The sequence below is a fragment of the Thamnophis sirtalis genome, unplaced genomic scaffold (genome assembly GCF_051295495.1).
Source record: "Thamnophis sirtalis isolate CommonGarterSnake01/CBP01778 unplaced genomic scaffold, rThaSir2_p1.2 scaffold_4, whole genome shotgun sequence".
Lineage (NCBI taxonomy): Eukaryota > Metazoa > Chordata > Lepidosauria > Squamata > Natricidae > Thamnophis > Thamnophis sirtalis.
Window position 1 is genome coordinate 86480253 of NW_028261384.1, and position 121896 is coordinate 86602148.

Sequence of the window (121896 nt, forward strand, 5' to 3'; positions counted from 1 at the left end):
TAAGCAAAGGGTTGGACTAGAAGATCTCCAAGGTCCCAACTCTGTTATCCTATAAAATTCTAAATTCTGGAATCATATTTTACAATGTAATAACTATTTGAAGTACCTGGGGATTAACATTGAGCAGATACTAAACTTCTGATGACAACTGGAAAAAAAGCTGCAAAATTGAAAATTCACAATTTAGTGAACAGACTGGCTGGAACATCCTGAGTGCTGTTGCTAATACCCTACTAATAATAGCCTTGGCTTTGGTTATTCAATAGCTGAATATTGTGCCAGCATGTGACTTAACCGCACCCACCCCCAAATACTCAATATCCAACTCTGACAGATAATACGTATCATCTGTGGCACATTGCATCTCACTCCTGTGCAATGGTTACCAGCAGGGGTGGGATTCATACCGGTTCCGGTGAACAGGTTATTAAATTCTTGCGCCATTCAGAGAACCAGCTAATCGCACCATTGGCTGTCCCTGCCCACGACACCTCACCCTGCCCCTCCCAGTGACTCCTTATGTTGTCTTGCCTGCCTCGGCCCCAGCATAGCAACTGCTGTTCTCTGGCTCACTAGCTCTTATGCCTTGACCACATGGCCCTCATAGCCCAACCCACTTGCCTACCTTTGCCCCGGCCTCCCACATGGCCACACCGAGCCATTCTCTGCTGCCTCTTTGCCAGTTGAAATCGCCTGCCGCCGCCGCCGTTTTTGGGGCTATTTATGGGGCATTTTTCAGGCTGCTTTCAAGCTATTTTGGGGGGCATTTTCAGGCCATTTTTCTCTTCTCTCAGGCTCTCAACATATGCAAAATAATAATAATACTCATAATGCAATTTGCTTGCAAATGCACACACACACACACACACACACACACATTTTCTCAATTCCTGTCAATTCCCAAAACATGTCCATATCAGTGATTCAAAAAGTTTGTTCCAAATTGCCTGCATTGTAGAGACCTAAGTGATATTGCTGCCCGCTAAGTGAGGAGATTGTTAACTGAATCATGTGTTTACCATGACTTCCCCCATTGACTTGTCAGAAGTCAGTTGGGAAGGTTGCAAATGGTAATCTCATTACCCCAGGTGTTGCAACCATTGTAAATACACACCTGTTGCCAAGCACCCAATTTTTTATCATGTGATCACAGGGACAATGCAATGGTTATAAGTGCAAGGGCCAGCCATAAGTCACTTTCTTTAGTGCCATTGTAACTTGGAACAATTGTTAAGCAAATGTTCCTAAGTCAAAGACTATTTGCATTGTAACAGAGAAAAGATGCAATTATATTTAATTCATATCTTAAATGCAAATTAATATATAAAAATTAAAGTAATTTTTCCAGACACTGTTGCTGTTTCAGACATTTCAGAGTAATTGGGAAGAATTAACAATGGCTCCCAAGTCAGTTACCCTTTTTTTCAGGCACTGGGACAATGTTAATAAAATTCATAATAGTTATTTATTCAACCACTATTGTAAACAAATATTGTCCTTCTAAACCAAGAATGGAGTGTTTTAAATAACATTAAAGTAGCAATTTTGAAATGAAGTTAACATAAGAAAAATGTGTCATGTAATTTGGACATTTCAGAGAATGTTTAATAGATAGCAATCACCTTATTATCAAAGATGCAATTCAGTGGATTTATCCTATTATTGCCACATTTGGGATTAAATCAACAGGATATGGTAGTTATGTGATGCATATGTAGTGCATGTACTCCTAGTTATTTGCTTACTATTTAACATGATTTGGGGAATAAGATCACATGAACCAGGATTGTAGTAATTTGTGTTTATCATCATATGAATTAGCTTTTGCTTGTACAATACCATACAATACAATAGCAGAGTTGGCAGGGACCATAGAGGTCTTCTAGTCCAACTCCCTGCCTAGGCAGGAAACCCTGTACCATTTCAGACAAATGGCTTCTTCTTAAAGACTTCCAGTGTTGGAGCATTCACAGCTTCTGGAGGCAAGCTGTTCCACTGATTGATTGTTCTAACTGTCAGGAAATTTCTCCTCAGTTCTAAGTTGCTTCTCTCCTTGATTAGTTTCCACCCATTGCTTCTTGTTCTACCCTCAGGTTCTTTCTTTGGAGAATAGCTTGACTCCCTCTTCTTTGTGGCAACCCCTGAGATTTTGGAACACTGCTATCACGTCTCCCCTAGTCTTTCTTTTCATTAAACTAGACATACCCAGTTCCTGCAACCATTCTTCATATGTTTTAGTCTTCAGCTTGTGTTATCTTCCTAATGTTATTCTGTATATTTGTTTTGATATAATAAAATAGATTTTAAAAAATAAAAGGAAATCTGTTCCTCTTAAAGTAAGAATGTAACAGGTCTCAAAAAGATAATTTCTGGAGTTTATATGGGGTTAATTTCTGGAGTTTATTTCCTTTCCCCTACATCCTGATTACAGGTAGTGGTGCAAGAAAACATAAGGGTTTCCAACAGCAAAGATGGGGGTTTCACCTATCTAGTCCTTCTTTTCTAACTCCTGATTAGAAATTCAAATTTCAATTTAAAAAAAAAATACTGCAAATTTCATTATTACAATCTTGAACAACAATCTTCAGTTTAAAATTAATATATAAGTATTGGTTGGGTGACAATCAAACCAATTAGCTATTTACTACAAAAATAAATATGATGGTAAAAATGACCATCTGTATTCATGTCAGAAGCACCTACAAAGGATTAGCTGAGGGATTCAAAAGGATTTGTCACTGACAACACTGTTGCCCTGGAGACACCTGATTGCCAAAAGCAATGCAATCTTCACAGAAGCTTTTTTCATGTCCCCGTAAAAATGACTGTGAAAACAGTATCTGCCTCATTGTACTGGAAAATAGAAAGCTCAGGTATAAAAGCTGAACTACTTAAGTAGTTACTATTTACTTAAAGTGCGGCTGCATAAAAATAAGAGAAGATGCAACAAAAGAATAAAGCTAATAGAACAATACATTGTTTTAATGAATTTTTAAAAATACAACTAGTGTAATTAAAACATTATTGTAATTTTTAACCACTCAATAGCTCTATGAAATGAGTTTCACAATACAATTTGAGTTAAACTATGCAATCAAATAAAATGAAATACAAAATAAAGATGCCGTACAAACCAGGCAACAGTAAAGCAGTCATCAGACTCTAAAACAAATTAAGGTACAATTAAAATGTGATTAAAATACAATTTATATTATGGAACAAAGCTTTTTAAATGAAATATTTTTAAATACGCTTTGAGTTTGAACAGGAATTAGATTTATGAAACATAAGCTTACCAATAGATATTAAACTTGATGGCTCTGTATCAATTCCAATGTCAGGGTCATACGATGTTGGGATCAAATTGTTTGGGAACACAAATGGGCTGAAGATTTTGGAGTTATGACCAACCTCTGGGTTTTTCATACGCATCTTACTGGCTACTGAGGCAATAGGACTTTGGTCTGATCCAGCAGGAGATTTTAAGTGGCACTTAAAAACTAGCTAGATATGCAAGAAGTAATAGTAAACAGCCATGATTTCAATAGAATACCTCCATTCTCTACCAGAGTGCCTTCTGATTAAAAAAATAATAATTCAATGGACAGGAAAGCACTAGGAAAAAAAATGTGTCCAGGAGGAGAAACTGTGCTAAATATCAAAGAAAAATGGAGGTTATTGTTGCAATGAAACATTTAGTCATTTCAAAGATTAATAGTCCTGGAGAGAGAAAACACAGTAATGAAATGCAGACTGGTGCTTTGTCCTGATGAGAAACACTTGCTTTACAAGTTAGGGTGAGCAAGGCACATTGGCAATGTGAAAATAAGCACTCCAAACATTTATTCCTCGTCACAAACTTAATGCCCTCCATATGTGTTGGAAAAACTCACAGCAGCCCCAGCCAGCATGGGAGCTGTTGTCAGCACATCTTGAGAGCACCAGGCTGGGAAAGGCCACCCTTAAACATTTGGTTTGTTCAGGGTGTTTGTATTTTCTTTTTGTTGCAAACCATGTTATCTTGAAACCATAAATGAAAAAAGACGATGGGAAACATGCAGAACCTAGATTAGTAAACATAAATATTGTGATTATTTCTTTTATTTTTACAAACATTAAACCAGAAAGTAGCATAATATGGACTTTTACTCCCAACATACAATATTGTTTTTCAAGTCCTTTCTTCTAGGAACATCAGCTTTCTGCTTTTTCTCCTTCTTAGCTTCTTACTGGTATCACATAATTTTTATTGGGGAAGAATTTTGGATTTATTTTGAGCAAATATTCTAGACCCAACCTCCTTGATGTGTATTGTGAAGCTTTCTCATACATTCAATTGATATATTTTTAAATGAAATTAATATTCAAAAGGCGAAGCCTTCTCTTCATTGAGTATAACTCCCTATGACTCTATCCAGCTTTCTTAGTAACAGCTCAGAAGTACTTTGCCTACTCCATGGATGTTTTGGGGAACTTCCCTGTCTAGCCTCCAGCTGGGCTAGACTAGGAAAAGCCAGGTAGACTTCCAGTCCACCTCAGCTTATCTTCTAAATCCAGACCATATCATATTTTCATCTAGATCTGAAAGAGAACACCAATACAATTTCTTTGGATTCATACATCATTTAAATTGAACAATAAAAAAGTGAGTTTGCAAAGGAAACAATTACTGAAGAGAGATGTTGTTTAATTAAAGGAAATCTTCACTTCTGTATACTAATCATATCATAAGAATCCACCCACCTTGAAATTAATTAGTTAATCCCACAAGGGATGTTCCCTTGCCAAAGTGAAGGGCTGTTTTCCCCTGTCCTCTAATCCTTCTTGCAAGGTAGGCTAGTAGTCACAGCCAAAAATAACCAAAATGTCAGGAAGAAGAAAAAGACTGTATACATTTTGATATTACTCAAGTAGGAGAAGAATATCCCAAAGGTGCTTTTTCAAGAGGCAACTGGACTTTATGGTTTTTCTTTGAAGACATTTCGTTTCTCGTTCAAGAAGCTTCCAAGCTGAAGAATCTTCTTGGATAAGAAGCAAAACTACTTCAAAGAAAAAGCAGAAGGTCCAGTTGCCTCTTGAAAAAGTACCTTTTGGACAACAATGACTGGATGATGAGAATCTCCATATATATTTAGGGGAAGAATGACTGACAATTGTATCTTTTAGCCAATACACAACAGTATAGTTATGTTCACACAACACATATGACCCTGCTATCTTCTCACCCAATCAATTTTTGTACATTAACAGCATATGATCTCAAATTTCTCTATAAATCATTATAAATCTTTTTTTTTCAATTCTGCAGAAAGGAGGGTAGTGACTATAATATCTCTATTTCCCGAATCCCTGACATCTGGAGAAGAAAGCAATGATTTTTTAAATGGTGGTACCACCAACCAATTCAAGGAGTTATACACTACCTACCATTCTGCTCTTTTTCAGCCTGGCCCACCCCATCTTGTCATTTAGGAATGAAAAGAGTGATGACAGAAACAGGATGCTTAGAGAAATTCTTCCAAGTAAATCAAGGTTGCTTTAGCTCCAAAACAGAGCAAATCTGTTTGGACCTAAAACTAATCCCTTGGTTAATTGTTTACATTAACTAACTTAGTTTTCGAATATGTATAGCATTCTTAATTCCCTTGGCTACTACTCCTTATGATCCAATTACGGTGTGTCTTGGAAACAGGCCCATTATGCAGGCTAAAGAATCACCAACCTGGGGATGGATGGGTGAGGGTAAATTATACTGGATATCAGAATGAGCAAGGAAGTAAAAACTTCCTGCCAGATAACTGTGTTTATTTCCAAAGGATGTTACTACAGGAAGGCAGGAAATGAAACTATTGTCCCAGCCAATTTGGTTGCTGAATGCCAGCCAGCCACCCAGACCCACACCTCTTTAGAGTTTCATTTGTATAAGAAAGTGGACTAGTGATGGGATCTGTCCAGTGGTTTTCAAGCAACTTCTTTCATATCAGGATTTTCACACAGTTTTTCACACATTATGCAGAGAGATTTAGCTCTCTTGAGAAATCTGTGGTGCTGGGAAAGGTGGAAGGAAAAAGACAACCAGGTGGAAAGGTGGAAGCAGTAGGAACACTGTTGAAGACTTGAAGGTTGAGGACAGGTCATCCTGGAGGATCCATCTATGTGGGCCTAAAAGTGATAATTGACTTAATGATGTGTAATATAATCAATTAAACAATTACATGCCATAGCATTTGCCATCACCATTTTAGTATAATGCTGCCTTAATTGTTTAAGAGTCCTTCATTCTTGAAACCAATTATTTCCTTTCATCAATTTGACTAGAAGCCCCAAAATGTTATCCTCTATTTCATTTCTCCAGATTCAAACGAACTGCTCCATTCTTTCTAATGAGAAAATCAGCCGTATCTATTATTTACATTATTTAGTTTGTACAGTTTGCATCACCCACAACCTGGTACAAACTATAATGAATTAGCTAGGACAGTTATAGTTGGGCTTGTGTTCAACAGACTGAACGAAGAATCTTAATAGTCATTGAGGGGAGGAGCTATTATCTCTGCAGCAGGTCAATGTGGAGATATGGCACAAACTTCAAAGGGCACAGTTACCAGACTATCTTCCAGGCTTTGAGCCAGCACAATTATGACGACATAAAATGTGTTAATCTGGATGTGGGCCCTATTTTGTCACAGTAATGAGGCCAAGTAGCCTTATTATTTTAATGTGGAACTAGTTAAGAAAAGTGGAGCATTCCCCTGTCGTTGTTTTTCCTTCCTCACCTGGTGGAGTCTGGAGAGATACAGGTAAGAGTGTGGTATGAAACTTGCCTGAATGATACGTTGTAAACACCAAAGTGCTACACATTTATTTTGAAAGAGAACTAAGCCCGTATACAGAGTCCAGCAGATAGGTTACAGGCATGGAACTATGATGAAAGGAGAAGAACCTCTCTTTTCCCTGTTCATGGAAGCCATTTGTAACATGACCATTATTATTAAAGTGATTGTGTTACATGTCAAGGGAACAAACTATTTCAGCAAGCCAACATGCTGAGTTAAACTGTTGTTTAACTGAATTCGTATTTAACTATCATAAATCAACTGTCTGAATTTGGCAGGAACTTTTATTTTTCATAAAAGAAACTTTTCTCCGATGTCATTCTCAATGTTTATTAATGAGAACTAAAGCATCCTTTATCTGTTTATATCTTTACTTATATACTATTTTAAAATATTGTCTGAGTTCTTTTCCATCTGAAAAAAAGAACCAAAGTGATTTTAGAAAGTGGATAAGAAACAACACATACCATGAGCGTTACTGGTCTAAGATACTGGGAACCAGACTTCAAATATCTATCAACCATTTTCCAGAGGCAGTGATTACTCTGAGCTGAAGTTGTCTTGGTTGCATGAAAGTTGGGCCAGCAAATCAGGACTATCTGACCATAGTAGATTTCATCACAGGCTATGGCTTGATCTCCCTCTTCCAGTGGAGGGAGAGGCGGCAGAGGATTATATTTCTTAAAATGCATTTATTTATTTATTTATTTATTATTTTATTTATTGTTTGTTTGTTTGGAGTTTTTATATGCCGCCCAATCCCAAAGGACTCTGGGCAGCTTACAAGAAATATATATTTAAAAAAAACCACATAATGACAAAACAATTTAAAAACAACAGACACTCCTCATACATTCATTCTAGTCGGGGCCGGACCTCAACAGTGAGGTCAACAGCCCCAGGCCTGCCGGAACAGCCAAGTTTTTACAGCTTTCCTGAAGGCCATGAGAGTGGCTATGGTCCGGATTTCCGGGGGGAACTGGTTCCAAAGAGTCGGAGCAGCCCCAGAGAAGGCTCTCCTCCAAGGGCCCGCCAGCCGACATTGTTTGGCCGACGGCATCTGAAGGAGGCCCAATCTGTGGGATCTTACTGGCCACTGGGAGGTATGTGTCAGCAGGCGGTCTCGAAGGTATCCTGGCCCTAAACCATGTAGGGCTTTAAAGGTAATAACCAACACCTTGAATTGAGTCTGGAGACCAATTGGTAGCCAGTGCAGCTCACGGAGGATAGGTGTAACGTGAGTGTACCTCAGCACACCCAATATCGCGCACGCGGCCGCATTCTGAACTAACTGCAGTCTCCGAACGCTTTTCAAGGGTAGCCCTATGTAGAGCACGTTACAATAATCCAGCCTCGAGGTGACAAGGGCATGAGTGACCGTTAGAAGTGCATCCCGGTCCAAATAGGGCCGCAATTGGTGCACCAGACGAACTTGGGCAAAGGCCCCCCTGGTCACAGCCGTCAGATGATGTTCCAATTTCAGCTGCGAATCCAGGACGACTCCCAAATTGCGAGCCCTCTCTGAGGGGCGTAAATTTTCACCCCCCCAGGGTTAAGGATGGACTGTCCAAGCAGTCCTTCGGGGGCAACATCCAAAACCACTCAGTCTTATCAGGTAAAACTTGCTTTAAGAAGTCTCATATTTTAAATTTACAAAATTCTTCTGATAATTAGCCAAGCACAACATGAATTATAGCTAGACCAATGTGTTTTATTTGAGTACTTTTACACATGACATTCAAATTGTCCTTGAACCATTTTTGTATCCTCAATACAAAATTGACACTACAATTAAATTGGATACCAGAAAGAGAAATATGCTGTAGAATCAATTTATATAGAATATGATGGTGCATTGTACATCAGACAACTCTAACAGTGTCTGAATACCATCTGGTAGCCTAATAATGTCCACCTAAGATGTATGGTGTCTACCAGTTTAAACTATTGTAAAAGGCATAAGATACATTCATAATGTATCAGTACTACAGCAAATAGTCTGATGGCTATATACTGCATCTGAAATCAAAGGTTGTTGTAGACTTGTTAAGTATAGAAAAGGCCTATATAACGCTTCTATTTGTGAGCTTCAGAATAGATGTGATTAGATGTTATATAGCACAGAATGCTGTTCGTGCCTGATCCAGCAGGCAAGATGTCTTAAATTACATCATGGAAGCAACTGTTTTTTCCCTGTTGTATCTGGAACTGAAAAACAAAAAATATCATTTTATGAAACCTATGTAATATCATGTAAAACACATCTAAGTCTCCAGACAACACTACATATTTTGTTGCAAGAAGCCACATGTTGTAGAAAGAATGTTTCTTTGTCAGTTGACAAAAATAGGATTTGCATCCACTTCATCTACATCATAATGCTATGATGCAATATCCCTGTGTCCAAATCTAGAATTATTAAAATGAGCAAATGGAAGGCATGTTCAGAAACGATACCAAAAATCAGAACACAACGGTACTTTGGTACTCCACTGCTCTGAAACTTATAAAACTTGGTACTCAACACATTTTGATCCAGGTTTTTTTGTCCTGGTACTCATCATTTGTTTGATATTCAATGCACAAGCTAGAACTTGTCAGTGTCAGCTACCTTATAACTTAGTACATTATTCCTAATGAGAAAAAATTGTTAGGTACTAATCGTTTTTTATACTCATTGTGTCTCCTGGAACCAATTAACAATGAGTACTGAGATACCATTCTAACAGAGTTGGAAGGGACCTTGAAAGTCTTCTACTCAAATCCCTAGTTCAAGTAGGAGACCTGCACTATTGTGGCCAACTGGCTGTGAATCAGAGCCTCTGGGCAGCACTCTGAGAACACAATAAGAGCAGAGAAATACTTAGAAGACTTAAAATAACTTTATTATCATTCTGAATGGACATTAATCGCATACATTAAAAAGAAAATTGGTTGCATACAGCTCTCAAAGAGTCACCACCTCCAATATACACTACATCAGTACAGAGAATTAAAATACTGTTCTTTTGCCACTCTTACCACCACGAGGTAGGCCTTAATAGCAACTCTAAGTCATGTCTGGTCGGAGTCTTCCCAGATCTTTCTCCAGCAACAGAATTAGATATAGGGTCTGAAAAAGTGCTATGGGTAGTTAGTATCACACATCAACGTATCCAATTTAGCATAAGGGATGCTAAATGGAGAAGAGAACATATGAATGAAATGTTCATTAAACAAATCATTTTACAATACAATTACATCAGAAGCCAGTAATTAAAGATATGAACTCCAGTATAAGGTTTCTTATTATCCAATATTAGATTCAGGTGGGATGAGAACAGGATATTACACTAACCTTCTTAACCCAGGTACAGACAGGAGAAGAGGAAGTTGAGTTTAGGATTCACAGAGGGACTTATAATAATGATACTGCAGATCTAGAGATCCACTGTCTCCAGTTTTATTTCTTGGGATATTGTGAATTCAGCTTAAGATTAAAAACTTCCCAAACACTGTTCCCATGTGAACACCATTGGCATTGACGAATTCACCATCAGTCAATTAGAAAAGCTGGCTTTACTGGGAAGAAATTCCATTCTGCAATGATATCTGTAACACCATCAAACATCCACATCTGCTTTGGTAAGGACTCAATACATAGACAAAAATGCCAAACCCAGTCTGAACATCAGGCTGACTGTGTGCTGATTAACAACAACAACAATCAAGTCAAGGAAGCTACTTCAACAAAATACATAAAGTGAGTCTGGAAAATCTTGAGATCTAAGCTGAGTAAAAGAAATATCAAAGACAATCAACACCTCAGCAGTGCCTGTAATACAATACTCATTTGTAATAATTGATTGGATTCACCTAAAACTTGATAACTTGAATTGAAAAACAAAAAAAATTTATTGTTGCTGTTGTTTATGATGATGATAACTAATTAAAGCACTTCTGTTTCAGGATTCACATCCAGTTTTTAAGCAGCTAAAAATTTATTTTGCAGCAAATATTTCTACAACATTTACTTTTTTGTCCCCCGCCCCCCCCCCTTTATAAAGAAGCTACTGCTCATCATTACAGACAGCTCTTGCCTTATCCTTCCTCCCCAGGAACCAGTGAAAGATAGCAAAGCAATTTCAATTTGTTCAGCATCAAGAGTGGGTGTGCAATGTACCAAGTAGCTGGTTCCTTTTCTTCCCCTTTCCTGTTCTCCTGGAATGCAAGTAAGAGAATTATTGTTGCTAAAGAACTTGTGGAAGTTCGGTGATGGGCACAGCGATTTTCCTTTCTTGTTCTCAATATAGAATAGATAGTGGTCAGTTAATAACCACAATTAGGACTGGCATCTTGGTTGTTTAGCGAAGCAGTAGGTAACCATATCTGGGCTTAAGATCCCACTTCCGTTTTCCTTGGCTTTACAGACCTGTAAATGTGTATTGGTCATAAAATTACATTTTCTTGGACATTATAACTGTGGATAGTCATTACAGAAATCAATCACTAAACCAGGACTACCTGTTTTTCAAGCTAGCAGGATAAGCATAGATTGCCTTCAAATTTTCACTTCCACAAGTGTCTGCTTGCTGATATAATTATCGTCATGCTGTCTAGCAACTGACCTAAGCATATCTTCTGGTGCTGGCTGTGGCTTCTGGCATGGTCAGTCAGAGAAATACAAAAATGAAGAGGCTGTTGGTATGCTGCCCCCACATCTATCACTATATTATTGTTACCTTTTTGCAATATGAAGGAAGAAAATCAGCCACTGTTAGGGAAATGGAATGTTGCTGCTTTGAGGAGGGTCTTAAAAGTAGAAACTTCATACAGTGGGAATTTGTGTCCATGAAGAACTACTGTGGCTGATTGCTCCACAGGAATTGAAACAATTCATATGCAGAATTAGTTAGCTTATCAAAATTGTCAGGAATCCCAATCTGTTTTATGCCCAAGCAAGAGAGGAATTAAATCCTTACATAAATCATAATTTACAAATGAGGAAAATGAGCATTTATTGGCGAAGGGTCAAATCCACAACCAGCAAATGATGGTTACGGCATGCAAAAGATGATCCTTGCAGTTTTTAAAACAGAAGACAGTCTACCCAATTTCCTAAATTTTCTAGAATATGAGTGAGGCTTGACAGTACAGTAGAATGCAATAAGCCTAAGCTTTGTGTAAAACAATCATTCATCATTTTGACTAAACTACTTATTGCTTCTGTTCATGTCATTACGTTCTAAGTCTTCTTACATTTTGACTGGCATATCTTGCACTCATGTCAATTCATTTCAAGTTCTGCAAACTGGCCTATGTGGTTATTATCACCAGTTAAACAGATAAACAGATTTGTTTATCTTCTGTTGAAGACTCCTTGGTTTCCAAACTATGAAGGTTTTTCTCTGTGGTTTGTCTTAATATTTTTCTGTAAATATTCATACCTGTGTTTTCCCTTGTTCACAAAGCCTAGAATCCTGCTCTAGATGACAAACTTGCACTTTACTTACATCATAGTGACCAAGCAAAATAACTCTTACATTGCTTCTAAGTGTAGGGGATATTACATTAGAATTTGCAAAAATGTAAAGCAAGAGTGAGAAGAACGGGATTATTATTTGTCTGCTGTAAAAGATTATTTTTCTTGTTTCTAGAAACAAGCACATATTTTGCTTACCTATATTATGAAGGTCATTATAGCTCTGCCCTATAACACCCTGAAAATAAAGCAGAAAAAGTCTTTGCACAAGTATTACAGAGCCATCAGCTTGCCTTTCATTGTTTGAGCCTGTTGCATACCCTGATGTGCTTATCATTTTTATTTTATGTTTTATTTTCAGAATTAAAATGTAATTACAATAATCTGTGGAAATTTTCAAGCAATCTACTGGCTTCACTGTAATTATCAAACCGTTTCCTAATTTGGATTTTTTTTTCCTCTTTTTTTTTCTCTATCCAATAAAGGAAGTAAAATGATTTGGTGAAAGGTGGGAAAGATATAAAACAATTGTTGCTATTGTTTTTTTTTAAACTCTATGATCAAAGAAACAAATTCTATATAACCTTAAAAGGTGAAGAACAAGTTGCTATAAAATCACATTTTAGTTTAACTTCTTTAGAATACTTTTTTGATTCTCAAAGCAAGGTGACTTTTGGTAATTTGCAGTATAGAAAGGATCTCTAAACAGCTAATTCTTATTTTCCATGGCAATAAATATCCTTATTTCACACTAACAGCTGCAGAACTTCCTTAGGCTAAGGCACTACACTTACTCTTTTACTTAGACCTCCTAAATACTTTGCTCTCTAAAAAAAAACATTCTTTGAATAATAGTCTTAATAATCAGTTATCATCATGGAGCTCTTCTTTAAAGCTTTGATTTTCAGGCCGTTGCTCTCTGTGCATACTGGAACATGTGAGAGAAGAAACAATTTGGCAGTAAGAAAACAAAAATCTAGTGGGAGAACTTCAGCCTGGTCTCCACTAAGGCAATATTTTAATTGTTCATATCTTGTTTATGTCTGCACAACGGCTAGAAAAAGGAGGAAGGTTCATTTGCTCCACTTTGTTTTCATTTCTTTGAAACTAATTCTACTTAAAAGAAAAAATCCTTTTTGTTCTTCTCCCTAATCCGCCTGTGACCCAGAACTTTGAAGCCCTGATTTCTTTGGTAACTAAAGGCCTCTATCTGGTGTCTACAGTAATCAAGGTTGACAAAGCTACTTTGAAATGAAACTGAATTTAAAAATGGGGAAATAAAGTAATTGTATGGACCAGTAGTGGGATTCACTCACCTTTGCTACCGGTTCGCAAATGTGAACATGCGCAGAAGGCTGCGCATTATGTGAGGGGGGGGGCAGAGCCTCCAGCAGTTGCCACTACCGGTTCGCCTGAATCACTAAGAACCAGGTGAATACCACCTCTGGCTACAGAAGATGAGAAAAATGTTGAAGAATGACTTCATATATCACATGAGAGAAAGACTTAATGAAGAAAATAATAATCGACCAATGTTGGGAAAGAAATTGTTCGTTCTGTGAGGATTGTTTGTTGTGCTTCTTGTGCTGGAACCAAAGCTAATGATTTTGAGTATTTATAATTATATAATTTGAAGTAAGTGTGTAGTTCCAAGGCAAAGGGAATAAAGTGGCTTTTTAAAAAACCCAAATATAATGGTCACAGTAATGTTTTTTTTCCTGAACAGACGTATCTTTCTTATGTTGATAGTGACAATAATTTTAGTAACAGACAACCTGTCAAAAATATCACAGACATACACATACACATTTACACACATACGTACCATTCTTAGGTATCTGCAGATTTTCTATGATTTCAATATACTTTCAATTAAAAGCATACATGTAAATCCACACCCATATATTCATCACCACAATTACCCAAGCAGTTGTTGGATTACTTAGGCTTTTCCTGACACAGATTAAATGGCTTTTCAGACAATGAAGCCAAGAATTTCCTCTTCCTTCCCTTTGTGCTATACACCCTCTACTTCACCTCCCTGCCAGGATTTTGCAAGATATTTCATCTCATCTTAATCATCAGGGATAGAACAATTTGTAAATGTTGGTCGAAATGATTTCACCACAGGGGAAGGAGGGAATACTCACCTCTTCAGAAAAACAAAACCAGCATGGAATTCAGGAGACAAATTTGGGGAATACAGGACTTTCTCATCACTGCCCAGCAAAATAAAATAAAAATTAAATCAGCATTTTTGTCATCCTTATCCTATGAAGATCTAATGCCCCTATTGCCCTTATATTATGTTTGTACATTTGGCAATGCTGCAATGAATGGGGAGAATTTCATGTTCTTCAATTCAGATCTAATGAAATCAGATTTTTACATGTGTAACAGTTGTCATATATTTGCTATTCCTCTGAATGAAATGAATAACAAACACTGCAGATATAGTTTGCCAAAGAAATGTCTTATTCCTAATTCCTTATGTGTACTGACTGGAATAAAGTATAGATATTCAGAAATTTACAAATTCTTTACTGGGACCATTTCCAGTTCCCATACCTAAAAAGCAATTGAAAAACAACCAATGATCACTTCCAAACTTGCCAACATCAAAACAAAGAACAAAAATCATGAAAAATCATGATTTTGAACAAATTTGGTCTATGGTTAAAGCACCAGGCTAGAAAGCAGGCAACTGTGAGTTCAAGTCCTGCCTTAGTCACAAAACAATCCTATGAGGTAGGTTGGACTGGGAGAGAATGACTGGCCCAAAGTCAACCAGCTGGTTTTCTTGGCTAAGGTGGGACTTAAATTCAGTCTCCTTTTTCCTAGCCTGATTTTATTTGAAAAAATAGTTCCTTATAAAACAAATATAAAAAATAATAAAGGCAGGATACAATGAAATAATATAAAAAGTTCCAGTCCCTGCCATGCCATTCACAAAGAAAACAAAGTATGTTACTTGAACATATTTATCCCCTTTCCCATCTATGTTTTATTATGTGTTTATTATCTGATTAAATACTGAAGAATTCCAGGAAAGCTGAAAAGTCATCGAACTAACTGATAAAATCAGAAGAAAGTAAGAGGCAAAATGAGATGGGAGTTTTTGTCAACCAGCTGGCAGTCTGTCAACAAGTTCACAAATCTGCTGCACTTTAAAGAAAAGATGGGCTTCACGATAGTTTCAAAAACAAGGCAGTTCAATCCAGCTCAGGCAGCATTATAGAATCCCAAAGCTCCAGCATTCCTTTTGAGCTGGGACTGAGTTGTCACACAGAGGTTGTTTTGTTTTTGGTGGTTTTTTTACATATTCCAGGGTGAACCAAACACTTTAGTGTCAGTTCTAAACAGAGCTGTAGAGATCATTCATGGGCTTTGTGGACAGTACACCTTTATAAGCCCAAGTACATATAGCTTGAAGTGTACCTCCAGGAATTCAAGATGGCATTTGGGCCTATATTTAATTTTAAAAATTCATACTTCTACTTGTGTGGTTGCCCTCTTCTCCTCTTCCTTTGTGCACACATCCCAATTCTGTTCTCAGCATATGAGGAATAGGAGAATGGAATACATAGAAGAGTGAATTATATGGACAATTATGCCATTTAATTTCTTATGATTTCCCAACAGTGAAAAAAAAAATATTGCAATCCACATGTAATCCAAACCATAGGTTGGGTTGTATTGTATTGACTAAATCAGAACTGGCTTAAATTGATCATTTATTTGCTTTTTATTCCACAGGAATATCTACAGTAGTCTACTTGGAAACTACTTTTATTGGCTATTTAAAATGCTGAGGCTTTGTTCTCTATCTCTAAAAGCAAAAACTTTCTGAAAATGATTCAGTAACTTAATTCTCAGATATGTAATCAATCATGAGAAAGACATATCTTCCATGTCACTAGAATAAGACCAATCCTACTAATAAGCATAAGAAGGATTGACTATATGATTCTTTGCATTTCCATTAAAACTATAGATATCCAACCATTCAAATTTCCTTAACTGCTTTCTAGACAAATTTAAAAATGAAGAATTCTAAATCAAATAAAATTGTAGTTTCTATATTCAAAACCGTTTCAAAACAGTTTTTCAACTGGAATTTGCTGGGTCTGAGATTTTGGAGGCAAGCCTGAAGTTTAACTAATTAGTTACAGTTCTTGAAACTGTTCATCATATGTTTTAACCTCCAACCCCTAATCATCTTTGTTGCTCAGTTGCTTTTCCTATACTCTTTCTAAAGTCTCAACATCTTTTTATATGGAAAACTGAACACAGTATTCCAAGTTTGGTCTTACCAAGCCATTATAAAGTAGTTTTATCACTTCATGTAATGTGTGATAGACAGCATCACTACTAGATAGATTTGTAATTGTCTGACAAACCACATTCAATATGTAGTCCTTGATGGAACTACATCTACATGGAGGAAGTAAGCAGTAGGGTACCAGAAGGTCCTGTTTTAGGCCCAGTATTCTTCCACATCTTCATAAATGATTTAAACAAGGAAATAGAAGGGGAATTCATCAGATTTGCAGATGATACCAAACTGGCAAGAATAGCCAAACATCCCAGAAGATAGACTCAAGATCCAGATGGATCTCGACAGACTTTAACATTGGGTCCTGTCTAACAAAATGAAACTCATTAAAGTGAAAAGTAAGATTTATCATTTAGGCAAGAAAAATAAAATGTACAGGTACCGATTAGATGAAACCTGCCTCAATAGCAGTGACTATGAAATGGGTCTTAAGAGTCCTAGTAGATAACTACTTAAATATGAGCCAGCAGTGTGCTGAAGCTGCCAAAAAAACCAATGCAATCCTAGGTTGCATTAACAGAGAGATAGAATCAAGATCACATGAAGTGTTAGTACTGTTTTATAAGGCCTCGCTAAGAACTACACTTGGAATACTGCATCCATTTTTGGTCACTACAATATAAAAAAATTATGTTGAGACTCTAGCAAGCGTGCAGACACAAGCAACAAAAATGATTAAGGTGCTGGTGACTAAAACATGAAGAAAAGTTGCAGAAATTGGGCATGTCTAGTCTACTGAAAAAAAGAACTAGGGGCATCATGATAGTAGTGTTCCAATATCTTGAGGGGTTACCAGAAAGAAGGAGTCAATCTATTTTCTAAAGCATCAGAGGTAAGGCAAGAAACAATTGATGGAAACTAATCAAGAAAAGCAACCTAGATCTACAGAGAAATTTCCTGACAGTGGGAACAATAAACTAGTGGAATAGGCTGCCTTCAGAATTTGTGGATGCTCCATCATAGGGAGCTTTTTAAAAAAGAATGGACTACCATTATCTGAAATAAGGTCTCTCGTTTGAGCACGGAGTTCTGATCTTGATTCTATCCCTCTGTTAATGCAAACTAGGACTGCATTGACTTTTTTGGCACACTGCTGATTCATATTTAAATGGTTGTCCACTACAACTCTTAGATCCCTTTCACAATTACTGGTATTGAATCAGAATAACAGAAAGGAACTTGGAGTCTTCTACTACAATCCCCAGATCAAGCAGCTCTTATAACATTTCAGACAAATACCTATCTAATTTATTGTTAAAAGCTCCAGTGATGGTCAGCCACAACTTCTGGAGGCAAGGTATTAACTGGATAATTGTTCTCACTATCAGGAAATTTTTCCTTAATTCTTAGGTGGTTCTCTCCTTGATTAGTTTCCATACATTGCTTCTTATCTTGCCTTCTGGTGCTTTGGAGAATTGACCTTTTTTCTTTATGGCAGCCCCTCAAATATTGGAACACTGCTATAATGTCACTCCGAGTCCTTCTTTTCACTAGACTGAATTTACCCAATTCCTGCAACTGTTGTTCTTATATTTTAGTCTCCAGCCCCCTAATCATCTTTGTTGTGCTTCTTTGCACTTTTTCTGGAATATCAACATCTTTTTAATAATTTGTGGTGACCAAAATTGAATATAGTATTTCAAATATGGTCTTATATTATAAAGTGATATAACACTTCATGTGATCTTGTTTCTATTCCTCTGTTAATGCAATCTAGGACTTCACTGGTTTTTTTTGGCAGCTGCAGCCCATTGTTGGCTCATATTTAGGTGGTTGTCTGCTAGAACTCCTATATCCCTTTCACAGTTATTGCTGCTAAGCCAGGTTCCATCTATTCTATACCTGTGCATTTGATTTTTCTTGCCTAAATACAAAACCTTATTTTTCTCACACTTAAATTTCATTTTGTTAGATATGGCCCAGTGTTCAAGCCTTCATGGCACTTCTGCATCTTGAACCTATCTTTTAATAGAATAAATTGGTAATTGGATACAACTTGTCTTTAGTAAATGGTTCTTCTTTACCTCATTAAAAGTAAATCTGTGCTAATATTTTAAGAAGGAAAGGGGGGGGTTGATAGGTAATATATCTGGAAACCATATCTCCTAATTTAAAGTAAAATCTTTGACTGTTGTGTACTGAGAAATTGCCCCACTGAATGTGCTAAGTGGCTCTCTTAGTGATTCTGCATTGTGAGATCTACCATTGTTATGGAGGAGTTCTGAAATAGTGCAACATCTTTCCTAAATTAGTCTTCAGCCAGTTACATTTTTTGGGAACCATACCGTGTTTCCCCGAAAATAAGAGTTGTTATTATTTTTGAGGTGCAGGAGGCGGTGAGCATGGTCACCTCATGGCTGCTGCTGTGTTTCAATATTTTCAGGGAGGACTTATTTTAATGCATGCACTCAAAAGCCCGATTGGGCTTATTGTCCAGAGAGGTCTTATTTTCAGGGAAACAGGATACTACTAAAACCTAAGTGGATTTTATTTTGTCCCTTTCGGGAGAACCCCCCACTTAAAACGGCTATACTCTTTTACAGTATAAGCATACCTTCCCTTTCTGTTCCACTCTGAAAAGTATATCCCTCTCTCTCTCCATTAGTCATCTATAGTCCTTGCAATTCTATTAAGTTTGATTATTCTATCTAATTACCAGCTATTATTGGTAACTTGTAACAAGCATATAAAAATATTATAAATTTCTGTATTTTAAGATTTTAAAACACAGTAGCTTTTTTCTAATACAAAGAGAAAGAGTCTGTGCTGCCCTGAAAAGGTAACTAAAGAGAGCTGAGCAATTCTGAGAGGGCCTGTAAGAGTGTTTTCATATGACCTGAGGTGTTTTGGAAAATGTGTTCCTTTTTCAAGGATACTGTGAAAACAGATACAACACCAAAAAAGGGCACTAGAATGTCAAACTCTGAACTGATTAAACTCGTGCCATGGAGAATAGTATAATTGCCATAATGGGCAAAATAATAATTATTGACAAAAAACAAGAACATTCTTTAAATATGAGCATTCTTTAAACATGCAGCATGTTTTACTTCTACTGTGAATGAAAATAAAAGCAAAAAAGATTCCAACATAAACAAAATAAGGGACAGAATTGTTTCATATTCTGGAATGTCTGAGAATTTGTATGCTTTTGAAAAATTGACTGAAATTATAGTACAGAAAAGTTTTGTGGGCTGTTTGTTTTTTAATGTGTGTTTGTGTGTGTGTGTGTGTTTGTGTGTGTAATTATATATATATAATTTGTATGAAACAGTTAAAATTATTTTAAATAAAAATCCAATATTGGGAGAATATGAGAAATAATCTGGTAATCTGCTTCTTCTGTTATGTCCCCTTGATATTGTCTTCAATTTGTTGTCTAACAGAGAATATGGGGTGTCAAAATTTAAGTTGTCCTTTCTGCTTTTAAATAGTTTTTCCCCTTTTAATCCATACAATCTCTATGATGCTGCTATGATTGATCAATATTCCTGCAGATACCATATTGATGTTCAGAGCAGGGAAGGAAACACAGACAAGACAGAGAGATCAACCAACAGCTTTGCAAACTTGCAAACAATAATACAGGGCACTACCATTCATCAACAAGCTAGAAGTGAGGCAATTGATATAAGATAGCACATACCAATAGGGACAATCTAATTGATTGACTGATTATGTGCCATCAAGTTATGGTTGACTATGTAGACCACACAAATTTTCTCAGTGACAATCTATCCCTAATGTGGGATTTGTAGGTCTTCCCATGGTGTACTCTTTGCTGCTGTAACTATCCAGTCTATCCACCTTGCTGCTGGTTGTCCTCCACTTCTCTTTATTCCTCCCCAGCATTGGAGACGTCTCCAGAGAGGCTCCAGGTCTTCTATTTTGCTTCTCCAAAGCCCAACATTTGCTTCCAAATTCCATAAAATTTGCAGTTTTGATCTTTGTTGATATAGACATATCAGAACATTTGAATACCTTTTCTAAAGACTAGATGGCTGCTGTATCAAGAACTAAGTCTGTGGCATGTATTTTAATTACTTGTTTCTTAACTATTATGTTTTTTACTATTAACTATCAACCATAATAGTTAAGAAACAAGTAAGATAGTGAAAATATTCACCATTATACTATGTTAATTGTCATCTCTAAGGCTGGTTGTTGTTATTAGTTCAGCTTCTTTAGATTTAACTTTGGTTCCATTTTTTGTCTTTTATTATTAGACTCTTGACTTTTATTACTAGAACTTGCAAATCATTTTCATTTGGCCATTAGAATAATGTCATCAGCACAGCATCCTTATTTATGCTGGTATAATATTCTGATGACTTAAGGATGATTGGAGTGCACATTAACAACAGGGTGAAAACTCCTTAGTCAACTTTCATCTAAGCGTGCACTTCTAATATTCTGCAGTAATGGGTAATGCATTAATATCTGTGATCTCTCTGATTTTACAAATTAGGTTAAGTCATAATGTGAATTTATTTATTTAAAACCATGCCATGGTTACCATTCATGTAACCAAGATGAAATAAGAAAAGTAGATAATATAATTATATTTAATTATTTAGATAAATTACTAAAAGTATACATTCATTTATAATTTACAATTTATAAATGGCACATAATGAATCAATCAATACTAAAATTAAAACATACAATGTTAATGTGATGTGGATAAGACCAGCACTATAGACCTAAATCATAATTAAACCGGGAATATCAAGTCTGAAATGTGAAGGGAAAAATTCAGACCTACACCTGGACTAATAGTGGGTGCCTGGTCTCCAGTGAAGTGTGTTTAAAGTTAGGTGCACCAATATAGGGGAGGCCCTCTGCAGATTTTAATATTAAATCTGTTTTTGAAGAACTCTCCCTAGCTTTTGAGTTTTGGCTTAGTTTGTTGCACTGCCACAAGCATTATAACTTATTCAACAAACAAACATGGGTGAAAGAAAACATAATCCTATGAATGACTGTACCATATTTGCTGTTTTGCCTTTTGAAAAGGCTTTAAATAAACTAGCTAATAAAAACTAATAATCTTGCCAAGGTGGCGCAGTGGTTAAATGCAGCACTGCAGGCTACTGCTAGATCAGCAGGTCAGCGGTTCAAATCTCACCGGCTCAGGGTTGACTCAGCCTTCCATCCTTCCAAGGTGGGTAAAATGAGGACCCAGATTGTTGGGGGCAATATGCTGACTCTCTGTAAACCGCTTAGAGAGGCCTGAAAGGCCTATGAAGCGGTATATAAGTCTACTGCTATTGCTATTGCCAGTTTAAAACTTTATCAGGCTTAGAGTGGATTTGATTGACCAGTAAAAAGAACTTTTCATGTAATACACTTAATGACTTACAATAACTATGAATGCAGTTCATGGTTTTGGTCTGTTTTCTTCACCAGCATGTAAACATTATTTCTTCTATTTCTTAATAAACTTCACATTAAAAGGGTCTTAATTTGGTTTGGACTGTAATGCGCTCAGCATTATTACTCTAGGGTTGAAGAAAGTGTTAAGTCATTTCAATACATGTGATGGGCAAAAATAACAGCGATTTACCTGTGGGGAACACCTGTATGTTTTACCTGTAATCATTCGTACCTCCCTAAAATTAGCTTAAGTATAAAGCTACGTGGATTTAACGTATATAGAGTGCGCTGTGCGACCACTCGTAGAGACAGCTGAAAAACTCAACGGTGCAACGTCGTTTGAGTTGGGAAGGCGACCTGTTTACCGCATAGCCACAACGAGGGTCGACTTCCAAACGCAGCTTTCCAGATAAGGAACAAAACAAACTTTCTGCGCCAAAAGTGACGCTACTTTACTTCAATTAGTAAGTCTATGGATCTCTGCGACAACGGAGGCGTCGCTTTGCGGAAGAGGGCAGCGTCGGGAAGGAGGAGGAGGAGGGCGAGTAGTACGATGCGGTGTGTGACGCATGCGTGTTCAGGAAGGGAGTTCTGCGTTTTCTGTAGGTCACCTGTGTACGATGTCTAAGGAGTGAGTGTCGAAGAAGGGGTTTAAAGGGAAATGGGAGGGGGTAACGAGGATCATGCCTGTGGAGTGCGCACTTTGGGTGCATTAGTACTTATGACGTCATGCAAAGTCCCTCACTCCGAAGTGGGACGAGGGGCTCAAAAAAGGGTATATAGACATATCTAAAAATCAGTACATGGGAGGGCAGAGAGAGGGAGAGATGTGCTTAGGTATCGCATGACAGCGGCAGGTCTTTTGGATGCGGGCGGGGCATGGCAAAAGGTTGCTTTGAGCAGCCTTGGGCATGCTGGCTGGACTTAGTTCTTGCATTTTCCTTGCCTATTTAAAGCTGAAATGTGGAAATGTCCTCCCCCATTTTGTTCAGCTATTCCCAGAGCGATTAAAGAAAAGTACCTGTAATGGCCAAATGTAAAGGCCTTTGCTTGATATCTCAGGGGTTTGACTGGTTAAATGAGAAAGGATAAAAGATACTCATTTTGCCTCTTAAGCCAAAAGTTGTAAGTGGCTCCACAACAAATTCTGGGTTTGCTACATGCTCACTGAGGCATCTTTCACATGTCTAGAGACTCAGCATCTTGGCTTCTCTTTCATTGGTTTAATGAGGAAGGAAAAAGAACACTTGTGTCTTAATCACAACACTTGACAGGAAAGTAACTTGGCTTTCTAGGAGGTTGAGGTAAAGTTAGTGATTTAGTTTATTATATGTTTTGCGGTGCTATGTGTTTTCTTGATAACACAGAAATACTTTGGTTAAGTAATGTATAAGTCAGTCAGTCAATATTTGTGTTATATAAAAGTGAGTGAAGCCTGACTTTTATCTGGAAGAAACCTAGCCAAACACTTTGGATAATTTCTTAAAGAAAGCTATAAAGTGAGGGGAGCAAAGGATGCTGGATATGTCTCTCCCGTAGGACATGTCCCTAATCATTTGGAGGTTAATGCTAAATAAAATGACAACACATGGGCCTCATCAATATCAATGTGTTGTAAAAGCAGATCAATTCAGTCTGGTATTGTGGGCAATGCAAGTAGTCCTTGACTTATGACCACAACTGAGCTCAAAAATTATTTTACTAAGCAAAATAGTTAAGTGAGTTTTGCCCCATTTTATGACTTTTCTTGCTATAGTTAAGTGAATCACAGCAGTTAAGTACTGTTGTTAAGTGTATCTGGTTTCCCCATTAACTTTGCTTGTCAGAAGTTCGCAAAAGGGGAGATCACATGACCCTGGGACACTGCAACCATCATAAATATGAACTAGTTGCCAGGCATCTGAATTTTGATCACATGACCAGGGGATGCTGCAATGGTCATAAGTATGAAAAAAAGTCTTAAATCACTTTTTTCAGTGCCTTTGTAACATTGACTGGTCACTAAACAAATTGTTGTCTTCTGTATAGCATCTACCTGTACAGCATCTCAAGACTGTTAGATTACATTTTTGAATGAAATAATAATGTAAAGAAAAGCTTCAAAGTAGCTGCCACTATTGAGGAAGTGATTAAAAACTAAAGATTACTGAAAATAATAGGCAATGACCAAGAATCTTGGAACTCTGTCATAGTTATTTTTCCATTTTATTATGGGAAAGTAGGCTTGACAAACTTTTAATAAAAAGTTATAATTTTCCAGTTAATACTGTTCAAAGTTTTTCAAATGTGTTTGCTTTTTTCCTCTTAGGAAAGTAGAGATTCCAGGCCCACCCACATCAAAATGTATTCTGTATTGGAAAAGGAAGGTCAAGTCAGAATACATGCGTCTTCGGCAGCTTAAAAGACTTCAGGCAAACCTGGGAGCTAAGGTAAAGATACGCTTTACCTTAAGCAGATTTTTTTCCCCAGTAGGCTTTACCGCTGCATATTGTGATGGACAAAGTCTGACTGAAAGAAACATCTGTCTTCCTGAGAGAAAGTCAGTTGCAAGGCAGATGTTTCTTGCATCTGTCTATATATATGTATTCATATGTTTATATCATTCATTCATATATTTATATCAATCTATTCTCTATTCGGCAAATCCAGAGTCTATATCCATGGAGTTCAGGAAACTCCCTGCAAACTGTATAACAGCACACTGCCTACCACTTTAGCAACTGCCATTAGTGCCCATATGGAAACTTTTTCTCTTTGATCTCTCTCTCTTCCCCCACTAGTCTTCTCACTACTGTTGATCTGCTACAAATCCATCCTGCCTTCTGAGAAGTATCCACTGTCATACACCTCATTTTTTTTCCTTTGAGGGATTCTACAGGAGAAATATGCAGCAACATCTTCCATCTGTTTCTGAGGGAGAGGGGAAAAACTTTATTTGGGGACACCTGGAATTCCCCTCAACCCTTACGTTTCACCAGAGTAGTGGGCAGTGTTGTTTCCAGCACAAAGACGAGGCAAATTCCTCTGGCCTAACAGAGGTGAGCCACTGTCTGAATATGTATAGATACTTTTTTGAAATCATGAAAACACTTCAAGATCACATGACCCAATTATTGGGGGATTGGGGGTGGGGTTAGTAGTCATGAAAGTGTGGTAAAGTTTAATATGCCTCAAAGCACAAAAATAATGAGGCTACAAAAGTTCAAATCCTGATCATGTAACTGCTATGCCTGTTAAAAATATAGGCAGCTTCTGATAGAAAAAGGTTGACTCTGATTAAAAATAGAACATAAACGTAAAGTATCTAGAATATCTATTCCTAGACCAAGCCAAATCCAAAAATGCTAGAAAATTCCTGGAAGCCTGGCACTCGGACAAATCAGCCATCAATAGGCACATAGAGAGAAACAACCTCAGCATACCATTCAAAAGAGATAATCAAAAAGCCAAAAAGAAAACAAAAAGACCAAAACACCTTCTCGCCAGCAATCAACACCCAGATGAACAAAGATTAATACAAAGACCAACTATAACTAACTTTAGACCAACAGTCAAAAAAGAAACAATACCCCAGTCAAGGAACTATCAACTCAGACAAACAAGCTAACAGTAAAACACCAAGGAACCACCAACACCACTTCCAAGGAAACTGACAGGGCAAGCCACTAGAATATAAAATGGGAGCAAACCCCATTCCCTTCTATCACTTATATTATTACCTAGCTTGGTAATGAAATTTCCAAACAACTAAGCTCAGAGTCCACAAAGGACCCCACTGTAAAATATATCTTATGAGGGAAAAAATAAAATCCACTTCCTCATATTTATGGGTACAAATTGACTTACCAAGTCAACCTATTTGATGCTATCATGAAAGAGGCAGGAGATCGACTCATTGGCATGATTATGTATTTTGATATGAAAAGGATTGATTTTGATTGTACGAGCAATTATACCCCATATAATTGCAATCTGCCTACCTATGTAAGATAGTTGATAGTAATGCAAGTTTAAAAATGATTTCCTTTTGCTGGGTTCATGTGAATTGGGATCCCTCTTCCGCAATAGCAAAAGGTTGATCTGTTTTTTTCTCTTTCCTCTATTCCTGTAGAATTTATTTGTATCTAACTTCACAAAGATTCAGGAGAAGATAAACATCCTAAACGATGACTGGAAGAAGCTTAGAGTTCAGCCTATTCAGTCTATGAAGCTGGTTGGAGGAAACCCTTTTCTGAAACAGGTGTTGTAGCATATAATATACTATATTTCCTTTCTTAAGTTCATATTCACACTCCCACACTATAATATCCCTATTTTTCATGTCATTATGAAGTTCCGCATTTACCCAGAGAGAAAGTTTATATCAGTTATGTAAAGTCATCAGTATGAATAGAAGTTTTTTTTTCAGAATAATAAAAACCATTCAGGATTGTCTAGCAAACAGCAACAGGAAAGGATGACATTCCATGTGCAAAATTAGTACTTTTACTTCCTACCCGTTGCTGCAAGATCCTCTGTAGCAGTCCTTTTGTGCTTTTAATTTCCTGATTCTTGTTTTTTTTCCAGTCCTTCTGTTTCCTAAGCCCTACAGTTGATTGATGTATGTCCTTTGGGAACAGAAGAGAAATAGGCTCATGGGTTGGAATGGGTTTAATTGATACATATTTTCCCCAGAATTGTAACCGGTGGGCATACTTGGAACTTTCTAAGTCATACAAATTAATGCCTTTGATCATGTTGAAAATGCCTGTTTGCCAACTGACTGATCATAATTGATTCTTTCAACTCTATGTTTAGGGATAAGGGCTTGCAAGTTAGAAGGTATGCCAACAAGCAAGCTAAGTCCAGCATTTAATTTGTTATCAGTCATATGATGCTTAACAAAATCCCTAGCCAATAAGTCCAATTGGAGGAGGGCATGTTTATAAAATATATGTTTATACAAAATATCCTTAATCTGCTGCTTGAAACCTATGAGAAATATCCACCTGGACCAAGAAGGTAAAAGAAACAAGACAGGATGAGGTGAAGTATTTGCAAATTATGGAGGAACATGGACTAGGGCCTCCTAAAATGGCTGCAACATGTTGCTAGATTTATGTGGGAAGAGATTATCTTTAAGATGTTTTGGTAATAAACCATTCTGATTTTCATTGGTAAGTACCCAGTGTATTACAGTGGGCCTAGAAAATAATATGATTGTTAACTTGATATGATGCTGGTCCTATATATCAAATCAGAGCTCCTATCAAAAACCCATCTTTTCCCCTCTGAATGTAGTGGGTCATGATGCCCTCTAGCGGAAGCAAGAGAGAAAACCATAGTAGAAGATTCCCATCTGATACTAAAGCATGATCACTGAGGCAGGTCATACCTGTCTCCTTTAGTACCAGGAATGGATGAAAATATATTCAGCACAGAGGGACTTTAGAGGGGTGACTTGTATATTACTCCTTCTGATGGGGCACACTTTTGTTCTCCTCCAGTGCACAGTTGAGAGCATCTTCCCCACTTTGAGCACCCAGACTTTGTTCATGCGGACTCTAAACACTGTAGCCCTGGTGCCTATCATGTATTCCTGGTCTCCACTCCAGCAGAACTTCATGGTAGGTAATCAGCTGCTGCCGTAATTCTGAGCTTGAATATGAATATTTTCTTTTGAATCCAGAACATCTTTTAAGGCCTGGTTGGAAGACAGCAGGGTTTCTTCGTGGAATACTACCCAGTGCAAGAACATCATCTGCTTTTCGTTTTGAACCTGAAGTACATGGTATTTTTTATTAAGGTTTCCACACTTGTTTGTAATATCTGAATTGTCTGTTGGGGTGGAGGTAGCACAGTTACTCATCTGATTACAAAAGTGAAATTTCTTGCTTGTCTACATTGTCTCCAGTATTTAAAACATCTGGATTCCAGATGGGGAAAGATGGCATTTAGAAGCCATGTCTTGCACAGGAGATCGAGGAAGTTCCAGTTTGATTCTGCAAAATGAGCGTGTCCTATAAACAATCTGCCATTCTCTAATGAGTCTTTTTCCTAATCCCAGCTTCCAGAAGTTCAGAGCTAGGGAAATGCTTACATTATCAGGGTTTATATTTCTGATGAGGAGCTTTTCCATCCCTTCTCAGAAACTTCCTATCACTAATGAAGTCTGGGGGTTGGGTGGGGAGCGGGAGTTTTCAGAAGCATGTATTCCAATGATGGTGCATCCATTTTTTTTTTAACTTACTGTCATTTTACAAGTACATGAGATTATTAGATTAATAATTGCTCACAATTTTTATACCTTGCTGTTGGGTCACCCTCAGACACTCTCAAAGGGCACAACATTTGGACAAAGCAATTCATGGGACTTTTGCTCCACATTAAAAGCATCTTATCTATTGGATTCTGTCAATACTTTTGTATGTACCAATGACTTCCCTGAGTTGGAGACAAAAGGCACTTCTTGCAGGCTGCACTCTCTCTCTAGCAATTCTTTGATAGAAATTTTAAAAAATCCTTAACTTGGTGAGCTGATCTTGTTTGTTTGGGTCATGCTGTCATATTGCATGGTCTTAGCTCCCTTCCCGCATAAACTACCTAAGTGCAAGATAGAAAAAACCATTCTGAACCCCCTTTTACAGGGATAATAAAGCCAGAGTTTTTCTGTTGCAAATAAGCAAGATAAAATTATGTGAGTCACTGCTGCCACCAGAACCTTCTCTAAAGACCACTGATTGAATGGCATGACCTTGCCCTCGAGTAAGCGCTCATGAAGAAAGACCTTGTGATGCTGGGGCATACTGCGTCAGCCTTCCCTAATCTAGTTCCCTCCCAGATATGTTGGACAACAGCTCCGCTCCTCCTCCAGTCAGCATAAAGAAAAGTCAGTCTAGGAGAAGTCTTCACTGTGCAGTAACATCAGCAGACATCCCTCTGGGTTCTCGTTAAGGTGGGCGTGCAATCTGCCATTTGCAGGCTCTTCTGGTGAGTGGACAAGGGACAGCCACCTGCCTTCCTCAGGCTGTGTCTGCCCCCGTTTGCAGGTGGAGGATGAAACTGTTTTGTGCAATATCCCTTACATGGGAGATGAAGTAAAAGAAGAGGACGAAACCTTCATCGAGGAGCTCATCAATAACTACGAAGGCAAAGTCCACGGAGAAGAAGGTAAAACCTACACAGTCTTCTATTGGGATTGAGATCATGTACAGGGAGGAAATTGGAGGAGATAATTCTGTTCTTACAAGTTAGATTTGTCTTCGTAGGCACACAGTTTGTTCTTTATGAAGTTGAATTTTTTTTCCCCATGCCTAGCTTTCAGTTCTTCCTTCCAGAGTTGCTCCCGGGTTCTGTTCTGATCAGTGATGCTGTTTTTCTGGAGTTGGTAGATGCATTAAACCAATATTCTGAGGAAGAAGACGAAGGACACAATATTGTAGAAGGCAAACAAGAAGCTTTGAAGGAAGACCTGCCTGTCACACGGAAGAGGAAAAGGCTTACAATGGAAAGTATGTTTCTTGCTTCTTATCCTCCATTTCCTTTTGTATTGGGGCCACATTCATACTGCCATGACTTTGCAAGTCTTGCTACTATTTCTTCTTCCATTTGATATCTTGTACTAGGCAGTATGAATTGGCAAGAAGGGGGCTATGGGTCCAGTTCTTGGGTTGTGTTCTTCTCCAGCAAATTTTAATGGATCCTTCAAAGTTCATAGTTCTTCCATTACTTCACCCTAGAATTATTAAATGAAATAAAGTAACAAAATAACCACAGGTTAACTTTAAGAGCCCCCTAAAAGTACAATTTTTATTCACAATTCCTTTGTAATTTTGCAGAAGTCTCATCAGTATATTCTTTTATTTTGCTGGGGAAATTAGAATGACTGCAAATCAATATACTGTATATACTCGAGTATAAGCCTAGTTTTTCAGCCCACTTTTTGGGCTGAAAAAAGCCGCCTCGGCTTATACTCGAGTCAGTGAAAAATTTGCCCGAAATGGAGGAGAAAAAGGGGCGGGGCCATGCCGCTGGGTGACACTCGTGAATGGCCCAGCGCCCCTGTGAGTTTCCCCTCCCTCTGTGTCAGTTTGCCGCGCAGCACGCACCGCACCATCCCCCCTCCTCACGTTCTAATGTAATGCAGGGCTGTCTTACGATTCACCTTCCTCCCCCTCCTGCCGCTCTGCAACGATGTCCCACCTCCTCCTTGTTATGGCAAGCAGCCACATAGCGATGTCCCACCTCCTCTGGTACAGTGATCCAATGATAGGAATCACTGTGCCGTGTGTCATAGGAGGCGGGACATCGCTCCCGCGGCTGCACGGGACATCATCATCACAGCGGGACATCAGCATCATGAGGTGAGTGAAGTATTTCATTGAATACACCGCTAGTTTACTGTTTTTCTTTGAAATAAATATTCAAAAACATTATTGGTATCTATTTTTATTTTTGAAATTTACCGGTAGCTGCTGCATTTCCCACCCTAGGCTTATACTCGAGTCAATAACTTTTCCAGTTTTTTGTGGTAAAATTAGGTGCCTCGGCTTATATTCGGGTCGGCCTATACTCGAGTATATACGGTACACAAGGAAACTAAGAGAAAAAAGCACCTCTTGGCATTTTCTTCAAAATAGTTTTTTCTGTCTTTTGCAATATAGTTTATTGTCTGAGGTTTATCTGTTGTAGTTTCTTTCTGAGCCGATCCTATCTTAGAAGAGCAGAGTTCCAGGGAGAGGAATATTTTAATTCATAAAATATCAGCAGGCTTTCTTGCATGTCTAATGTAGGTAACAAGAAAAGTTCAAAGAAGCAATTTCCAAATGACATGATCTTTACAGCTCTTTCATCAATGTTTCCTGAGAATGGCTATCCAGAAGACATGAAAGAAAGGTAGGAATTATCTAATTCAAGCCAAGTATCATTTTGTTTTTCTAGTCAGCATATCGTAGTCTAATTTCCAAGGTGGAGATGTTTAATATAGTCTAACATAATATTATTATTATTAATATATTTCTAATAACGTTGCTGGTTTCTGGCCAAACACCTGTTAATTTGTACATGCCTTAATCTTGTGTTTTATATTTATGTCAGATAGTATGCCTTATTTTATTTGTGATGCTTCTATTACAAATAAAAAGCCCAGCTGAAGTTTTACATCAGGAGCCCTTTCTTTGTACTAAACAATTTATGCATTTTGACTAGCAGAAGCATTGCCCTGTGTATAGTTTGCAACCTAATTATTACAGGAAAATGATCTGGGATGTCAGTAGCAGTGATGAACTTGCTTTTGTCTCCCCCTGCTGTCTGCTTTGGATTCTTTTGCATTATCCTCTCGCGCATTCTAACCATGCTTGTCATATTTAGAGGTTTGCATCTGATCTTCATAATACAGAATTCCTGTTCATATTTTGCTATGCCAGTTAGCATTTTGCAGACCCCAAGATGCTTCCTACCTCAAAGTGTTCCGTTTTATTTGAGGTGGTTTTATTGCTTGAACAGTAGGTTAGCTAACATCTGCCTATGAAATGCCAAACTATGAAATGATAAAAGTCATTCTCTCTAAAGTAACAATTTTAAATATATAAGTACAGACTGTCAGAGTAGTCTTTCCATTGTTTGGAGCAACTTCAGAAGGTCTTCTCCGCCTCATTTCTTTAGATACAGGGAGCTGACAGAAGAAGAATCCGACATGAATGTGCTCCCTCCCCAGTGCACACCAAATATTGATGGGCCGAATGCCAAATCTGTTCAGCGTGAGCAGGCTCTGCATTCCTTTCACACACTTTTTTGCAGGCGCTGTTTCAAGTATGACTGTTTCCTCCATCGTAAGTTCCTGTTACAATCTCTACCTCTTTCCTGCTTATTCTGTTCCAGTGTACAACATTTTCATGGAAAATGTTAGCAGATTCTCCCTGCCTTCTGTATAGATGCATGCATAACAAGGTTAATTCCACTTTTCAAAGTTATCCTAGAATGTTTACCTCTATTTACCTTCCCCATTGCATTTTTAAAAATCCATCTTACCTACTTCCTATCTATCTCACTAAAGTATCCAGAATGGCTTAGAACATCTGTATAACATCTATCATGGTTTAAATTATACTCAGTTACAATATTAAAACCCCATAGATATTCCAATTGAAACCCAAGTGGGTTAGCCATTGAAATGCTAATGTCTTCCTGAAACAGCCAGGCTTAACTTTGGTTTGCCAGGAAATAATAATATTTTATAGATTAATTAGCATTCCTAGGCAGGCATACTAGTTTTTTGGTTTTTGCTATGTCTTCATTTTTACTCTGAAAATTCTCCCTTCCCAGTCCCATCCGTCTCCCCCCCCCTTCTGTGTATCTGCATGTTTAATGCTCTGCTGAATTTAAAATAGGGTGAATCTAATCCTGGGTACAAATTCTTACAAAATTATTTGACTAATAGTAATTATTGCCTTTTGAGATTTGAGGGTTTGGGTTGTTTTTTTTTTAGAAAAGGGACATTTTTCTAGGTTCTTATTCTAACCCAAGCAAGATGATTATTCTTTTTTAGCTTTTCATGCAACTCCAAATGTTTATAAGCGGAAAAATGTGGAGACCAAAATTGAGACGGAACCTTGTGGATCAGACTGCTTTTTGTGGTTGGTATGTTGGATGGGGATTGCTAGGGGCACAAAACCAATAATATAGATGTTCATTTACTATATAGTATAAGGATTGTTGTGCATCCTCCACTTATTACTGTCATCAAATATTGTACATTAATAGATAAATGTTAATATCTTCTTTATCCTCATCTTAAACCTCATCACCTGATCTGATAGTGTGAGCTCCAATCCATTAAAACTTATGCTCTAATAATAAATAATAAATATATATTAAAGGTGCTGATAGGCCCATTTTTTGTTTTTAATCTATTTTAATGTCTGTCCTCATTACTAAAAGAAGAGCATGACCCCTTACTCTAAAAATTAAACTGCTTTTCCTAGGCTAGGACTTTCTGATCTTGGGTGCAAAAATTCAGATGACCAGCAGGTGGCAGAAAAAACATACTTTTCTGCATTAACTTGCCAATTGTGCTCCAGAGTTTTGCAGTCTGGATCTAGGAAACCCTAAATTTCTACACACACACTCCCTTGCGGGCGGGGGGAGGGGACGACGACGACTAAAACGACATTTAGTTAAAAGAAATAAATGCAATTATGACATCATAGGAAGGAAGGACGTCTTGGTTTCATACCATTCCCCCTGTCTTTATAGTATATTTTTCAGTGCATGATCCTTACCTCTTTCCATCAAACAAACACAGATTTTGTTTAAAAAAAAAGAATCTGCATCTGCAAGATGCTTCAAAATGACCATTTTCCTATACTAGCAGACCACAGTAATAAACGCTATTTCTTAGACTCCTTCAGATTCTCATGTATTCAATTTTCCATACAATTTGAGTACATTATAATCAATCTGTATTCTCTCTCTCTCTCTTGAAAACTGCTTCATATTTCCTAATGCTAAACAAAATTGTGTATACTTTGACTTCTGTATTTAGGACAATACTGTAGTTTATATACAGCAGTTTTATATCCTAAAATTCTAGAGCAAGCACTTTGGCCCCAAAGGTTTACCGCAAAGTCCACTGCCACTTGAATTTTTGGAATAAAATGGGGAAAGGAGTTCATTAGAAAAGTTTTGTGCAGCCTGTAAATTACCCACTTTTCTTCATGTGGTTGGTGCATGGTCCCTTACTTTATGGGCATGACTAACTTATGACCCTCTGTAAAAAAAAACCTGCCCACCTCTTCCTTCTATCCAGAGAACTTGTTAACATTTTAACTGTTCACTTTGGAAGGAAATGGGATAGGAGTTTGAATCTATGGTATATACAAATTGTTCCAAGGATTTTCAATTTTACCAATTTACAACTGTGCAAATCTGGTTAAATTAATATACATCCTACCAGGGTTAGCCAGGAAGAGTTTGAATCTTTCGGCCCTGGGGAAGTGGACAGGGTCCTCAACACTACTAGGGCCACCATCATCGTACTGCATCCATGTCTTTCTTGGTTAGTTGTAATATCTGAACAAGGCTGTGTGCTTTCTAATTTGATCTTGCTTTTTAGGAGGGAGCCAAAGAATTTGCCATGATGCATAACCCTCGGTCAAAATACGCTGGACGGCGTCGGCGCAGGAACCCCACTCCCAGTGCCACTGCCTCCAGCAGTGCTACAGCTTCTACAAGTGCTGAAGCGAAAGAAGGCGATAGTGACAGAGATACAGGCAATGACTGGGCATCCAGTTCTTCAGGTGGGTGAGGTTCCCCTGCTTATGGCTTACAGAATGGATGGAGAATTCTCCAGGGTGGAGAAATTGCAGGAATCATGGCCTCTTTCCCCTTAGAAAGTGATGTGCTCCGGCAGGCTCGCAGAAAAAGAATCATTTCTTCTGCGTAATCTGTCCAGATTTAATTTATGACAGAGCTTGCTGGCAGTCTATTTTAGTGCCAAGCATAAGCTTTCAGTCACCATGTTGAAGCACATGCAGAATGTCCTCCTGTCACCACAAACAGTCCTTGCCCAGCTGAGATTAGTAATCCTGTGGCAAATGATGCCGCTTGGTGGGTAAACATTTTTGAGATGTGTTTAAGAAAACAAGATTGTTGTCATGTTTTGGAGCTGCTTTTTGGGTACATGCATGCTTTCCACATCTATTCATTTCTTCTGTGGCTCCAGAGGCAAACTCACGTTGCCAAACTCCAACCAAGCCGAAGATGAGTCCATCCTCTTCTCAGCCCTTCGTGTCCGATGTGCCTCTGGAGCCTGTGGAGTGGACAGGGGCAGAGGAGACCCTCTTCCGTGTTTTCCATGGAACTTACTTCAACAACTTCTGCTCCATTGCTCGACTTCTGGGAACCAAGACGTGCAAGCAGGTATGAGCCTTGGTAGGCCAGGACGGGGCATGAGCATCTTGTTCCCTTACTTGGAACTCCATCTTCAACAAGCTGCATTTCTTGCTTGGCAGGTCTTTCAGTTTGCTGTAAAGGAATCCCTGATAACAAAGCTACCAGTTAATGAGCTCCTGAATCCCTCCCAGAAGAAGAAGAGGAAGCACAGGTATGTGTTCAGGGAAATCTAGCGAAGAAGAAGCCATGCAAGGAATAGTTCTTGGGGTACCGAAGTTCTTGGGGAAGGCTTAGTGAGTAGGATTGCCAAAAAGTGGCATAGCCTTATGGACCTCTTCACCACCCACCCACCCACCCTCCCGAAAAAGATCTGAAATGTATAACAGTACCCTACTCATCACTCTCAATTTTCTTGCATTGGAAAAGCTCCTGCCTCTCACCAGGTTATTCTTTCACCTATATGTTCCATTTTTTTATCTGAGAGAGCTAGAAAAGAAGCTAAGGAGAGTTAGAGAGAATGCATATTTTAGAAATCCAGAATTTTCTGTCTCCAAGATTAACATTCTTTTCTCTCTTCACTTTACCCAAACAAAGGCTCTGGGCTGCTCACTGCAGAAAGATCCAGCTTAAGAAAGGTAACGCATTTCCTGCCAGGTTTTTCTTATTCCAATCTCCTCCTTGGAAAACAGAATGGAATATAGAAGGTTTGTCAAAGGCCGGCCAGGCTAGGCCAAAAAACCTCAATACCCACTTTGTCTCTAAAAATTTCTCCAGAATATTCCCATCAGTAGATGAATCACTGTTTCCTTATTAGCTCTGCTGTCTGTAATTAAATAATTTTAGTACTAGCAGAATTCAAAATTCTAAATGAGGAAATTATAATGGCTGATGTCTGGTATTTTGAAAAATAGCTTTAATAATCCATGCCAACACTGTTTTCTTGTCATATCCTAGCACTTACTAGACTGATAAACTGGCCTTCTAGACTGATAAGTGGCCTTCTGCACTTGAAACACTGTCTTGCACTGTTTTGGGACTATGATGTATGCAGCACTCATGCTTCCTAGGCCCAACTCATAGATGTTCCTTCTTCCTGCAGACAATTCATCAACTCAAGTGTTCAACTACCAGCCCTGTGACCACCCAGACCATCCTTGTGACAGCTCCTGTCCTTGCATTATGACACAGAACTTCTGTGAGAAATTCTGCCAGTGCAATCCTGATTGTAAGAAATGAAGCTATCTACCAAGCTGCCAAATAATGGCTAAGGTTTCTAGCATTTGTGTGTGTGTGTGTTGCATCCCTTTAAATATGTTTGTGTTTCCTTTGCAAGGCCAGAACCGTTTCCCTGGCTGCCGATGCAAGACTCAGTGCAACACCAAGCAATGCCCCTGCTATCTGGCTGTGCGGGAATGTGATCCAGACCTCTGCCTGACCTGTGGGACATCAGAGCACTGGGACTCCAAGGTGGTTTCCTGCAAGAACTGCAGCATCCAGCGGGGCCTCAAAAAGGTATATTTCAATCCTAAAACAGGGGAGGACAGGAGATCAGAATTATGAGCCTCGTCTATGGGAATGTGTTAGTTGGGAATCGCATAGAACTGATTTAGCTTAGTGTTTTATTTTGCTTCTGCTAGCTAATGTGAGAAGCTGTAGGAAGGACTTAGATCCCGTTAGTTCTTGATGGGTAGTGTTGCTTGCACCACTTCCCATTCTCTGAGATTTCAACCACCTCTGTACCAGCCTCCGTAACTGCGAGGACTGTTTTTTTAAACTGGACCCTCCATGTATTGGAATAGAAGGTAAAGTTGGCTATAATCAGTGGTGGGATTCACTTACTTTCACTACTGGTTCGTAAATGTGAGCACACTCACATGCACAGAAGGTCATGCATTACATTGAGGCGGGTGGGCGGAGCCTGCAGCAGCCGCCGCTACTGATTCATCCGAACCAGTAAGAACAGGCTGAATATCACCTCTGGCTATAACATATGTTTATTTGGAGGTTTTGAAGATAGCCTTCAAAGAATTCTGCAAGTAAAGGATATCTTGTTATGCCTGGTGGCCTGGCAGTGGTGGGTTGCAGGAGGTACACCCCAGTACGGGTGTACCGGTGCTTGTCGGGAGCACCGGGTACCGTTCCAATACAGAACTCCAGTGGGCCTGCCCGCCCGCCCAAGCTCCTTACCTGTATTTGAGCTCTTCTGCGCATGTGCACGGCGCCTGTGCGACTCTCCGCCGAGCAGATGGAGTGTCGCGGAGGCATCATGGATGTAAGGATGCATGTGCTGCACATGTGCTGCATACGTGCTGCATGCGTGCATGTGGGAGACGCCTTACCCTGTTGCATCTCCCCATCTTGTAACACTATATTTGTTCACTTGATCTGCTTCATAAAGTATGCTTCTGCCTCTTTTCTCCATAGCACTTGCTGCTGGCCCCATCAGATGTTGCTGGATGGGGAACTTTCATTAAGGAGTCTGTGCAGAAGAATGAATTTATCTCTGAGTACTGTGGAGAGGTGAGTTGGAAAAGTAAAGCAGGCCTTAAGATCCAGAAACCTCTCTGCTACAATCTTTGCTCTCAACAATGGTTATAAAGATGAATCAGGGGGCAGGTTATTTGTTCATCTCCTAAACAGCAACACCATCTTTGAATTCAGGGATTTCCTGAGGGAAATACGTTTTTCTATCTCTGGGATAGTAAATTTTGGCTTTTGCCTGCATTCAATGAAGTTAGTAGAGGTGATCCTTGAGAGGTTGTTTAGTTATCATGGACCCCAAAAATGGAACATACAACTCAGATTTGAAGTTCCAATGTCCATTCCAATGGGCACTTGGCAACTGTCTCACATTTATGGCCCTTTGGTGTACCTGCCTGCAATTTGCTGAAACAATGATGGTTTTGCTGAAAACAGATTTTTACTTCCATTTTCCAGCCAAAAACCAAACATTTAATGACTGTGGTGTTCACTTTACCACCATGTTCACTTAGCACTGCCACAAAAATATTATAAAATTGGGCACATTCACATGATCACCCACTTCATTAGCATTACAACCAAAATTGTGGACTCAATTATGTCATAAAGCAAGGACAACTTGAAGGTGAAAATGGTTTGTTAATATAGGCTTGTTTGCTTGGTCAATATTTAGTTAGATGACAGAACTTGAAACTAAAAACTAGGCAAACTGCCATTTCTGGTGAACAATAGGCTTATATTCTTGGCTGGGCTATGATGTTGGGGAAACTTTCTAGAAAGCTTTTGATTAATTCCGGATGGAGTATTTGTACCATTTGCAATACAGCTCCACCTTCTTAACTCATAATCAGATATTATAGCAACATCACAAGCATAGCAATAATGAAAAATCAGATCAGAGTAGAGCAAAAGGAAAGGAAAGGGAAGGGGGAAGGGACAGTTTCTTCGAGCTCAACTTATGGATATCATAATAATGTTTAAATAAGTTTGCTATGTAGCTGGCCAACATCTGTAATGTAAAATATATAGGTAGTGCATACAAATGTAGAAAAGGTAAAACTTCTCACCACTTTATAATTTCTAGTTTTATAAAATTATACATTTGTTAGCAAATAGAGTTCATGTAAACTATTTATGCTGGCCTGGAGGAAAATTCCTCCTAAAGCTGTCTGCAAAATTTAAATCTGTTTCCAGGAAGAAATTGTTACATTCATTGATTCCTGTTCAGAATTGAGCAATACTAGGGCAGTCCCACATTCATTTATCACTGCATTGCCAGAAATCAGAGCAGTGTTGCATATTTTCCTTTAACAACTATAAATGGATTGTTAACAATGTAAATGAAACCAATGTGTTTCGTCGAAAACAATTTCCACTTACGTTAATTACAGCATCTTAAACTTGTTTTGGGTTGAGAAGATGATGGTGATGATTTATTAAATTTATATGCTACCCAATTCCCAGCAACTCTAATTCTCCCACTCTGTTTCATTTTACGTATTGACATGTCCCAAATTTAACTCTGGCTGTATATCAATAGTATAAATCAACAGTTTAAGGAATGCTGATTCTCCTCTATGGGTTTTACAAGAGAAGAACTAAGGATGGAATGACTATATATATATATGCACACACACATATATATATACACACATATATATATACACACACACATATATATATATACACACACACATATATATATATACACACACATATATATATACACACACATATATATATACACACACACACACACATATATATATATATAAGCAAACTGTTGATTTCAACTATATATATATTTCAGTTGTTGAGTATTGAGTATTGAGAATATATCAAGTAATCCATATATTTTGTGTAGATAAAAAGAACAAAAAATGCATTCCTTACCTGTTAATTGATCTGAAATGTTAATTTGATTGCTTTACAGTTTCTTACTTGCTAAAGTATATAGCTAGCAAATAAATCCAATTGTTTAATTTAGTGCCCCCATCTTTAGTGTTGCAAAGTAGAAGAAAACTGTTTAGGTGCTCTTTTTATCCCTGATCTATTCCAAGCAAGATAGCTAAATCTTGTCTGTTTTGGAGGCACTATTTTCAGATCTCCCAATTCTTTGGGAGAAACTAAGCCTTCTAAACGTCTGACTTGGTCACCTTATGGCGACTGACAAATTCTTGTCCATTGTGTTCCCTTTTCCCAGCTTATCTCTCAAGATGAGGCTGACCGACGTGGCAAGGTCTATGACAAGTATATGTCCAGCTTCCTCTTCAATCTCAATAATGGTAATTGACTATGGTGAGGTAGAGCCAGCAGTTGGTTCTATGATAATGATCTCCAGTAAGGGGTGATGAAGGCAACTTGGAGGAAGCAGACTTTAGAATTCTGTATTCCATAACTTTCAAGGGTGGTTCTACATAAGTAACAGAAATTTTGCAGAGGCATATGAGTTCTTTTTCCCCCTGATAGATTTCGTTGTTGATGCCACCCGCAAAGGCAACAAAATCCGCTTTGCAAACCACTCCGTCAATCCTAACTGTTATGCCAAAGGTGAGACTTTTTAGAGCTCTGCTCTCATTCTGACACAATAGACTCCAACTTGGAATCTTTCTAGGCAAATGTTTTCTTGCTATGTTTTTTTAGACTGCAAACTTAAAAGATAAGCGTGACGGGGTTTGTCCTGGATCAAATATATTCAGTTCCTTATAAAAAGAGAGGGTATGTTGTCTAGAAAATCTGGTCACAGAGAATTCTATTCATAGAAGCGGTGCTTCTGTCATCCCTTAATCATAAAAAAGCCAAGGGCAAAGAAACAGGACCCTAGATGAGAGATTAGACGTGATAAATGCTTACACAAATAAGTTATTTCTTATTTTTCCTTAATTGCTAGTAGGCACTGCTGAGGATCACTTTCACATTCTAGAGAATGGTTTTGCAGCTTGGAACTCAGAGTTTAAGAAGAATGGTAACAGCAAAAGCCATGCTTGATAGTAACAAATAACCATAACTCACACATTTCTAACTTATTCTGGGATGCAAAAAGGGCTCTTTCGATCACGTAGCAATTGCATCTATGCTAGTTGAATACATTTGCATTCTCAGGTGTGGATATAATGCCCCCTCTAGTTAAGCAAATGACACAAATTTTGTTTTGTTTGCTGAAGGCTGGGAATGAGTGTAACAATGGGAGTCTTGATGGGGTGATTCTTGTAAAAATCTGGGCAATTAATTCAGTTTCTTTCTTGCCCCAATTCAGTGGTGATGGTGAATGGAGATCACCGCATTGGGATCTTTGCCAAGAGAGCAATCCAGGCAGGCGAAGAACTCTTCTTTGATTACAGGTGAGTGCAATCTGAATCAAGTTTTCAACGTTTCCAAGATATTGCTTGGTATAGTCTTTCATATGTATATCTTCACAAAGACAACAATGCTCTTATTTACAGCAGTTTCATTTCTCTCCCAGGTATAGCCAAGCAGATGCCCTCAAATATGTCGGCATCGAAAGAGAAAGTGATGACATCTGATTGAAATTACTGGTCCTCGGGGCTCCCTGCCAGTAATCACTGCATCCTATTCATGCTGCTTTCTTTGTTGCTATATATGTTAGGAGACTTCATTCCACCTGGATTCCTCTTTAGGGAAAAGAAAGGTCCAGCTTTTTCTATGGACTTGAGATGCTGATTCTAAGGCCATTTGACTGGCACAAAGAGTTCTGCTTAATTATTATTAGGAGGAAGATGAGGAGACCCTGAAAAGGCAAAATGGTTTAAGACCATTTTGTATACTGAAACTTGCTAATCAATTTGATTCATTGGTTTAAAAAAATGAGCTGAAGAAGGTATTTCTTTGTTCTGGCTGCTGGCAAATTTAGAGCAGAGATAATCTAACACAAATGTCACTTGCAGAGAAAATTATAAAATATACAGAGGCCAGAGGAGGAGATCAATTAATGTTAATTAATTAATTATGGGTAACATTTACTCCCAAGCCTCTATAGTTCATTTCCTTCAGTTAATGACTTGTTACAATATTTTCTAATCCTTTTCTCTTTCCCTCTTGGGCTTCACACTAGCACTTTCAGCAGTGAATTAATTTTCTTTCTTAGTTAATTGAAGAACACGCACATATTTGGTTCTGCTCTTCTCTTGAAACATTGTTTTTGGGGATTTTTTTGAAGCCACAGGAGGTATTTTTGGTTGTACATACGAAAAGAGAACAATTGGGTACATGTGACCCAGGAGAATATAATAGTCTTTTTAAGAGCAATTTAATTCGTCATCCACTTCAAAATCTGTCCTCTCCCCCCCCCCCCTTATGTCCAAAACAATCAATTAGCATGCACTTTAGAATGACTTGCTCAATGAAGACAGGGAGTGGGGCTCCCTGTGGGTTTATAGGGAGTGAAAAATGATTCCACCTCCATGGTGTGGATTATTGTAGACATTGATTTTCTCATAAGATATGAGAACTACATATATGAGAGCTACAAATCAATTCTAAAACTGGCTTATACTGATAAAGTATGTTTGTTGGTGCCAGCCGTAGTTTGGATTTACTACATGGGTAAGTCCCCTTGTGTGACATAGTAACACCAATGTCAGTCTTGGAGAAGGAAGATAGAAATGTAGTTTATGGAACTTGGCAGGGTGTGTGTAGAATGAGGTATACACCATCATGTATTACCTACGCAAATAGCATTATTTGGCCTAAAGGTATTCGTTTGCTTTTGATCATGCTAGCCATGTAATTGTGAAAGTGTTAGCACTTCTGCACACAACATTCCACCTGTTCATTTCCTGGGCCAAATGTGAGCCTGGAACAAATGAAACAATGCTAAATAGTATAGTTGAGCATACGTAGAGTGCCTTTACTGCTGGCTTAGTATAGCCTGCTGCCTACCATAAGGGAAGGAGCTTCTGGGAATGAGTATACATATGTGGGGGAACATGGTGTTCATGGTCTCATAGAAATCAAGGAATTCAGTGGCAGCAGCAAGCCCTCCACTACCCTATTTACTACTGCTTCATCATTTCTAGCTGCTTAATAATTGTGAGAAAAATATCTGCTTAGTGTAATTTGTATCCAGTATGAGTGAAACTTAATTGTTTAGAGCGCTTCTAAATACTATAGTGAATTTAATTTCAGTGTGAGAAAAAAAATGCCATATAATTGCTAGGTTTAGTTTGATTTTTTTAAAGACATCTTTTTGTCACTTGCAGCTTCCTAGTAGAATGCATTCTGGAGACGCAATTTAAAGTTGGGATGCTGTATTATTTTTCTGGGAGAGCTGTCAGCCTAGTTTCTCAAAAAAGCATCTTAGGCACCTGGTTGGGTTAGAAATGTTGAAGTCTTCTCAAGGGGAACCTTGTATTGTAAGAGACATTAATTTCTGGAAGAAGATAGTCTGAGGGACAGTATGAAAAATGATAATAGACTTTTTGTTCAATTAAGAGTCATGTTCTTAGTTTATGTTTTTGAATTGGGAAGAAGAGGGAAAGCCAAGGTGCCTAGTTTTTAGCTATTGCGGTCATAGCAGAGTGATGCAGCTTAATTGTTTCTGGCAAAGTTGTAACCAGGCTTATTGCTTAGCTGTTGTTTAGCATCCATACAGTGTAGATACAAGAGGAGGAAAAGGGAGTCACATGTATGTAGCCTGACTACCACCTGCAGGCCAATAGATACAATAATAATACAATAGTATTAAGAGTATTATTGCAAGATACTGCAATACTGTTCTTGGTGTTCTGTATGATTTCCTATGTTTGCATCTTGACTCACAAAAGCATTGGTTGGCTTTCAGCTGATGGATGTTTAGACTTCACCTCTGCATAGCATAACATAATATTTTATAACACAAACATATATTGCTTAGCACTTCTGATATACTGCAGCAATTAAGATTCCAGTTACTTATAGAGCAGCAAAAACATGTATCCTTCCCCCACCTTGTACTTCATTGAACTGCTTTTCTTCTAGGCATGGTGGTTCAGGAGCCAGCGGCTGCATGGCACCTCCATCTTCTGATTGCTTATGACTCTTAGCTTTGCTGCTGGTAACTTATGTGCACTTTATATTATCGCTTGTAAAAGTTTGTCTTAATAAAGATATAGTGATAGTTAAATAACGTCTGTCTCGTGTCAAATTTATTGGTACTATTGGAGAATAAGCTAGATTGGCAAACCAATTCCCATACATTCAAGTAAGGGGGGGGAGGTATACACAGCACATCATGTACACAGTACTGTTGCAACACAGAACATCCTTATATAACTTTAATCTTTATAGGTTATAGTTGATTTTGAGGATGTTCAGAATCCTTGAAAACCCTCACACAATAATAATCACATACTTTTTAAGGCTATCATAAATAGTGTGCAAAACTCCAAACAAATACAAGCAACAATAACAGAAACTGCTGCAATAGTAGGTGTACAGATTTTTGCAGCCTGAATACTGCAATCCTAGTCCATTTGTATAATTACAGTGGCATCAATTATTTTTGCATTTAAATTCCCCCGTATATTGAACCTCTGCAGGAAATGCAGCATTACTTTTGAACAAGGCTTTGGCTGCAAAATGAATTGTGGCCCTAATGCACAGTGGATCACTGTTTGAGTGGGGTGGTCCAAGCTGATCGCCCACGTTCTTATTCCCTTGTTAATTTGTAATACTGTTTCACAATTAATTTTCCAGAGATAAGCCTTGCTGGAGGAATGGGTCACTTTCTGTAACTTTAGCTCAATAAATCCACTCAGCTGATAGCAACAGCATAAAAAGTGTTCAAATGCTTTGCAAAATATTCTCAGAAAACGAGTACAATAGTGACATTTTCTTTTAATTCCCAGAAATGAATAGTCATCTAAAGAGCCATCACAAAAAATTGCCCAATCTTGCAAGATTACCATGAAAAGTCATCTTTTATAAATTATCCTACAGTCTCCCTGCCTACCCACTCGCCCACCCACCCCAGGTTTCCCAGAAAAAGCTAACCCTTCAAAGTAAGCACAGGCTTCTCCAGACTCTTTACTCTCACTAAGTTGAGTAGAAAAATAATCTTGAAATGGGATAATTTTTCTCTTTAATTAAGGACAACCAGAAAAGTGAAATAGGGTTATTACAGGTTTGGGAGATGTCACTCAAGCAAACTTAGTTTTAGGCCAGTCACTCAGTCTAACTCCAGTGTTGGGAAGATACTCAGGAAAGACTATGTGCAGGTTAACTTGAACATTCACAGAAAGAATGCAGTATGCTACGGTAGTAATAGTTACTGTTAGTGTGAAATATAATTGCTGTTATTTATGTTGGTAAGCAAGTCTACTAAAATACATATGTTGCTTGGAGAAAAACAAATTCTAGCCATAACCATTCAAAATGCATTTTTCCCTTCCCTAACCCACTCCCAAATATATATAACCAGATAATTTATCACCCTGCTTTTTTCCTTTATTTTTATAAGTTAGTCTTTACTTTTTTCCCAAACAACTCTTTTGAAAAAATAAACTGCCCATGAAGATGCCCAGGTTTTTGGATAAAATAAATACATTTGCCCATTGTTATAGAATCATCTTATAATCATAAGTAAAGTTAGGGAAAAAAGAGGGCTGGATGTTATTGGTAATAATATCCCACCCTCCCAATCATACAACAGACTACAGAGTACAGACTATCACTTCACTTTTAACAGATCAGGATTTTGTGTTTTATACAAACAATACCATTAAAAAATTAGTCCTTCTAATAGCTCACAACTAAAACACAAACAAAATGTAAGAAAGAATTTTAAATTCTCAAAACCCCTGATTTATGAAGCAGCAAGTGGTAGCAAAGTGCAAGTGATTCTTTTTTCATGCGCTATTGCTATACATACATACGTATTTATATATATATTTATATATATATTAGCAGGCAAATATACCTATATTGCACATTGTTTTTCTTTCAGGGCACAATATAATGTGCCAGGCTCTACATATGCTACATTACATGGCTTGACTAATGGCTTTTTTATGCTAAGCAATTAAGCAGGAAGACTATGTGCTAGTGCATTGCATATGAGAAGGCCAGCATGAATTTTGCATTGCATTTTCCCAAAAGAAGTGTATAATGACAGTCATGTCTCTCTTCGAATTGTGGAAGGAGCCGCCGAGTTTAGCTATAAGTTGCTCTAACAAACTGGTATTGAAACTGCAGGAAGCGGTATGCTACTAGTCACCTTTCCCTTCCCATCCCACTGTAAGAAGAAACTGAAGGACCAAAATGAAGAAAGGGAATATGAAAAAAAAGTGGGCCCATTACTACTTAAGGAAAAATAGATATTTTTTTGGCAGCTACCCAGGCACCAATTAAACCTTTTCAAAAGATACAAAACCTATCCAGTTGGAATCACTTGAGGCATTATGGAAGTCCCATAAGTGAATGAATAAACAGATAACTAAATACAATTATTCTGATTAAAATGGAGGGAGGCAGAAATATCTTTGATTAGACACTTGCCAGTAAGGACTATGTCCAACTGGGAAATACAGCAACACCACAGGATGTGCAAGTTGAACAAGGCGAAGCACCAGGCAGTTCATTACGCCGTGAAGGGTGGAGGCAGAAATCAGTCTCCCAGCAAGTGGCACGATTGGCAGTTTGGGTTTGGTCTTGCCAAGAGGCTGCAGCCAGCACCAACAAGTAGAAGATGAATCCCTCAGGCTTCAGTTGGCTATTCTGTTTTGGACTCTTCCAGGATCTGTGGCAAGTTTTGATCTTTCCGAGAGGCAACAGGCTTAGCTGCAGGGAGAGTGGCAGGTTCAGCACTGCCACTGCCACTGCCCCTGGTACTCCCACCACCACCACCGCTACTACTTCCACCGCTGTTGTAGTCCTGGATAGCCTTTGGCTCATTGGTGTGGTAGGAGCCCTTATAACGGTGATGGTGAAGGTACATCAAGAGAAGGGCTGCTGCCAACAGCAAAAGCAGGAAAAAGATAACTGGGGGGAGACAGGCAGAAGTAGGGAAAGAAAGGAAAGAATTAGAATAACTGGGGGAGGGCTCTCCCTATAGCTTTCACTCCCTTTTCACCTTCTACCTTGTTAACTCACCTCCAATAATAACTGCAACCCAGCCATCATCATGGATGTACAAGAAGTCCACTACAAGCATAAAAAACATACAATTAAAATTAGATTTGATATATTCCTCTACCTTCAGCTCTTTGATCTCATTGGCTCAGTTCACCCATGGATGGTTTTTTTTTCAGGCCAATCACACTCTCTCTGAGCTTAACCCACCTCACAAGGTTGTTACTGTGGGGAAAATAGGAGGAGGGAGGTGTAGGGGATATAATTGCTATCTTGAATTATTCCCAAATTTTGAGAGCTATCTCCTCTCTTCCTAGCTATCCTACATACTTTTCCACCAAGGCATCTGGAGAGGGGCGGGGTGTGTATAGCAGGTTCTTCTAGGAAGAAACTCTTTGCCTTCAACATGTAGAATACCTTCCACTTTCAGCCATCCTGTCTGTTATCCCAAGATGATGCACATGCTTTGTTCCTTTTCTTTGATGATTGCCACCATAGGAATCCCTCTCCCCTAATGTGCAATGTCATTGCATTTGTTTGAACAAAGTTCCACACTCAAAGGAAAAAACAGATGTACCCCTTAGTGAAGTCCTTGCCTCCCCCAAAAAAAACCCTCTTCATTTTGGAGATTATAGAGTTGGCACTCCAGGTGCTTTTCAAAGGTGCTTTTTCAAGAGCTAACTGGACTTTCTGGTTTTTCTTTGAAGATGTTTCACTTCTCATCCAAGAAGCTTCTTCAGTTCTTTTCTTGGATGAGAAGCGAAACATCTTCAAAGAAAAACCAGACAGTCCAGTTAGCTCTTGAAAAAGCACCTTTGGGGCAACCATTACTTGGATGATTGAGAATCATTGTAAACCCTCCAAGGATAGGAACTAAGGCCCAGCTTTTTCAAAACTGTCATGTTAAGCTGCCTTACCTGGATCTATGTACCATGGGTCGAGCTCAGGAGGCACCTTAATGTAGGTGGAAGGCATAGAGGCACAGTTGGATTCTACAAGCTTTCCATTGGTGGTGTAAGGAGTGATGGGACTGTTGCCACTAGAGCGAAATATGGTTTTCAGAGGCACAATGCTGTTGAATTTCACGCCAGAGATGCAACCTGCGAAACCCGGCGTGTTGTATTTCTGGATTTCAGGATCAATCACTCCTGTCTCTGTGGACAATGACAGAAGGCCAGATTAAAATTACTTGCTTCATTCTTCTCTTTCCCTTTTAACAAACAGAAAAAGACTGAACTCAAACCAAAGGATGAGGATGGCGAGATAGAAAAAAAATATGGAAAAAAAATCCTTCCCTCTTCTACTCTTATAATAAGCACTATCCATTTGAAAACAAAAGGACTATGATAAGGGCTGCGAAGACAGTGGGGGATGCTGTGAACCTAATCTGGAGAATTCATGGGAAATATTTTATTATGTCTTGGAAGGCAAAGAGAATGCGCACGGTGCAGATTATTCACATGTGTAAAAAACAAGACACAATTCAGAATCCGAGGGGGGGAATAAGGTCCTAGAACTTGATTTCTTTTCTTTTTCTTTGCCTCTTCTCACAAAATTCTTCAAAGCTTTAGCAAGCTTCTTTTGTAAATCTAATATAGCAAAAACTATCCAGGTCATTCTCCTGCTTTGTTATTTCTATATCCCTTTTCATTGTTAAGATATTTACAATAATGAGACATCAGGAAAACAGGATCCCCATTTTTCTGAGCACTTTCCACTATTTAATGTGATTGACACAATCAATGAAGCACATAGGGAGAGATTTTTTAAAAAATTTCCTTGGCTTTCTCAATTATCCAGAGGGCATCAGCAATAATTTCTTGCATTGCTTAACTTTTTCTAAAGCCAGCTTGAACATCTGGTATCTCTTTTCCCATTAATCCTTGGAAATTCTAATTTGGATGGCTATGTCTGTATTGCATGTGTGGGTGTGAAGGTCTAACCAGGTCAGGTGTGTATATGTTGTGTATGTGCATGTTCTCCCCCTCCTATTATTGGGGGGTGGCAATGTGTATCATGAAGCACATATGTTGCCCTCTGCATTATATGACCAGGAAGTGAGTTGTTAGATGTCAGATCCTTTCGAAACTATTACTGCTACAAGCACACTCTTTAGCTGCTAGACCATTTTAGTTTCTTTATATCTTTAATTCATACTTTAATCTGCCCAATAACAAGCTATCCTAGCAACAGATTACAAACAGCAACAGCAACAATAATAATGATGATGATATATGAGAGTGTGACAGAGAAAGAGAATGTGTGTTACAACCGTTCGTGGACGTGGTGGTATCTAACCAACTGTGGGAAATCTTGAGGAAAAAACTAAATAGGATCAACCTGGTTGGCACCTGGATGGGAAATCACCAAAAAATCTCAAGTTTATAGGTCAGATTGAGAAAATGCTAGGAAATTGCAAACATATCCCAGAAGAAGTCAATAGCAAAGTATTTCTGGGCAGTTAATCAGTAAAACCACTATTGTCACAAATTCTGTGTGGACACAATAGTATTGTCACCATGTACACAAGTAGCCCTTAACTTACAACCATTTGTTGTAAGTTTGAAGTTACACCATTCAAAAAGAGGACTTGATCCCTTTTCACATTTATGACCGCTGCAGCATCTCCATGGTCATGTGATCAAAATTCAGGTTTCCCCAAGGTCATGTGATCCCCTTTTTTCAACCTTCTGACAGCAAAGTCAATGGGAAAGTCACTTAACAACTGTATTACTAATTTACCAAATGCAATAAGTCACTTAACAATTGTGGCAAGAAAGGTCATAAAATGGGTCACTTGACAACAGTCTTGCTTAGCAACTGAAATGTTTGGCTCAATTGTGGGTGTAAGTCAAGGACTACCTGTATGGAATTTTTTGTTTGTTTGTTTGTTTTCTCCATTCTGTTTTGGAATTGGTATTGTTTTGCTAAGGTTACACTGCTATCTTGCAAAGAAGATACAGAGGATAGGAAACAATAGGAAGAATACAGAAAAATGAAAGGAAGAAAATAATTCAAATTTGAAGTTGAACATAAGGATGCATTGTGCTTTAGAAACATAAAAAGGGTTGTAATATGAGATAGGGATGCCATGAAGGATGGATAGAAATCCTAAGAAAATTGCAACAGCCCTAGGGGCATCACGAATGGGCAGGACCTATTGTTCTTACTCACCCATAAAACGGCCAAGATAGAGTGCCTTGGGAGAATCAAGTTTGCTATCAACAAAGACAGAGAACTGATTTATCATGAGAGGATAATAATCCAACTAGATGAGAGACAGAGAAAAAGAGAAAAGATGAAAAATATTAAAAGGATTCTCTAAAATCCAAAAGAGAATTATATGGACGTACAAAAATGCTTTCAGTTCAAATATAACCTATTTTCCATTAAAAAGAGAAGTTTTTACTGCCCTCTTCTCTATTTAATCAAGAATTATACATCTATCCCATCACACCTATGTGATGGGTAAAAAGCTGTAGATACCTGTGTGTACAAAGTCCGATTGACACGAGTAATGTTGATTCTATGTGGCTGCCCATCAGCCACTGAGCGTGTGCTCAGGGTCAAGCTGAAAGGGAAGATCCCCAGTTGATAACGTAGCTGTAGCGTACCTATGAGAAAAACATTAATAGTACAAGTTGAGCAAGAGTTCAGTTCCTGCACCCTTATGCAGCAGAGTCAGAAGAAAATCACCACCATTGAGAACACCACCATAGCTTCAGTTTATTAAATGGAATTCTTCTACATTTAAGAGACCAAGAACTCTGCTGAATTTGGACAAAAGATCAACCAAGTACTCCAAGTATTTTTGCTTCCAACATGTCCCTCAAATACTTTTAGAAAATTAATACAGGACAGACCTACAATATCTACACAATTTTTTAAAAATATGACTAACAACCACCAATAATTTCTTTCTTAAGCTTGAGAAAAACCTCTCTCTAAATGACCATCATTGAATCATACAGCACTGACTTCTAAATAGTAACACCATATTTTGCACTGTTAGTTAACAGTAAAAACCGCTTAGGTGGGAGGGACGGGGAGAAGATAATTTGTCCAATGCATCAAAGCCTTTAACAATTTGATAAATATCTGCCATGTCAAAATTGAGCCAACACTAAAAAATGACCAGAGGAACTTATCACTGGAGGACCATAAAATTACTGCATAGTTTCATCTGTTTAATTTTCAACCTATTTCTTAATGTTTTCTAGGGTGGGCACTGCCTTTTTTATTGTTTTTATTTACTCAACTCAGAAAGCTATCTTAGTAAGAGAAATCTGCCAACAGTTCCCCAAGGAAAGCCATCATAGAAATAAAACAAAACGTAAACATATGTTTTGGGATGATTTTTTTATTACACAAACCACATTTCCTTGGGAATATTACAAGAAATGCAGATTTTCCCCCAAATAATTTTATTTTCAGAGAAAATCCATTAAGAAGCTGGTGAAACAGTCATATGTCAAATAGTGTTAAAGGTTGATCATTGGGAGTATCCTTATGAAATATTCTTCTATTAAGTAGGACAAACAGACATTTTTAACTGACCTCTCTAAATCATCAACATTCTGAAAGGTTTTGGGGGAGGCAGTAGGGATAGTGTCTCTTTCCCATGATCCTGGAAGGTGAGAAAGGATTCCCATCCTTTCTGCAGAGAGGCAGGAAGGGAATGGAAAGTAAGCGTAGGCCAACCTCAGAAGAAGAAGAAGAAGGTGTCAACAACTCCACAAATAATCTGGAAGCTATCCAAGTCATGCTTACCATCCTCACGGATCAAAATGGCCATGAAGTCATGGACAAAGGTGCTGACATAGAGAAGGACTGCGGGGGCTGAAGTGGTGCGGAAGTTGATCCCCACTTCTTCCCCTGTCACATTGTAGCCAGGGAGCGGTTGAAGTGGTTGATGGAGTATGTTTGCAAATTCCTGTACCACATACATGGGTGTTGTTAGGATATTGTAGCGCAACCACGTGCCTTCTTCAAAATAGGCACCAATGTCTGCCAAGAAACAACAAAATAAGCCAACAGTTAAGGGAAGACAAAATCCAAGCCAGGAAAAAAATCTGTTTTCTTTCCAGATCCCTTGCTACTCAAGCTCTTTTGCAGCCTTCACTTTCTCTCTGGTCTTAGTGGCTATTGGGTTACTTTCCTGCTAGTATAGCCCAGCATATCCAAGAAAGGCTGCTGAAGCAAATTAGGCCAGCCCTCCTGCCCTTAGTCCCAGCTCTCACCATGATTGCAGAAAGGTCCTTCAAATGCAGATACTGTGCAGTTGCATGTGTAGTGGCTATAGTGCTCCCAGCAGAGGCCATGATTCTGGCAAGGTACCAAGGGGTTTCGACAATGCCCAGTGCAGTTTACCAGAACCCCTTCTGTTTCATTGGCTTTCCCCTCCAAGTTTAGGGTCAATCCATTCATGTGCAAACCTCGCAAACACCCCAAGAATGGATGCAAGTTGTATTCAGCAGATCCTACAGAAGGAGAAATAAATGGCTGTATTTAAAAACATAGAAATCTAGTTAGTTTAATCAAGTCTATCCTGCATTGCAAACTGTTGCAACAGATTTTAACCAAATATTTTTGGGAAATCATTGTGTTGGATCCTTCTATAATATAATCCAGTTACTCTTTCTACTACACACTTCATACACTATTGAAGAATATGTTTTTGTATTTCTCCTTACCTACTGTCACCAAATACATGGGTTGATTCCAATTCTAAGAACAATGATAGGACACTGGATTTGCTTTTAAAATGTTCCAGCTTTCCCAAATTAAGAAAATGCTTCTGTCCAAAATCCTGTTAAGCATCTATTATTCAGTTGATAAAAGGTGGATCTGGACCAACTCAAAGGGGTTTTTGTGTCTGATTTACAGAAATGATTTCTGATTCACCATTGTTTAAACACTAATAAGCAGAACAAAATGAATTAACTATTGCCCTAAATATACTGTTAAATAGAAAGACCCAGGACTAATTATATTTTTAAAAATAAAATCTACACTGTGCATGCAATAAAAGGAAATTCCAAGATTTCAAAATTCTACACCCAGTATGCCTTGCTTTGCATCAAGTTCTCTGAATATTATTGGCTCTGCTTTCCATATATCACCACCATATGCAAATGGTCCAGTTATATTTCTCTAATGGGAAACAGAGAAGAACTTCTCTTTTCAAACAAGTTACATAACAGGCCTAAGACGTTATAGACCTAGATGCTAATTATCCTCTGCAAAGAAGACCCCTGTGCTTTAGTTTAGCTCAAGCATATTTTGTTTGCTAGGCATTGGAATTTCTTTCCTATTTTGTGGACAATTGAAGGGATAGTAGTACAATAGTAGGTTGTGTTCAGTTTTATGTTGCTTTCAGAAGATTTGGGCTTTGTTAAAAACTAAAAATAGCAATTTTGGTTCAACTAGAAAGTAGGCATACCTATTTTGCTCACTGTTTTGGTGCTGTGATCTATGGAGGAGCGGTGGAGCACTTAATTACTTACATGCTGTCTAGCTTCCTTTAGTTCCTCATAATTCATAGCCTTGGTTCTTCCGCCCTCTACTGCTTTACCGTGAGCTAGTTCTTTCAGTCTTTTTAGTCAGACGCCCAAAGATTATGTATTTCATTTATTTAATCTAGTTAAAATATTTGTATGATTACCTGTCTTAAAACACAACTTTGGGTGCTTCACAACAACAAAACCCCAGAGGTATTTAAAAACAAAAACAAAAAAAAACTGTAAAACAAAAACCTGGTGCCTCAGTCATTTCTTTGGGATGTCTTAACAACCTGTCCACCCTATCCCACTGCCTGGATAAAAAGCCAGATCCTGAAAGTCTTCTGGAAGACTAAAGGAAGTGGGACTTCCAGATCATCTACGGAATGATGTTCTATAAGGAAGAGGCAACAATAGAAAAGGCAGCTCCCCAGGTTCTACTACATGGGGTCCCTAACCCCCGGGCCACAGTCTGTTAAGAACTGGGCTGCTGAAGCAGCAGGAAAATGTGCTTGCGCTCCATTTATTTGAGTGTGTGCATCTGCTGTTTGTGCAGAACTATCATCTCTCCCCCACCCATCCCCACTGCCACCGCCAGTTCACAAAGGTGCAAAGGTTGGGAACCACTGCACTAGATGGAAAAACGTACCCTTTCTAGAGAAGTGGGCAATTATTCATGCTTATTTTTCTCTCACATACATACGCACATGAACATTCTTACTCACCCACATAGAGAGGTTTGGTAAGGTTCAGATGGATAAAACTCTGGGGCGGAGCTGCTCGCATCACCCAAGGAAACCGGTCAACTTGTAGCCGAGCAACTTTGACGTTGATCTCTGCTTTCACTTCATGCCACTCATTATCATTGAATGGCATCTCTGAGTGCACTGTTAAATTCTCATCACCATTTCCAATGTTATAAGCAAAGACCAAGTCTTGAGAAGCTATGAAGAAGTGAGAGAATTGAAGAGTTACAGAAACATTTCAGGTCTGCCAAAAAGAAATCTCTGCTGATTCAGATATTTATGCCAATGCATGAAAGCTAGCATATTGAGGAGTATCTTAGAGGTCTATAGAGAAATGTCTTAGGACATTCCATAAGTGCAATTCCCATTGTTCCTACAGTTTTTGGCCAGAACTTGGGGCTGTAATAAAATTGAATTGAATTATTCCTATATCCCTAATCTCCCCCACTGCATAATCCACCACTAAGAACATTACAGAGAATCTCCTATTTCAACAATTTACCTTATTATCTGTGGCATTAACCCTCATTGAGGCAAAAAATAACTAGAGTCAGCATTACCAGCCTTTATGTTAAATACAAGTTGGTGAGGCTTGCTCTTTGATTTTCTGCCAGCCCACATGCTAATGATTAGCAACACTATTATATATATATATACCAGCAAGACTATTGGGAGTTGCAGTTCAATGATCTAGTCCTGTGATGGCGAACAGGTGGCATGCAGAGCCATTTGTCAGGGCACACGAGGCATTTCCCTGTCAGCTCCAGCACACATACGTGCACTGGCCAGCTGACTTTGGCCTTCATTTTCGGCTGTTTTTTGCCTTCCAGAGCTTTTAGTAGGCTTCCCTGAAGCCTTCTGAGGGCGAAAAACGGTCCTATGGGCAATCCAGAAGTCCGTTCCTGAATTTCCGGATTGCCCGTGGGGCCGTTTTTCACCCTCCAGAGCCTCCCTGAAGCCTCCATTCCTGAACTTCCAGAGGGCCTCGGGGGCGAGGTCGTTTTTGTCCTCCCCAGGCTCCTAGAAAGCCTGGGGAGGGTGGAAAATGGGTCCATCTCATGCCAAAAGGGGGGGGAGGGGGGTCATGCATGTGTGTGCATGCGGGGTCATGCACCTAGAATTATGGGTGTGGGCAAACCCGTGCATGACCCCCTTGTGCCCTCCCCCCCCCCGCTTTTGGCATGCAATGGGGAAAAGGTTAGCCATCACTGACTAGTAAATTAAGTCCATAGCCTAATTTTAAAAAATGCTACATTATTTTAAAAGCAAAACGTATGCTCCATTGGATCCTAAATTCCATACTGTTGAGTTCCATGCGGATATAGTTGATCGGGCCCACATTCTCAAGGAAAGTGCCTGTTGGTGCAGAAGTCTTGAAGAAGAAACTAATATCCAGGCTGTAATTCATCTTGAAGGTAGGAAAAAGCAAAGCTGTTCCCCTGATGAAGGATACTGTATTCCAGGAGTTGCCTGCAAATCATGAGAAAAATGTAACTGAATGAATAAATAAATAAAAATTTATATTGCCGCTCAGCTCACTCTATGACTCCAGGTGACTTACAAGAATAAAAGCCTAATGCAAAATAAAAAGCAATATATCCCCCCCCCCCACAATCTGCCTTCATAATAACAATCAAATGAGCTTTATAATGGGCTCCATCCCCAGGTCTGTTAATAAAACCAGATTTTCAGGACCTTGCAAAAGAGTGTCATAGTGGACACCCATTTTTCTCCGCAGGGATGATATTCAACAAGGAAGAAGTTAACATGGAGAAGGGCCCTTTTTGATCCTACTACATGGACCTCCTTAGGAGACGGGACCCATAATATTCCTTTCTTCTCCACTCTGATGAATCAGGTAGATGTGACTGAGAAAAGACAATCTTTAAATAACACAAGGCATTTAAGATTTTGAAGGTGACAACTAGCACTTTGAATTGGACCCAGAAGCAAACTGGCAAACAATGCAGCTTCTGCAGGAGAGATGATGCTGCCATTTCCCAATGGGACTGAATTAAAACATAGAGCAAACAGGTAATTGGGGGGAGGGGGAATAGTTTTAATATAGGTGCAGAACGGATCTTTGGGTGAGAATTTTCAGAATAGAGCTGGAAGGGATCTTGGAGATCTTCTATCCCAACCCCCTGCTCAAGCAGGAGACCCTAGACCATTTCAGACAGGTGGCTGTCCAGTCTCTTCTTAAAAACCTCCAGTAATGGAGCACCCACAACTTCTGGTGGCAAATTGTTCCATTGGTTAATCGTTCAAGTGTTGCTGATGATGTTGGGCCATATTTAGGCCTGCATAAAATCATGCAGGCCACTACATTTTGTACCAATTGAAGCTTCTGGATACTTTTCAAGGGCAGTCCTATGTAGAGCATGTTACGATAGTCAAGAAAGGAGCATAGGTGATTATGAGCAGGGATGGAACAGAAACTTTCTTTGTCTGGTTGTTTGTATACCTTGGTTGGGGCTGCGATATAATGATGTTACTGTTACTGTCAATTTTTCTTCTTTTAAATGGATGGGGGAATTAAAGAAAAAAACCTATAGAAGATTTATACACTTTTGTTTCCCAATAGGAAATATCAACTTCATTTTTTAAAACATTTGTTGTTGAATTTCATCAGCATAATCTTCAGGGTTTCTGGAAGCTACAAAAATGGGGTTTAGAATGTTATACAACCCATAACTTGAGGATTCCTACCCCAGTCTGAGAGATCCACAGAAAAAGACTATTACAGTGTTTCTCAACCTTGACAACTTGAAGTCCTGTGGACTTCAAGTTGTCAAGGTTGAGAAACACTGGACTATTACATCATCTCCCACTCTGTCCACTACTCACGGTCTCCATAGCAACGCAATGGCCCCACATAGAACTGAGCCTCTGATCCAGAACGGTTTGTATCGCTCACTACAACCTGCGTAACTGGAAGATGGTCAACAAAATTCAGCAGCCCTTTATCTGCTCGCCTGGAATAGGGAATGACAAACGGATTCCCACCATGTATTAGAAATACTCAGTTCACAATATATCATCACCCAGACCCCTTTGAGAGAAGATGGAATCAGATCTCACCACATAAAATGTTCAGCATCACAGTTGCAATAGAAAAGAGGATTGGCACAACTCTTCTCCATGCCACATGCACAGCGCCCCAGGCCTGGAGGAGAGCCTCCCCAGTAATAATGACGTTCTTCATTTCGTCCCATCCAGAAACTTAATGGCATCCCAGCTAAGGCAAAATAAGGCAAAATACAAATTGGAGAGGAAAATCTCCTGCTGATTCAGATCAAAAGCAGCAACTAAATTCTACAGTAGTCATCAAGTTGTTTTTAAGATGATTACAAATTAGTTGCGAAATCACATGTTGCCTCCATCATTTGGTAAATCACATAATTCGCATTGCTTTTCTCAAGACTACAATTGATATCATTACACATTTATTATGTTCCCTAACTCACCTTTTCCCCCTACGCTAAAAACATCCAACACCTAGGCCTAGCTGTTCAGATATTCTCACTCCCGGAATTCCTAGCACATTTAGACGGTGGGAAGGCTTTTTAGTAGAGGAAGATCTTTAATGAGTTTTTTCAATGACTTTCAGCTTTAAACATTTGTGTTTACTATAGGGCACACAGAATTGCATAGGGCATTAAAACACAATCTTTAGCTGATTAAAAATAGATGAAACATTAATATACCCATTATTTTGTTTCAATCTCTTTCTTAGTAATTTCTAGCATGGAATATATTTCATATTTTCTTCTCTTCATACTAGGATTATTGAGCTATTCATCATAATTCCAAGTTCTCTTTCCAATTCTATCCTTTTCTACCCACATTGCCAAATTTTGTGACTTACACTGCATATATAGGGGAAATATACATATGCTTTGAATGGCTCCTCAACTTTCTCTCAGTGAAAAGCAAAGTAAATTGTCCAAAATAAACAGTTATAATCACTTCTCAAAATATATTCTTAGCTCCAACAGGAGGTAATATATGCACCTCAGGGTTGAACTGTGGAGTCTTTGGTGCTCTCTTATCTAGCTTGTTTGCTTGTAAATCTTTGCTTGTTACCAACTAGATAACATCATCAGTGCTACATTAGCTTTGCTCCCTAGTGAATTTCCTAGCTCCCCAAAGAGGAAGGGAGCAAACTCTTCACTTACTAGAACTGATGATGTTATCTAGTTGAGTAATGAAATGCCAAGTGGAGGTAGCAAGGAATCCAAATATATTCCCAGCTCTTGGCTCATAGCATGTGTGCAAATCCATACAATCCATAGAATGAAATAATGTCATATATACTCACTCTGGGTGTTGAGTAGACGAGAGTAGTAACAGTGAAATTCAATTTGTTGCTCACAGTACTCAGAGGCATTTGCCAGGGCTGATACTTCCCCCCATGATGCATTCCAGTAGTCAACTGTGCCCAGGAAAGGCCTTTCTGGGCTATAGCCTGATACTTTTGTGAGCCAATGACGATTGTGACGAACAATGGTCCATGCACGGTCCTCTGGAAAATATAAGTGGACAGGCAACACTTCAAACTGAAGATCAACTCCATCTAGTTGAAAACTTTCCAGATGTGCTTACTTCAAATCCCAGAATTCCCAGACAGAATGGGCATTACTGAAAATCTGGGAATTGATGTCCACACATCTAGAGATTGCCTGAAAATTGGGCATCTACCAGATACAACTGCCTCTTCTCTCTTTCATGTTTCTGATGGCAGTTGAATAACTTCCCCAAATTTAATTAGAGCCAAACTCCAAATTTCTAGGGGAGAAGTTTCTAGAACATTTCAATGTCCCTGACACAAGGGGAAAGCCTGAATTCCCATCCATTACCCGTACCTCTCATGTCACAATACACAGTAAAAGGTTTGAGGGGTCCACTGCCATCTGGATCAATGGTGTAGTTCCCAGACATTTTTCCCCTGATTCGATAGGCTTCACAGCTTTCCTTGTAAACAGCTAGAAGAGAGAGAAAGAAGTGAAAAGGCTATCCATGTTCAGAAGCCCTTTAAATCCTCCCTATATTGCCCCATCAGGCTCACGAGTATGGCAGGTCTCCCCCATGTAACCCGTCAAGTCACAGATACAAGTGAAGTCATCCCAGGATTGGATGCATCGACTGCCATGTTCACACATGTTGGGGGTACACCTGGGACAAAAGAAAAAGCAAGTTATCACAGGAACTCTTCTGCCAGCACAGATCTACATTTTTGAAAAATGCGGCACCTTTTTTTCTGCTCCATGTTGAAGACACTTCTTTAAAAAATTTCAAATGTTATAAAATGTCCAGCTATTTGTGTTAACTTAAAATTGCCCCTACCTTACTGATTTTTCAACTTTATCTTCCCTTGAAGATTTAACATTAACCATTAATTATGTAGATTCTGGTCTGCATTACTGGTAGTTAATCAATCATGGCATCTTTAGCTATATTTTTCTTGTTCTTTCTTTATTACTGAATTGACATCTTATTGGAAAAGATAGCTATTGATTTATCTTTTCATATATCAATTTGTTTTCCATAACATTCTTTTATTAGTTAGAAGTATGTAAGATCTTTGTTGCTCGTGCTTTTGATTAGCTGAAAAGTCTCTCTATCCATTTTATCTCATGTGTCAAAAGGAAGTCAAGTTGTGCACCCCTCAATTTAATAATCATCTTTCCCTTTTTTGTTTTAGTGACAACTGCGCTTATATCCACCCATAACAATTTTGAAATCCTGTTAATAGCAATCCTGTTTGAAATATTATCTCATTAGCGACTGAGCTGATGACCTATTATCAATTCCCAAAGCATTCGGCTTTGGATAATGCAGGTGCCCTCTGTAACTTTCTGCTTTGAGAGCAACTATTATCCTAACACCCTAGATGGGGAGCTCCATGGAACAGCTAAGTACCACATAAAGAAATTATTTAGGATAATTATTTAGGATAATCTGATACTTATTTGTCTCTTGCCTTTAGTTCTCCTAACTCCCAGAAGCTTAGAGAAGGCTCCTAATTTTATTTATTTGTCATTATTACATCTACATGCTCCTGACATACTGGGCTATGCGGACATTGGCAAGATTGAAACTTGCTTAGATTCAGCAACCTCCTTTTGAAACATGAAGTGGACAGAGAGACTTGTTCAACTAACAATGACCTACAGCCTATAATATCACCATGCTAATGCTACAAATTAGAAGAGTTTCTTGGCTCTCTCATTTGCACCATCATTTAAGACCCAATTATGCCCACCCAGACTTTGCTTCTCATAGACATACCTGTCTGTGATGCCACACACATTGAAGTACACCTCAAAGTACTTGCCAAGCCGATGCTGACGAACCATGTCCAACTCTATCGGCTGGCGATCCACACTGACCATCCGCATGCAGCCATGAAAAGCTGTCTGATTGGACAGGCAGCCAGTTCGTAGTGCTGGCTTGGGACATCCTATAGAACATCAGCCCAGCCACACACGCACAAGAAAGAGATACAAAGATTATATTTATCTCAGTGGGATTAGGCCCATATTAATTTGTATTTAACAAACAATGAGCCTCAGGGAACATTGATTATTATGGTTCTCCTCTAATCCCAAATCCAAACAATGAAACCAAATAATGTTTTGTGGAAGTGAAACATCATAGTTTTCAATTAATCATCAGGGTTTTGCAGTGCAACTTTGTCTTGAATGCAAAAGGGTGCTTAAGAGTATGTGCGAATGCATGTACTTATTTGCAACTTTTAAAAGAGATGTGCTTTTTCCTAGGAACAAATAACAGGATAGTTTATCCTCAGTTCACAATCCTGCTTTCCATCACCCTGAAATTATTCAAATACTGTACCTTCAGATTCAACCATCCAGTAATTCCAATTTACAGATTTAAATTAAAATCAAATGAAGTACTGATTTTGAAAATTCAAGGGCTAAATTGTGCAAAATTGACATGCACACAAAGTGTGGTTGCTCTCTATATCTGGAAAGTTGTGCATCCCAAGCTTTGCAGATGCTTTATTATTTCTTTTAATACTTATCTTCAAAATCACTTTATCTACAAAACCCACCTCTAAACAGAGAGAAGCTACTACAAATTGTAACACATCTTAAACTAGTCTTCCTCATTTGAATGTTCAGCAGATGTATTATATTTCAGGTCTCACAGTCAAACTCATCTAAAGGTCACCAGGCCATGGAAGTTCATCTCAGCTTTTTTCCCATAACAATTTACTACATACCTCCAAAAAAGTACTGGTTCCCAGTACGCAACTGAATGTCTCGGTCAACGCGGAAGCTGGCATCATTCTGGTCATCAATAGTGATAACAGCCGAGGATTCTCGTACCATCAAGGACACTGAGTGCCAGAAACCATCATTAAGACGATATCCTAAGAAAGATAGAATACAGGAAATTAAGAACAAGTGATAGGATTATGAATAAACTGGCCAGACCTTACCACCACACCCACTGAAGTCACAGACTTTAAGATCCATAAATCCTGCTCCACACAAAAACCTGGTTTCCTTGCGTTGGTTAGCCATTTTGCTTTCTGTCTATTATAAGAAATATATATTTTAAAGATTAGCTACAATGCATTATCTCCACTGTATTTGTAAGCCATCATTTTACACTTTCATTTCACAAGAATTGCAAAGATTATAAGCAGTTTTCCATGCCTAGAATAGTATCCAAGAGCTGTTCGCCTAATGAGTTTAATCATAGAGAGCTAGTATCCCATTTAAATACCCTAACCCAGTCAATAGCAAGATCAAAACAGATACAGCTTGGATCCAAACAGATCTGATTTAGGTGGTGAAATTAATACTACATGCCAATTATGGTTTTAAATACCTGAGTTTCTTTAAGAACATCATCTCAACACTCATTTTATATTATACTTCCTGTGGTCACATAGGATATATTGAAATGGGGTGGAAAAAGTCAAAGTGAGTAAGACTCCTGTTCTGCCTCGAGCATTGTGAGCTTCCTCGGGGCATGCAGTTAACTCCACGCTTAGGAATATTATTCAGATCAAGTTTATTATCAGGCATTCTTAATAGCAAACTTACAGTTCAGTGTTAAGATACTTCTGACTTTCCATAATCTGTCCCATCATGTGATGTAAAAAGATGGTGATTTCACTCCCATACTGAGCGGAGATATAAACACTAATATTCTGGTTCACAAAAGCATTTAAAACTGACCAGCTATAAACTTTGCATGCGGGCAGAATGCGCCAGTGGCCAATTAGAAACAGAGATGTGATCACACGTTATGGAACTACATTTCCCATAAGGCAGTCTCTGCCTACATTTTCCATGAGGTGTTTCTTAAAGGAGACAGTTCTTAAACTAAGGCGTGGCATAAAACAATGCAAACTTGACTATCTAATTAACTAAGATAACAGAGGCATAACATCAACATGCAAACCTAGCTAACTAATTAACTGAGTTACACAAAGGAATAACATCAAACAATGCGAACAATGATGTAAACACAAAGCATGCAAAGCTTGAGGGTCAATCTTCTAGTTCAGTCTTCCATAGCAACAGTACTAGGTCGGTGATTGGTCTGGTGTAGAGTTTCTTGGTGGAAGTCTGCTGGTCGCAACCTGACTCCAGTGGCTTTGCAACTTGAACTTCCACCTGATGAACTAATCTATCATTACTGGGTAGGACTTGATGCATAAGTCTACTGGCCACGAGTTCCGAGGTGCATCCTTGTCTTTTAGCAAGACAAGATCCCCTTCTTCGAGGTTGGGTTCTTTGCGCTGCCACTTGTGGCGATCTTGCAGGGAGGGTAAGTATTCCTGCTTACAGCACTTCCAGAATGTGTTGGCAAGCAGTTGAACTTGTCTCCATTATTGTTTATACATGTCCTTGGGAATGAAGTTCCCTGCTGGTGGTGGCCAGTTGCCTGTCTTCTGGGTCAGCAAGGTGGCTGGGGTGAGGATAGTTGGGTTTTCAGGCTCCGTAAAAATTGGACCCAAAGGTCGGGAGTTGATAATAGCTGCCATCTCTGCCATGAGGGTGGTGAGGATCTCATGTGTCAGTGTAAGCACCTTTGTCAAGATGAAGTCTAAGATTCTGTGGGCTATGCTATCAGTCGCTCCCACGCTCCTCCCATATGGGATACATGTGGAGGTTTGAATGTCCATACACAGTCACGGGCCTTCAAGTCGCTAGCCCTCAATTGCTGGGTTTAGGCGATTGTTTTCACCTATCTTCAATTCCTTGCAAGCTCCTACGAAGTTTGTGCCACGGTCAGGTCTAAATACCTTGACCGGTCCTCTGTGCACCAGAAACCACCTTAGGGAGTTGATGAAGCAGGAACTGTCCATGGATTCCATGACTTCGATGTGGATGGCTCAAATGCTGAGACAGGTGAAAAGTACAGCCCAGTGTTTGCTGTTAGCTTGCCTTCCTCTGGTCTGACGGGCAGACACGGACCAGGGGCCAAAATCATCTAAATCTATGTTGGTGAAAGGAGGTTCAGTGCTAAGATGTTCAGGCAGCAGGTCGGCCATCAGCTGACATGGTGTCGCACCTCGTTGCCTGCCACAGTGCAGGCACTTGTGTAAGACAGTGGCGACAAGCCTCTTGGCGCCTACAATCCAGATTCTGGCAGCCCTAACGGCTCCTTCTGTGAAGTGTCTGCCTTGATGTTGGACGTTTTCATGGTGGTACTGGACCAGCAGTTTTGTCACATGTTGGCGGGCAGGAAGGATGATAGGATGCTTGAGATTTGAGGTTAATTCAGCCTTATCTAAATGCATTCCTACCCGCAGTAAGGCATGGCAGTCAAGAAATGGACTCAGTTTTAGAAGGGAGCTGGATTTCGGAAGGGGTTTCTTAGCCTATAGGCACTCAAATTCCGCCGGGCATGCATCTCAGAATGGCTCTCTCTGCTTGGGTACCGTGGACTGGGGAGCCTGTCTTGTGATACAGGAAACGGACGACCACTGCCACCTCTGATATGAGAGGTCTCCATCTTGAGAAGTGTTCGAAATGAGCTATGGCAAAGGGACAGTTAAGGATCAGTTTTCTTGTCTCCTTTATCACTGTGGACAAACATGTGGCCAAGACAGTGGGCTTCTTGTCTTGTCTGGAAGACTTGTCGGGTACCTCCAGTCGTATGTTGGCATCACTATCTGGATCTTGAAGCTTGTGTTGTTCTGACCTCTGCAACATTGGGATGTCTGGGCAAGCAGGAACTCTGGGCCCTTCTACCAGGTCGATTCTGCCAACTGAGATGCAATAATAGAGTGCGTGGCGTGGTCTGCTGGGTTCTGATCTGTCAGTACATACCGTCATTGGTCTGGGTTTGAGGATTTTCTGATCCTGTCTACTCTATGACATAGATGTAGAAGTATCTGCTTCGATTGTGGATATAGCCCAGCACCACCTTACTGTTTGTGTAGAAGGTGGTGGCTTGCAGCTCAAAGTCCATTGCCTTTGTTATCAGGTCTGCGAGCTCCATAGCCAGCACGGCCCCGCAGAGTTCCAACCTTGGCACGGTGTGACCTTGTTGTGGTGCTAGTTTCGTCTTTCCCATGACAAAACCGACATGAACGTCCTTCTCCCCACCATAGACCCTGATGTATCCTACGGCTGCTATTGCCTTTGTTGACGTATCTGAGAAGATATGCAGCTCTTTCTTCCTTGCAGCTGTGGGCTAGATGGGAACGTACATACGCTGCATCTAAGCAGTTTGGAAACAACTCAGGGAGTCTTGCCATGTCTCCCACTCTTGCTTCTACTCTGGCAGAAGTGGCTCATCCCAGTCTTTGGTGTTTTGGGAGAGAGTGCGCAGTAAGAATCTCCCCTGAGTCGTTACAGGTGCAGCAAACCCTAGGGGGTCGAACAGGCTGTTCACTGTTGACAAGACTCCTCTTCTTGTGAAAGCAGTCTGCTGAGCTGGGGATTTGAAGATGAAGATGTCCTTCTTCAAGTCCCAACAAAGACTGAGACTGTGTTGAATAAAGGGGGTATCTGTGCCGAAGTCAAGTTCCTGCAATCCCTTAGCATTGTCTTTAGGATTGAAGGCTGCTAGCACTTCCTCACTGTTAGATGCAATTTTATGCAGCTTAAGATTAGATGACCCCAGCATCTGGCACGTTCTTTTTAATAGGCCTGTGGCCTCTGCTGGGGTGGGCACAGATTTTAGGCCATCATCAACATAGAAGTCCTGTTCCACAAACTGTTTGGCATCTGTACCATATTGGGCTTCACCCACATGAGCAGTATGTTGCAGGCCATAGTTGGCAATTGCCGGGGAAGAGCCATTTCCGAAAACATGCACTCACATTCTGTACTCTGTTATCTGCTGTTTGTGTTGTTCATCACTAAACCACAGGAAACGTAAGTAGTTCTGATGATCTTCCCTGACGAGGAATGAGTAGAACATCTGCTGGATGTCAGCCATGATAGCTATGGCTTCCTTCCGGAAGCGGATGAGCACACCGAGCAGACTGTTGATGACATCAGGTCCTGTGAGCAGGACTTTGTTCAGAGAGAGACCTTGGAATTGCAAGGCTTCTGTGGGTGGTACACTCCAAAGAATGGCAGGTACCAGCATTCCTCACCATTTTTCTGAGGTGGAGCAAGTTCTGTGTGTCCGTTCTGGACCATCTTATCCCTGAACTCTACTAAATGAGCTTTCATTCCAGGCTTCCTGTTCATGAGTCATCTCAGACTGAAGAGGTGAGAGAGAGCTTGCTCATGGTTATTTGGAAGCCATTGCCTGGGTATGTGAAAGGGTAGTGGAGCCACCTAACTCTTGGTAGCATTCTGTTGTAATTCCTTGTCCATGAGCCTCAGAAATTCTTTGTCCTCTATTGACAAGGCAAGTCATTGTCTTCTTTGCTGATTTGGAGCACTGTTGCTCCTAAAATTGGTTTGATCGATGAGGTCATGAAGTGTTCTTGGCATGTGAGATGTTCTCCTATTACTGAGAGTGGAAGTCATGAAGACGTTCACATGAGTTGGGACCTGCAGCAGGTCGACGCAAACCATTCCTGTGATGACCATCTGAGTTGTCTTGTGGGCGAGTGGAGATCGTTTTGGGCCTCTGATCATTCCATGGCAAGTGAAAGCATCAAGGGTGTCCACTCCCAACAAGAGCAGGATTTGCTTCAAGATCTAGGACAGGAAAGTGATTAGCTAAGTGCCTCAGATGAGGTATGGTGTTTGCTAACTCTGGTGTCGCAATCTGATTGTGATCATCTGGTAAGTCGTCCCATTCTAGTAATGGCGGCAGTGGGAACTGTGCTCTCCCATCTAACGCTTCTATGCAAAATCCATCTACTTCCCTCCCCGCCGTGCACTGGAACCCAGTGCATGTTGATATCATAACTTCTGTCTCTTCGCTTTGGACATTGAAGAGATCAAAGAATGCTGAACTTGCTAATGATCTGGTGCTTTGCCCATCTAGGATTACATACCTCTTCACGGCCTTTTCTGGATGTGTAGCAGGGTATACTTTGACTAGGCAGATCTTGTGGCATGTGCGGGGTGATAAAGAACCACACATACTGAGGTGCATCTGACACTTACATCTGTGGTAGCTTCTGGGTGCACTGCAAAATTTTATAGATGCCAGTCAGTTTTAAATGCTTTTGTGAACCAGAATAGTAGTGTTTATATCTCCACGCAGCATGGGAGTGAAATCATCTTTTTACTGTTCTGCCTCGAGCATTGTGGACTTCCTTGGACCATGCAGTTAACTCCATGCTTAGGAATCTTATTCAGATCAAGTTTATTATCAGCTGTTCTTAAGACTTTCCATAATCTGTCCCATCACGTGGGGTAAAAAGATTATCATTTCACTCCCATGCTGAGCGGAGATACAAGCACTACTATTCTGGTTCACAAAAGTATTTAAAACTGACCGGCTATAAACTTTGCATGTGGGCAGATTGCTCCAGTGGTCCATCAGAAACAGAGATGTGATCACATGTTATGGAACTACATTTCCCATAAGGCAGTCTCTGCCTACATTTCCCATGAGGTAGTTTCTTAAAAGTGGCAGTTCTTAATTTCTACACTAGCTACATACTGCTGGGACAGCACAACTCCCCAACTCCATCTGCAAGGGTAACATTCAATAAACACCACAGATTTTTAATGGGGGAAAAGAGGGGGGAAACAAATGAGAGAGAGAAGGGAGGTAGGGAGGTAAGGAAGGAGAAAGAGAGAGAGAGAGAGAGAGAGAGAAAGAAAGAAAGAAAGAAAGAAAGATGGAGGGAGGGAGGGGGAGGAAAAAAGAAAGAAAAACAGAAATGAGAGAGAAAAGGGAAGAAAAAGAGAGAAAGAGAGAGAGAAAGAGAGAGAGAAATTAGAAAATGATGGAGGAGAGAATGAGAGAAGAAAAAAGAGAAACAAATGAGAGAGAGAGAGAGAGAGAGAGAGAAGGGGGAGAGAAGGAGGAGAGGGGGAAGAGGGGGAGAAATGAGAGAGAGCTGGACAAAGAGAATGAGAGAAAGGGAAAGGAGAGGGAAACAAATGAGAGAGAGAAAGAGAGAGAGGGAGGGAGAGAGAGAACCTGGGTAGCCATGGCTGGGGGGGGGGTGTCATGTGACTGAGTGGGAGTAATGTTGAGTTGGCCACACCCACTCAGGTTTGGTGGCTCCCAATGTTTTCTTTTCTGTGGGAAGCGGGTCCAAATGGCTCTTTCACTGTTTAAGGTTGCATGAACCTTGATCTAAATGAAGAGAAAAATTGGGGGTGATGTGATAGCAGTTTTCCAATATTTGAAGGGCTATCACAGAGAAGAGAGGATCAATTTATTTTCCAAAGCACCTAAGAACAGGATAAGAAGTAACAGATGGAAATTTATGAAGCAGAGATCCAACCTAGAACTAAGGAGAACTTTCCTGACAATGAGAACAATAAACTGCTTGCTTTCAAAAATTGTGGGTGCTCCATCACTAGATGTTTTTAAAAACTGGGCAACCATTTGTCTGAAATGATGTAGGGTATCCTGTTTGAGCAGGGGGTTGGACTAGAAGACTTCCAAGGTTCCTTCAAACTTTGTTATTTTTTATGGTGAATTCTAATCAAATGAAACATTTGTACAATCTTTGCTAATTCTGACATCTACATCAGCCATTCCTCTGTTGTGAGTCTTTCAGAATCTTCTCATTTTTGTATATAATAATCTTGCAGCAATTATATCAAGCAAAGGTTTTGAAGCTTTTTTTTCAAAGTGGAAAAAAATCAGGAAATTGTAGCCACTTTGTGCCATACCAGTATAAGTAATTTGTGGCATTATGTGAACTAGGTCAATATATCTGAGAGAGAATGGGTTCTCTATCTCCCTCTCTCTCTCTCTCTCTCTCTCTCTCTCTCTCTCTCTCTCTCTCTCTCTCTCTCTCTCTCTCCACATATACACACAAAATCAATTCAAAATCTAATTGGAGATTTCTGCTTTCTAATTCCTAATTCAAGCAGCATTAATTTAAAAATATACAAGTAACTGAACTTCTGTTTCTCTAATTTATTAAAACATACAGCAGATTAAAGATTGTAATTGTTCCTGGATGAATTATATTAATCATTTTGTAGCTTTTTGTGCTGCAGCTCTGTGGGGACATAACTTCCTGGATTTCCAGTCTACACAGTCATTTCAAGAATGGTCTAAAAATAAGGAGAAATGTTGAGAAAATGGTTGTCTAAAATATATTGATCTTTCTTTGTCACATAACTTCATTTCCATTACACACAACAATAAGAAAAGCCCAGATTGAAATATACAAATAATGGCTCAAAGCTAGATTGTGAAACTAAAAAAGAAAGCAGAAGCAGGAAGAAATTACACTCAATTTATTTGCAAGAAAACTACATGAATATATTAATAAAATCCTCAGGATATCAATCCAACTTGAAAGATACTTTACTTAATATTTTCCAGTTTCAAATGAAAGAAACCCAGAACCTGATCGGAGTTAAATGTTAATATCAGTCATAGACCTGATAAGCACTTACAGAATTGCCCACAATTTCTTGCCAACCAGATTTTTATCTTCAAAATACTTTTGTTTAAAAAGAGTCAATACAGGATGTTGAGTTATTTATTGCAAAGTTGTCACATTCTGTTGGCTTCAAAATCTGGGCAAGGCATATTACCCAAAAGAGCCAAGTGATTTATTTTCATATTATGTTTATATATATAAAAAAGCAGAATCTCCCTTGCATTTATTCATACCACTGATTCATCAAGCCAAACACTGAGGTTGGATTTAGATATTATCCTATGCCATAAAATTTTAGATTGATTTTGAGTCCTAATGTAATGGGTGAGCCCATTTCTTAGTTGTATTAAATGAGATGATTGTTAGTATTATTTTTGGTTAATTGTTCAGCTATTATTTGAGTTATTTATATTTATTCTGTTTTTAATTATTAGCCCCTCCTAGGATCATGTATCTGAAATTAGCAAATAAGCAAACAAATAAATAATGCACCTGCACAAAGAAAGCACCCATTCTACAATCCATCTATGATCCAGTTATACGTTTTAGTCAATAATTCATATTATTCACTAATGTTGTCTAAATGCCTTAATTCAAGTTCAATGGAAATATTAGGCACTTAAAATAAAGAGAGATAGTTTCGTTTTTGAAGTTTGTCATGAAACTAATCTTGGATGTGTATTTATAAGTATAATCTTTATTGTCATTGTACTTAAATACAACGAAATTGGCTTATTTTATTATTATTTGTATTATTAGTCTGGAAACATTATTACTCACTGCCCATCATTCACTGTACTATAACTGTTCTGTTATAAAAATGTTATTAATTGGTAAATAAAAATTTGACCATATTGTCACTGACTATTTGGCAGATATAGTTTAGAAATTGTTATTTTCCATAAGGAGATGCAGCAGGCCACATTCCATTCTTATATTGGTATTTTCATACTAGAAATTGACCTGCTAGAAGTTGGCCAAAGTTTGGGTAGCACAAATAAGCACCATGAACTGTCCTATCCTTACCTAAATCTACATGGAAAGCAGCACCAAAAGTGCTTGAGAATGTCTTCTTACTGCAGGAGTGGATAATTAACTTTTTAATAAACTTAACATTATTTATACATGCCCATCTTTTAATGTTCTGCTTTTAAAATTTATCCACACCAAAGAAGCTTTTATTTCAAGATAACTCCTCAACACCTAGATCCCCATTCTAGTTGACTCCATCATCAGATATCTTCCTCTCTCACACACACACTCACTCACTCTCAACAACTCTTTATTCATTACAATTAACAACCAGGGGAAGCTTGTTTGTGGAATGAATCACATAAAGTGCTGGCAGCCACTACCTCTCCTCTTTCAAAGCACAGCCTGTCCAGCTACCAATATTCAAATTAGTTGGGGAGCAGACATCCATTTGTGAGAAAGTGAAATTAGCATGGGAAAACCTGAGACCAGCCAGTAACAGGAGAGGAGGCAAGACTTCAACATCCTTAACAGCCTTTGTTGAAAGCTAACATAAATACCAAGAAGGCAACATTACAACTAAAGCTTTCCCTATACTACCACCACATCCAACTGTGAGGGTGAATTGGAGAATCTGCCCAACCAAGAAAGCTTACCTGCACCAAGGAGAGTTATGGTTTCTTATTGAACTGGAAAAGAAAAATATCTGCCTTAGATCCCTAAACTCTCCAGTCTTTGGACAAGAAGGAAACAATCCAACAAGCTAGATTCCACCTTTAAGTGGATCCAGCAGTACCAACCTTCCTTTTTACCTCTCCCACAGAGCACCTTTCCAACATTAGGAACATGCTATGTAACATGCTTTGGAGTCTTACCTTGGAGTCCTTTTACTAACTGAAACCCTAAACCTCTTTATCTTACTGCCTACCTGCTGCAAATTCCAGCTTCTTGGTTTTGGTTTTGGTTTTTGGCTGAGCAATTGTGACATTGACTTGTCCGTCACTCAGGACCATCTCAAGCCATCCTAGATCATCAGCAAAGGATGTGTACATAAGCAGTCCTACAACATCCCATGTGCGGAAACTGAAGCTGACTGCCAGCGTATTGCGCCGAGGATATCCAGGGAACTGCAAGAAGTTGTTGACTCCAGCAAAGGTAAAAGGGAACAAGAGGTTGTCCCGACAGAAATAGCCCACATGACCCTGCAACAAAGAGAGAAAGCACAGTGATATTCACAGAGGAAAGCAAAAGCAAATGGAGAAGGCGAGTCCATTAAGGAAGGGCCACGTGCATTTGCTCCCATATCCACATGCCGTGTATATGGTGACACAATCTGCTGCCTTGGCCACCAAAAGGTCTCTGTTGGGCTCCTTCTTTTAGCTAACTCTAGAAACATTCCAGAGACTCCACACAACACAGTTAGTAAGGAATATTTATTTTACATTAAGGAAGAAGACATTAAAACAAAAGATATTACTGTCTTGTGGCCTTCTGGAAGCTGAGCTTTCAGTCCCTTCCTTACTTTCTTGTTCATGCTTAGCATTGAGTGGCAATTGCCTATTGAAATATTCAGCAACCTTGCCCAAGGAAAGTATAGTTCCCAATATATCCATCGAGCAAACTTTGGAACGACAGAGAGCCCCCTCCACTTTTCTCACTAGCCAGCTGGATCATCCTGCTCATCTAACCAATAGGAGCTGGATTGTTTGATTGATTGCTGCTGCAATTAATATCAAAAGAGGAAGTAGTCTGGTCCCCATCTGCCCATTCACTAGATGACTGGTTTGCTAATAGCAACAGGAATTCATCAATTTACAGCAAGTTGCTGGGAGGGAAGAGGGAGGCAGGGGGATAATGATGTTTGTGAGCAAGTGTGAAACTGTATGGGGCATACACAGAAACACATACACACTTCTACACATACAAAACTCATCAGGCTGTAAAAAAAAGTTACTCCACATATGAGCGATGTTCTGAGGCATTCAATTCTGCGCATCATAATATCTTTCCTTTATGTTCAAATAGAGGGACTTATCCCAACAGAACTATTACTGCATGCTGAGAACATGGAAAGTCTTGGAAATAGAAGAGCTCAATAAAAAGGCTAAGAAAAATTTCCCAGAGTTGGGAAGCAATTTCAGGTCTTTCAAAACATTTAGGTTTAGCACGGATCCACAGCAGAACTCAAATAATGCATGCAAAAAACATACATTTCTGCCAGTAACTGGATCCATCAGACTCTTCTTTGAATTGTCATCTGGCAGTAACTATTCCATCAAGGTACAGCAAATAAGACTAGGAAGTAGGACCACTTTATCATCCTGAGCTGTTGGTTAGTAAATGTTAGAAAAACTACTATTTAACTATAAGAATTGGTGCCTGAATTTGCTTTTTTTTCTTTTTATTATATTTTACATAATAGGTTTTAGACTGTAAGTCCACAGACACATCCTTTCACTTTAAAGGATATTTGGTATGCTAGAAGTCTTGTTCCTTAAAAATTGGAGTAAGAATACTTTACAGAAAAATAATATGATTCCAATCTCTCCCTTTGATTTTTTTGTTAATTTTCTTCACATATATTTTCAAGCCAATCTGAATATTCCAATTTTGTTTCCCCTTCCTTACCAAGTAGAAACATCAGGACTGCTTTCATAACATCAGTTTTATTAGAGGAGATTAAACTGGAGTTTCCTTTCCAGGAACAGCTATGAAAAATCAATTCACTTACAATGAAATCAGAACGGAAAAACAGGTGACAGGCAGCAGCAGGATCAATTACAGGACAAAAGTAACATCAGCTTATGCACAGACTTGGCAGAGATTAACAACTACAGGCCAAGAGCCTGCCTCCAACTAAAATAGAGTCAGTTTTTGTCTTCATTGTCACTGAACAGCTTTTCCAAAACATATCCTTCAGAAGTGTGGAGTTCAACTTTCCACAGTGGCTGAGGAAGTTTGAAAGCTGAAGTCCAGATAACTGCAAGGCTTCTAAGTAGGTAAGGCTGCTATAGGTCCTAGACTCAACCTACGTTAATTCTTACCTCAACCCGGATGGCGGGATTCCGATGTCTTACTAAATGAGTAATAAAAACCAGGTTGTAAGCAATGTTTTCCATACAGCCACGAAAATTTGGCCTATAGACAAGACGCTGTTTCTCGTTGTTTCTCACTCCTCCAAAAAAGACCTGCAGAAAACAAGGAGGACACAACTTAGCTGGAAGTTAATTAGGTTCCTGATTTTTAATGGCTGCACATAGATCATGTGGTCATAATGAAAGACAGAGAATATAGGGTTAAAGGTCATTAAAGTTCACAGCAGATATCATCTCCATGGAAAAGTGGAGAGGTATGTTTCAGTTGGTTTCAAATTTCATATCCCAAATGAGCATTATTGCAGTGTAAATTCTTCCAAGGCATATCACCTCTGTGTCTAGGTCAAGCTGCTCAAATTCCCCATTGATGCGGAATTGCAGAATCTCCCCATCCAGGCTGAAGTTGACATATTTTCTATAGCGATCAAGGCGAAATTGGTGCCAATGTTGATCATCCAAGAGGCTCCCCAGCTTCATTGTTGTCTCCCCTCCGCTCATATTTAATGAGCTGTTACCTGATGGTAGAAACCCATATTAAAAAATATGACATTAGAAATAATGTCAACAAATACTAGATTCTGTCTGATTCACTGTAAAGACATACTCAGATTAGATAACCATTGATTATTCTTACCTTATGGCTGCATTTGCTAACTACCAAATGTTGATTTGATTTTAGTAATATTTTAAAATATTAAATTGATAATACTTATATGGAGTACTAATTGAATTAGTTTTATATAGCTTGTAAGTCATCTGCTTTTTTTAAAATTCCCTTTTCTCCCCTTTTTCTCAGTGCTATTTTCAAATAGCTGTACAAACAAAAGAAAAGAAGAGAAATCCTGGGGCATTTCATTTCTAAGACTTTGCATTTCTGTCTAAAAAAATCATTAAACAAATGTAGCCTTCAGTGAAAGAGTACTTAGGGATAAGTGCATCATTTCACAACTTTAGGCAGCACTAGCTAACTCACTAAAAAAAAGCTGTATGTTAATTCAATGCCAATTTTCTTTAAACAAACTGCAAAATTTCAGCATTTTGCCCTGATATGAAACTGGAGGTGTTTAGAGAATACCTAGTCAAGGTCATTATATCTACCTGCCTTTATTGTAGTACCAAAAAGTACTCACAGTTTTGCTGTCTGTATGCATAACTTTCACCATTTGGAACATTACGAATGAGATTCCCACTATTTCTGCTTGGCTAATCTGACCAATATTCAAAGATTAAACGAAGTCTAACTGGCAGTATAAGAGAAAATAAATTTGCACATGGGAATAGAGTCACAAGTCAAGGAAATATAAACCAAGTGCATATTGGAAACAATAAAAGGAAACGACAAAGAATTTTAATATGCACTGGCTGAGGGAAAGTGCAGAGGTTCTAAAAGTTCTCAAGACAATTTCCTTGTTCCTATATTTTGGTGATACATCACCCCCACATTCCGTTCCTGCATGTAATGACATTGGCACATGGTGGTTGTAGGGAGGCTTCCTTCCACTATTTGATTAATACTTACATAAAGTTATTTTCACACTCTCCGCCCTGCCTTTTGGCCTTCCCCCAACACAACAATATTAAAAATTGTGATAAATCATGTGTTTAAATAGGCTATCACAATTAAATGGCTTGAACACACTGAGTTCATACTGCCTGATTCCATTGTTACAAAGAAGAAGGCAATAAGTTACATGTTGACATGGAATATTATATTCTGTACACACTTTAACCTGAACACCTCTGTTGGACCTAGTAGGTACTTCTTCCCCCAACCTAAGCAATAGGCGTAGACTAAGTAGCCAAAAAAAGATTCACTTCTATTCCTTCATTCATGGTATGGATGGCTTGTTGAAAGGAGGTAAAAGGCTAAATTGACCGGGCATCAATTCCCCTGGAGAAACAGCTAGCCTTTGGGGAATTCTCCCTAATGTCCTTTGCACCTTGGAATGAAACCAATTATAAACTCTACACTTAGCTAAACCCAGGTCAAGCCCCTTCTTTACCCTATTTCCTTCAAATACTACCAATAAAATCATAGTCTGCCTTCTACTTATTCCGACTTTTAACTCTTGTTCTGAGTATTGATTTCAGTGGAATGACAAAGAGTGAAATGTGCTCTGAGGTTTATCTAGTCTTTACTTTGAATCTTTACACTGAATCTTCTCAACATGGATCTTTTAGGTGTATTAGTACTCTCCCAATTACTAAAGTTTTCAAATTAAACCGGAAATTCTGGAAGTCACAATGCTGATATAGCTCTAGTAGTGCATGAGACCAGAGAAAAGATGCAAAAATGTTTAAGAGGAAGAAAATGAGTCTTTAAAAGAATTAAAATCTTAAACTGATATACTGCAAAACAGAGAATTAGCAGTAAAAAAATATAGTTGGGATGGAGTCCTAGCCTGATTTTTTTGGGATGGATCTAATATAAGCCCTACCCCAAAAATAAGGCCTAATGAAGTGGGTGTCAGACCTGGAAACCATCTTTTACCTTTTTGATGGATAACTTTGGGGGTGGCCAAGACAGGAGGCAGCCCTTCCCCGAATATCTCATGGAGGCTCGGCCTGTTAATTGCAGCCTGCAGTTCAGCTGAGCAAGCAAGGGCTAGGAGCTGATTCTCATTTTGTCTCTCTGGGTGCTTGGAGGTGTTTCCAGACACTCTTGCCAGACGCAGCCCCACCAATGGCGCCAGGCAACCTCGCAACCAAGGGCCTCTCTCTTCCACAGCTCACCTTGTGGCTCTGGAGCAGGAGGCGACCACAGTTTGCACTCCACCAGGCCTGGAGCTCGGATCTTGCTCATGCTGCTGCTACAAAAAGGCAGAAACCCATGTGGCATGGAATTGGTTCCCCCCCACCTCTGCCCAGCTTCTGGACCTGCTGCACTTGCTACTTCTGGCTTTGCAGGGCCTCATCGCCCTCCTGGCTGGGCTGCAGGAGCCTGGTGTGCAGGAGCCTGGTGTGGGGCAACTCAGCCCAGATCTCCAGAACACCTACCCTGCTGCTGGCCTGCCAGGGCCCCTTTGCCAGCAGTCACACTGCCCTGCACAAGCTCCATGGTGGACCTACAGTAGGACGGAAGATGGAGGGGGCGATTGCTCCTTCCTCCTTTGCACCCCAAAAACCTATCTTCCCTGCTGCCAAGCCCTCGGCCTGCACCCCTCTCGCTTGAGCAAGATGCGCAACACAAAATTACCCGTTGAGGCCTCCTATGCAAAGCTCTGCCACAGCTTTGGAGCAAACCTCCACCCTTCCTGTGCAGGATTGCAAGTCTGAAGGCTTAAGATGGAGCATTTTTGGGATATATGTCTATGCTGGGCTCCTCAAGGAAAGGACAATTGGCAGAAAAATCCCTCTCCCTCATTTTCCTGCAGATTGTTCTTTTCTTGAGGAGCCCTGCATAGACGCACATCCCAAAAAATGCTCTCTCTGAAGCTTCCAGCCTTGCAATGCTGCAGAGGGAAAGTGGAGGTTTACTCTGAACCTGTGGCAGACCTCTGTAGATAACATTTCTGAAATGTTAACATTTAATACCTCCCTCCACAAGTCTTTCTCACAAGGAAGGAAAATGGAGGGGAGGTAGGGAATTCTGGCAGTTGAAATTCACAAGTCTTAAAGTGGCTAAGTGACTGCCCTTGCTTCTCCTGGCCTAGCGTGGGCTCTTTGCCCTCCTGGCAACGCTGCTCTCGGCTGCCCTGCTGGGCTGCTCCTGCCTGACATAGTGAAGGCCGAGGCATGCCAAGAGCTTGGCCCATTGCAGCGGGAAATCAGGCAGTGAGATGGAGAGGGCAAGGCCTGTGGTAGCTGCGCTCCCACTCCTGTCAGCCCCAATGCTCTCTGACTCCTGCATGTCCCAAAAAAATAAGACCTCCCTGAAAACAAGCCTAAGTGCTTATTTTCAAGCCCAAAAGATAATGAGACCGGGTCTTATTTTCGGGGGAAGAGATTTGGTGGGTGTGCTCACTGGTTTTGAAGTCTACTTGACTGTAATCTCAGGTTGATGTAATAAAACAATGCACAGTTCCCATGACTTCATTCAATTCCCCCCCCCAAAAAATCCCCCAAAATGTTGCTCCGCAACTCCTTATTGTTTGGGATAGAGATATACACCACAATTCAGAAGTACATTTAGCCTCAATTCAAACTTGAAAGAAAGGTGACTGCTTCTCTTCTGACTTGCTTATCAATTGTATCAACCATTTTCCTCCCCTTCTGGCATGTCAACAAAGAATCCTGGCATCTACCCAGTTCATGCTTCTTCCTTCTGATCTCACCAAGACTTATGCTCAGAACCAGCTGGGCTTGCTGAAGTTCCACACTGATGTAATCTCCCTGAGATCCTGCCGCATACATTAAGATGCCCTCACGCTCCATTGTTTTAAAGTTGAACCCAATTATGTCTTCCGTAGAACGAACTCTTTTGCTGCGAAACTGGTAAGAAATGGCATCATCCCCATCAAAATATAAGATTTCAGAATCTGCAGGAAAGAATTAATATATAGTTATCACAAGTCAGGTCCTTTCCCCAAATGACCACCAGCTCATCATAATAATCCCAAATGAGACCATTTAAATCCAGGCCAATGCTAAGCTTGCATAGCTGAAATTTCTGAAGAGGCTGACATCAGGGATCACGTTTTCCCTGTTCTCCACAACGCAACACCATTTCCTGAGTCCCATTTGCTCCATCTTATTTGGTCTCACTCTGATCAAAACACCCCACTTGGAAAAATACAACTTGAAAACAAGTTACTTCCATCCTTTTTTTCCCCTCTCAGAGCTTAAAAAGAAAAATGGGGAAATAAATCTGGCAATCATAGTTCTCCCTCAAAATAAAAGGCTGAAAAAGTGTCTCAATAATTTATCCACATATATTTTTGTATTTCTGCCGTAAAAGACTCATTCTAAGCGATATAAACAGAAAGACAAGCATTTCAAGTTCCACTTGCATCCCTCTCACTCCATTTTTATGAAAAGTGGGGGGGGGGGGTTGAGAATAAATTTCTGGTTTCTATACTTCTATACTATAATAAGGACATTATTCTCAGCAGAATTACTTACCATAGTAGCATCCATAAAGGCCAACTCGTAAGCCAATAGTGCCCTGCGGATTCCAAGCCACAGGAATGATCCGGAGATAGCGAGCCAAAATGGGGTAATGTAGGTCATGACTGACCACACCACTAGAATTTACGTTGCCAAAAAATGTCTAGGTCAGAAAGAAGAAAAGCAAAAGTTGGAAATGCTACTTGGGCTAAGAATACTTGGTCTTTTAATATTGCATAAGTAAGAATGGTTTTCACAAATGGGGGTGGGGTGGGGCAATCCGAGACCAACAAGAGATAAGAAACAACACATAAATTTCACATTCCGTCTCTATCATCCCACTTATAAAAGATATGTATAGTCAGTTGGGGAAGGGCTTATGCCAGCTCTTATAGCCAGGCACAATTTAATGCAATGAACTAGATGAAACAAAATTCTCACTTTACGGTATCTCCTTATATAATTCATTCCCATCACAAAAGTCTTTCACGGGTTTTAAAATAAGTTTTCAATATGTATTAAATTTATTATAGCAAAGGAACTGAATGTGTTTGGGGTTGAATAACTTATTTTAATAGATATTAGGTAAAGTAAAAAACGTAAGGAAGATCTATCTTCAATTGCCTTTTTCTTCTGAAAACTATCTAACAGCAAATTAATATTAATCATTTGCTTTGAGTTTAAATGAAAGTTGAATTTTTTAGAATTAATCCTCTCTGTTAGTCTCTTCACACACAAATTAACAAAAACACTGTTTCAACACGGGAAATATAGGAATGCATACATATGTGTGAGTTGCATGAATGCATACATATGTGTGAGTTGCATGAATATACATTTACATATGCATGTGTGAGTTGCATGAATATACATTTATATCTACATATAATCTAAGAATGCAAGTCATCATCCATAGTTAAAATTCTAGTCTGTACTCATAATATAATATTATATAAGGATTTTTAAAACTATTGCTTTCTGAACCACCTATAGTGGACTGACTCATAATTACATTAAGGTTCATCATGTTAGGGGTCTATGCAATGTGAGAACTGGATTGCATAGTCTTTAATTTGTAATTATCCACCTCCATTCTGAAGAAGACCAAAATCTGGGGTGATGGGTAATATTAATCTAACTACTCCTCTCCTCCTTTCCATTGTCCCTTCCCTATCATTTCTTTTCTTTCTTTCCCAGTTATCTATCAGAATATAGTTACGGTAATTTAATTGCTTTAGTGATAAAATTAGTTCAATTTATCATTCCAATTTATGATAGTTTTCCTGATGTATTGTTCACTCATAAATAAATATTTTATTAATCGCTTAACACTATACATTGTTTTTCAATCTTTCCAACTTTAAGATATGACTGGGTGGGGAATTCTGGAAGTTGAAATCCATCCACCTTAAAGTTGCCAAAGTTGAGAAACACTGACTTGATATCTTGCATCACTATGAAATATTCAGCAAACCATGATTCAAAATTCCAATCAAAATGAGAATCTTGACTCTGTAAAAAGCAGGTATAAAAGTTTCCAATATTTTTTCTTGCCTGCACTAAGTAATGCACTAGGGAGCATGTGAGTCTGAACCCACTGTATATTGTTTCCGCTAAAACAGGAGAGGCTTGTTTCCCACAAGAATAAGGAATTTCATCCTGGATTAAAGGCCCCTGGGCAATTATTGGCAGAATGAAGTGGAACAAAGTGTCCTCCTTTTCTTCCTTTTCCAAGTCTTGTATCAAATAAGTCAAAGGGTTTATCATGTTTCGCTGAATAAGCCAGGTTTGGCTGGCTTCATATAACACCAAGCTATAAATCATGAACTTCAACTGCTGCTTTATACAAAATGCTAAGCTAATGTTAATGCATGCCTGGGATCTATATCTAAAATAGCAGAGGAACCTAAATATGTTAATTGATAGGTCCATGAACATTTTCCCCCCAGGTTTTTCAGAAAGGTTTAGGAGTTCTTTTAAACACACACAAACAATGTCTATGGAGATCCTCAGTCATCCAGATCATGGTTGTCCCAAAGGTGCTTTTTCAAGAGGCAACTGGACTCTTTTGGTTTTTCTTCAGAAGCCGAAGAAGCTTCTTGGATGAGAAGGAAAACATCTTCAAAGAAAAACCAGAAAGTTCAGTTGTCTCTTGAAAAATGCACTTTGGGACACACACAAACAATACATACAAACCATGTGTTAAGCCTGTTTTATAACTTGAATCACAGTTTCTGTATGTTTTCTATTTCAAAGTGATTGGAAATTATTTTAAGCTCAATCTGGAGTGACATATAGGTAGCCCTTGATTTATAACCATTCATTTAACGACTGTTTGAAGTTACAATGACACTGAAAAAAGTGACTTACAACCAGTCCTCACACTTACAACCACTGCAGCAAACCCCATAGTTACATGATCAAAGTTTGGGTACGTGCCACCTGTCTGTATTTACGACAGCTGCAGCCAGCTGGGAACATGAAATCATCATTTGCGACTTTCCTAGCTGACTTCCGACAACAAATTCAAGGGATGAAGCCAGATTCACTGAATGACTTCATGATTCTCTTAACAACTGCATTTAATAATTATGTCCAAAAAAGTGTCATAAAATCAGGCAGAACTCACTTAATAACTGCCTTGTTTAACAATAGAAAGTTTGGTCTCAATTGTGATCATAAATTGAGGACTACCTGTATAGTTCTGAAGTCTTAATTTGCCCACCCTCGTACTTAATAAAATGGTGGATGTGGGATTTGTAAACTTTGTAATGAAATTTGACCCTAACCAGCAAAGAATTCTCCGTACATCTTGCCAGAAAGAACTAGAAAACCAAAACCCAAAAAAAGTTACTAGGTTTCCTTATAGGGAAAGGAGACTACGATTACTTCACTCAGGCAGAAGCATGCCAATTTCTTGTTGCATCCTTATTTTATTTGTGTACCTTATTATTTCTCTTCTTTTCTTTTCCTTTTTGTGTTTCTTTTCCTTTCTTTTCTTTCTTTTTCTTTCTTTCTCTCTTTCTTTTTTCTTTTCTTTCTTTCTGTCTTTTTCTTTCTTTCTGTCTTTTTTCTTTCTTTCTTTCTTTCTTTCTTTTCTTCTTTTCTTTCTCTTTTTATTATGCTTTCATTCGATTCCCAAGCAACATCAGAAGCAACTGTAAGTCATCCTTAAGAGTACATATTACAGTATTTTCACTCTTATTTTGACACAGGATACAATCTGATATCTGTCAGTGACATACTCAGGTGACCTCAAAAGGAGTCCATCACTTATTCTCTCTCTCTCTCTCTCTCTCATACACACACACATACACAAACACACCCTGCAGGCCCTAAAAACTGTCTTCCAGACTCAATCCACTTTGACAAGCATGAGAACGTTGTTTTTTTTTCCCAAATTGGACTTACTACCCTGTACATGCCTTATCTCTGAAGCAATCCCCAGCTCAGGGAGCTGTGGGCAGCCTAAACAGTAATTAATTGATGGTGGTAGCAGCTAAGGGAGGAAGGCTACATAGGAAGTGGGAGATGGAGGGGCATCCCTATAGCTGACACCTGTGGCCCAGCATGTTTTTGAATGTTTATTGCTTTACACTCTTGTAGAAATCACTCTTATAAGAAGCATTCTTCTGTATGCTGTATACAGTATGTAGCATCATATGCCAGCATTCTGCCTATACTAAGATAGGGTGCATCTACTGTTATTTGTTTATTAAATTTGTTTGCCACTCATCTTGCTTCAAAGGGACTCTGGGTAGCTTACAACACTAAAAACAATAAAACCAGAAAAGATATTTCTAAATATAATACAAATAGAATTATTTAATAATCTTATAAATAAACTACATTCCTTTTTATTATTACTTTTACAAAAATTTTGTCCACATAATAAAAATATTAAAATTAAAGAAAAATAAGTAAAACAGATTTTTCCCTGACCAAACTAGTCAGTTTTGCCTTTCTCATTAACTCGGTCAATTGTATAATCCTATCTTATTCTTCCAGTAAAAAAAAATGCATTCTAATTGTTTAAATGACAATCTGAGGCCACCTTGCAAAGGAAAAAAACATGGTATCAGGCATCTAGAGCAGAATTTATAGCAGAATTTCCTTATGAAACCTGAAGGTCTGCAGTTTTGAGATTTAGCAAGATAAACATTTTCCACTCCAAAGGTTTGCTAATTTAGCAGACTTATTGATGGCCTGAATAGAAGCAGAGGTTCTCCTGCTGAAACACTGCTACCAGACTGAATGCAAAAAGAAAAATCCAGCTTTGTTTATTATTTAATTTAATTACTCCAAATTACCCTGATTGGTTTACATGCTTGAAAAGCAAGAACAAAACAAATTAGGAAACAAATCACAGCCATTCAGAAGGGAATAGAAACCAAATCAAAATAAAAGCCACATCCAACCCATCAGTCACCCTGTCCCGCAGCCAGGTTTTCAAAGATTTTTAGAACATCACTTGGTAGAAGTCATAGAGATCTATGGGGAGTGGGGGGAGAGGAACAGATATCACAACAGAGAAAGCACATTTCTTGGGCCCAATAAAACACATTATTCAAGCACTCTCCTTTGTGCCATGGGGCCAGAAAAGCAGAACATATTTTGAAACCTTCTGCTTTTGGTGGACTTTCGACCACCATCTGACGGCTGTGACCAGGGGGGCATTTGCCCAGGTTCGCCTGGTACGCCAGTTGCGACCCTACCTGAACCGGGAGGCCCTCACAACAGTCACTCGGGCCCTTGTGACCTCTAGGCTGGAATACTGCAATGTGCTCTACATGGGGCTGCCCTTGAAGAGCATCCGGCGACTTCAGCTAGTCCAGAACGCGGCCGCGCGAGCGATTGTGGGTGCACCTCGGTTCGCCCACATAACACCTATCCTCCGCGAGCTGCGCTGGCTACCTGTTGATCTCCGGGTGCGCTTCAAGGTGCTACTTGTCACTCATAAAGCCCTCCATGGTAGTGGATCTGCATACTTGAGAGACCGCCTCCTGCCAATTACCTCCTTGCGACCAATTAGATCGCATAGATTAGGCCTCCTCCGAGTTCCATCTGCCAGTCAGTGTCGACTGGCAACCACATGGAGGAGAGCCTTTTCAGTAGTAGCTCCGACCCTTTGGAACGATCTCCCCGTGGAGATTCGTACCCTCACCACCGTCCAGACCTTCCGCACAGCCCTTAAGACCTGGCTAGCCCGTCAGGCCTGGGGATAAAGATAATCTGTCCCCACCCGAATGATGAATGAATGTTGTTTACTATTTTACTTTTATGTATTGTTTTGCGTTTATTGTCTTGTACCCTCCCTTCCTTATTTTATGTAAGCCGCCCTGAGTCCCCTAAGGGAAAAGGGCGGCCTATAAATGCTAATAAAATCACTAAAATCACTAAATCACTTTTATGATGATGCTCTTCAAGACAAAATTAAATCATGAGTAAGTTTGCTTTCACTAAAGAATACTGCAACTGGAGAACCTACTATGCCTGCATAAGGTGGCTGAGTGAGAAAATTATGAGTAGATTTCTATGACTTTATAGAAATGAAATTATCCAGCACATGGTGAATGGAGGTATCCCAAAGAATGTCAACCTGGAAGAAGTTATGCAGATGATAACAAAGCTTGAGAGGGCCAGGGGCAACCCAGGGCTAAGATTAAGAAATTTAAATGAGCACTAGCCACCCAAATTAATTTGAAAAAGGAGGGCTAGTAAGAACTCAGGCAAGAAAAACTTTACGTCGTCATTACGGCACTATATTCATCCGATTTAAGGGCATGAGAGATACTTATTGGGCAAAAGATGCATAAAAGGGGCAGGATATTTTGAGAAGATTGCTAAGTGCTATCAATGTAAGAATATGGAAGAAATTGTGTTGTATTTGAACAATGAGAGAAAGTGCAGAAAAAAATAGATCCAATGATCACTTATTTGGGGGAGAAATTGTAATGTATGTTTCTACAAACTCACAGGAAGCATCTTTGTAAATCAATGACTGAAAGATATGCATTAAAAGCTAAGTCAAAAGCTCATAAAGTTGTGTGAAGAGGAAGAAAGAGAAACAGAAATACCCAAGGAGTTTACTTCTAGGCAAAAGGGGCTGAAATCATTTTTAATTCCACAAGAAGATTAATACTGCATTTGAAAATGATTCAGGCAGATACCTCTAATTCAGCGGTGAAATTCAGCATGTTCTGACAGGTTCTGGAGAACTGGTAGCGTAAATTTTGAGTAGTTTGGAGAACCAGTAAATACCACCTCTGGCTGGTCCCAGAGTGGGGTGGGAATGGAGATTTTGCAGTATCCTTTCCCTGCCACGGCCACCAAACCACGCCCACAGAACCGGTAGTAAAAAAAATTGAATTTCACCACTGCTCTAATTCATTACATTATAAAGAGAAGGAAAAGGAGGTAGAGCACAATCATACTTGCAAGATCATGCTATAACTAGCCAATCTTAATTTAAAAGTATGTTTAGTTTCCTGCGGAGTTGATTTCCCGCCCTGATTCACCTAGCGAGGCTGACAAGAATGGATTTAGAATCCATCTATAAATATTTCTAGGGCTTGCTTCATCTCCTATTACATTGCCTGTAGATCAAGCAGCAAAGCTTGATATTGCCAGTAATACTTTAGAGGCAGTACTCAAACAATATTAAAAATACATGCTACTGACAGTAGAGCAATCTTATGGGCTCAGAGGCATCTATTGCAGCGTCCTCGTGTGTCATGAGGAAGTAACTCTCCATGGTGCTAACAACCCTAAGTTTCCCTCCAATAAACTGCTCCCTATATATTCTATACAGCTAGAATGCCATTGCTGTGATTTACAAAGTAAAGTCACACTAGAGTAGATGTACTAAGTGTTGGCTGGCAAAGCTCAAAAGAAGAGTCTTTTCTGCTATGGCACTACCTTATGGCACTTAATTCCATTGTTCCACTTGAAATTATACTATTCCTTCCTGGCCTTTCACAAGGCCCTAAAAGCTTGGGTTTATGCCTGTCCCTGATGCTTCAAAAGTATGACTGAGAACATACTTTTTATTTTGTTTATGGATATTTTCAAGTACTCAGCTTTTATGTGTTTATATTTCATATTTCATATTTTATTTTATTTTTAATTTTTATTTATTAATTGATTCAATTTCTATAGCTGCCCATCTCAGTCAAATGACTCTGGATGGCTTGGTTTACAATTCTAAAACTATAAAACAGTTAAAACAATAAAAACAAATATTTGTTTTACTCTATTTTATTGTAAGTTGCCCAGAGTCACATACGTGTGATACATGGCTATAGAAATCAAATTAATAAATAGGAATGGTTGAAACACAACTACAGAACAGAAACTGATATCCACAAATAACATCAATGCTCAAGAAATATGTTCATAGACCTATAAAAGGAGAGAGATATACTTGTAATGAAATTCTTTTACATTTTGGAGATGCTGAGGTGTTTTTACTACTTAATGCTTCTTCTGGACTCTGGTAGATTAGAAAAATCCAGATTTTCCTACGTGTTCTTTAACTCCTATTGAAAGCTTTCATTTGAAGTATTGTATTTTGGAATTTCTATTACTATCTAGTTGCTCCAAAAGGAAATGTCTGCACTCCTTGAACTCTAGGAGAGAATTTCAGTTTTCATGGATTATGTGTTCATCTATAGTTTTACTGAGGATTAACATGACCACAGATTGTTTGAAGCAACAGTTCTCTAGGATGAAATATAATCTTCATGCAAAATATCATCCAGGCAAAACATTTGTAGTAAAAGATGCTTAGTTTTTAAAAGAAGCAGATATGTTTTGTCCAGAGAAACAAACAATATTAAATTGTATATAAAATTATTATCCGTCACTTGCACCCAGCACTGATTTTTTTTGCCTATCACAGGCAAAGCCTAGTTCTTGATGGTGTCCAAATTATTATCTCTACTGGGATATTATAACTACCAGAAAAAAATGTCATGAGGCCAGATCATTAAAACAGAGAGTATGCAACACTAGAGTTTTGATAGTCAAATCAAAGTTTTAAAATATTTGTAACTGGCCAAGATTTTTGCCAAAAAAATAATCCTCATTTGAAAAGAAAAAATCACTGACAATCACACATATGCCAAATAGATCCTAGATAACAAATGAAGCTGTTATTTATGAACTTAAAAGTCGTAGTTATTATACATTATGTTTCCAGGCATCTCAGTATTGCAAGTATGGACAATCTTACAATCTACATAATAATATCATCATCATCATAGCCATTTTCTGTCCACTGCGAGATAAAGACCTCTGTCACATGTTTCCAACCAATATGGTCCTGAGTTTCCTTTTGCCAATTGGGCCCACAATACTTGCTGATGTCATCAATCCATCTTGTTTTACATCTCTTTCCTGGATGCTTTTTATCAAGTGGGATCCAGTCTATGACTGCTTTGACTACCTGCCATCAGTTCTTCTTGCTATGGAACCACCCACACAAGCCCCTTCACCTTGTTAAGGCCCTGATCATAGAAGGAGACACTATATATTGGCTATGTAAATGTTTTAAATAAAATAAAATAAATTATAGCTATGATATGCTTTTAAAATACAGTAGCTAAATGGGAAAGTTTTGATAATCTCTTAACAAGTAGTACCCTACATGAAAAGCATTTGCAATTTGCAGTGAAGCATCATTTTACTCCCATTACAACCAACTCCCATTATCCACAATCTTCAAAGTTTCTTCTCTCACAGGAACATGCATTCTTAGTTCTATTCTGTAATAAAGCAAGGCCCATCCATGTCATAAGTGCAGCCTGCTACAACCAATGATTGACAGCTATAAATCTAAGTTATAACTTTTGAAAGAATGTATTATTAGACTGGTTTTAAGAAGCACTATGTCAGGTCTTGCCAATTCCTGCCAGTTCTCACCATCAAAGGCTAGAGAGGGGAAGGTTGGACAAATGGTCAGTGTGTGTATGATGGAAAATAGGGAGGAGGGAATGAAAGATGATGAAGATCAGAGAAGCCTGTAACTGACTTGTATCAGAGGCACCAAGGCCATGCATCCCAAGAAAGGAATGTGAATTGTCCACAACATCTCAGTATTCTCATAACATCTTGGTGAGCTCTGATTGGCGCAGCAGGGATTTGTCACAAAAGAAAGGGGAGAAGGGAATCTTTTCTGTATATTTTTCATGTGAGAAACTATAGAGTTAGCTTGACTTTACTGCAACCAACTTCCTTAATAAAAGAACTATTTGTTTCAACCTAATGGAGCTAAGAGTCTTTCTTTCCTAAGGGACCATATTGGGGCAGGTCTGATACTTTGTACAAAAACAATCCAATGGTTCCACTTCAGCAACAATCATGGAATGTTTAATTTGCAAAATTGTACCCAAAAAATCCAAATGCAAATTAAATTAGATCAGAAGGATTTGTCATAATAGTAATTAAAAAGAACAGTAGCAAAAAAACCTATTGTGAAGACTAACAAAAGTTCTATCAGGAAGACCAAATTAAATGTGCAATTTCAATTAAGTAACAGCCCTCACATTTATAGAAAAATCCAGAATGAACTGAGATACATTTGCCAACAGATCAAGTTAGCATCATCCAAAGAAGACAACATTTGATCTCCTGAATCAGATTAATATTCTGTTGGGTAATGCAAAGCTAATAATGGATCATGAGAATCACTGAGACAGAAGAGAGAATGACAAGTGACACAGGAATGTAAACACAAGCAATGAAAGTTCCAATGTTAATATTACATGATAAAAATATCTGTGGAATAGATGACATTAGAAATGTATGTACAATTTTAGTATCGCCCAGGATATTGTCACTGTCTTCAACCTAGTGGTAACATGCCATATACAATAATTATATGAAGTATATATAACCTTCCTATTTTCAGGATGATACACTGACTTTTAAATCAAAGAGTCAAATTTTACCCATTAAAAATAGGGCTATGGGTCCTCTAATGTTCCTAATATACTGAGAGAGGGAATATATATGCAAAAGGAAGGTTAAGCCAACCTTACAGTGACATTACCTCAGCCCATGTCTTTGCACCTTTCAGAGGAAGGGGAAAAATAATTTTGAAACTTGCAGTGTGACTAGGACTGAATGATGAAGCCTTAAAGATTTGTTTATAGATAAGATAGGGAAACAACGCTTTGTATTTTTGGTGAAAATGATAAGCTATGATAGCAAGATTAAGAAACATGGCAAGACATTAATTTGTGGGACATCATTTCAAGGGATTTAAGATTAATATTTTTAATTTGTTGCTTCTACCATAGTAGTTCTTGATCCAATTAAATTTTCTTAATTAAGTTTCAATAATGAAGTTTTTAAAAATTGTTTATAATGATTTTTCCCTATTTTTAGAAAAATATTGCAAGAATATTGTGTAAAGAATTATGAAATAGATTTACTAGTTTAAAGTATGTAGTTCTTGATTTAACAGTCACTTAACAACCATTTTAGTTACAACAAAAATTTTAAAATGGTACTTAGATTCAAACATCCCCCCCAGTTACATGATTGCATTTTTAGGTGCTTAGCAACTGTCCACATTTTCAGCTATTGACAGCATCCCAAGCAGGGGTGAAATCCTCCCATATCATCCCAGTTCAGCCACACTGTTAGGGACAATTGTCCTTGGTTCTGCGAACTGGTAGTAAAAAAAAAAAAAAAAAAAGCTTCAGAGGATTGTGCAGCTCAGCTGTGAGCCGCGTGATCATCGGAAGCTTTTTTCTGCTTTTAAAATGCTTTAAAAAGCTTTTTAAAAAGCTTCCAATGATGACGCAGCTCACAGCTAAGCTGCACAATCGTCAGAAGCTCTTTTTTTCACTTTTTAAAGCTTTTTTTCACTTTTTAAAGCTTTTTTTCACTTGAACTGACAAGGAAAAAATGCTTTAAAAAGTGAAAAAAAAGTTGGCCACGCCCACCCTGTCACATGACACTCCACCACCAATCCACACCCACAGAACCAGGAGGGGGGAAAATTAGATTTCACCACTGATCCCAAGTCACATGATTATAATTTATGTCTCTATTTTTTACTGGAAAAATGGCATTTAGCTCCAATTTACAGTAAAAAACACAAAACACAAGACAATGGGTTCACTTATCAACCCTATCACTCACTTAACAACTATCACAAAAAAATGTCATAAATTTGGTCACAACCACATGTTGACCATCTTAATGAACACCATATGCGTAATTTGGGGTTCAGATCCTGTAATAAATCAATGACTACCAGTATATAATTATTGTTATAGTTATTTTTAGTACTTCTTTATGGGTTTTATTAAGATTAAAAGATGAAGTTTTATTATTTGTAACAGATAAAAAAATGATATGTGATAAGGAAACACTTCCCCATTTTTCCTTTTTTTCCTTTTTGCAGTTTGCTTTGTTTTTTCTTGTTTATATTTTCCTTAGTTTGCATTAGATTTTTATCTAATTTTAATTAAATTTAATTTAGTTTAATTAATTAGTTGAATTAAATAAATAAATAATCTAATTTTCAATTTTAATCCAAAATATTTTGAAAACAAAATAAAACATGCAATCTCAATCCCAAAAAATTGTCTACTCTGTTCTGTGTGGCATTAAGCCAAATTCTATAATCTCATTCTGGAAACAGAAAGGCAGGTTACAGTCAGTCTGGTACAGCCATTTTATTGAATAGAACCTGGAAGGAGAGCATTAAACAAAATAAAAATGTTAAGCTTAACTGATTCAAATTATGTATCTTTTGATATACATATCAAGTGGTATGGATAGTGCTTCTTCCTCCAATTTGTTCCCATAACAGTCCTGTGAGAAAATTGGCTAATAAATATAGACTTCTGTGATGGAATCTCAACTTGAACCTGGGTCTCACTTATTTTACCTTTATAATCTAACCACAATATTACACTGTAGTGTAACTTGCTAGAAAAGCACTGGATTGATTATAAACTATAGCTCAGATTAACAGGCAAATTGAGTGACCTTTTTCTTGAATTAATTTTAAATGCTTGTACAATTTGCATGCCACTTTCTGCAAAAAATTTAAATTACACTACATGGTTCCCCAACTGACTAATTTTTGCAGTCACTATGGGTAGCTTTTCTACTAATCCGGATTTATTGCATCCAGCCAGGCTGCATAAAACAAATAAAGGGAATTGTAATCTCAAACATATGCAGGTTATTAGCTTTCACATCTTCAGGTAATGAAAAAAAAACACATTTTATACAATTAACAAGATTGGCTATATACATTCTATCACAATATAATGTCTGCATGTTTCAAATTAAATTCATACCTCATCAGAAACTAAATATTTGACCCTTGTGCCACAGAAAGACCCAATGAGCCATCTTGGTAATTCTGGTTATAACAAAATTGCTAACATTTTTAAAAAGCAGAACAAAGCAAAATAGAAAAATGTTTTAACATTAAAAAGCATCTTAGTCTAAGTCTAGGAAGAAAACAAGACAGGGAAATGACACTCCCCAAAAAGCAGACAAACAAATAGCAGACACAATAAATAAAAGGTACAATAAGTAAAAGATGTTTAAGAAAAGGATTAAAAGTTGGAATACAAATATATGTGAAGATAAGAAATTAGAAGGGTATAAAAAATAAAAACATTACTGCTCCTGCGGCTTTAGTCCAATCCAGATTCATTTTCAGTCAAACATGATGGAATATCATTTTACCCTGGAATGCCACAGAATATCTCTGAAGGCAACCAGTTCATAACAGAATTACATCCCTGCTTGGAACAAATGATGAATAAATGCATATGTACAGGAATATCTGGAAGTTATACTGCATGCCACACCCCTTTCTCCATCTGAGGACAGAAGCCACAAATTCTCTCTTACCCAGTTGCCCCCCTGTTGGAAATAAGGCTTCCAATTGCTGGGATGATCACCATAGAGGACAATGTAGCGGGTCACCCAATTGTAGGTATTGAAGGTCCCCTGAGTAGCAATGGTTTTTATATGTGCTTTCCTTGTCAGATCAATCTGGAGCCATGGATGCTTGTCTTGAGGATCTGGTGACCAACCACCAGCACCTGTACAGCATAATATAAATAGGGAGATACAGAAGAAACAGCTTGGAATAGAAATAGAGAAAGCTATATTCCTGATACAGTACATATATGCTGCCATTCAAAACTCTCTGCGTGTTTGTGCACTCTGAAGAATTACCCACCAACACAATATCCCTTACCTAGAAGAGCTCAGAGCAAACACGAAATTCTACTCCCCTGTTTAGCAGCACAAATAATGTATGAGAGACCAATGAAAATATATAATATATTGCTTTTATTTAAAAAAAACAAAAACAAATAGTTGTGTCCATCCAATCCAGCAAGCCCCAATCTGGAGGATGGGGAAAAGTTTGGAAGGACCTTCCTGGATTTCCACCATGTGCCATGGAAGTATGGTGTATAGCTATGATGGCGAACCTATGACACGCATGCCAGAAGTGGCACTCAGAGCCCTCTCTGCTGGCATGCGTGCTGTCGCCCCAGGTCAGATCTCCATGGCGTTTCTTTCGTGAGCTTCTGTTTCCCTGTGAACCACGAAACAGAAGCTCATGAAAAAAAGATCTTACCTTTTGCTGCACTGCCGGTGTTGGGATGCCCTGCCTCCCACCGGCCAGCTGGTCTTCAGGTCTCTGCTGCGCATGTGCATATGTCCGTGCATGTGCACGCACATGTCCATGCATGTGCATGTCCACACATTTCTGTGCATGCACATGTTTGCACGCATGGGTGCACCTTTCAATTTGGGCATGTGCATGCGCACACAGTTTGGGCACTCGGTGTCTAAAAGGTTCGCCATCACTGGTGTATAGTGAAGTGCCAAAGTCATCATTATCCACAATGAATGACGTCAAAGACACCATTGTCTTAACCCCATCAGGTTCTGGAAAAGAGAGTCATGGCCACAAAGTGATTCAGTTCTTGTCTGGAGGCTCTGGGTCAATAGCAGGCAATCACAATGTAATGATTGATCAAGTATGCTGGTATCTTCTGCTTGACTGCTCCTGCTGTAAGCAACGCAACTAACCAAACCAGAGAACCTTCATCCATGGCTTGTTTTTCATTAATTCCAGACCATGATGCCAGGTTCACATCTCCTCACAAGGCAGATTTGCAAAAGATTTGTCCTTGGTTTCCAATTCAGGCTTTCTAGGAAAACAATGGAGCCAGTTTAGTATAGTGGTTAAGGCATCAGGCTAGAAACTGGAAGGTCATGAGTTCTAGTCCTGACTTAGACACAAAGCAAGCTGGGTGACCTTGGGTCAGTCACTCTCTCTCACCTCTAGGAAGGAGGCAATAACAAACCACTTCTAAAATCCTGACCAAAAAAAGCAGCAGGGATTTATACGGGCAGCTGCCAGGAGTCCACATTGATTTGAAGGCACACACAAAAAAAGAATAGCCATACATCTCAATCTAGGCATAATGCTAAAAAAATTGTAATTTAGAGATGGAGGCTCCCTGATTTGTTTAGCTAGGCCCAATGTCAGAAGAAGCAAAGCAAAAGTAGCTAGGAAACAACTGCTAGGAAATTGTTTTTGGAAACCATCAATCCTAAAAGGCTATATTTTTGTCTTATTATCATGCTTCACTAGCCCTATGTGGATTTTGACTTTTGCACATATATGGAATTAAAAGGATAGATTGTGTCATCATGCTCTGCTTGTGAACATCCTTTGAACTTTCTGAAATTTGTAATATGGAATTAATTTAGCTGTAGTTAAATGTTAAACTAGAGAGAATTTGGGGGGAGGGCAGGAATTCTGCCTGTTGAACTTACCATAAATCCGACCAAATGTAGCAGCACGGAAGATGCTAGAATGAGAGGATGCCCCAAGGTTCCAAACATAGAGAGGGCCAACCAATTCATAATCACAACCTACAGAGGAAAGTAGGAAGAAGTCATCTTTCTAGCCAAGCCAGGAGCCAGCTAGGTTGGGAGTGGTGAAAAAAACAGGCTGTAGGCAAGATTGGGAAGTTAAAATCCCAGAAAGTGGCCCTGTGTTCCACTCCCATATTGCTGCCAAGAAAAATACATAAATGTGTCCATGCAATCAGTAGGTGTCAAGCTCAACTTGAAGGAGACTTCACTTTTTAGTCTGTCATTACATTGCATTAGGGTATAGATTTCCACAAGAAAAAAGCATGCTCCATATAATACTTTTTTGAAGAAATAAGTGGGAAGAAAACCAAAGTAATTTGGTGTAAAAGCAAGGGTTTTTGGCTGTCAGTCATGGTGAAACAACACAAATATAACAGCAGGCTGAAATTCCATTCGGCTATTCAGTACTGATGCTGTCCATCGCTCCCTCCCTCTCTCCCTCCCTTCTCTTCCCCTAGTTGTTTTTCCTTGTCCTCTCCCACTGCAGAGAGTGGCTGACACGCCCTTGCAGGCTCCGCTCTTGTGGGAGAGCAAAATGAGGAAATCTTTTCTCATCCCTCCCTCCTGCTCATCTATGAGACATCAGAACAAGTAGGCAGCAAGGTGTTATCATGGAGAGAGAAAGAGAATAATGAGAGATGAACACATGTGAGGGGTTCAAGCAAAATGTACAGTAAATGAAGGACACAAGTAGGTGGCCATCTGATCCTTCTGCCACACTCTAAAAATTTGCTTGAACTGCGTAGAATCAAGTCCTCTTCTGCAAAAATGGACACAGAACTCTCCTTCTTCCATCAAATCCCTTGAAAGTGAAGTAATGCAAAGTCAACAGATGCTTGGTAAAGGGAAGAAAAGAAATGGTCCAATAATGTTTACCATTTTGCAGAGTTTGGGGAAATGAGAAGAAAGAGGATGGAAAAGGGAAATTGCCACCCAAGGCTCAAGAATTGGCCTAATACTTCAAAAGATCCTTTGTAACCAATACTGATAAAGAATCCACAGCCCTCTTTACCAAACCAAGTTATTTTGGGATTAGTGCAGGTGATGGAAATTATAGCCCCAGGCATTTGACAGACATTACTTGCTGCAAAAAGCCAGGAGTCGAATAGAAACTGATAAAAGGTGTGCCCCAACATTCCAGGGATGATTTTCAGGAGACTAGAGTCTTGCAAAAACCAGGGTCTTTATCTCTTGTAAAAGAAAGGGGAGAGTGAGGGCAAACCGATATAAAACCCTGGTCTCCTGCAGATCACCCCTGGAATGATTTAGGGCACACCGTTTATCAATTTTTATTGGCACAGGAGAGGACAAGGTGAAGAAGCAGCAATACTGAAAAAGCCTCCAGGCCTTTCCTAATGTTTGACTAGAATGTATCAACCTCATTCCTGAGTCCCACTCGGTCAGCAATCAGGAATCCTCCCCCCATTTACCCGCCCCGAGATCAGGCTCCTTGCCGAACTCTTTGACAGAAGAGGGAGGAAGCCAGTCGTTCTTCAAGGGAAGCCTCAACCGTATTTCGGGTCCCTTCAGCAACCTAGCGGAACAAGGTCTTTGAGGAGCATCCCCCAGCTGGCGCAAAGGCAGCATCCCCACCTGCTTCAAATGCGCCGCAGTCACCCCTGCGCTAGGGAGAGACGCCCGAGGCTCGTACCCTTCCCCATTGCAACATTTCTTCCTCCCCGCCCGGCCCGACCCTTGCTACCGCCGCAATGCAGCTAAAAGCAGATGCGCCTTGTCCTGGGACACTCACGCTTGAACCAGCTGCAGTTGTAGAGATGAAGGGAAGCCGCGAAAAGCAGCATGAAAAACTGCCGGCTGCCACCCATGGTAAAGCTGCAACGCCGCACGACTTGCTCCGCTCTCAGACGCCCGGCCGCCTGGCCACTGGCCCACGTGTGCTCCGCCAGCCGCCGCCTGCTGCCCCGAGCAGCCAGACGCGCGCTCCACTGCGGTGGTGCGCCTGCGTATACCTACCAAGGGATACCTGGGGAAGTAGGCTAGATGGCGATCGAAGAGCAGTTTGCGGTGGCTCAGATGCTCTCTTCGTCAGCATTATCTTCGAACCAGCCTGTAAGGGCTTATTCATAATATTTATTTCATGTACCATTTTTCTCTACAAAATTAAACTTTTCCAGCGCCTGTGTAAGGCGCCGAGCTTAATGCTCTCCCAGTAAGTTGCAGTTTAACTGTCATCAGTCTAATCACTACAGTATTATATTTGGAAGCAGAGTATTATGTGGAAAACTGGAAACCTTCTATATATTTTTGCCTTGCCTTTCAGAGAATTGCTCAAGGTATATAGAGCCAGTTTGGTCTCGTGGTTAAGGCAGCAGGCTAGAAAGCAGGAGTCTACCAGGTCAAATCTCACCTTAGATGTCAAAAGTCAGCTGGGTGACTCTGGACCAGTCACACTCTCTTAGCCCAACCCACCTCACTGGATTGTTGTGGGAACAATATGAGGAGGCAGGTGTGTGCAGAATGTTCACCACCTTGAGTTTATTTGTAAAAATAATAAAGGTGGGGTACAAATTAAATTAATAAAAATAAGTTGTGCGTCTGCCTCCCATTTGCCTCACAAGTCCTGCGGGAGAGAATGAGAATGACCTAAAATTACTTGGTGAACTTCTATGGATGCATTAGGAGTTGATGCCAGTACAAAAGCTCAACTATTATCTGGTGTACCTTCACCTGTCAACTTAACTCATTATTAATTCATTGAAAATGATAACATAAACATGTCCCTCCTGACATGAATAGTTTAAGCGAGAGAGTATTTCAAAAATTAACAAACCTTCAAAGCATTCCACCTGGGAATTTTGAAAACTTTATACTGATATCCCTTCATTATTTCACATGTAATTAATCATATTAGAGGAGATTATCTAAAAAGAAAGGTGGGGGAAATCATACGTAAATCATACTCTTAGGTATTCAATTAACTGATTCTTCTATCTATCCCGTTGCTGTTATTCTTTTCCATCATATTCCAGGCCTTATTCTTTATAATGAAATAAAATCCAAATCATAATGCGAATGTGTCACATTAATATTTACTTTTAAGAGGCCAATATTAATGGAGAAATATATTCTTCATAAATCCAAAGTGCTTTCTTATAGATTTCCTACAATGATCAAAACTTGTAGTCCTGGTCAACTCATTTGAATTTTTAGCATCTTTAATGTCTCTTACTTACTTATTCATTCATGACAAATACCCTTTCCATTTTATAGATAGAAAAAGCTATGTCCCAAAGGTGCTTTTCCAAAAGACAACTGGACTTTCTTGTTTTTTTCTTTGAAAACATTTCACTTCTTATCCAAGAAGCTTCTTTGTTTCATTTCAGGGGAAAAGTCCAGTTGCCTTTTGGAAGGCACCTTTGGGAAAAACATGACCTGGATGATTGAAAATCTCCACAGTCAAACAAAGTCTATAAAGATGTTCTATCTGGCTGTGTACACTTGAGTCATCATGGTTTGTTGAGTTAACCTAATTTTCTAGGTTTATGCAACACAAAGGATCATTATTTAAATATAAAAGTTCATGCAGCAGGCTAGATTTAAAATATGTTCGCTAGTGTTGAGTATGCCATGGAAGTCCAGTCATATTGATATACTAGTAACTTTCAAACATGATCCAAAAATGTACTCAGAAGTAAATGGCACTTACTTCTGAGTACATTTTTGGAACATGTTTGAAAGTTACTAGTATATCAAGTAAATGCCACTGAAATGGATTGGATTTACGACAATTGAAGGGATTGCAGCCTTCAGTTGGTTTTGCACACTGTGCTAAGCCATGTTTTGTTTACATGTGTGATCCAAATTGAAATTTATTCAATATAGGCAATCTTCAATTTACAATTTCCATTGTTAATCAAGGCAGTGTTAAGTGAGTTTTGCTCATTTTACAACCTTTTTGGCATAGCTGTTAAGCAAATCACTGCTGTTGTTAAGTGGATCATGTGGTCATTAAAAGAAGCTGGCTTCCCCCATTTGCTTGTGGGAAACCATCTGGTAAGATTAAAATGGTGATCATATGTTTCCAGAACAGTAAAACTGTTATAAAAGCATGCCAGTTGCCAATGCCCAAATTTTGATCATGTGAACATGGGGATGTCACAATGGCTGTAAGTGTGAAAATCAGTCACTTTTTTCAGTGCCATTGTAACTTTGAACAATTACTAAATGAATAGTTATAAATTGAGAGCTACCTGCAAACCACATTTATTGTGAATCACAGTAGACATTTATATCATGATAAACTAAAACTGAAAGTCTATATATGTGCAACATATGAACCAGTGATGGGATAAAAAAAATATTACTACCGGTTCTGTGAGCGTGTCTTGGTAGGCATGGTATGGTTTGGTGGGTATGGCTTGGTGGGTGTGGGTTGGTGAGCTTGGCAAGGGAAGGATACTGCAAAATCTCCATTCCCCCCCCCCCCGCCTCACTCCAGAGGAAGGATACTGCAAAACTCCCATTTTCTCCCGATTAGCTGGGACTCGGGAGGCAGAGAATAGATGGGGGCAGGGCCAGTCAGAGGTGGTATTTACCAGTTCTCCAAACTACTCAAAATTTATCCTGCCAGTTCTCCAGAACTCACATTTTCCCTTCATCTTATCATCAGTCTTTTCTATCTGCAAATTGAAGAATTAGGACTTAAGCACATATTGTAGATGGATCGGTATTTCTTTTTTTTGACTGAGATAAAACTATACCAACTAGCGTGAGAAAAAGTGTTGGGTACCTAGAGGAGGGTAAATAGATGATGCCAGTGACATGCAGTCAGGGGAGGCAGAGGAGGCAGAGCCTCACCACTGTCATCATGAAAAGAAAAAAAATGTAAAAGGAAAAAGGCTGAGGTAGTTGCTGTCAGAGTCACAGTGGACGACTCTGCTTAGTGCTTAACTGTTTAAAAAAGCCTCTAAAAAGTGCCCTCTACAGGGGGAGGTGGGAGAACCACGTGCCTCATTTAGTCTGACTTTATGATCACTCGAGCAGAGTTAAGCAAGGGTTAAAAGCCGAAAAATTCCTTAAGTAGATGAGGCACGTGGTTCTCTTGCCTCCTTCTGTAGAGGGCGTTTTTTTAGAAGCTTTTTTAAACAGTTAAGCAGAGTCATCCATTGGGGACTCTGGCAGCAGCTAACCCAGCCTGACCTCAGCAGCTTTTGCCTTTTTCCTTTTATATTTTCATGATGGCAGGCAAGAGCAGAGTTGAAATCCTCTGTGATTGTGAAACAGCTGGAAAAGATATATGGGTCGAAGTGAGGGGGAGGAATTGAAAATTAATGTAATTTGTAAGTAATTGTAAATAATTTGTGTGTGTGTGTGTGTGTGTGTTTGTGTGTGCATATACGTGTGTTTGTTTCTTCACTCAAACAAACTCTCTCTCAATTTGAGAAGAGAGGGAAGGGGGTAGGAGAGGCAGGGGGGCAGCCCGCCAGCTTTCTTTCTCTGTGTCAGGGCACCCTGCCAGCAGCGGCGGGTTGTTTATCTGCTTCTGCTGGCGGGCGGCCGCTTTCTTTGTTTTGCAGCAAAAGAAAGAAAGTGGCTTTTTCCCACCACGCCACTATGTCTGACATAGAGGCAGGGCGAGCAAAAGCCATGTTCTTTCTTTTTGCCCACCCCGCTGCTATGTCCAACATAGAGGCATCCCGCCTCTATGTCGGACATAACCGCGGGGCGGGCAAAAGCCACTTTCCTTCTTTTGTGCCTCACCAGCCATAAACCTCACCGCACGTCACTGGATAATGCATAAGTGACTCAAGATTGGAGAGACAAGCAATTCTTGACAGAAAGATAGTGAAAGGAAGGAAAAGACATCGTGCAATTATAATTGGCTTTCGCTGTTGTCTGCTTTTGTAAATTAATTTCAAGCAGAGAATAGAGAACAGCCTCGAGTTTTCTATGCAATATTGTACCCTGCAACATAGAGTTAGATATTCAAAAGTTACTTATCAAATTAGAATATCTACAGTATGTTATTAAGAATTATGTCTGAGTTGCTGACCTTGAGCTGGGATGGCAAACCGCAGGTTGTACACAGTTCCCCTTTCTGTGGGCACGCAAGCCATCGCCCCAGTTCAGTTCTGCTGTGCATGCACGCACACCTCCTGCCAGCCAGCTGGTCGCACATGCAAGGCACATGCAGGAGGGCATGCATGCATGAGAGGGGGCAGGACACGTGCAAGGGTGCAAGCATCTGCAGAGGTGAGGCACCTGCACATACACAGGTGGGCAGGGTGCATGCGGTGGGGAGGCATGGTGCATGCATGGGCCTGCATGCGCATTGCGTTTTGGCAGTTCGCACGTGCTTTGGGCACTCGGCCCAAAAAAGGTTAGCCATCACTGCCTCAGAGTTTACACTATTCCTCCAACTTACAGAAGAATATTGGTTCCCGAAGGCCAAAGGATTTATGGAAGTTAAGTGGTAAGTAAGCAGGATGGCTAAAATTGAACCTGGACTTTATGATAAAGGAAGCATGTACTGTAGTAAATGTGGCGAAAATCTATTTTAAAACCTTCAAACAAGTTAAAGAAAACGGATGACATGTTAATCTAAGTAATGGGCAAGAAAAAGGGTGAATCAAATGCTAAGGATCACAGGGGTGGAGTTCCAATCAAGCGCAGGGGCCAAGCCCTCTCTATCCCTTCATCTTTTGTTGGCTGGAACTTTAGCTAAGTCAGATTGAAGCACCAGCCAGCATCAGGGCAGAATTAATTAGTGCAATAGCACATTAGGGTCAGTGAAGCTAGTTGCAGTATAGATTATTTTAATTTAATGTGTTATTGTTTTTTAATAGTTTTATTGTTATATTATAATTGCAGTATAGATTGTGCTTTATTTTTAATGGACTAAGAGCTTAGTCATGTAAGTTTATTCAGAGATGAGTGATTCTCATATAAGATCCTGGGCTGGAGGGAACAGCAGATGGAGATCAACCCCTTCAGAAAAGTGTTTTTCAGCCCTTTTTCCTTTTTTGCCTCTTCAATTTTCTTCTATGCTTTTGACTTTGCTACCTAAAATAAAGGCCTAACACTTTTCACAAAGCAGCACAAAGGCAAAACAGCCTTTCCCAAGAATCTAGCCCTTGGCATATGTCCTCCTGTCAGATTTGGCTATCCAGAAAAGTGGAATTGCTCCAGCATTGTAATCCTCTGAAGTCTGCTACCGGTTCGGTGAGTCTGCTACCTAGGGCGCACTTTGTGCATGCATGCCTGAGGTGCACCCGCACAGCACTAAAAAGGAACATTTTGAAGCCTTTGAGTCTGCAAAGGTAAGTAGAACAGCAAGGAAGGGGAATCCATTGTGCCACGTGATTTAGATTAGCTAGAAAGCAGGAAATCCAACGATTCTAGCAAATATAAATTGTGCATCACAGTTGATTGTTGACTAGCTGATTGTCAGAAATACCGGTTTGCCCGAACCAGTAGTACTTTTTACTACCGGTTCAGGTGAATCAGTCCAAACTAGTCCACACTGCTAGCATTTCACACCTGGATTGTTTCTTCCTTATTCCTTTCCTAGTAAACCAATTTCAGAGAGAGGATTTCTCTGGAGTAAGGTACTAGGTAGACCCAGACTTAGTCTGCTTTTCCCAGGAGGTGTGGACAGAATACAACAATGTCATGGGGGAAAGCTGGTATAGGGTTTCTTGCCTGAGCGGGGGGGGGGGGTTCAACTAGAAGACCTCTAACGTCCCTTCCAATGCTGTTATTCTGAATCATTGACGCCCAAGACACTATATCATATGCCAACTTAAATCGTGCCTCATTTTATGGCGGCAGGGACAGGGTGGATTAGACTGTTACGGAGAACAGCAGTCGATACCAACTCAAGCTAACTGAAGTTTTTTTAATCTGTTAATTTATTTGAAGTTAGAAAGTTCAGTGGAATCCCTCCTATTCTCAAACTTAAGTGAAAAAGAAAAATACAAAGAATCATAATCAGATTTACAGCATTTTCTTTCCTAAAATCTGATGAATGATGAACATTTATAACAGAGTTACAGAAGTAATCATCTATATTATATATTTTCAAGGGGAGATAAAAGTACATAGAATGCCAACCCTTAAAATGTGAGGACATGAAGATTAGAATGTTTCACCCAAGGGAAAATTTCAACAAAATCCAACTTCAGTTGCCTGAGAACTTGGAGACTAGAGAGTGACAGGTAATGGAGGATAGAGAATAAGCTGCAGAAGCTTGAATTGAAACAAAAATGCGCAGCTTGACCAGCAGAGAGAAAACACATTGCTGCAAGGGAAGACCACCATGGATCTTATGAAAGGAAAGCTGTCCAAAGAAACATGTGGATAGAAAAAAAGATTGGCTGCATTTCAGTTTCTTCCTTTAATACAGCACAAAGATAAGAAGGCCTACATAGCCAACTCTGAATAAACATGTTGGGGACATAACGTTCCCCCAGAGCAATATGCAAACTGCACCTGAAATTGGCATCAGCCATGGAAATTAGAGCTATTAGCCAGCATAAGATGACAATATCGACTGAGTCATAGAAAGTAAGAATAACTCTTAAAATGTCAGAATACTAGATAGTAAGGAAGTCTTCAAAGAAGAAGCCATTTGAAATAAGAAATAAATATCTACCATAAACATTTCAAAATGTTTTAACAGTAGCTATACAAATTAAATTAACTTCAGCATTTCCATATCAACAAGAAGGTTAGGATTAGGGTTAGGGTTAGGGTTGATGGTATCTTGCAAATCTTGCATACTGCTGCCCAAACTTGGCCAACAGTTAAAAGGAATTGCCATCAGTCGATAGCATTGGGTTGAGCAATCTGACATCCTAGTCAGAGGTAGAAAATAAGAAAATATAAAATTGACAATATAGAAAAAATATGTTAAATTGACTCAACTTAGTCATTACTACAGGGAGTACTAATATACTGTTATTGCATCTTTCTTCTAATAAAGCTGAGGGAAGAGCACCATCTTGAGCTAAAGTAAAGGCTTTTCTCTAGGCCAGGACTGTTAGGTTTATAAGATGCATACTGCTTCAAAAGTGATTATCATGTTTATTCATGTCAGAATAAAGCATCACAATTCAAGTAAGACATATCATATGACATAAAATTTAAAATATAAAACACAAGATTAAAATAATGTACAACTTAAACAGATCTTGCCCAGAAACTAGCAATATTGTGTTCTGTTGTGCTGCCATGGTCCTCTACTGTACACAGATCAGGACACAAAGTACCGGTATACAGATGTGGTGTTGTCTGCAGGTCACCACAATCACAAAATAGAGAATAGATTGCAACTAAATCAGGCAAGAATAAATCATCCCCAGGAGCTTTTTCTGATCTCAGATGAGAAATCAGACCCATAATTTTAGAAGCTTTCACTGTTGGTCATTGAGGGAGAACCTTCATATTTTAATTGATTTGATGTATCATTTAAAAGATCATCCTGATTCTCTAAATGGAAATCTACCTGAGTAAACCATTACATTTCAAGAAATTTGGACAGTGAAAGAGTTAAAAGAAAGTGGTGACCTGGTAATCCAAGTAATGGATGGAAAAAAATAGAAGCTCAAGAAAATCAGATCCTGAGGAGTCATTCAAGACAGTAGGCTTCCCCTGCCAGATGGAATTTTACAAGGAGTTAGGTCCTGTTCTTTTTGGCATTTGTTTATCTTCTCCAAGATTGTCTGGAAATCACATACTGTAAAAGTAAAGCCTCCAATACTGAGGGTCCAGTTGATTTTGGGGAGGGGGAGGTCCATCTATGTCCCCCCCCATCAATCTTTCCTTCCAAGCTATAAAAAGATAGGCACATCTTTGAATCAAACTTTATTTCTTATCACTGCATCCATGAAATCATCTTTGATAAGGTTATGGCAGTTATTATTTTCCTTCCCATCCTCTCCTAATTAACAGTTCTGAAAACTATGGGAGAAGTTCAACAGGGACATAACATAGCTTCTAAGATCAGCCCACTTCAGCTAGTCCTGCCATCTACAAATATTACTTTCAGATTTAACCTGATAAAATTAATTTGATGCAAATTCAAATCCTAGTTCAGTTTTCAAGAATAAAATCCATAATGGAAGGATGCTTCAATTCCTACTATAGACCAATGATTGCAGAAGTTGATGGAGTTGGCTGAAATGGCAAAAATGACTACTTTGTTTAAATAGAAGTACTTTTGTTTCCACTTGGAGACGGCTTCAGAACTTCATGCTGGAACTGGAAAAGAATGAAACTTTGATTTTGGGTTTTACCAAGTAGATTGATAGATCTTTACAGAAATTGCTGATTCATATTATTACAAAAAAAGCAAAAAGTCGTGATTTGATGTTAATGCCTTATTTTCCTGCAACAGAGAGTCGGAATTCAATGTTTCTTTTTCTTGTCTTTTTCTTATCCTTCTCACTTCTCCTTACTTCTCCTTCTCCTTACATTTATCCTCTCTTCTCTTCCTCATCTCCTTCCCACTGCTTTTCTATTTACTTTTGTATTTTGTATTTTACTATATCTTATAATAAAAATGTTAAACCCCCCCCCCCCCCCAAAAAAAGAATAAAATCCATAAGAATGATTCTGGGAAGGCGTGTTCAAAAGTGACAAAGAATTTGCTCTGCAAAACGGAATCCTGAAACAAAAGACTAAATCCCACAGGGTGTTAAGCCAAAGCTTGTTTCATCATATTTTTGAGTAAATTGCAATTGACTAAATTTTGAAAATACATTATGCCAAAAATAGACAAACTACATTTTCATGTAAATTGAAAATTTTGCTATCTTCTCTACCAGGCTCTATATGATTAGACTTTTTTTCCCTTTCCTTGGCAACATTTGGTGGAGCAGATTCATTATCAAGACCATAGTGAAATATGAAATAACATTTATTCCAAATATTTGGGATCCTTTCAAATGCATTAAAATTCATATGTTTTAGAACATTCTTTTCATTCCAGTACAAAATGAAAGGTTGTCTCTAAGGAGTCATTTGGAATGGAGCACTTTTGCCTGAATGTTTCCCAGGAAATCAGTGGACCAAAGAAAAGACTTTCCCATATATTTTACTTCTAGATGTACTAAATTCCATGCATAGGTAGCCAGTCAATGCTATAAAATGTCTAAAAGGTTCTATGAAAATGATTTCATAGAAAATGAAAGGACCAAAGAAAAGACTTTCCCATATATTTTACTTCTAGATGTACTAAATTCCATGCATAGGTAGCCAGCCAATGCTATAAAATGTCTAAAAGGTTCTATGAAAATGATTTATTCTGAAGAATGGGAGAGAGAGAGAATGGGAACAGTTTGTCTTTGAAACACCACATGCTCTCATTCCCAACTCTTAACTTTTTCATACCAAAAAACACACAGAAAATGGACTCATTTGGTCCAGTTGGTGTCATCAAGGTGCCAGTTGAATTGTTATGACTCCCTGATATGCTCCCAAGTCCTAACCCCTTGGATCTTGCCCACCCCTGCTGTGGGTACAGAAAATCTTATCTACTTACTGATAAGTAGATTGTAAGTAGATTTCTTGACATCTTAGAGCAGGGAAAATTATAGTCATGATGTTACTGTGCCCATCATGTGCTTTAAGAAAGTAATGACTGATACGTTCTGGCATTAGTTATTCAACAGAATCATAGTTTCAGCTTATTCTCATTTTGTATTGTATGCTACTTGTCCCAGAAGTAGTTTCTTCTGTGAAGGTTTTTAGAGGAAATTCTACTGAGATTAGAAACTCCTTACATAAGACAGCAGAAAGATGTATTGTGTTCTGAGAACATATATCCTTTTTTGAAATGTACAGAGATATTTCAAAAATCCCTATATTCAAGAAGTACAGTGGAATGGTCACTGGATACTTATCAAATCCACAAGGCAAAATCTGCTTCACACAAAAATTTGCAAGTAAGGAAAGTTACTTTATAAGAACTGGGTAATCTAATCAGTGACAAATCCTGGTTCACTCTTGATTGATTGATTGATTATATGCCATCAATTGTTAGGTCTAACATATTACTTAACTGCTTTTTTAAAAATCTAAACTTGAGGAGAACAATTCCCACAGTTAAAAATACTGTTCAGCCTTAGTTGGTCCTCTCTTATTTTTTATATTTCTTAGTTTAGATTTATGCAATAGTGTCTTACATCACCAAAGTTCCTTACATTAGTGTCTAGTTTTGTTGAATCTGGGGCTGAAGAGTGAGGATTCATGCTGAGACAAGGGAGCAGTCCCTCAATATCCTGGTACTGTATGCGTTTCTGCCTTCTATAATGATAGAACAAGCCTGAACAAACCTTTTACTTAAAAAAAATGAGAAACTAGTTAGGGCTACTGTATCTGTATCCAAAAAATCCACATGAGTCTAGATGGCAGCAAAGCAAAACAGAAAAAAACTTCATTTAGAGATCACTGATTTTTATAGCCCAGAAGTGGCGAACTTAAACTAGTTAGTTAACTATTTCATCCAGCACAGAGAGATTAAAAATAGTTCAGTATTATTCTTGCAACTGAAACAGAATATAAGATATTGTAGGTCCTTTAGCCCAACCACCTGTTCATACAGGAGACCTTATACCATTTCAGACAAACGGCTGTTTAATCTCTTAAAACATCTTTTTGTATCATGGTTACCAGAATTGATGCACTAATCCAAGTGTGGTCCTACCAAATCAGTATATGGCAGTACTAATACATTATCTTCATACTATTTCTCTGTTGATGCAGTTTAGGACTGCACTGACTTTTCTGGAAGTTGCAGAATACTCCCGGCTCATATATAAATGATTGTCCACTACGACTCCTAGATCCCTCTCACAGATACTACTGTTGACCCAGCTACCACCTATTCTATACTTATGCATTTGGTTTTTCTTGCTTTTCTTGTCATTGAATTGCATTTTGTTGGATAAGACCTGGTGTTCAAGTCTGTCAAGATCTTTCTGGATCTTGAGCCTATCTTCTAAAGTGTTGGCCTTTCTTCCTAGTTTGATGTCAACTGCAAATTTGATGAGTTCCCCTTCTATCCTCTCATTTAAATCATGAGAAAGAACCCTAAGATACTGCACTGCATATGTGGAGATAGAATGGTAGAAAGAACCCTAAAGTACTCCACTGCATACTTCCCTCTATGTAGACGTAATTCCATTAAGGACTGTATCTTGAGTGTGTTTCATCAGGTAGTCAGCCAGAAACATATCAGTTACTTCTATTTGTTGCTCTTAGGTGCAGCGACTCAAAGTTTATATTGATATGTGTCAGGAAATACAACACTCCAACATATTAATCAGTATTAGCAAATAGGTTTTCTTGAAGGTGTCTTCACTTTATTTGTTCACTTGCCAAGTGACTTTGAGGATCCTGTGCATTGTTGTGTGGGTTAACTGATAGACTTTGAGGGTGAAAGTGAGAATAAAAAGTTCCAGGTGTTGTTAGATGAAACCAAAAGTTGTTAGTAAAACAATAACTTTATTTAAAAGACCGTTACTGAAGCTCCCACTACCAAAGAGTAGTGCTTCAGTTGTTGAATGTTAACCAGCCTTGAAATTGCTAAAGAGATAAGAACCATACCAGGAAATGCCATATTACACATTGGCAATCAGTGTGAATTCACATAGTAAATTAATCCATAACCATTGACTATTGAAGAATCTAGTGTAGGTGAGTGTATATACTAGGCTAGACTATAATTTTGATTTACAGGCCATAGTTGGCGGCATTCCATTGATAGTATTTTTAATGTACTGTTGTCCTTCAGCCTAAGAGGTGATACAAATTAAATCAGCATATGATTATAATCGCCAATCTGTAGTTCTCATCAACAATGGCTTAGTGAGTGAGTAGCATGAATACTGTGATTTACTATTGTTATGGGGCAAAAAATGGTAGAGATATATATGGATTTCTCTGACAGTAGCAAGAACATCTACCAGCTGCTCTTGTTACATGGGCTAACATCAATGCAAATTCAGTTAATGACTAAAGTAATGGATTTAGATATCTTCAAAACCTAATTGGAGGGTGAGGAGTCCTAGTACAATAAAAGCCAAAAAGGGTCTCCTCTCCTGTTTTAACAGGAGGCCCTTATTTACCCTTAGATCCATGATGGCAAACTCATGGCACATGTGCCAGAGGTTGCATGCAGAGCCCTCTTTGTGGGCATGCGTAGCATCGGCAGCTGCTCTTCTGGTTTCCGGCAAGTGCATGCATGTTGCACATGCCGGAGCACCAGAAACCAAAAGGCCAAATAGCCAGTGTATATGCACATGCCGGCCATCTGTTCTTCCAGTTTCCAGTGCTCCAGCGCACGAAGATCAGCTGGCTGGTGCACTTGTGCATGCCGGAAACCCAAAGACCAGGTGGCCGGTGTGCGGGCATCTGGTTTTAGGTTTCCAGTGCCCGTGCATACCAGTTTGGCCACTCAGTGCCGAAGAGGTTTGTCATCATTGCCCTAGATCAGTGTTTCTCAACCTTAGCAACTTGAAGATGTCTGGACTTCAACTCCCAGAGGAATTCTGGGAGTTGAAGTCCGGACATCTTCAAGTTGCCAAGGTTGAGAAATACTGCCCTAGATCCTCTGCAGTGCCTGATCCATGTTGGTGAGTGATATAGAATCTAGACCCTCTGTCATCCTACTTCCTTGTATCAGGACCTGGGAGGGGGTCCTAATAGAGCAGAAGAAGCTTCATCTTGTCCCAAAATCATCCAGTTTCCATGACAGTTGGATATTGTCCCTCATCTTCAAGACAAAAAAAATTAAACACAGGAGGGTTTTGTTGTTATTACGTAATGTAGAAAACAGGTGAACATTACCTACCTTCTTTTTCTTCTCCAAAAAATATGGCACAAAACATTTCATTTGTAAAGCTAAACTGAACTATTCATGGAGCCAAAAAAAGGGGAAGATATTCCAGGATGATACATACTGAAATCCAAAAACGTATTAAGACTAAAGCCAAATTGATTTTTCAGCTGAGATGAAGAATAAAGCCATGTTCTCGTCCCCACCCTCTTTTAATTTATTAATGAGGAAATGACTCTAATTTTACTTTTAAAAAAATAAAAGCTTGGTTCATGCAGACTAGAAGAGATTGGAAATGAAATCCTAAGAAATAGGCCTTACATTTATTCCTCCTCACTCTAGAAGCTGGGAAAATATGTGGTGCTTCTTCACTGCCATTACCTCTTTCATGCTGCATATTGCTATATTCTGGAGTCAAGATTTAGCCTTCAGATAAGCTGCTTTCTATATTTAGGTCAAATTAAGAAAGAGGGCAAGTAAACATCTGCCACCAACATTTAGAAATGTTGCATATCCCAATAGCTTAAGTACAGAAGAGTTATACTGCTGCTTGGAGCTTAGAGAATATCTTTTTTAATTTTCACTTATTCTAGGCTATATATTAATCTTCTGAGTTCCCATATAAATGAGAATAAATATAATGACCAATAAACCCTGGCAGGATATTCTCTTTCCTAAGACTAGCACTCCAGCCAGCCTTAAGCAGAAGGGTCTATTTAGGTCTCTTCAGATCTAAACACATAAAAATGATTCCCATCCCCCTTTAAGTAGCCAATGGCTTTCAACTGTGCACTAGAGTTGAGGATTTGTGGATGCCCAGATGTTGTTGAGTTACAATCCCCAGCATTCTTTTTTATTATTTTAAAAAAGGAAAAAGGAAAACACAATAGAGTTATAATGTAAATACATACAAAACTATACATAAAAGGGCTTTAAAAATGAAAGCATACAACAAAAAGAAAATAAACAATATAATGTATTATTATAGCAACTACAGTCCTATATATAATTATCTAAATGCAAATACCGTATTATTCAAGTACATATACAGTATATTAATTTATAATGCTCATTCTTTAAACTACTGTGTTTTTTTATAAATGTGTTCCATATTTCATAATACTCGTGTATACAAAATCTATAGGTAATTCACTCATAGAGGGCAAGCATAATCAGATCTTCAATCCATGTGTGAATGGATTATATGTTTATCTTTCCATTGTTGCAAGATCAAATTTCAGACCATAGTAGCAACATGGAGAATCCATTTACATTGTCCAGTTGTTTATTATATGTACAAGAGAATTTTATCTTCTGAAAAAAATAGCTTTTGCTGCAGTTATGTGTATAGTCCATCCTATTTTCTCTCTAAACTTATTCAGCATAGGACATATGTTTTAAAGAAGCATTATCTTTGTTACAACTACAGTAAAATACTGTCTTAGACAGTCCTTTTTTGTACAAATGTAATGGTAAAAAAGCCTTCGGCAGAATATATAATATATAAACAATAAACATTGACTGTATTAAATAGGTTCAGGTTTCCTTTGGAATTCATAAAATGGTCCAAAATATTATATGAGTCGCCTACATCTAAAGTAAAGGTTAATGGCATTTTTTCTCTCGTTTTCTCACTATTTAGAGAAAATAGATAAGAATGTAATGAAACATCTTCACCTTGCCTTTTTAATATCTGAGTGGAACCCTTGGCCTGTGCTATTAGACAATGTAGAGAGATCTCTAGACTACAAACTGTCCTACAGACTATCCTCAATTTATGATCACAATTGAGGCCAAATTTCTTTGTTGTTAAGTGACACATTTGTTAAGTGAGTTTTGCATCACTTTTGATGCAAGTTTGCCAGTTGTTAAGTGAATCACTGCTGTTGATAAATTAGTAACCCAGTTGTTAGCGAATCTGGCTTCTTCATTGACTTTGTTTATCAGAAGGTCACAAAAGGGGATCACACCACCCTGGGACATTGCAACCATCATAAATACATGCCAGTTGCCAAGTTTTTGAGTTTTGATCATGTAAGCATGGGGATGTTGCAAAAGTCATAACTGAAAAATGGTTATCACCGAATGGTCACTAACTGAGCTGTTGTAAGTCGAGGACTGCCTGTGGTACATAACCCAACCAAACATAAACTGCTTTTATTTGCAGACAATATGTTTTGTTTATTTATAAACCTCACACTACTATTCCAGAGTTGATGTGAATGTTCAATGCTTTTTAGTAAAAAACTGGTCTCAATTGGAATTGATGCCAATAGATGAAAATTTGGTTACCAATATATTTAAATATCAATTCCATATTTATACTGAATCTAATAAATATTTAGGCATGTATATACTAAAAGATATAAACTGATTCGTGTCATATAATACAAATAAAGTATAGAGAGAAGGGTGCTTTTTTTCAGATACTAATTCCCAGGATTAGCTATGCCGACTGTGATTTCCGGGAGCTATAGCTCAGTAAATGGCCACAAATTCACCTTCTTCCTAGAGGATAAGTAGCATTTGGCAGTTAACTTAGAATGGAATCAGGATAGGGACTGGCAGTGGAAATAGCAAATTGTATTCTTTATCGGGATGGCATATGCACTGCAGTCGGCCTCCCCTTAAGCTTTCAAAGCAGAGAGATTTTGCTGCTGTATTATGTTGTGCTTCCATATTCAAGGTTTTATATAACTTGAAATGAGGAAATCTCTCTCTCTCTCTTTTTTTTTTATACACAGTGCATATTATGTACTAAGGTTATTTCCTAATCAGTAATGAAACATCTGCAAGCAAGCAACCAAGTTCAGAGATACCAAGGAATCCATGGTATATATTCTATGTTTTTAATTTTCACCAGGAAGCACCATGTTACAGTAGCAATTTTATCCTTACTAGGAATGTTGAGACATACAGGACCTGGATAATTAAGTTAATGTCGTGTGTGTGTGTGTGTGTGTGTGTGTGTGTGTATGTAGTGTATTTAGTGTCACAACCCCTGGTATGCCCAAATATGGGAGGAAGCAGACTGCTTCCTTTCTCTGTCTATTGCCTCGTCGCAAGAGACCATCACGACAGAAAGCCATTATTGTCTTTGTTACATTTGTGTTGCATTTTTGTACATACATACATACACACATACACACATACATACATACATAATTACATATATATATATATAGTTATCTAAAGTGCTAAAGTATATATATATATATAGTCATTATATATATATACATATATAGTCATTTGTTATATTTATGCTGATAAATAAATAAAGGGAGACTAGTATAGATCTATTTCAAGCTATTTAGCTCTCATCAGCTAGCCATACCCATGTTGGGAATTTATATATATATGTGTTTTTATTTATATATATATATATATATATATATATATATATATATATATATATATATATATATATATATATATATATATATATATATATATATATATATATATATATATATATATATATATATATATATATATATATATATATATATATATATATATATATATATATATATATGTGTGTGTGTGTGTGTTTTTATTTGTGCTGATAAATAAATAAAGGAAGACTAGTATAGATCTATTTCAAGCTATTTAGCTCTCATCAGCTAGCCATATCCTTACTGGGATTCGAACCTGTGCTCTATTGCCTCCCAGGCAGGGAGTTAACCATTTGAGCTACAGAGAACGACTCCTTTTATCAGCCAGCCAGGGTGGGAGGTATATACTTAAAGTCACAACCCCTGGTATGCCCAAGTGTGGGAGGAAGGTCACACTTCCACTCTCTGTCATTAGGCTCGTCACAAGAGTCCATCCAGACAGAAACCCAATATTTTTACTGTTGCCTTTGTTATATTTGTGTTTTTATTTGTGCTGATAAATAAATAAAGGAAGACTAGTATAGATCTATTTCAAGCTATTTAGCTCTCATCAGCTAGCCATATCCTTACTGGGATTCGAACCTGTGCTCATTGCCTCCCAGGCAGGGAGTTAACCATTTGAGCTACAGAGAACGACTCCTTTTATCAGCCAGCCAGGGTGGGAGGTATATACTTAAAGTCACAACCCCTGGTATGCCCAAGTGTGGGAGGAAGGTCACACTTCCACTCTCTGTCATTAGGCTCGTCACAAGAGTCCATCCAGACAGAAACCCAATATTTTTACTGTTGCCTTTGTTATATTTGTGTTTTTATTTGTGCTGATAAATAAATAAAGGAAGACTAGTATAGATCTATTTCAAGCTATTTAGCTCTCATCAGCTAGCCATATCCTTACTGGGATTCGAACCTGTGCTCTATTGCCTCCCAGGCAGGGAGTTAACCATTTGAGCTACAGAGAACGACTCCTTTTATCAGCCAGCCAGGGTGGGAGGTATATACTTAAAGTCACAACCCCTGGTATGCCCAAGTGTGGGAGGAAGGTCACACTTCCACTCTCTGTCATTAGGCTCGTCACAAGAGTCCATCCAGACAGAAACCCAATATTTTTACTGTTGCCTTTGTTATATTTGTGTTTTTATTTGTGCTGATAAATAAATAAAGGAAGACTAGTATAGATCTATTTCAAGCTATTTAGCTCTCATCAGCTAGCCATATCCTTACTGGGATTCGAACCTGTGCTCATTGCCTCCCAGGCAGGGAGTTAACCATTTGAGCTACAGAGAACGACTCCTTTTATCAGCCAGCCAGGGTGGGAGGTATATACTTAAAGTCACAACCCCTGGTATGCCCAAGTGTGGGAGGAAGGTCACACTTCCACTCTCTGTCATTAGGCTCGTCACAAGAGTCCATCCAGACAGAAACCCAATATTTTTACTGTTGCCTTTGTTATATTTGTGTTTTTATTTGTGCTGATAAATAAATAAAGGAAGACTAGTATAGATCTATTTCAAGCTATTTAGCTCTCATCAGCTAGCCATATCCTTACTGGGATTCGAACCTGTGCTCTATTGCCTCCCAGGCAGGGAGTTAACCATTTGAGCTACAGAGAACGACTCCTTTTATCAGCCAGCCAGGGTGGGAGGTATATACTTAAAGTCACAACCCCTGGTATGCCCAAGTGTGGGAGGAAGGTCACACTTCCACTCTCTGTCATTAGGCTCGTCACAAGAGTCCATCCAGACAGAAACCCAATATTTTTACTGTTGCCTTTGTTATATTTGTGTTTTTATTTGTGCTGATAAATAAATAAAGGAAGACTAGTATAGATCTATTTCAAGCTATTTAGCTCTCATCAGCTAGCCATATCCTTACTGGGATTCGAACCTGTGCTCTATTGCCTCCCAGGCAGGGAGTTAACCATTTGAGCTACAGAGAACGACTCCTTTTATCAGCCAGCCAGGGTGGGAGGTATATACTTAAAGTCACAACCCCTGGTATGCCCAAGTGTGGGAGGAAGGTCACACTTCCACTCTCTGTCATTAGGCTCGTCACAAGAGTCCATCCAGACAGAAACCCAATATTTTTACTGTTGCCTTTGTTATATTTGTGTTTTTATTTGTGCTGATAAATAAATAAAGGAAGACTAGTATAGATCTATTTCAAGCTATTTAGCTCTCATCAGCTAGCCATATCCTTACTGGGATTCGAACCTGTGCTGTCTGGATGGCCTCTTGTGACGAGCCGAAGACAGAGAGTGGAAGTGTGACCTTCCTCCCATATTTGGGCATACCAGGGGTTGTGACTTTAAATATATACCTTTCACCCTGGCCTCGCTGATAAGGAGTCGAGCCCTGTAGCTCAATGGTTAATACATCTGCCTTAGAGGCAATAGAGCACAGGTTCGATTCCCAGTAAGGGTGTGGCTAGCTGATGAGAGCTAAATAGCTTGAAATAGATCTATACTAGTCTCCCTTTATTTATTTATCAGCATAAATATAACAAATGTAACAAAAAAGGCAACAGTAAAAAATATTGGGTTTCTGTCTGGATGGCCTCTTGTGACGAGCCGAAGACAGAGAGTGGAAGTGTGACCTTCCTCCCATATTTGGGCATACCAGGGGTTGTGACTTTAAATATATACCTTTCACCCTGGCCTCGCTGATAAGGAGTCGAGCCCTGTAGCTCAATGGTTAATACATCTGCCTTAGAGGCAATAGAGCACAGGTTCAATTCCCAGTAAGGGTGTGGCTAGCTGATGAGAGCTAAATAGCTTGAAATAGATCTATACTAGTCTCCCTTTATTTATTTATCAGCATAAATATAACATATATGTATATGTGTGTGTGTGTATATATATAACATATAGCATACTTAACATACTTTATCAGCCAGCCAGGGTGGGAGGTATATACTTATTTATCAGCATAAATATAACAAATGTAACAAAAAAGGCAACAGTAAAAAATATTGGGTTTCTGTCTGTATGGTCTCTTGTGACGAGCCTAATGACAGAGAGTGGAAGTGTGACCTTCCTCCCATACTTGGGCATACCAGGGGTTGTGACTTTAAGTATATACCTCCCACCCTGGCTGGCTGATAAAGTAGTCGTTCTCTGTAGCTCAAATGGTTAACTCCCTGCCTGGGAGGCAATGGAGCACAGGTTCGATTCCCAAACTTGGGTATGGCTAGCTGATGAGAGCTAAATAGCTTGAAATAGATCTATACTAGTCTCCCTTTATTTATTTATCAGCATAAATATAACAAATGTAACAAAAAAGGCAACAGTAAAAAATATTGGGTTTCTGTCTGTATGGTCTCTTGTGACGAGCCTAATGACAGAGAGAGTGGAAGTGTGACCTTCCTCCCATACTTGGGCATACCAGGGGTTGTGACTTTAAGTATGTGTATGTGTATATATATATATATATATATATATATATATATATATATATATATATATATATATATATATATATATATATATATATATATATATATATATATATATATATATATATATATATATATATATATTGGACTTTAGCACTTTAGATGAACATATATATATATGTGTGTGTGTTGTTGTTGTTGTTGTTTTAAAAAACAACACAAATATAACAAAGGCAACAGTAAAAATATTGGGTTTCTGTCATGATGGACTCTTGTGACGAGCCGATTGACAGAAGATGGAAGCAGTTAGCTTCCTCCCATAATTGGGGCTTACCAGGGGTTGTAAAAATCTAGATATATATATGTTCATCTAAAGTGCTAAAGTCCATGACTTCAATTCCTGGCAGAGAATTTGAACTCCATAGAATAACAAAATCTGGCTACCAGCATCTGAACTAATATGATGCCTTCTAGTGGTCACTTTAACTGATATTCCATGCTGGCTTTGTGTTGTTCCCAAAGATAGAAGGATATTCCTCATTCTGTTGAGGAAGGTTATGTAGGAATAGTTGCACTTGCCTGAATTCCAGCTATATTTACAAAAATATTTGATTTCTCCAGTGATGGGCTTCTCTTGCTTCCGCTTCTGGTTTTAGATAGATAATAAGGTTGTTTTTTTTTAATTAAAAAAAATCACTCTACATACTGGACATGGTCCTTCTTAACCATTAGCTCCCACATTTTCTTTTCTTACACCTACTTTTAATTCCCCCTAATTCCCGCCTCAGTTCCCCCAATTGTCACAAGTGAAAGAGCAAACCTTGTCTGAGCTACTATCTCTTGTGCATGAGCTGTGTTGTTTTAAGAAAACATGAAAGGACTGTAGAAAGATGGTGATGATTGCTGTTCAAAATACTTGCTTCAGAGCAGTAGCCTCTGTAAATCTGACATTTAAAGCCAGAGGTGGAAATAGGGCCCTTCTAGGTCTTGCTTGATGTCAGCTCCCATCAAAACCAAGTAGTATAGGCAGACATCAGGTGGGTGGAAGTTATCTATTGAACGTGAAGTATCTTCAAGCTCAAAAATCACATCAAAGAATCCATCTTCTTGTTTTAGAATTACCTTATGTATAAGATTGCACTTAATTTTTATACATTGTGCTATCCATCAGATTTTGACTATGTAACATCTATGGTTCATAATCTCCATGCCATAGCTACAAATAATTTATCTAAGAATAACACAGCCCAGCTCTTTCACTTTCAAACAGGGGAACTGTCCTCTCAGTATCAGCCACATTACTCAACAGAATAGTCAATTTAAAACAAGCCTTAAATAATATTTGTAGACAGCAAACTGACAAGGAACAATAATTTGATGATGGATGAGCAGCTCCAATTTCAAGTAAGTAGGAATATACTTGTTGTTAAGAATGGCCAAGAAAACCTCACCCTTTGGAATACCAGGTCTTGTCTGCAACACGATGCAAAAGAAGATTAGAATAACCTTTTTAATACCTTTTTTATACCTATCTCAGGCATCAAAGCCTCCTCAAACTGTTTTTGCATTGAGTTGTTGGCAGCATACAGAGTTAATTAAATGTGAACTCCCCAATCTCTTCTAATTTAAATTAATTTGGAATAGCTACCATTCAGTTTGTATTTTACTTTTGAATTTGTTATTATTTACTATAAGGAATGGGCATTAAGATTCAACCAGTTTTATAAATAGATTTCTACATGTGATTGATAGTAGATAAGGATTTAAACCAAGTATTCAAAACTTGAAGTTTAACAGTATGCTTTATTTTACTTTATTCTGATTAAATTAAAAATTAGATTAATAAGGAACTTTATATGAAAGAACTATAAATTGTATTACATTTTAATTCTGTTTGCACCACATTTACAAGTTTGTAGAACTATAACAGTTGAATGAAAAGCAATGTTTCCATTTTTATAACTTTAGTTTAAATAAAGATGTGTTGATTAATGAAACAGGAAAATACCCCTCAAAATTTTCTACAGAAACTAACATTTACTATGCACCTCTGTCAATAATGGGCAAGCTTCCTAAAACCATCACAAAAGAAGTTAACATTTATCTCTTCAACCAAGTCCAGATTTTACCCCTTCAAGGCAAAAAGAAGCCCATGATGGTGTTGGTCCACTTTTGAGAAAAGGTGTAAATCACACGCAACGTAGCATTTTGAATTGATAATAATGCCAAGTTTTTTTTTAAAAAGAACTATGTGAAACGCTATCTGCATCCCAGAAATTGGCAATTTTGTGTTTTCTTGCCAAAATCTGGCTTTTGAATTTGAGTGATTGTCCTTAATCAGACCATTAGCCCTATCTATGTAATACTTGATGGTTGCTTTCACAGGTCACTTCATTTTTGATCATACAAATCAGCTGTTCCTAATTCATTATTATTATTTTTACATTTTTTTATGGCCAGCAATGCATAGTATATCAACTTAGTCTTCACCATAGATAATCTGCATTGAGCAATCAAACCTCATTTAGCAATAGAGCACTGATGAGTAAACACTGCATGCTTTCATTTCATGAACAAGACAAACTTTTCTCAGAGCAATTTCCAGCAATGGAATGTTCACAGCAACAAAAGAACAAATTCTAGAGAACAGATCAGAGCTTTTCAGCACTTAAGTCCATCAGTAATCGCAACTTAAAATGTTGGATGCATTGCTTCTCATTCCACCATTGTAATTAATGCCATTAAAATGCATGAGTGTATAGAATGAGGGAAAAAAGTAAAAGTAAAAATAATATCTTTATGATAACAACTCAGCTTTTCAAAAATAATTTGAAGGCTTTTGATGCCCAAGAATTGATTACAAGACCAAAGGAAAAACAAACAACAATGACTAAGTGACAAGAACCAGGCATTCTGCATAAGTCAGAATTAAAATCTGGACTGAAAATTATATTTTACAATCTGCACCCTGATAGTTTTTAGTTCAAATTGAGCTCTGCTCATTTTTTTTAAAGATAAGAGAACAACTGCTCAAGGATGGGAAACACATTTGTCTTAGAGAACTCCTGCTGGGAACTCCGGCGCAGGGATAATATTTCCAGGAAAAAAAGCTTTGTAATAGTGGCAACAAATTGAAAGATATACCAATGCCAGGGCCACAAATCACTGAGGAGTCTATGTCACTACCTGTATTTTGTTTTACATGTATTGAAGAGCAGCATATAGATGCTTATTTCCTTCCCTTGTTTGCAGGAACAAGCTCCTTGGGCCAGTGAGCCTCCAGTCAGCACAGACTGGTACTCATGGGACTCTGAGACAGTCCCATCAGACCTGCCAGAGTTATGTGAAAAGAAGGCTATCCGCATGGTGGCACGTATCTATCTTCCAATCATGGTTGTCCTGTTCTGTGTTCTGGGCTTTCTTGGCAATGGGATTTTGCTGTTAGTTCGTGCCCGTTACCATCGAGTCCAATTCCTTGGTGACATCCTCCTCTTACATCTGGCTATCTCGGACTTGCTGCTTCTCTTGACTCTACCAGTGGGCGTGGCTGGGATGATGGGCACTTGGTACTTGGGAATGACTGCGTGCCAGGTTCTGCAAGGCTTTCATGCCCTGACCTTTTACAGTGGCTTTCTTTTCCTCATGAGTCTTACCCTGGACCGCTACATAACCATAGTGTGGATACCCGTTGCCCGCCGCATGCGCCCCTCTGCCAGTTTCTGGGGCAAGCTTTGCTCTGGGTTGATGTGGCTATTCTCAGCAGCTCTAGCAGTGCCCAATGTCATGTATGCTCATGTGGAGGACTACAAGGGCTTTCAGCTCTGCAGGGTGACTGTTGTTAGAACTACTGTTTGCTTAGTGCAAGTGGGCTTTGGTTTTGTGTTACCATTCGCTATCATGGTAATCTGCTATGCAGCCATCACACGTACTATTTGGTCCTCTCCTTATGCCCAGTCACACAAGGCCTTGTGGCTCATTTTGGCCCTGGTATTGCTGTTTTTGGTTTTGCAACTCCCTTATGCCCTACTCACCTTATTAGATACAGCAGATTTGATAGGCCAGCAGGCATCAAGCTGCACAGTAAGCCTTCAGCGTGATCTTGCCCTCCTCATTACCAGTGGCTTGGTTTTTGCTCGCTGCTGCCTAAATCCTGTGCTTCATACTTTCCTGGGGGTGCGGTTCCGTAACGACCTGCAAAGGTTAAGTAGGGAGTTTGGCTGCCTGGGGCATTGGGCATGCTGCAATGATAGACCCAGGAGTGGTAGCCGTTGTGCTTCATTTACTACCCATCTGGAAGGACTATCAAGAACCCCATGAAAACATCAGCACTGCCCACCTCAAAAGAATCTTGGCATTCTGGAAGCCTGGCTTTTGCATTCAGGGAAGTGTGCAACTTTAACATGGTATCTGCAATTTTTGACAATAAAGCTTCAATTTTGGATAATGCTAAAACTTGTGTTTTATTTGTTTTTACATTTACTACTACTTGTGTACTGGGCAAGTTATTTGGTCTGTGTGTCTGAATGTATAGAATGGGAATAATCCACAAATGAGACAATTAGCAGTTCTGGCCAATCCTGGATCCAGATTGGAGAGTATCTTTTGTAGCTCAAGCCCATGTGGTTAGTACCAATGGATCTGGGAAGGAGGAAGAAGATTATGTCCTGTTGAGCATATAAAGGAGAGATTTATAGAACTACAGTGTGTATTAGCCCATGAAATTAGTTCTTGGACCCAGATTCAATTCTGCCTTCAGCAATGGAGATTCACAGGGTAAGTTTGAGCCAGCTACCCTCTCTCAGTAAAAACTACTTCATGGGATTTTTGTGGGGAGAAATAGAATTGGGGGGGTTGTATGAAATTATCAAATAAATACCTCCTAATTTTCTTCCCCTGGCCGTATTCCATTATTCCCCTCCTAAAGAGAACTCAAGGAACATGGTGGCTCAGTGGCTAAGACGCTGATCTTGTCGATCAGAAAGGTCGGCAATTCAGCGGTTTGAATCCCTAACGCTGGATAATGGAGTGAGCTCCCGTTACTTGTCCCAGTTTCTGCCAACCTAGCAGTTCAAAAGCAGGTAAAATGCAAGTAGAAAAATAGGGACCACCTTTGGTGGGAAGGTAACAGCATTCTGTGCTCCTTCAGCATTTAGTCATGTAGGTCATATGACCATGGAGACATATTCGGACAGCATTGACTCTTCGGCTTAGAAACAGAGATGAGCACCGCCCCCTAGAGTCGGGAATGACTAGCACATATGTGCAAGGGGAACCTTTATCTTTAAAGAGAACTCAAGTAACTTTGATTTTTTTAATTCAATGGTAAATAAAACTAGTAATTAAATAATACACATTTTATTTAAATTCTAAACTCATTCTAGCTCTTGTTAAAGAGGAAATTTAATATGATGAACATCTCTAGTACGTTAATGGTATGTACCATCATCTGACCCTTTGTAGTGCTCAGACCTTTGTATGTGTTCTGGTGCTATAAATGTCTTTAAAATGGGTCACCTGCTTTTGTTGATTTAGGAAAGAAAGTTTACAATATTTATATTTCTTAAATCAGGAAAGTAATGGGCAAAGAGTTATGTGCATTCTGCAAAAAATTAGTTGAGGACAGGAATGATAGGAATTTCCGGTTGAGAATGTGCTGTTATAATTAATGTAGGCAGTTTTCCAAGGACACAGTACAATTCATGGAAAATAAGACCATGAGATTAAGGATCTCTGATATTACCATGAGCTTATTTTTCAATTAGCTACCCATAAGAGAGCAAGATGCTGTTCCTGCGCATGTCTGATGATTACTGCGGGGATAATGTTGCATTTTGTCAGACAGAACACAGCTCTTCTTAGATTTTGCTTGTTTCTTTAATTCTTTAAGAAATAAAATGTTTTTTTATTAAAAATCTATAGAGTAATCAATAAAGGGTTTAATTTCTCTATATTTCTTTCCAGTTGGCAGAGGTAGGTTTTCCACACTTTAGTTTTTGTTTATTTTGGCAAAACATGGGATATGATCTTGGTCAGAAATGTGCCTATTGGTAGGCTTGCTTGGCATGTGTGCTTTCAGACCCAAATCAGAGCACAAATGCTACATAATTATTTAAAATATTCCTTTCCTTTCCTTATCTAATCATAGCTCAGGGTGTCTTCCACACACAGATTATTAGTTTATGGTTAGCTAGATGTTTTCTGGAAAAATAAGGTAAGATGTAAGAGCAGCTGCACAGCAGATGGGATTCCTTCTGAAAAAAAGAAAAGGAGCTGAGAAAATTAAGATCTATAGCTCACGCAGAAATGCTGTGAGCCCCACAGAACCAGTATGCCTCTGGTGTTTTGATTTCTTTTCTTTTTTTTAATAAACAGACAGTCACAAGTCCCCACAAAGTCAGTAGGATTCAGTCTGGCAGCAAAAGAAGCCGCAAACTGAAGAAGCACCTTCAACTCATAGTTCAAGTAAACATGTTCCTTTTGAGGTAAAAGGGCAGAAAATGTCTCCTCTCAGAAGCAGAGTGTCGACTTCAAACTGCACCTGGCCTGCTTCATTGCCCACTGTTTTACAGCCTATATAATGAAAAGTGATAGATGTGTGCCAAAATAGCACAGTTCTGCTGCCTGCCTCACAGTATTTAGTCATTGTTTCTCTGCTCTTGGATATTAATAAATAGGACTTACATGTGAGGTGAAAGTTTTCCTGTTATGAGTTATTTTGTGCGCCAAAAAGCATGGTAAAGAGTAGAAACGAATGGATAGTTTCAGTCTCAGCTCTGCTTTTTATCTCTATTTTTCTCCTCTTCCTTTGCCCTCCCTACATGAGCCAAACGACTCTCTTAATTACATCAACTTCAGAAAAACTAAGATATAATTTACTTCTTGTTCAAATAATGTTCACCAAGAGGTAGGGCAAAAGACCTTATTCTAGGTAACCATAACATGAGAGGGTGGGAGAATCACTAACTGGGTACAAATGAAGAAAGGTTAAAAGACACCCAGAACCTGAAACCATCACAGTATAAACTTATAAATGTGAACACGGTACTATTGGAATTAACTCTTCTGTGTGCATGGGATTGTTTAGTCCAATAAAAACCAGTGATGAGATTTGCCAGATGAGCTGTTGAGGAGGGAACAAAACTGAGCCAATACGTACTATCATAATTTGTTTTCTCTCTGGAGTCTGCAGAGTATTCTTTCTGGACCCTCTCCATTCTCTTGGTATTATGTGATCATTGCTGTGTAGTGTTGTTGTGTAAAAGGCATTAGTCAGGTCTGGGAAGCTTAAGAAATGAGAGTCTTATGCAGATTTAATTCATTTTCTGGGCCTACTTGATGCTGAACTGAGCTCCTTGCAACTGCTACAGAAGCATCATCACCATCCTCCATAATAGAACGTTTTCTTTCTGTAGATAGAATAAGGAAACTTGGTTTAGGGGTGTACAAAGATTCGCAAGGAAAACATTCAGTGTTCTGGAATTTAATGCCAAACTCAAAACAAAATATTTTGTGTTTGTCCAGATCTTACAACCAAATGGTACGTTTCATTTCATTTCACTGTTTTGAGTATTCCAAATTCCTGTGATTCCTTTCTTTTTAATTT

General features: G+C 38.8%; 3 protein-coding genes across 10 annotated transcripts; 2 read left to right on the forward strand and 1 right to left on the reverse strand.

Annotated features, from left to right (window-relative positions):
* The first annotated feature begins 22341 nt into the window (after positions 1–22341).
* On the forward strand, positions 22342–43484 carry EZH1 (enhancer of zeste 1 polycomb repressive complex 2 subunit). Of its 8 annotated transcripts, none has more exons than XM_014072884.2 (21): positions 22342–22473; positions 24318–24438; positions 24877–25047; positions 26121–26249; positions 27496–27615; positions 29038–29158; positions 29326–29499; positions 30781–30883; positions 31652–31818; positions 32535–32626; positions 34101–34284; positions 34710–34906; positions 34999–35090; positions 35474–35514; positions 35979–36104; positions 36213–36391; positions 37304–37399; positions 39564–39645; positions 39830–39910; positions 40617–40701; positions 40824–43484. In XM_014072884.2, the coding sequence occupies exons 2-21, from the start codon at positions 24391–24393 to the stop codon at positions 40882–40884; spliced, it is 2349 nt and encodes a 782-aa protein (XP_013928359.2). In that variant the 5' UTR covers positions 22342–22473; positions 24318–24390; the 3' UTR covers positions 40885–43484. The 8 variants fall into 8 exon arrangements, with proteins under 8 accessions (XP_013928359.2, XP_013928343.2, XP_013928351.2 ...); XM_014072868.2 differs by lacking the exon at positions 22342–22473 and adding an exon at positions 22513–22640; XM_014072876.2 differs by lacking the exon at positions 22342–22473 and adding an exon at positions 22513–22640 and having other exon boundaries at positions 30832–30883.
* Positions 43482–94590, reverse strand: CNTNAP1 (contactin associated protein 1). Its single transcript, XM_014072850.2, has 24 exons — positions 94459–94590; positions 92607–92705; positions 90657–90850; positions 77784–77931; positions 76997–77200; positions 73053–73237; positions 72672–72815; positions 70556–70829; positions 60922–61071; positions 59964–60135; positions 58741–58847; positions 58538–58657; positions 57994–58197; positions 56754–56910; positions 56520–56647; positions 54975–55142; positions 53652–53870; positions 51667–51906; positions 51197–51433; positions 49913–50040; positions 49601–49694; positions 47344–47580; positions 46448–46498; positions 43482–46336 (listed from the first exon to the last, which is right to left on the reverse strand). The coding sequence occupies exons 1-24, from the start codon at positions 94532–94534 to the stop codon at positions 46068–46070; spliced, it is 4005 nt and encodes a 1334-aa protein (XP_013928325.2). The 5' UTR covers positions 94535–94590; the 3' UTR covers positions 43482–46067.
* A 21038-nt stretch (positions 94591–115628) lies between these two features.
* Positions 115629–118739, forward strand: CCR10 (C-C motif chemokine receptor 10). Its single transcript, XM_014072627.2, has 2 exons — positions 115629–115697; positions 117546–118739. Exons 1-2 carry the CDS (start codon positions 115671–115673, stop codon positions 118608–118610), a joined length of 1092 nt encoding a protein of 363 aa, XP_013928102.2. The 5' UTR covers positions 115629–115670; the 3' UTR covers positions 118611–118739.
* Positions 118740–121896: the final 3157 nt, after the last annotated feature.

Excerpts from the sequence above, each read along its gene's own strand:
- EZH1 (XM_014072868.2), top strand. The coding sequence starts at position 22,579 with ATGCGTGTTCAGGAAGGGAGTTCTGCGTTTTCTGTAGGTCACCTGTGT. Across the intron at positions 29,159-29,325 it reads CAAAGTCCACGGAGAAGAAG|AGTTGCTCCCGGGTTCTGTT; the intron begins GTAAAACCTACA and ends TCTTCCTTCCAG. Across the intron at positions 36,105-36,212 it reads CTGCCAGTGCAATCCTGATT|GCCAGAACCGTTTCCCTGGC; the intron begins GTAAGAAATGAA and ends TTCCTTTGCAAG.
- CNTNAP1 (XM_014072850.2), bottom strand. The coding sequence starts at position 94,534 with ATGGGTGGCAGCCGGCAGTTTTTCATGCTGCTTTTCGCGGCTTCCCTT. Across the intron at positions 49,695-49,912 it reads ATCGGACTTTGTACACACAG|TTGGATTATTATCCTCTCAT; the intron begins GTATCTACAGCT and ends TCTCTCATCTAG. Across the intron at positions 46,337-46,447 it reads GGTTGCAGTTATTATTGGAG|TTATCTTTTTCCTGCTTTTG; the intron begins GTGAGTTAACAA and ends GTCTCCCCCCAG.
- CCR10 (XM_014072627.2), top strand. The coding sequence starts at position 115,671 with ATGATGGATGAGCAGCTCCAATTTCAA. Across the intron at positions 115,698-117,545 it reads ATGAGCAGCTCCAATTTCAA|GAACAAGCTCCTTGGGCCAG; the intron begins GTAAGTAGGAAT and ends CCTTGTTTGCAG.